We start from the raw sequence: 144,179 nt of genomic DNA, 5'->3' as shown, positions 1-144,179 counted from the left end.
GAACCGCACCACGCGCATACACATGACAGCGGTCACATCTCGCGTCTTCCACGACCTGACGCGCGTCAAAAACACGCAATACCGCAGTCGTACGCGCGTTCACGAACACTTTTTAATGATATGGTTTCAAAAGTAAACAATTTTAAAAAAAAATTACCGTTATACATTTCATGGCGAACAACTCGTCCCGATAGTCGTTCGATCTGGCGGCTCCCGAGGCACGCGTTGTTCTTACGGCATCCGTGTGCTGTACCCCGCAAACTGTATATCCATTATATGACATCTGGCACGGACAGTTGTATAAAATCGATTCAAAATTAATACGTGACTATCGAGCCATGGGAATTCGCTGAATCCTGCGACTCGATTGCACCGGTTGGTCATGGTTTTTTGTCAATCATGAACATCGTTTACACTCTCCGTATAATTTTATTTTAGTAGTTGAGCGAATTTCTTTTGAATACTGTAAATGTCTTCAAGTAACGCCTCTTTTCTTTCGTCTCGAACCCTTGTCACGAATAGCATCGTTACATCACGCGTCTGATATCGCACAAAGACGACGGACGGAGTCGGTTAACTGAACGCGTAAAAACGTCATGGCAAGGGTTGCGTATAATGAGAAACCATCGACGTCCGATGTCTTGAGGTATCCGGGTATCTCGACGACAAGTTCCGACGTTAACGAAACCTCTCGAGCTCTCTTGTAATTCTTCAATAGAATTTTTATTTTAAACGTACTGTACTGGACCACGACTGCACACACGAGTTTCACCTGAGTTGTCACATGATTTTGAACATGTCGCGACGAAATCGTTCTTATTGTCCGACATAATCAGAGCCGCATTTAGGGAGGGCACTGGCTACAACTGCCCCGGGTACCAGTTTTTTGAGGGCGCCAAAACGTTGTGGTCGGAAATTTGCTCACTTGTGAATAATTGTACTTTTAAAATTATTTTTAAATTATTATTTTTTTTGTTTTCAATCACAATATCATAAATTAATGTTAATGTATTTAATTTATTGATGTATATTATTAATATATTTATAGCAATATAGTTAAATAAATAGCGATCCAGAATATTAATAATATACCACATATTAGTTCCCAAAATTGTTGTGATAATATCAATAAACATAAGTTATTTATAATAATACGGCGTATTATGTTATAGCGTGCGGCGTGCGGTGGCATGCCTACTACACATAAATAGTATGTAGCATTGATTTTAGAATATCTAAAAGGTTCATTAGGATCTATGTCCTATATTTTCCGTGGATAGGCCCGTTAGAGGAGTACCATTTTTTTTTTTTTTTTACACCGGGGCGCAAAATGTCTAAATACGGCACTGGACATAATTATAATAACTGAAAATCACCGAGTACAAACGCAATAACCAGAACGTTGGACCGAACAGAATAAAAAGTACATGTGAACGTTAAATTTTAATTTCTTACTCGAAAAATGTACAATCTGGACGTAACACATTTAATGAACAATTAGGGGCGGACTGACAGTACTCCGACCCGGGCAGAGAAGATTTGAACGCTCATCATAGGCTAAAATTTCCTAAAAGTGTGTTTATCACCACCAATATATTCTAGAAATAAATAATACTTATTATAATTCATAATATTATATTATATCGTATTTAATACTTAAAATATTTTATGTCTATATTTAGATATTACTGAGACAACAATTTATCAGGTACTTATTTTTCAGATAACTAATTATATAGTCATCATTGTGTATTTGTGTTGTTTTGACCTACTATATATAATAAAAGTCTTGATTATATTAAGTATCTATTATAATGTTATAAGTAAATTTTTATTTTCATGAATTTGTTTCTGTTTATTTTAATATTTGTTTTAAAAATTTGGTAGAGTATTTGAGATTTATGGGGAGTGTGAATGTCAAAGCCCTCCACGTGTTACTTAATAAGTTAATTTTTGAGGGATTCGAGCATCCCCCAAGGTATTAAGTGGATTTCCGCATATATTGCTTATGACTGGCCAAGCTTGGATTTTGATAATTTGGGGCCCAGGGTCAAACAATTTTAGGGGCTCATAACCATAATTAAAATATTGATCACCCACATACAAATATATTTCAGAGACAAAAAAAAAAATTATATTCTAATATATAAATTTATTACTTGCTTTTTTTAATACAAAAAATAAAAATGTTATTAATAAAAATAATTTTTTCTTTCTTTTTGGGAAGCAAACTCTTTAATTATATCATCGGTATTAATTACCTCTAAAACATAACTCTTTGAATACAAAACCATAAAACTATTTACTATTTTATACTTGTTTTTTATACGAGCTAAATAAAGAGTTAAAAAACGAAAAAACCTATTATCCACCAGGGGCCTACTATTCTTTGATTATCGTTGTAGGCCCGGGACCATTGCCACCTCTGCTCCCATCTTAATTCAGGTTTGTGATTGGCAAATTTTATAGCCTCTACATACATTTATAATGACCCTAGATGGTTAGATTTAGTCTTTTTTTTACGTCAAATATAATTGCAACACAAAAATTCATCAAATGCATTATTACCACAAAATATTGAATTCCTTATTTTCCCATAAATAGTTTATAATAATAATACGAGTACAATAGGCAATAAATGAATGAATGAAATATAAATTCCTTATTATTCAAATTTAAATTTATAAACTCAACATTTAATGCATAATAGTGGACGATTCCTTTAAAGAGTTAATGACTTCTGACACATCTATTTCATCCAACAGCTGTTTTTTTTACTGACATTAAAAGCAGACTCCAAATTTTCCTGATTTAAATTGGATCTAATTATAATGAGTTTCATCTTACTAAATGTACATTCACAGATAACTTATGTAAATAATAAAGTTTAAAAAAATGTATACGCTTCGCATAGTGTAGTATAAGCAAATACATGTAAATTTAAATTATATATCAAACTTAGACACAATGCAAGCAAGCAATTTTTCTTGTCATGGTTACTATAAATTGCATTACTTGAAACCTTAAACAACAATACTCGTATTATTGATTATGATTAAATAAACATTGTAAATAAAAAGAATATTTACGCTATCAATCTTACAAGGAAACATATTTTTATAGATCCCATCAACTTCTTTGTTATCTAATTCGATTTCCATGCCACTTTTCTCTTCGATTTCGGACTCTGAGTATACTAATTTTGTTATTTTCTCTACTGGATTAGATATGTTTGGGTAGACTTTTGAAAAATGTTGAAATTCCAGTTTTAATTGATCAAGATTTATACTTGCTATAGATTACTAGGTATATTAGCAAAATGTAGATATATCTACGAAATTACAAGTAAATCATTATGTTATGTAAAAAAATTCGTGTCCCAGGATTGTGTATTTGTGTGTTATTATTTATTATTGTTAATTAAGTAACTATAGCATAATTTAATATAAAATTATAATATAATACATTTTTATTAAAAGTTCACCATAAAGAAGGGGCCTCTCACGACAGCGGCCCCGATGGATTTCTTCCCCTCTCTACTTGGATCAGTCCGCCACTGCGAACAATTAGAAGTTGCGCCTGGAAGAGAGATAAATGTGTCATCGACGATAAACGAATAAATTCACTTGTAAATAATAATAACGATTGCGACGTAATTATTTTTTTAAGAAGAATGATCCAAAGTATGTGAGTTATCATTTACATGGTTTTATATCATAAAAGTGTGATTATTATTTAATATAATCTTAAAATGCAATGCACAAACCTATGTTACGAATCAAAATCAAAAAATAAATTATACACAGATATCCATTATACATTTTTGTACAATTTTAGATTATGCCGAAACGGCTACGTTGTCGATACGGCCACCATTAATGCTGATAGTGTTATATAAATATAATGTTGATATTGTAATTAACAAAATTAATCGTGATTTATCCTACTCGTTGCGTTATAGCTTTCCGTAATACTTTGACATTTTACAATGTACATTGGTTAATTGATACAAAGAGCTTGTAACATTTGGGTTTAATGCATTCGGCAAAACTTTTTCCCCGACCGTCAAGATGACTAGAACATAATAAAATATTGCAGAAATTATATATTTTTTTTAAATTCTCAATGTCGGAACATAATTTTCATTTTTATATTTTACCAAAAAAAATAACCATCCCATAAAAAAAAAAAAACTGCACTCGTTTAGAATAAGTTTAAAATCATTCGTTGCTTTTTATCAGTATTCCTTTGCTATAAAGTATTGTAGAAAAATGATCTAAGCGTGTACGATGTCTCGAGTGGATCCGATCTAAAGAGTTGTTGCACGATGAGTTTGATTTACTCAATGTGAAAAAACGTTTATTACAGAAAACAAAAATAAAATGAACATTTTTAGAACCATCAAATTGCATCAAATCCAAAATAAACTACATGTACGACTGATGTTTGATTTGCAATCTCTAGTGGAAACTTTTCGAATGAAAAAACGCTTATAACTTTTTGAAAAATCACAAAAGAATCGATAAAGATAAAAACCATCTCTGATTATGAGTAGTGTATGTATGCATATTACTAGTAGCATATTATTAGTAGCGATCAACTAAACTAAAATAATATATTATTTATATATTGTGTATACACATAATCACAATATTGAATCGATAAGGTTGCACAGGAGACAGGAATATCGGGGTGAGAGAAAACACCGACATTATATTTTTAGCGTTATTATGATTGATACGATTTAAATACGAAATAATATTGTAGCAGCTGTGTTGTGCATTATTATTATTGACATTATTGTATAATTATTATTATCATCATCATCATCACCTAATTATTCTTATTTCCATCATCATAACAAAAAATAGGTATTATATATTTATTTATATATTATATTCATTACAATCATACTTCATAAGGTAGTGCATTGCTCGTATGGATTTCAAGAGCAATCGATTTCTATTTTCTAGCCAAGTGCATTCCACATGCATGTAATAATTCATAAAACACGAGAAACAGTCAAACGTCATACCAGTATTGATAATATTATCATCAAAATATGCAGCTCAGTAATCATAATCATTATTTATATCCAGTACCAGATTACCCATGAGGCGGAGTAGGTGCCCGCCTTAGAGCCTCACTCGTTTAAGGGGCCCTGTAAAAACAGAATACTATATTTTTTTTTTATTTTATAATACCTGTATTTTATTTACAAATTTATAGGAAAAATGTCATTATGAAATATTATATTAAGTTGTAGGGGTTATACGCAGTAACAATAATAAAATCATTTTGAAAAAAAATAGAAATAATATAATAATTAATTAATTTTTCTTGCAAATAAAAAATTTAGTAAACATGATTTTATTTATTAATAATAGTTGGTTATTACTAAAACTATTTATTTTAATTATTGGATAGTAATGTTAAAGATGTATGTAAAAAATACATTTATAGGGCCCACAAATGTTTAATCCGGCACTGTTTATATCACACATCTTTTCGTGTAATCGTTTTAAAAAATATATTTAGAATGCTATCCACCTGATCATTAAATGGCAGATAATCCAGAAACATTTGTTATCTCATAAAACGAAAATTAACATCTGTAAAAGTTTTTCGTAAGTATCAATTTAATAATAAATCTTTTGTTACTTTAAATTACAACAATTTCTACTCGCCTAAAACTTATTCTCGTAATACATTACATAGTTTGGATGAGATTAAATAAAATTATATGTTACACAAACTATTAACAGATAATAAGGAAGAAATTAATTTACTATATATATATATATATCCGAAGAAAGTTACAAGTTAAATGAAATTAGTATATGTAAATATTATAGGAAAACTTTCAGTATTTAGGAATTATAATTTAATTAAATAAGTGATTTTTATGTCTTACTACTGTTTTCTTTAAATTATTTCACATTTAACAATATTGTAACGATTATTCTGGGATCTTTAATGGCAGTTAATATCTTACATAAAAATACGATAAAATACACGATCATATATGAGTCTAAGATCATATGTTTGTTCTATGATATCCTGGATTTCATAACAACATAAATAAAAAGTTAACACTCAATCGTATTTAAAGAAGAAAAATATATTCTTGGTTTATCATTTGTCTTTTGATGGTAACGGTCCTTTCAAATATACCATGCATTCCTGAAAAAGCAGCCTGTGTGGAATTGACGATTGGTGTTTTCATGATGGATCCAAAAGCTCCACCATAACTGACAGTAAACGATGATCCACCATTCAAATCTTCTACGTTGATAGCACCTATTTTAGTCTGTTCAGTGTTCACTAAAAGCAGCGATTGTTTTTTTGATGCCTGCGTACGCTATTGCTTAACATTACGCACAACAGGCACTATTAAACTCAAGTTTTATATTATTTAATATTTTTTATTACTATTAATTTTTTAAAAGCTTTTATTTAGGAGTTACTACGGCTAAGGAAATATCTACATAATCTTTGTAAATAATTCCATTGCTTTCTGTCACAGCATTTAAAGTAAGCGGTTCTGTCATAACATAAGCTGATGTTCTTAGGAACGCAAATATAAAACCTAATCTCAATCTATGTTTATTTTGAAAATCTTCAAGGTAAGTCTAACGGTAGTCCATAATTAAGCTAAAATTTTATATAAATATGGATAGTTGATTATATAAAAATGTTTAAATTGTTTTTATCTCATGCCACTCTCAATAAATGTATTTAGCATACTAATTGCATATTTAACATCATTCAAATGTTCGATAATACGTGATTGAGTGATAGAGAGAGATACCGAGAAGCTCGAAAGGAGCTTAAGCACTGCATTTGCGAAGCCAAGTGTTAAATGGAATTGGCGAGGAGCGTGGACGATGATTCCTGGGGAAAACCCTACAATATGGTCCTAAAGAAGCTTCGGTGGTGGTTAAGATGGAACCGCAGGCTATCCGCGGCATCTCAGCCATCCTTTTTCCCGAAAGGATCGGTGACGGGGTGTCGGCCGCCCTCGACGAGGAGCCAGCGGACATCGCAGTGTTCTTACAGGTGAAAGTAAGCGCGGTCATCGGAAGATTCAGGACAAGTAACAAGGCCTCTGTTCCCACTACATACCAAATCGAGTCTGGAGAGTTATACACGAGTCGCCAGCTGAGCACCTGATGGATGTGTTTATCTGATGCTTGAGGAAAGGAACGTTCCCAGGCCGGTGAAAGTGCACTCAACTAGTAATGGTCTACAAATCGAGAAAACTGATGGGATCAACGGCGTATTCAGGAGAGCCTAGAGGCCTCTCCTCCCTCCGACTGAAATATATTTGATCTATTATATTACTCTACAGGAGCGTACATTTGGAAGGAGGGTCAGGGTGTACGGTTGGTACTTTTTTAATAGTTACATTTGGGCTACGCCCTCCTGAAATAATGCCAGATTATATTAGTATGATTAAAATTAAATTATATTTTAATTTTTATATTGGTATACTGTCATTCATGATTTCAATTTTAAATTGCATTGGTAAGAAATCAATATCGTGCTATAAATTAATTGAGTAAACAGTAGACAGGGCCATGCTGAAGGGGGTCTTGAGGGGGGGGTCTCACACCCCCAACGATAACACAAGTCGGCAGTTGAACTTCTTTCATTATAGCCTAGAAAGACCTAATTTTACTTACGAAAAACAAATATTACATATTTCTTAATACAGTATATACACGAATAAAATTTTTATAACTACTTATTTTACAATATAAAATATTATTAGATATATATAATTAAATTGTCAATTTTAAGAACGTGTGACACTGAAACATACATGCATGTTAAAAAGTAAAAATGTACAGTCTGCATTATTCATATTATTCGCCCCCCTCCCCCCTTGATTTTCATCTTCGGGATGGCCCTGAAAATAGATTAATATAATGGATATTATATTATAACATTTATTGTATAATCTATTGCTAAATTATGGAATAATTGTACTTGCATGGCATAAAACCCAAATTTGTCTTAATTTGATCATACTTAAATATTGAGTTATGATTATTGACTATTTATGTTAATACAATGATTCGGTCTATGATGTATGAAGATAATTAAAAGCAGAATCATGTAGGCTAGTGATGGGAATAATCGAATAATCGAATGATAAGTAAATTAAATAAAAATAATCGAATAATTCAATGATTCATAATAGAACTACTTGAGTTGGTTATATAAATAATCAAATAATTCAATGATTCATGATAGAACTACTTGAATTAGTTATATAAATAATCAAATAATTATCTATAAGCATGAAAGTGAAATGCATTTTCGATATTTTCAAATTTTGCTGGATATTTAGCATTGAATTATTGTCTGTTTCAGTATCTATTTTTGTAAAATATATCTTTATCGATATATCGATAAAGGCTGAGTATCAAAAAGGATATCACCTAAAGAAGGTTGAAGTGGGCAGGTCATGCTTGGTGAAAGACAGGATCATTGGAAAAAACAGTACAGGAAAATACTCCACAAAAAAAAACGACCATTTGGAAGGCTGAGGTTCCGTTGGAAAGAAAGAGTCAACAAGGACATAGAAAAAGTGATACCTGGAATGGATTGGAAACAGTTATCATTAAATAGGGAAATCTGGGGACAAATATGTTGAATAACATAGTCTTGAAGACAGGCCGAAGACACACAAAAAAATAGAAAGAAGATATTAGTCTATTAATACATATTATACAACATAGGAACACAGATAATATTGTTATCTAAAGTGGTCGAAATTTGATTTTTGTGGAGTAATTATTTTATGTTATAAAATATTTTTATTTTATGTTTTAAACAGTTAATTAAATATTATTTACTATTTCATTGCACATTTTGATATTTTGATATTTATTTTATGCATATTTTAAACTTCTATAAAGCATATATTATATTTTTTGGAGCATGAACATCCACCCTCTAGTGATGACGAATAACCAAGTGCAGTTTTCTTCAAATTCGCTTCCAATTTTATTTGTGTCACATTGCGATGGATAACAACTTCTCGTCTGATCTTCTGAACGGTACCAATTAAATGCTCTTGAACTGCTCTCACTCGTTCACGACGTTGAGATCCCTTCCCACGAAACATTAAACCTAGTTCAGTCTTATTTTCTACACATTTCCCTAAAGACTACGGTTTCAATCCTCAAGATAACAGCCTTAACCGAAGCTTAAGCTTTGATTGTTCTTTTTATCAGTTATAAGTACTCATGTGCTGGTTAGGTTAGATTAGATACTCCGTGTGCATGTTTTATTCATTACCGTTGTTTAGGTATAACAAATAAATACATACATTTTCGACGGTAAAACCCCCTTCTGGTTGCTTTTTTTTTTTTTTTATAATATTCTCGGTGTCCCGGAGGCTAGAAATTTTTTATTTTTTATTTTTTTTTTGTTAAAAAACCTTCGGTCTACATAATAGATACGTACTAAATTACGCCATGCGACTCGAATATATAACCGCGCATCACTCATCGCAACGATATCAATGTGCACTGTGTACGTGTAGTAACCACACGTTATATATCCTACGCATATTTTTCTCGTGCCGCGTAATGATAATAAATTTGAAATTATCGTATTTATTTTTAACTGAAATCTAAACACGAATAAATAGAAACCGATTTTTCCAATCAAAATTTAAATCAAAAAATGACAAACGCCTACTTTAAAAAATCAAAAACAAGCCGAAAAATTTGAAATTGCTATTTAAAGCCCAAATGGAAACTGTTAAAAGTGTAAACCGTAATTTGTATAAACGAAATTAATAACAGAAATCTGCAAACCGGTATTTGAAACTAAAATAGAAACCGATAAAATCAAAAACCGGAAATCAAAATGAAAACCCTGCAAACAACTATACACGATACAAAAGCGCACGAGGTCATAAGGAGTTAAATGTTTGTCGGAATAGTAAACAATAAGCAACCCGACCGTTATAAGTACACGAACGCCATTGCGAAACCGCGGCTGCTGAAGCGTGATTTCGCTTCGTAAACGATAGTCAATTATTTAAGGCTTTGTTTCCAGCATGTCGCTGTTACGATATGTATGTACATAGCTAATCAGATTCAAAGACGTAAACGATCTAACAGTACGTTTATATGTACAACGATGTAAAATACAAGTTACAAAAATATTTATCGAGCCATAAAATATTGTAGATAAACGACATAGGCTGGGAGTGAAAAAAATAAAATAAACAACAACGCATTATCCAGCGGCAAACGACGTTAATGTTTTCGTATCGATAAGAGGGGGGGGGGAAACACTTTGTAACAAAAAATAAATATGTTTTGCGGTACACATATTGTGATATTAACATCTTTATACAGGACTTATCCCGTACGGGAATCATTGCAATATAATGTACGCGTAATGTTGATGAATCCATTCATCCGTCGTTTAACGAAAAAAAAAAAAATGTATAAAAGTATTTAGAAATAAATGAATATTTAAATATAAAAAATAAAAATAAATATAATTTAAATTAGTTTCCTTGCCGTTCAGTCTTGTTAGGCTATTAGCCTGATATCGCATAAATCATCGAAAAGACACTGTTTTTCGTATTCTAATAATATACACGTAGGTTAAGGAATTCTGTACATGCCATAACAATAAACAAACCTATTTCTTCTGGGAGCTGACCGAAGAATATATTAATTTGTGATTATTATAAATAACGAAATAAAAGAAATAATAATAATAAAAAACAAACGAATATTGCATCCATAGAAAAAAATTAAATTACGTCCCGACAAACGAATCGCGTGCGTAATTTTCTCGCAATACCTACATCCAATGTTTTCAGCGTAGGTTCCGATTTTCCAATAATATTTGTTATTTTATTTTAAAATTATTTGGCGACACAGTCGTATATGCTTACAGTGGTTAGTACATTCACATTATATCGGAGCAGATTAATTTAAGCCAGCCACCTACCCTGTAAAATTTTTTTTGGCCAAGCTCTCGAATTACATTTTAACTTCTTAAACCCCCGACGGCACTGCTCATGGTGGTGCAGCTATATTTATCAAATCCTCAATTCTTTTTCATCCACTTCCTCCATATAATGAGCCAAACATTCAAGCAAATTCCATCCAAATCACACTTGATCACACACCTATTACAATCACTTCAATATACTGCCCTCCTAGACATACTATCTCCCCACTGCAATTTGAACTATTTTTCAATACATTAGGCAACAATTTTATCGTAGGCGGTGATCTGAACGCGAAACAAATACAATGGGGTTGCCACTCCAACTTACGCCGTGGTAACACTCTCCTGCAGTTAACTAATAATAAAAATTACAAAATTCTGTCTCCTCCAAGCCCCACCTACTGGCCAACCTCACCAAGAAAACGTCCCGATATTTTGGACATTTTTGTCACAAAAATTCAAAACAGACTAAATTGTACAACTGAAAATCTCCAAAACCCAATGTCAGACCGCTCCCCAGTGCTTCTAATAATTAACACCGAACCCCCAATCAAACTAACTAGACCTTCATTAATCAATGGTGTAATAAATTGGGACATATTCCAATCAAGTCTAGCCAATCAAATCGATTTAAAAACTCGCCTAAAAACAAATTATGACATCGACGAGGCTGTTTACAATCTCACAACTTTAATTCAATCAGCTGCCTAGAGCTCTTGCACACCAAACCCTACCCCCCAACCAAAACTATCATACAATGCCCTCACACATAAGAAACCTAATTGTACAAAAAAGAAGGGCAAGAACAACTTGGTAAAGAACCAGATACCCCTCCGATAAAAGAATATACAACAACCTATGCACAACACTAAAACGAGAACCAGGTAAACAGCGCTCAGACAACTTTAACAAATATACAGCCTCACTTTCGGAAAAAGACGGCTCACTCTGGAGAGCCACACGTAGAATACTGAAACATAAAACAACCATTTCTCCATTAAAAAAATAAGATGGAACGTGGGCGATAAATGACATTGAAAAAGCAGAAACCTTTAGAAATCATCTTGCAGTCGTGTTTCAACCAAACCATTATGCTACCCCCCACCTACAAGTGAAATCAATACTTTTTTAGACAGTCCTCTGACTCTAACCTTGCCTCCTAAATGCTTCTCCCCATCAGTTATCAAAACTTTCATAAAAAAACTTTCCATTAGGTAAATCACCAGGATTCGACTTAATAACGGCAGAAGTGGCTCGTAAACTTCCAAATAAAGCCATTACTCAGCTAACACATATTTTTAATGCAATCCTAAGACTATCATATATTCCAATACAATGGAAATTTTCAATTATAATAATGTTCCCTAAACCCAACAAACCAACAGACAACCCAGCCTCTTATCGCCCAATAAGTCTTCTTCCATTTTTCTCTAAACTATTGGAAAAATTAATCTTAAAACGTATTTACCCAATTATCACCGAAAAGAAAATTATTCCCAACTCTCAATTTGGATTTCGAGAAAAACATTCGACTATCCATCAAATTCATAGATTAGCGGATGCCATTTCGTGCTCACTGGAAAAAAAAAAACAATACACTTCAGCCGTATTCCTAGATGTGTCGCAAGCTTTTGACAAAGTCTGGCACCCCGGTCTACTATACAAATTAAAAAAAATCCTACCTTCTTCTTACTACCTTCTTCTAAAATCTTATTTAAACGAACGTTCCTTTGCAGTCAGCTCGGGTTCAGAAATCTCTAACATCTCTCCAATTCTGGCTGGTGTACCACAGGGTGCGGTTCTATCTCCCACACTATATAACTTATACATCGCAGATCAACCGACACATTCCGATACATCAGTTGCCGAATACGCGGATGATAAAGTTATTTATTCCACTCACACTGACCCCACAACTGTCTCAACATCACTTCAAAAACATCTTGACCTACTTTCTCCTTGGTACTTCCAATGGCACACAAAAATAAACGAATCTAAATCAATCAATACCACATTTACCCTCAAAATGCAACAACCCCCTCCAGTATCACTAAATAATGAAATAATCCCTAATTCGGACACGGTCAAATACTTAGGATACTTTTGTCAAATACTTTGACAAAAAACTCAACTGGGCCAAACACATTCACATGACCAAACTAAAACTAAATCAAAGACTCTCTTTTCTCCGTAGTACTATGGGCCAAACCTCAAAGCTCAACCTAAAATCAAAAATTAACTTGTACAAACTACTAATAAAACCCATCTGGATGTATGGGATTCAGCTATGGGGAGCTGCTAAAAAAACAAACATAAACAAAATTCAAGTAGTCCAATCTAAAACTCTCCGTCTCATCACTAACGCCCCTCCGTACGTCTCGAATGAAACTATACACTCAGACCTAAACATACCGTATGTCAAAGAAGTCGCAAAAAATCACTACCTTAAATTCCACAACACGCTACAAAACCACACCAATCCCCTCATTAAAGATCTTTCATCACACTTCCTTCCGAGTAATACGGTAAGGAGACTCCAGCGTAAGTGGCCCAGAGACTGGTTAGCATAATACACAGGCTATACGTTAATCATTAAAAAAAAAAAAAAAAAAATTCTCGCCGAAGTGCTGTTGCTGGACAGTCTCTTCAATTCAAGATTTTCATGTAAAATAAGAATAGCGTTATATAATGAATGAAATATATTGAATGCTGTTGCGTTTGTGTTTGTATTAATTCTATTACTATTGTAATTCAAATATCTATTAAGCTTATTGTACCACGAGTACAGATTGTTAAATGTTCTTATTTCAAAATAAAAAAAAAAAAAAAAAAAACTTCTTAAACGACGAAACCTTAATTATGTTCATAAATTTACTGGTACACCTAATAAATTTAAATTAATTTAATCAAAATATACCTAAAAAATGTTTTTACCGGGGCACCATTAAAAGCAACCTAGAAATTCAGGATCTCTATAATACCTATTAGTTAAATTATTTTAAATTAAATATGAATCTGATAAATACTTAAAAATAAAATAATTTAACTACACCTCATTTTATATAAATGGCAGTCCTCGATTCTGTAAAAAGTGAGAAGGATGTTATATAATTTCAATGATTATTAAGTCATTGGGACCGCAAGTCTCATGATCTGTCATTTAAAAAACGCACCAATGCAATTCAAACCCCGTAATTGATAACTACATATTATTTTTTGACGCAATTCAAATACGCAGATGGAAATATATATACATATATACATGGTTCTAAACTTAGGTACAACTAATGGTGTTAAGGAATGTTGTTGCAAAAAAAATATTTGCCATATTTATGTCACATATTATTTTTAATTGATTTAAAGGTAATTTTTACGATTAAAGTTTTTATTAATTAAATCAGTTCATTAATAGTATAATGCAAGTACGTATAGTCCCAAAAATATGTAAATAAAAACGATATTTTCCGACAACGATGAAAACTTTTTTTTTTCACTCAGCCTCGGTTCGATTACACCAAATTTGGGTATAAACGTGTTAAAAAGTTACAGCAAAGATATTTTCAACTGAGTTAACCAACAAGATTTTTGTGTTATACAGCTACTTATCAGTTTTACTTTTATAGACATATTAAGTTCATTTTTTCTCTTGTTTAACATCATAGATATTTTTATCGCATAACTGATTGAAACAAAAAAAAAAATAATAAAAATAAGAATAATCGAATTATAGCGGTGTAGGTGTTGAGTGGAAATTTTCAGGATATCAACAGACATCAAAATAACGTACATAATCATATAGCTTTATAGAAATATCTTAATATCATTCAGTAAAAAAAAAAAAAAAAAACATACATATTTTTCACTAGATGTTAAGTCGTTTCATTTTCCTACTTAACTTGTACAACCGGAGAATGTTAACGGAAAGGAGAAACTATCGTAAACTTTAAACTGAAATCATATAGCTCTCATATCGTAACTCCCTGTCGAACCGGTCTCGATTTTATATGGCCGAGGAGTAAAAGTAATTTTTCGATATCTCACGCATGGGAAACTCTGAAACGTTCCCTCGGCAGACAATTAGTACGTTATACGCGTAATTCGTACATATTTTTACGACCTCGGAATGCTATTTATCGCGAGGAAAAAAAATAAAAGAAGAAAAATAACTGGCCAAGGTGGAAATGATCGATGTGCATTTTCGGCCACGTCTAGTATCGTGTGTTACCGATTTTTCCCGTGCTGCCGCAATCATATTATGCGGATGGAATCGATTCGTACGACGACGACGACAGCATCGATTGTTACGCAGCAGTTCCTGCAATGGGGCGATATGCCACGCCGTGTCGTTAGTTAATTGATACACGTCCATTACTCTGCACCCCCATCCAGAAATGTGTGATTTTTTTAATGTTTATAATTAGTACGTAATTTGTATGAATTATAAACATGAACAAAAATCACACATTTCTGGATGGAGGGGGAGGGTAATAGCGTAATTGATACGTTCACGGGGTTAATTATTACCCCGCGTGCATTGCGCAGTAGACTTTTTGCAACCGGATTGTGAAAAATAATTTATGATAATTATTATCAGTCGTGGCTCAACTCAGCGCCGCCGCCCGTTCAACGACTCCCGAGAACGATTTTGTAATTTTAATTATTCGTCCAGACGTTAATAGGTTCGACGGGAATCGATTGTGATTATAACAACGCGCGAATTCGCGAGTCATCATAGTTGTTTGCACCGTAAAACGTGTCCCCTCGATGACGGAGGACACTTCTCTCGTGAAACCCAAAACGTTCGTGCGGGTTAGTGGACACGAATGTGTGGTTGGGATCTAATGTCGTCCATTGTGCATTTTTCTTGACTAGGTCGGGTCGGTCGAGTTTCGCCGTTGTGAACGCGACAGCCGCGGGGGTGATCGATACGTTCTGAAAAACTGCGATATGATTATTTGTTTCCCGTCGAGATGCGGTTCAAGAATTAATCAAACAGTATCTTATCGCTATTATTAAAGTTTTGAATTTGAAAATAAAAGTTTACGAAAGTTTTTGTAGAAAGTTTTGTTCCACTAGTACGGCGGTAAGATAATATGTCTCTCGTGGTCCCGAAATTCCGCGTACAAAATACTAATAATATTTTCGCCGTTCGTTTTTATAACAATAATTAAATACATTCATCGGTGGTTAGTAGTGTTCTGCATGACCCGGTCTTAATCAGTCTTGTCCGGACCGTGGTCCAGTCTAGTACGATCCTAAAATACAAAAACTATTGAATCGCCGGTTTTGTCCGATTCAATAATTTTTAGGAGTACTTCGATCTGGTTTCAAAAAATTAAAATTAAAATCAGTCCGGTCCGGTTGCAATTATGGTATATAAAATATAAATACAGATATTGTTATGTAAACAAATAAAATGGAAAAAACCTACAACTTTAGGTAAATATTTATTTATAAAGTCGGGTAGTCCGGTCCAGTGTACTCGTAATACTCAACGCATCATATGGTATAGTCTGGGCTAGTACAGACTGAACCTTACGAATCGGTCCATAAACGGTCCAAAATGTTTTAAGATCGAACTAAAAGTTCGGTTCACAGTCTATTTTATTAAATGTTATTCAATTACTGGTCCGGTCAAGTTTAAATATAATATAAATCCGTCGGTACGGTCCAATTTTGGTCTTTGAGTCCCCTTGTAAAATTTGAAGTCTAGTCTGGTTCTAAAAATAACGGACCGTGCAGAGCACTAGTGGTTAGGTACACGATTATGGCGAACTTTAAATGCTCACCCAAAGTGCGTCTGCAGTGTCCGCTGTTTAGTGATGTCAAAAAGCAAATTAAATAAACATCATGGAGACAACGGAAAACGAAAACAATTGAACGGAAATCTATTATTTAAAAGATGTATAACAAAAAAATTTAATCATTTATGACCATAATTTCACATTGTTACAATTTATTGAATATTATTTACGCATTTCATTTAATGTGTTTTATTTGAAATTGTAATTTTTTTTTCTTCTTATGTTTGCAAATATTTATTTCGATTTGAAATTTCAATTTACGCGTTAATAGGATTCATATATATTATCATTGATAGGATTCAAACTTTTACCATAGCCATTTACCATTTTTTTAATTGTATTGAAATATATTTTTGAACGTTATTTTTTACATAATCTCTTGATAATCAATAATCGTATTGATTCGTTTTAAACGATTCTTCGTTTATTCTTTATTTTGATTTTTTCCATAATTAATTTTCTTATGAAAAATATGTGGTCTTAGAACGTACTTAAATCCAACAATTGAAAATTATGGTTCAATAAGAGGTGCTGGAAAAACTAATTTGACGTCCACACACACTCCGTAGTTTATAAATAAAAATGGCAACCTTCAATAATAATCAGACAGCGACGAATCGACGTCAACAATGGGACGTGGAATGGTGTATTTTAAGGACAACATATTCTGTAACGTTTGTAGGTTAAAACTCGGGAACGATGTTGTATAATATAATATTATATCACGTGTCAGCCTTATGCAACAAACGACTTTTCTAAAAATAACATAAAAAAAAACCGCCATGAAAAGAAAGAAAAGAAAATATCAAAACGTAATCCCTGGTACTGCCGCATATCCATTAATTTTATTTTTATTTCTTATTTTCTTAATTAGTGCTTTATTTTAGACCTCAGGAATTTGTGAAAAAAATAATACAATCAAATTAAAAACCATATGTGAATAGAATGCATACAGTTTATTAAATAATATAAGTTCCGAGAGAGCATCACATTATTATTCTTCTTTACATTATCATTCATGAAATAATAAATTTCAGAACAGTTCTCAGCAACCGCAATGATAACATTTTAATTTTTTTATTTTTACCTGTATCTTAGTACATGATAATATTTTTGACATTTCATCAACCGTTAGTGGTTTTTCACATTTCTATGGCCATCAACTCGTGCCCACGTTCAATGCCACAGTATTGTCGTCCGGTTGGCTAAATTATTAGATTTTAGATTTATACTCTTTTCGCAACAATATTCCTAAGCATAATAAAATTAAAAACAAATTTGTTCCGGACATATTTTATTTTCTCGATTATTAATACGGATATCGTATTCTTAATGTTCTTTGTGCACCATTGACATGTTGCCAGGGCCGTCGTAGAGACATTTGTAGTCAATTTCAAAGTAAATCCTACACTCCCATGTCTCACTGCATTACTTTGCATTCCCGTTGTAGGAAATCCCGTTTTCGATTTTCCTTCCGATAAATCTACATTACCGTTTCAATATATTAATTGGTATTTTGGCGCGGACAAATAAATAGAAATTCAAAAACTTAAAAATCCAAACCAGATTATATTACGTGTATTATTTAAACTTTTTACGCGACTGCAGAAATCATTTTTATACCATCACGACGTCGTACTTGTATTTTAGTTAAAGATTTTACTGTTTCGAGCGGTTTATTTTTGAAAACCCAAATCGTACAACAGCTATATACTTCGTGGGAGTATGGAAAGATTAGTTGAATATATACTTTATATACAACATGGTCTGCGAAAATCGACAGTGAAAAGTTACGAGCTGTCAGCGCAAAGTTTGCGGTGTTTAACTTCACAAATTTCGAGAAGCGAGAAAATAACGTCTCGCACGATTTGGGAAAGTTTCAAATATTTTTCCAATTTTTTCTCTCCTATTTTTAAATTTTTTTCTTTTTTTTTAAAAAAAACTATATAAAGCGAAAAATACTTTTAAAAAATCCGACCACTATGTATTCTGGGGTCATACTGCTACGTTTTTATTCGCGTACACTACCCATGTACTCGTAGTAGTTTTGTACAGTGTTTATCGTTCGGGGTAGTTCAATGAAATTGAATTTTCGTATACATGATAAATGATTGATGTGTGATATTTATAAATTAAAATATGACTTGTTATGATTTTTTTTTTGAAACTAAAACTTGTTACGATTAAAACTTATTTTTACTATAAATATATAAATTAAGCATTGATGGACGTGTTAATGATTTAATAAAATCTTTTATACATCTGATTACATGTTTTTTGCAAAAAATAACGATTCTGGATTTGTTTTATTTATTCTATCTAATTAATAATTAGAACATGATAATATTGTACATCCCATTAATTGAATCCACACACACACACACATTACTGTCCACAAACATTTTCCTGTGATGCAGGACGGCAGTGCTTCTGTTGGCACTCACCGTCACGTCACGGAGCTTTTAAAAAAATCGCTAGTTGGCCGCGCAACACTCGCGGACGTGCGTTTCCAAAAAAATAAATTGTATTTAAATGGAAAAACTTAAATTCTGTGTAGGATATGCAGAATGGGCACTTAAGCTAAAAAAAGTAGAATAACGTTGTAACCTTCAGCCCCTTTTCTTTTTTAGGGGGCCTACTTGTACCCACTAGTCGAGGGGAACACTCTACTGGTGACCCACGGGCCGATTCGCGTATACTCTCAAAGGTGTGCGATTGAGCTCGTGGGTTTTTTTATTTACTTGAGTTAAAATTTGAAAAATATGAGAGAGAATTTTGTTTATTACAACGATAAAACAAAAATTAAATATAATAATAATAGTTTTTTTTTTTTTTTTACATGAAATAATAAATTTAAAATAATAAAAAAACATGTATGTGATTAAAAGGAAATTTTCGGCGAAACGGGAGAGGGGGAATGTATTTAATAATTTGTTAGCACTACGCGGCTCCGCGAACGGTTACCAGAGTATTTCAGTTACGTAATTTGTTCTTTCTTTTTCTTTTAAATCTTTTACAATGATAATAATAATATTAATAATAATAAAAATAATAATAATACGCAACCGAATTCTTTTTTGTTATTAATGATCCGAAAGGATCAGAAATATATTTTAAAAGGAAAAAAAAAAAAGGAATTTCATAGGAACATTATTTTGTTTTACAGTATTGTTGACCTCAACAAGGTGTAGTTGGTGGTGGTTCGGCATCCTTGTTGTTCCATCCGCCATAGACCATGTCCGTGGGCTTAGGCGGCCATGTGTATGGTTTGAAAATTTGAGTTGAAAAATAAAAATTACATAAAAATGACGTCTGTGCGGTTGGATGTCAGAGTGCAGCCAGAGATACATTGTCGTTGACACATATTTCCCAGCGACGAAAACTGCATATGGTTAAGGGAGGGGGGAGGACTTACATAAGATGGTATTTTCTGATTATAAATTAATGAGCTATCCGTTCTTTGGACTCGGTAATGTGAACTGTGATCGGTATGTTGTACATGTAGATAATGAATTGATATTAAAATTATGGGACGGTAAAACGGTACACCAAAGTAGGGTGTGCGCTTGGGCATAAACAAGATTATATTATTTACACAACAAAAAAATAAACACTATTATCTGAATGGGTGGGGTGATGACACGACAGCTGACTCCTGGGTTACGATGGCGAATGACACGGATACCAACCCATATAATCACCATGGACTACGCTCGTCGGGAAAGTAGTTGGCACTTCTGAAGGACACGACGTACACGACATAATGGCGTAAAAGGTGGTTACGTGTGATAACTATTGATGTACCACTAGGAATATTCCCTGAGGAATGTTCCCGGGAACAGGGAATATTCCCGGAATATTTCCCAGCATCTCGAGAAATTTCTTTAAAAAATAAAAAAATTGAGTGGGAATAGAATGACAGTCTATACTACTGTACATCTGTACTCTGTACTAGAGTAACAATATACATTAGGAATCTAGGACAAAATATCCTGTACTAAAATATCCATGTCAAAACATTCAAGGTTAACATCCAACGGATAAAATATCCAAGGATAAAATAACCAATGTATAGGACAAAATATCCAAATAAAAAAATAATAAAAATCTGTATATCTGTACATACATTTTTTATTTATTTTTTATTTAGATATATTATTCAATTTTAAATCAAAATTAACATTACTTAATATTTTATAATATTGTAATAGAATAATAATAGTAAAAATAAAACTATATTACGTAGTAACGCACTACATAAAACTAAAGGTATAATTATAACGTAACACTACATATTATTTTTATTATTATTATTTTATAATTGTATTATAAAGTATTATTAATGTTAAATGTTATTAAAATGTGATCTAAAAATGATCAATAATATATTTAAATAAAAAAAATTATACAGGTATTAATAATACAGATTTTTATAATTTTATTTTATTTGGATATTTTAATCTTGGATATTTTATTACAGGATATTTTGTCCCAATATTTAGTATTACATAATTATATATAATTATAATACACATTAGTGTATTTTGTTTACATCAATTGGTTAAACTGCTTTGTTGACCGACATACAATTGAGTATTGATAAGCAATATATTAGATTATAATTGATTATAGAATTATTGTTATTTTATTTTAGTATTTTCTAATTACATAATTATTAGTTTTATACATTTAATTTCTGTTACTATAGTACCTAGTAAGTAAAATTTTTAGTTTCACACTTTACAAACTTTTTGACATTTCTGTTAATAACTTTTTGTGTTTAAATCTAGTGCACGTATTTGTATATAAAGTACGTTATTTGTTTGGTGCTAAACAAATTTTCTATTGAAATGGCTGGTGGTAAAAAAAAATTGGTGTTTTGGTCATATTATCAAGAAAAAACTGTAAATGGCAAAAATATATTTGAATGCTGTTATTGGAAATTCCAATATTCTTGTAAAAATGCTATTAAAATGACTATGTATTTAATAAAAAACTGTAAAAATTGCCCATTAGAAGTTATAAAGAAAATTAAACCAGCCAAAGATACACATACATTACAATTACACAGCATAGAAAATAACGATTATGTGGATAATTTATTAGTAGTTATGTTTATTTTTAAAATGTATTTAAATATAAAGTAGTAGTTTGAATACTTTATTAATAATTTTCTTTTTTTTTATCATAAGTTAATAATATTGTTATTATAAAAGTATTAATTAAGATTTAAGAGTACCTCATGTTTTTAATTTTATAAATAAAGATACTGAATTACCTATAGTTATATATAAATATATATTTTTCAATACATGTATAAGTAAAAGTTATTCAGTATTTCAGTAAGTTTATTTTTATTTATTTACATATAAATATAAAAGTTTGATCATTTATTTTGTGATCATTGTACAGAATTTAATTAAAAAACTAAATTATAATTACTTAGTAACTTTTTTTAAAAGAATAAATATCTAATTTGTAATAATATCAGTAAAAAACTGTAATTTGGATCTTTTACAGCCATAAGATTAAGTTAAAACTGAAACCTATGATCAATATTTAAAAACTTATATTCCCGGTGTTGGGAATTTCACCGGAGAAATTCCCAAAAATATATTCCCTGAAATTTTCCCATCACTAGTGACAACCACGTGGAAACCAATGGAACTCGAACAACGTCAAATGGACGATTCACTCGGCCGGTTACCAAACTCGGACGACGGCACTGTTGTACACACACAACTCGACGCAAAATCGATCGTTCCGTTGAAAATTGGCGGCACGGACGCGGCAAACCGATCGGCAGACCCCAAACACACTACACCGTCGAAAACTGAACGCGAGAAAAAAAAGAAATCTGCTAAGACCGTGCGCGACAAAAGGACTGCGGTGGGGTGTCCGCGCCAGCGGTAAAATACGAGTGCACAGTTACATAATATAGATGTGGCGGGGAACGGGGACAACATTCGCGACGATTCAGTGCTCGACGTGACATCCACCGGAGAGACGGTGATAGTGCACAAACAGCTTCAAGTAACAAATTCAATTGACAAGGTTACAAGATAAAACTTGTGGGAATCTTGACTCTAGATTCAGAAGTTAGATTTATAATATTTTTCTTTTATAAGCACCAGTTCAATATTTTACTGGTAACAATATAACATTACGGGACTGCCGAAGAGATAATATCTTAACGACTTTTACGACTTTGGACTTGTCATTTCTTCGGTATCATCGATACCATATCGACGGTATCAGTTCATCCGCATTACTTCATATAAATCCCAAATTTGAATGGTCTACGCATAAAATTATGAAACTCGTGTGTTTTCATAAGACGATTCAACAGATCGTGCATTAATATTATTATCCTATATTTACGTATACTTTATCTATACGGTTGTCGGAGTAATAATACGGATATGATATTTCATCACAGCTAACCGACATCGACAGCATTATAGATCGAGACAACCGAGCCAATTTCGATGGATATAAATCAAAACCAAAAGAGAGCAGCGAAAAAAAAAAAAAAATATATATATATATACTTCCAAAATCTATGGATATATATATAGATATCTCAAAGTCAGTTTTGATATTATATTTAATAAGAGATTGACGATGATGCTTCGATTTGTGTCAAAAGACACTCGTTGCTGTTTGTGCCTAACATGTATACATATATTTACACATAATATGTGTGTATATCTACTCACAAAATGATATAAGCCATTACAATATAACGGGCATTCTCGAGATGGATACATTTTTATTTTTTACTACATATATTTTATATGCTTTTACAATTCATATTCACATTTTATAAGATTTTACATTTCATTATTTTTATTTCATTTTAGTTAATTTTTTTATTTTACATTTCCACGTAACTTTATTTTTCCAAAAGACTATCTATGAATTATTTGAGGTAACATTTCTTTTTTACGTTTGTAAAAAAGAATTAGACCATAAGCATATTTTTTTCGTGAATATCAAAGAAACAGAGTGACTACGAATCGCAGAATTATTATAAGCCATATAACCATACCTGAACATCACTTACATAAAATATTTATTTTTAAAATTTAAATATAATGTTCGTATAAAGTTTTAGTTTGAAATAAAATATATCATATCTGAAAAACATGCATAAATAAAAATAAAAAAGTAAAAAACAAATTATTATTATTATTATTATTGCGTAAACAAAATAATGTGACATATATAATGACAGCTTTAGTTTTGTAATGATTAGAATTAGCAATGAAACACTTCAAAATAATTCATAAAAAAAAAAAAAACTTGTGCAAAAGTAACAAATTGTTGAACTGTTGTTTTAAGACATTTTAAGTCACTTAGTGTGCGTATGGAGATTAGTGATCTCGAGAAAGTTAATTTCTTTAAATAAAACGTCTTCATAAATAAATAAAAAACTGTACGATTCCAAGTCATCGCAACAAAATATTACTAAACTACTGAATCTTATGTGTTGCCATTGTCGTGATATTTTGGCACAGAGCACCGTCATAAACGCAGTGAAACACTAATCCATATCTCCCCTCTTTGTTCCTACCGCCACCTCTCATTTGACGCAGTCGGTCGTAAAAATGGACTTGAGATTTTTTTCCACATAATAAAAACGAAATGAAATGTTTTCAATTATTTTTATTTAAGCGTATCCTATCGTCGAAACAAAATAACCAAAACGAACTGAATATGAGTGCATATAACTGTAAAATATAATATTTTATAATTAAATAACGTATTGGTACGCGCTTATACGCGGTACGGTAGTGGATCAAGAAACACGTTTCGAATGATTGGCGTTATAATATTACACGACTGCGTTGAAACCGTAATTGCTTCCGCAATTTTCTTACCTTTCTCCGAACGATGACGATCACGCGGTCCGGCAACAGAGGACATTTTTGACGTAGCTCTGCTTTTCCACGACTCGCATATATTTTTCAATACAGTAACGTGACCACGGACGAATCGTAATAGCTCATTAATAGATGGAGAAGCCACGTTAATGGACGCAGACGACTCGAACAATTTATCTAAAGCAATTTTCTACCGATTCAATGTTCTATGAGTTCCGAGTTAGAGGGGCATGCGAAAATTGTTCTTGCATCAGTCAGTTTTAAGGACTCTATTGCGAATCCGCACTCAATCCTATGTAACGACTTTCAAACTTTGTTCATAATTATGGTGCACACTGTCTGGTATATTATCCATACAACATACCTAATTAGGGTAATACTCGTAAATATACCTACCTACTGGTTTCGAATAATTCGAATCGTTCACGTCGATTTTTAACTATTACGTTAACCCTCTTAGATCCAAAATACACTGTAGTGTACCATAACTATAAGAAATTATGACGCTTGATTAAAGTACAGAGTACCTACTTATAACTTGGTAAAAAAAAATTCAAAAATTATGATACTCATAAAAAACCTTAATTAGACCATATTAAAGCATATAATAAAAAAAAAAATTTTCTAACCAAAATAATATGCGCCTGAAAGTGTTAAAAAGGCTACGTGAACGCATTACGCATGCATTTAATTGGTAGTTTCGTGAACATCAATTTCGTTGATAATTTTTGTCCGTCATTCGATTGGCCGTGACTTTTGTTCAGGTTTAAAAACCATTCCGTTTATCGAAGACTCGGTGATGTAAATATTGTTGCCGACAACAGCTGCGCACTCCATAATCTCTTTGCAACAATTTACATCGAATCGTCTGTGATTTGTCGGTTTCATTTTTCATCGGACTTTTGTGTGTTACCATCGGATAATTAAACACGGACAAGCTGTAGTGAACCGCACTGGGTTGTTGCAAGTCGAATTATGGTTTGGTTGAAAATCACTGCAGTACTCTATTGCCGAACAGATGTTTAGTGAACCGTCGAAACGATGATACGATGTCGTGATAATTATGGGTAAAACACGATTGCGTACGTTCATTATCGGCGATACCTTTTTAAGCTACATGATTCCGTACGATTTTACTTGATATTTAACTACACGATTGCAGTGGCGTATTTACGAGGGGGGGGAGTCCGGAGGTACTAGATCCACCCCAGAACCTCTCCAAAAAAAATAAAAATAAACTAAAATTCTTACATATTTGTAGAATTGGCAATGTTAAACATTCACAAAGAAGTTAAAATTACTGTTGATAAAGTGATAGAGGAGTTGACCAAAAATTGAGACAACTAGAATTTATTTTATAATAACACTTACTTTATAATATATAATGCTAAATACAATATATAGGTACATATGTATAATATTACATAAGACTATACGATTATTACATTATATATTTAGTTCAACTTCTTCCAAAAACTACATAAGGACGTAACTATTACAATATAATATATAGTTTATATTATATAGTTAACTATGAATAAACTGTGGACCCCCCTAGAAAAAATTGAAAATACACCACTGCACGATTGCGTACGAAGTTTTAAACGTTGACACCAATTTTCATACCAGTATTGGTGTACACAACATACCTATATGAGAGAACTTGAAAAAGTTAAGTCACTTTGTGTTTTATCATTTTTATTACCTATGTTTATTGTTAATGATACTAAATATATCAAATATAACAAAATTTTGTTATTTCCGTTATATTATACGGTATTTTCCGTGTTTCAAGAAAAGTAGTAGATTATACGAGTAGATATCAAGGAATCCAAATTTAAGCATTTTCAAATAATTTGTTGAACAATAATTTCATTCCAATAAAAACTATCAATTTTATTTATTTATTTATTAATTATTTAGTTATCTTCATTTTGTTTGTTATTTTATTATTAATTTTTTTTATGAACTATTAAAAAATAGTATGTATATGTATTCTATAGATATAATACCATAAGATAAGTAAATTTGACAACGTTGCATACAATTTCATACGCAATCATGTTTATTTATTTTTCTTACCCACCTTTTTGTTACCCATCTACAAACGTACTCAATCGTGTTGCCAAAATAGGGACAAACGTACGCAATCGTGTTCTACCCATAATTATATTGCACGATCTTTACCGAAGTTTCATAACGACGAAACATGAAATGTTCACTTCACAGACATTATTTACATGTGCGCGCACGTCGTGTTTTTGATACTTATTCGTATTGATACGCAATTTCCACGAAAGAAGGCCTATTTTGATATCACAGAAGCAAGTTTCCTTGTTCATATCTGTCAGAATACTCTTATCCTTAATGGCTACCTATAAATACGGTATCCACTTACCCATGTATTCAGAATAGTAGAATGATTTAGATTAATATTAACTTATTTACTCCGTTTATTGCACCGACGCTCATCTGGTCGTGAAGACCGCGCACCTCACATTACCGCTAGCTCTGAGAGGCAACCTTTATTATTCTCGGGCAGAGCTTATATATCTATCCTCACACTTTCAATTACGATTACTATTTAATTTGTATTAACTACATATTTTATATATTTTATTTTTATTTATTATTATGCATACCTGTATAACATTAAACCATAATGTTTTGACATTTCAACACCTTACAACATCACAGACGTGAACCGTTCAATTATTTATTCGTGAGCGGTGTATTGTGTTGCCCTCTCGCAGGCCGACTCGCTACAGCTGGAAGGTTTCACATGTAAAATTAAAATATTTTATGCGATAAGCGACTTGTGGTCAGAAGACACTGTCGTGCAGAACAATGTTCAATTAACGTATTATAACTATTAACATATGCGAGATGAATATGAGTAATAAGACTACGTTCTGACCGAGTAAAGTTACTGCCCTATTACAACGCACGAGTGAAACGATTTTTATTTTTAGTATATATTTTTTCGTAGCATACACGGTTAATTTCCAATAGGAAAGACAAACATAGTATGCGCTTACATTTGCGACCGCACGAGGAAAATATTTCTGTCGATTATAATGTGTATCGCAGAGAGGTTTGCGGAATGTTATTATTAAATGTTCCGTCACTCGTTATAATATTGATAATCTAAAAAGGTATACATGTACTAAATTGTGCTCTTGCTGAACTAACATAAACAATATTTCTATACGGACAATGCTTTTATTAATTGTATGGTCTGCAAGGGGTGGGGAAAGGATATTATATCCACTTCGTGTTTTGACCAATAGAAAAAATTTAATATTATGCTTTCGTCGTTAATTAAATACCATCAAATGTATTGTGAAGCAAGACCTCGGACGAATTACATTGAATGCACTTTGTGGGTGTATTAAATAATGTTCATCATCAGAACGTTTAACCGAGTTCCTTAAATGTATCCAACCCGTTAACGACGATCGCAATTGTAATATTATAAATGGTTATTATAATGGCTTAGCTTATTAATTACGGACTTAAAATGTAATAACGATTGGGTAGCCGATCAAACTTTCAATGAAAAAAAGGTACTTACAAATGTGTGTACCTTACGTATGTTTCTGGATTCAAGTTGGACTACATATAAATATTGAAGTCAAATGCATAGTACTGCGGTGTTCATGAACTACAATTGATTTTATTTTTTAAATAAATAATATAATATTATTGTTGACTAAATAATTTCAAGTTGAAAACTGGAGAAAACGAGAAAAACGATTTTAGATCAAATAATTACCATTGAATGGCGTAGAAGCTACCAATTACTAATAATTCATACATATTCAAAACTGTTGATATTTTTCATACCCCTTATTTAGAAATTAAAATGGTCATAACTCAGGAAATGTTCATTGGATGTTTACGTATATCGTATTAAAATGTCAAGAATAATATCTTACACAATGTGGTTCTATTGAAAGTTGTATAATTACATCAACTGGAAAGTTATTTTTTTTAAAGTGATTAATGGGTGAAAATAAAAATGTTATTAATAATTACATACGTGTCCCTCTAACACAAAATATAATTTGCAAGAGTAAAAAATAAAAAAATTCAATATTAATTGCCGAAATAAAAACCGGTAGAACACAGTGACATATATATATATATATATATATAGCTCGTTTGACATAGCAAAGAAGAATCTTCGAATCGCCGTTGGATTTTGGAACATTAGTTACATAATAAGTTCTAGAACTTCTGAGATCAAGATTTCCGGTTCGTTAAATCAAAGTCTTGGTACAGAATTTACAAAATTTCATTTTGTATATTTAACTTGAAAACGTACATGAGAAATGGAAAACAAAACGATAATAAGCAATAATCTACTAGATCAGAGGATTTAACCGAAAAGGCATGTGCTTTTTATACTTCCAAATTAAAGTTTATAAAAAATTAAGAAGAAAAACTGAATTTGACGAAAACAAATATTTGTATCGAAATCATAAAAGTTATTGGTACATGTGATTTTATTATCGAGTTGTGATCGAAATGCAAAGATATCGTCCATTAATAGGATTTCTTCAAAAAGCTTCTTATGCATACAGACTATTGTTATTCGTGTTTCAACCGATAGTGAAATATTTTATTTATACGACTGTTCGTGTGAATAAAACCAGTGACATTAAATTAATACCCCAGTAGTGTAGTACAGCATGGGAACTGAATAGAATGGAATCAATAACATTTTCTGTTTTGAATAAATGTTCCGACTTACATAGAATAATAATATGTAGAGGCTTTTGTAGCACAATACAATGAATTGTGTTCAGAGCCAAGTAAAATGAAAAATGTTTATCAAAGTCTACGTTATCGAAGTTTCGTTTTACATAATATTATGTATTGCCTATTTAGTATCTATATAGATGATAATGTTATGTATTTCATGCTAAAATTAATGTCAATTTATGATGTATAAAAAAAAAAATTATAAAAATGTGTAACACGTTGAAAATCAATGTAAATGCCGCAATAAGAAATAGAGTAATTTAACGTTTTGGTATACTAAAAAATAAATGTGCAGCAATAATTTTACTAATATCGTCGATTAACATATGTAAGCAACAAATGAGTTTAATTATTTTAAGCGGATCGATAAGAAGAGGAGACATGTAAATAAAGAAGTCTTCTACTACGGTCGCGTGACTCAGCCACTACGGGAGGCATGTGTTATTTCAAGTCGTGTGTTTGTGTGTCGTACAATTTGATCGACGTATACGACAAGAAGTTGCTTGAAGTCCCTCCGCGGTAGACGGTTACTTCGGTAACGCGTAATAAGTTCCACGTTTAGGTGTTTGGTATGCCCAAATGGTTCAGCCAATCGGAGACAGTTGTTTTATATGGAACGACGTAACGTTGAACCGTGGTCCTGGCTCTTGTGGAATTTATCGCGGTAACCGTACGTAACCTTGGAGTCGGTTTTATACGATTTATGAACGGGTGCGGTAAGTGATTTTAATATATTCCTCTAAATAATGTGATACATTCACGATTCTATAGTGTTTGGAAAGAACGTCGTCGTGAAACGCATTCACTTTCATATTTTGTGATCGACAATTATATTTTTTATGAATCTGAACAATTTTATGGGCGTTCAATTGGTATTAAACATTTTAAAGCTATATGTACGCATAATAAATATTGATTGTAATATGTTTCAGGTATAGGTTTTAAATATAAATTAAAATATACCTAATACATTTAGTTAACGTACCATTTGTACCGAATGCTGGATTGAAAAATATCGAATAAAAAACAATTTAAATGAACGACAGAACGAATACGTTAATTTCTCCATAGAACTTGCACGTTAACGTGTACACCAAAAAGAAAACAAAAAAATTAACGTCAACGATTTAATTTTTGAGTGCAATACTACGTAACTAAGTATAGTATTTCGAAAGGTTTGGAAAACGAAGAACGCATTGGAAATCTGCACTGGTGTTGCGAATTTTGAAAATTGGCATGTGCGGTGTACGTAGCGAACAAGTATTCGTCGGGACTTTCAGGGTGGACTGCGATCGGCCGACAAACGATACGGTCGCGTGAAAATAATAATACGCGCGTGTCGCACCGTTGGCCGGGCGGCGCCACGCGCGCGTAACAATCGGACCGTGTGCGGGAGACCGTCGGCGGCAGCGTCGGCGTCGAAGTCTAATTCTAGACGGATCGTATCCCGGTAGGACGGCAGCGGTGGTGGTGCAACGGTGGCGGCACGCGGTGGTCCAGTGAGCTTAGATACGCGTCTATTTATACACTCGCGCGGCGGCGTCGGAGGCACGGCACGGCCGGCTGCCCCGACACCACGCCGGACCGTCGTAGACAGTCGTTGACAGAGACGCAAACCCAACCGTGCGGCGGCACCTTCGATTCGTGTCACGCGTTGTTCGCGTACCCATTTTGAGTACAGTGAAACCGTTTCGAGCGATATCGCAGTAACGAGTGCGATCCGCGCGCCGTCCCGCTTTTCCGTGCCGAATCGGTGCATCGATCTCGCGGTACGTAATATTCGATCGGATCTGGCACCGCCTACTACCACCGTTTACCCGCACCGTACTGCCGTTTCTGCGACACGATGTTAATAACGTTGCGTAGCGTTTAGGTGAGCCCCCGGTACGTTGGACCGTCGTTTGCCACGTCGAATTCGTGTACACACCTCGGCGGACTCGTGGTTCTCGTCGCCCCGTACTGCGCGTGCGCGGTAAGATGGACGCGATCGCGGTCGGCGATGCGGCACGCGGTGCTCGTCGTCGGAGCTCTGCGTCGCGGGGCGAACGAGACGATGCGGTGTCCGTATTACTGCCGTGCGTGATCGATACAACAACGGTCGCCGACCGAGACCGGGAGATCCAACGACCGGGACCGTGGTCACTTTGAGCGGAGCTCCCGCAACAAGACCGGCATCGCGCGCGGTCATCGCCGCGGCCATGGAACGGAAACGCAGCAGCCGGCGGTACTACAACAAGCGGAAAAAGACGTGGACGCAACAGTGCAAGGACTACCTGCGCCAGTTTATAGCGTTTCTGTTCAGCAACATCGGCATCATATGCCTGGTGGTGGGATACACCATTGCCGGCGCGTTCATGTTCATCTTCATCGAGGGTACGTCCGGCAACGCGGTCGCCGTCTCCGAGCGGGTCAAAGCCAACCGGACCGGCACCGCGTCTCGGATCTGGGACCTAACGTGCTGCAACGAGTACTGCGAGGAACAATGGCGGATGGAGGTTCAGGTTCACCTCAAATCGTTCCAGAGCCACGTCATCGAGGCCGTACGCAACTTCAGCTATGAGGGCGAAGGGAAAGAGATGAACCGTTGGTCCTTTTCCGGATCTTTTCTCTACTCGCTGTCCGTCATCACCACCATAGGTGAGTTTCAACTAGAATAAAAACTAATGCGCTTCTGAATTGCAATATTTTATTGTGCTCGTATATGAATGATTTCAAAATTATAACTATTCGAAATATGTTAACCGTTTTGATCATGTAAATAACAAAATTATTATTTCTTAATTTCGTGTTATCGTTTTTAAGAGAAACGTTATTCATTTGGATGGATTTTCATCCGGTTCAGTTGGTTGACCAACGTTGACAAATATCTATTAGTCTACTGTCAGAAAGTCATTAATGGCTTTAAATTGTAAAATTTCACAAGATATAAAACCTCTTTAAAGCGATAATATTATAATTAATTCGATAAATTTGGTTAAGTGGTCTGGATATAATTTGAATTTAAATGCGCCGCAAAAAACCAAATACATTTAATTATGAAAAAATACAATTAATATTGATATCAAATTATGCCAGAAAAAAAAACAATAATCTAATATTATTTTTTGATATTTGAGTCTATTGCAATCACAGATTTCGGTAATGCACATAAATATAATTTTATAGACATCTGTGATTGTGATATGAAGACTTTAAGTATATAGTTGTCTTCTTCAACCGATTACACTCGACATTCATACTTAATCTTTTATTTGGCCTGTTTATTTCTAGATTGTGTTTGGATTTTGTAAATATTTGTGTTTTGAATTGTTCTATAGAAGCTTTTGTATTTAACAAAGATCAATTGATGTCCTACAAACGACCGAATACCTTAATGGGGTTTATTTAATTTTGTTCTTAACTTATCGGCAAGCACTTTATAACAAATATTGTATTGTAAGTTGTAGGCTGTAACACTTAAAAATAAAAATCGTCATCATTGAATGAAAACATAAAGACTAGTTCTAGGTCGATAGTAATAGAATGCGATTTATTTGTTATAACGCGTGCACTTAATTTTTATGATTGTTCTTGATGTGTGAAGAAAGCCCGTAAAAGAAAAACAACAGTTTTCGTTTTATTCTTAAGAGTGAAATATATTTTTAAACACATTAGGGAAAAAGAGTGAGATAAATGTCTAAAGTAGACAATTTCTCAGATTCGTCGTTTGATAAGGTTAACTCCCAGAAGCAGTTTGGCCGAAACTCTTGGTGTCGAGTATAAGAGAGGAAACTGTGTTTTCGGAATAATTCTCGTTTTCCACGCGTAAATTCGGCAAACAATAACATTTGTGGCGAGTGATGCGACGGGTTACGTAAGATTTTAGTGTTATTCATCTTGAAATTTCTCGTCGACAAACGATTTCCGACCAAAAAGGATGTCGTCACTGGATCGCGTACTTCCACACGTCAGCTTTCGATTTGAACCGTACATAAGTACTATAGGAAGGGTGGATACGTCATTTGAGAACTTGAAGTGGGCCGTCATGGCGTCATAACGTTATGGACCTATCTCTCTTTGGTTTCGTCTATGAAATATCCAGCGAATCGTACTGTAAATTGGTAATCGATTTTATGTAGGTTTAAAAATGCACATTGCAAGACTGCAAACGAATAATTTATCAGAATTGAGTCATTAACCGCGTGGAATAAATTTAATGGATTTGAAGGAAAATACGTCTTTCATTATTTGAAAATCCAATTAAACGCGTTTTAATTTGTCGACTGCGACGAAATTCGTAGAATCGGTAATTTCTCTTCTTGATTTCTCCCTAAATTTTAATTAGTTGTGTATTTCCATTGAGAATTGTACTGAAATGATTTTAAATCTGCTAATTTTATGGAAGTTATAATTCGTATTATAATAACAATTAGAATATTGGTTTTTCGATTGTTGCTATGACCTCGAATATATTAAACTGCTTACTAAATTGTTGCGCGTTCATTTTTTGGGTTAATTTCGTATTAATTCCACTGACGTTGAGTTTAGTTTGTTTTAAATATGCCAATTGTAAAAAAAAATCATATGATTTGGAAAAACGATAGTATTATATCAAAACCAAATATCGGCCATGTGAACGAAAAAAAATAAAATAAACATTAGTATATGATTAAAGAACATTACACTCGGCATTTCTATTTATTTTCCCCGTTATTGTAGTCATAAATAGAGATTTTGAGGCTTATATTACACGCCAAATAAGAGTTACCAATGTAGATTTAGCCTTCAGTCCATTGGAACGAATTTCAAACGTTTTATGTGACCATATTTTATTCACAGTTATGTTATTCTCCATTAAAATAGTACTCTGTATTGGATATGTTTTTCGCAAAATATGGGTTGACAATCGATAAAATAATCAAAAATATTTTTTTGGAAATCGAACTGCGTAATAGTATAATTTACAAAAAATCTATGTATTATACTTTAATATATAATGTAATTAATTTAATAAATACTTTATTATATTTTATTGTGCGAGCAATAAGTTTACAATGATTTATATAAACTATGACAAGTTGTGTTTTACATTTCCATTCCACTGAAATATAGTAACATTTTTATAAATAATTTATTAATGACTTAACGTGAGTACATTTGTTTATTTCGATATTTATACCTTAACTCATAGTATACTTTTACTTAAATTTTAACAATCCAGTATTTATTATACCCCCAATGATTAAAATCACAATAATTAATAATTATTACACATTTTACAATTTAGATGATGTACTAGTTTATAGTTTTTAACTACCCAATAAAAGAAAGTATAAATCAAGGATAATTATTTATTCACGTTATAAATAACAATATGTTTAAAATTATTTAATGATATTATTAGAAAAGTCTTAATAATATGGAATAAATAACGTGTAGATAATTCATATGATTTGACAATATTCATAGACATTAAAACAACTATGAGTATAGTTCTATACTAATTGTATGACATTGATTCACTGCTATATAAGTTTTTTTCGATGTTATTTTTGGTTTTATTATGAAAAAGTTTATTTAAATTATTAATTTATTTATTGAAAAAGAATGTTTTTTTTATTAATTTATTTCTAAAGAATGCATTTTATTGCCCAATATTATGCAAGTAAATTGAATGAATAAAACCACCCTAACGATAAATCTATATTAATAAAATAGGTACATATGACGATAACCCTTTTAAAAATAATTATTTTCACATTTTTAATAAAAACTGAAAAATACTTTTAACATTGAAATTTTCTAATAAAATTTATGCTTTGAAAATTCTGCAGTCTCTGAAACATATTTTCTATTTGCAGAGCTAAATAATTTGTCGAGAAAAAAACACAACAAAATCTTCCTCAAATTATCATAACAATTTTTATTTTTGAAAACCAATTAATAGGATAATGTATCTGTATGTTTTGATATCAATGTTAATGTTTTTTTAATAATACTATGTGTGTAGTATATACGCACGTAAATCATTAATATTATAAATCGAAAACTCTATATCTGATGCGTGTTCCTTGGTCGTATATTATTAATTATTATTCTGTCGTTTAGTCTCAGGCTATGATAAATATAAAATGCACTAGAAGCCAGACGGCTAGTTTCATGTAAACATGAGTTCCTTATTAAAGCGCCACGGTATACCTATTGTGAAGTTATAAATACATGTTTGTGTGTGTAGCGTCCGTTTGCTCTCTTCGTCGCTGCTACCAGTCAAGCGTGTATTCTCGAACATTTCACCGCTAACCACCGAAATTGGTTGTGATGGGCACTTGGAAACCTTCCTGCTGCTGCCATTGAAATTAATTAAGTTAAATTTGGTCGGGGAAAATATTATTTTATTTTTCAAACCGACTTGGAATGCTAAACTTGGATGTAACGGCTACGATTTTAAACACTGTTCTCACGTCTTTGACGGCATACAAATATCGTATTCGTTAAATTGTATCACGGACAATAACAATAATACTAACCTGCTTAACATAACTCCTTACCTAATTATGATTCAATAACAATAGTCGGATCACACGTTCACCAGTGAGATCATATCGTCGGTTAAAGTCTCGAGTTGTACACACTCAGGTAGAGTATGTTAATCGTGTGTGTAATATGCGGTTGGCACTACTAGGGTTCGCCAAGACCTTCTAATCTTAAAATTGGCACTCGCCAATATTTCATGCTTCGGATTCAAATCAATATTATATTCTGGGATTCGCAAAAAAGTAAATTAGAAGTATTGTAATATTATAGTCATAATAAAAGAATATCAGAAGAATAAATGACAGGAAATAAATTTTTTTTTTTTTATTTGAAATAAACAATCTATACAGTTTTGCACAATAAGTTTATAGGTTGAGAGTTATTTAAATGACATGAAAGTTGTGAATTAAGCAACCACTCATTAGTGACTCTTGACTTTGATTAGTTAGATTTTTTTTTTTTTTTTTGATCATGAGACGTTAGACATTAAAGTTTTCTAAGAGGTCACGGCACCAGTTCCTTTTTAGTCTGCGGTCGGGATTTCCTGGGAGAGTGAGGATGAAAAGATCTTTTATGAGATGATTTGGATGAGTTTGGAGTCGTTTATGAAATCGTTTGTAGGAAGTGCTTCCTCATCTATTGTTTTCATATGGAAATCATTATGAAGAGCGTGTTTGAAATATAGGGTGGAGCATTGGATAATCGTCGGAGTGATATGTTTTGGAAAGTTTGGATTCTATTAGTATAAGATTATTTTGCTGCGCTCCACAGTTGGAGTCCAAATGTCCAGATTGGTTTGAGTAACGCTTTGTAGATTGTTAGTTTGGTGTTTAGAGTGGAGTTCTTATTTCTAATTAGCAAAGGTCTGAGCATGCGCATGCGATTGTTTAAGGTTAGCCGTTTGGTTTGGAGGTGTTTCTTCCATGTAAGTCTCTTATCAAAGAATAATCCTAAATATTTAATTGTATCAGATGTGGGAATTAATACATTGTTGAGAGTAATGTTTGGACATATTCCTTGTTTAAGTGTGAATGTTGTGTGTGTAGATTTGTTTTGGTTAATTTTCACTTGCCATTTTTGTACCATTCAGACAAGTGGTTAAGGTGTATTTGAAGGTTTGATGAGGCGATTAAAGGATCTTCATTGATGAATAAGATAACTTTGTCATCGGCATAATCCGCTACGATGGTTTGTTGCATGGTGGGTTGGTCAGCTACTTAAATTTTAAACAGAAAAGGGGAAAGTATACCACCTTGAGGTACACCCGCTTTGATTGGTGCGATTTCTGATATCGACGAATTAAATTGGACTTGGAAATGCCTATCAGTTAAATAAGATTTAATTAATGTGAGGTGGGAAGAAATTTTTAAGTTTGAATTAGAGGCCTTCATGCCAAACCCGGTCGAAGGCTTGTGCAACGTCTAGAAAAATACAAGAGCAATAGAGCTTTTTTTCAAGGGATGTAGAAATAACATCAACACACGATGTAATTGATGTATCGTGCTATGTGAGTTGCGGAAATCGAACTGGGTATTCGGAAGTATGTTGTTAGTGATAATATATGGAATAATACGTCTTAGAATGAGTCTTTCTAATACTTTTGAAAGGAAAGGCAAGAGACTTATTGGTCTGAATGACGTAGGTAGGGGTATCGAGTGGTTTGTCAAGCTTAGGAAACAGAACTATTTTGGAGAATTTCCATAACAACGGAAAATATGAAAGTCTTAGAATAGCATTAAAAATATATGTTATTAGTACTATGGCTTTTTCGGGAAGGCACCTAACTACTTCGGCTGTAATCAGATCAAAGCCGGGTGACTTTTTTAGTGAGTATGTTTGGATGGTCTGTTTGACTTCATTCGGAGTGAAATATTTTTCTGGTCGATTTGTTGAAGATGGTAGGTTTAAGTAGGTGTTTACGTGAGTGTTGGTAACTCGGCAACTCCAGCTTTGGTATTTCGCGTTATAATCACCACCAATAATAAAGTTATTGGTGGTTGAGTCAAAAAAGTTGGTGAGGTTGTCAATAGTTAGATTAGGTGGACTATAGATTGCGGCGATAGTAGCAGGAATATTATCAATTGTAATTGAGATGGCACATAATTGGAAATGATTTTAAGAGTAATTGGCGAGTGGGTAGTAATTAAGATTGGATTTAATGGGTATGGCTGCTCCGCCATAAGCTGTGCCGTCTGGATGGTTAGATTTGATTAGGCTATAATCAGGAATAGATATGTAAGAATACTTAGTGAAATGGGTTTCGGAGATTAGATCGATATCGATGCGTTTATCGAATAGAAAACTCTGCAGTTGATTGACGTGATTTTTTAGACCGTTTTCATTGAATAATATAATTGATAAGGAATTGTTAGTGTATGAGTTATTCATTTTTTTTATTAAGAAGGGAAGTAATTACTTGAGTTAGTAGAGTGATCAGCGGATTGATGAGTGACTTTAGTTCGTCCACAAAGAAAGATATGGTTGAAGTTAGATCAGTAGAGGGGGTTGGAGGAGAGGACTGTGATGGTTGACTAGAAGTGGCCTGAGTATACGTTTTAGGGGAGGCATCAGAATTATTTCGAAATGAGGTTGGTTATGGGTGGTTTGCTTTTACATTATAATTATTTACATTATGTTTAATATTATCATGCAAGAAGTTACTTTTTGTGGTTGGTGTTTTACGACGTTGTAATTCTTTGTAGACAATGCAGCCTTTATAATTGGCCGGGTGGTCGCCGGAACACAAGGCGCATTTGGCTGCTGTGTCACGTTTTTTGGTGCATTCTGTGGATGGATGAAATGCGCTGCAGCGAACACAGCGTGAAGGATATCCGCAGTAAGCTCTTGTGTGGCCATAGTCCTGGAAATTCGGACACTGACTTATCACTTTCGGTTTGTAGGGCTCTTCCACTTTGATTTTTGTGTGGAGAAAATCAGAGAGTTTGAAGATTTCACTTGAGTGGTCAGTGGGCTCGAGATCGATAAAAAACAGAGGTAATGGCGATTTAGTGGTCTTATGTAGGACATTTGTGACCTTTCTTACTTCGAAGAGGCGTAATTCGAGTTCACTTTTTATTAGTTCAGTGGATGTAGAAGGATGTAAGTTTCGTAAGACGACGCGAATAGGTTTGTCCTCCCTTAGTTGTTACGTGTGAAATTGGGCATTTTGTTCTCTTAGAAAATGGACCAATGTTCTGCATGCGACGGGATTTGCGGTTTGAATTTTCAAGCTGTCTGCCAATGATTTGCAGAAAAAATTGTCGACTCCGATTAATTCAATTAGTGCTGCACAGAGATCTAGAAAGTTCTGTATGCCTTTCACAAAAATTGGTGGTGGTGGTTTGGTTGGATTGACAGAGTTAGGAGTCTCAGAGGTAGAGTTTTGTATGCCATTGTCAGCGATAGAGTTTTGCTTGATGAGAGTTTCAGCTTGCAATGATTCGTAGCGATTTTTAGTTATAAATAATTTTTTGTTTTTATTTACAAGGTGATCAGGAGAACGCGGTTCGGAAGAATCTGATAGATTTCTTTTATTAGGCAAATGTGTCCACCCGTCATTTGAAGATTCATTGAAGTTGTCGGTATTGAGTGATATATTATTTATGTTTTGTTGCTTGTTTAGGCGACCGACCTGTATATTCGCATTTTTGTTTTTGTTGTTATTTTTGTTTAGAGATCGTGATATGTTTGTCTCGGGCAGAGGTTGAATCTCGCCGTTCGACAGCGATAACGCGATATGTATTTTATAATAACGGCACTGGTGGTTTTGCGCACTGAATTAATTAACATTTCAATAGAACGCTTTTTAACGCACTTAAGTTAACAATTTTGATAATTAAAGCAACAGTGGACGTGTATTTTATTTTATTTTTTATTTATATATGTGAAAATTTAATTTTCGGATAAAGAGCCAAAGCGAGATCACAACATTTTGCGGAGCGTAATAATACGCGTGTGCATCGAACAGTGTGACGTTGGCAACTAACAATTATTTTAATATTCATTATAAGATTTGCAGATTATTTTTTATTGATATAAAGATAAATCATAAAAGTGTTAAAAATTTATATGGATTTGGTTAACAGTATTCTATAAAAAAGAACCCGGTATATAAATACGTAAAATCAAACGTATTCGGGCTACTCGCGTACTTGTTTTCGTGATTGGTGTGATTTAATCTCTGTGGATTTTTTAGAAAACTATTGATATATTCATAGTCACTCACGTTATTTTTTATATATTTTTGTATTTATAAAGACCAATTGCTGTCATTATACAGTATTAATAAAGAAAAAAAAAATTTAACCAGTTAGTTAACGATATATGTATGCGCGGGTATATAGGAAACACTAAGTCTCTTCGGTGCTTCAGAAACTAATTAATAATATTTTCAGTGTCTCTCTGATCATACCAATGATTCAGTATAGAAAGTAGTTATCACATGTGAAGGACTAGTGTCGTAATTTGTCGCCATCGTCTTTGATGACGATCAAGTGTATACACAAGTGTATGTAAATATAATTTATATTTATATATTATTATTTATAATGTATAAAGTATAAACAGTAAAATAGGACAAATATCGTTGTGTCGGTGTGTGATTATAGTAATCACGTTATATATTCCTGAACTAAATAAAAAATAGATAAATTTATAAAGTTAATTATGTATTCCACGACTGATATGTACTACTAAAATGGCACTTGAAATAAATTCACCAAATTATTAGTATTTTAATTTTAATTTTGATTCATGTCTCTACCGACGAATTGAGGCGTTTCCGTTAGCAGATTTTATTAGTTAAAATACAATACTATATTAATATACTGATGTTAAAAATGTAATTATATAATTTGATATTTAATAAAATAAATTATTTGTTGTCAAACGAATTACTTTTGCGAAATAATAAGAGGATACTTTTGCTAGTGTTTAAAATCGGGTGAATTATGTTGTTTTGGTGACAAAAAAAAAAAAAAATTATGTTAACACCAAATTTTATGAAGGTGAATATTATATATTGATGAATAGCTGGAATATACCGGTCAAAAATCATTCTTCTCATAGCTATATATTAATACACTTTGCATGACACTTCGTTACGTCCAATATTATAATATTAAACCGATGAGATGGGAAGACAAGGGGTAAATAAACTTCATTATATTATAATGTATACGCTGCTCGCAATAATATTCGGTAAGATCAATGTGCATGTGCACGTCACGCCGTTTGAAGACCACGATGCTAATGATATTTTTTAAAACCTTTTGTCCGTCGTTAAGATTATGATTGAGTGCACGATCTTCACTGTGTTTTTTGAAACTCCTAACTCTTTTCTTTTTATTTTCGTACTTAATCATACATTATTATACATGAGTGATAATGTACATATTCACTCAAACATTTTTCATTAGGGAATGAGCACGATATATAGTGGTTTGTATTCTAAAACAGTACCAAAAATCGATTAGCTACTAACTACAATAACGCCAATGATTAATTCTCGGCAGCTAAGCTTTAATAATTATTTGAAGGAAAAATTGAGTCGTCCTCGATATGATAACATCGTGTAGAGTCGTAGGAATGAATAAATTCATGAACAGTTGTGAAATTGTATAGTACCAGGAAAAAAATTCAAAAGTTATTTTTTTAAGTTGATTAAGGAATGAACTGATGAATTTCATATTAAATTTTTCTTACTATAAAATAACATTTTAACAATAAAACTAGAATAAATATAACATCTATAGTGATATTTTTATAGGAAAACATATCGGGTCATTATGTCATGATCTGGTAATCTGTATAAAAACACTTAAATGACCATCTAGGCTGTGGCTATCTACTCTTAAGAGTACGAGGTATTAAATACACGTTTAAATTGGTGCAGTTAATGCTCGATCGACCACTATAGTTTTTTTTATAAATGTTTGAAAAATAAACCTAAATATTATTCGTTTCATCGTTGAAAATGATTTAAATTAACTCATGTGCGTTTTTAAAATGTAATAGTGTATATAAAAAAATGTAATAATTCAAATGTTTCTGTCAATTTATAGTATTTCATATAAAATACCATAACTGTGATTCTGATGGTTTCTTATGAACCTTGACCACGTGCATGGTTTCATGCTTTCTCGAAATTCAAATCACATGTAGTCGGTGAATAGTATCGCAGTGAGTTGTACGCATACATCAAATTATTTACACGTACGTGGCGTGATCCTGGAATATACGAGTATTACGGATACTACAGTGAGAGATTTTGTCCATCGTGAAATGTGTAGGTCACAATATAATAGTAAACATAATCTCGGTAATCTGTTCATTTTAGAAATAGACCGGGTACTGTCAATTTAATGGAAAATATATAAAATCATCGAATCCAATTTTGTTTCTAAATAATTTATTATAATCACGTACAAGGTGATTTTCAAACTATTCTAATTATTAACATAATTGCAATTTATATCACATTGTATATAACTATATATATATATACTCGCATATAGGATTAAGAGATTTATAGATAAAGAAAATCGAAACATAACCTTTCAGAAATATACCTCATCCCTTGTGTCCGAATCGTTACTGCATGATACTTTCGTTGCAAGATTCTGAAATACTGATCGCAGCAAAAAAAAAATAAAAGAATAACCTCTCAACAAATATTGTTATTATTTCTCACTTTGCTCATTGTAAATAATACAACAATTTTATTTATATTTTTTTATTTGACTTATATTCTATTTTTATTTTATCGGCGATCATGGGTATTCCTCTGACTATTAAATATATTTTGGACAACTTTTGAAGTGCAAAAACTTCTTTTAAAAACTAACTATTTAATTTTTTTAAAAAACTAACTAATTATTACTAAAAAAAAAAAGGGATACGATCGTCAGGCCAATGAAAAATCCCAATAAATCGGTCAGGCTACCGGGAACCTCCCGGTATCCCGGTGAGCCAGGCCGTCCCTGATTTACATACAAACTATTTATTTTTATATTGACGTATATAAATAAATATATGCAGTCAGTACAATAATTTATTATTATGAAATATAGCAATAGCAAAATATCACCGGATCAGCTATAGTCATTTAATAATATAATAATATATGGCGCGTCATAGCGTAAGGTTTTCAATATCACATTATCGCGAAAATAAATTATAAATACAGATTATATTTAAACTTTAATTGGCTAAATATTGGATGATATTTATAATTAAATGTATCCACGTGCCGTGCATAACTTATGGTATGCGGTTAGATGTACTTTATATCTCTTGTCAGGCATTCGGCATACACTGAAGTCTTAGCGGTATAATTATTATACTATTTTCAAACTTAATTAACCGTATCATAAAATATGCAATAATATACCCACAAAAAGCAGGTTTCAAGTTAATTTATTTTAATCTTAGATTTTCAACTGTTCGGCCGATTAAAATGTGTTTAAAACCAGCGTAGAAGTTGTGAAAAAAATGTTTGGTTTAATAAACGATTTTTTTTCTAATATTTTTAAAGACTTTAAATACATTATTTGTTATCCTACAATATTTTATAACGCTTAAATTTACGTTTCATTTTGAACATTTTTTTTATGTTTTATATATTTGTGAAAAAATATAACATTGTTGAACCATTATCCTACATGGTTGCTGTGAGGTTGGCTATCTTGATGAAGTCTGTAATTTTGTTCCACTTTTCCGAGGTCGAATGCTCCTTTGGGTGATATAGCAATGGTATATTTTAAAGGTTTTCTCGTTGAAATTGTTTCCGCTATTTGGAGGTTACCGGTATTAAGAGGGATAAATGTAATACTAGGAAATAAAAAATTGAAAGTATAATTAAAAAATGTATTTATTTATTTAAAATTATAGGTTAACATATGTCCATAATAAATTTAATTTATTTTTATTTTTATTACTTTATGTATTTTTAAAAAGTACAGGTAAAAATATAAAAGAATTAATAATATAAAAATTAAAACTAACATATATTAAAAAAAATCAGTTATTTTAAATAGTTTCGTATTTTGACGCGAAGTAATTTTGGAAGTAAATACATTTTTTAATTCCACTGTGCTGGAGAATAATGGAGTATATTTCTGTATTTCGATAGAAAAAATATATTTACTTATACTTTACTGCTACCAATGCCTCTTGTAGACCTCCAACGTTAACGTACTAGAGAGTATATTTTAAAATAAATTTTAGTAATCAGTATTCAGTAATAACCTTCAACATGTCTATTATACCATTACCAGAATTTCAAATGTAAAATTACTTGTCAATTACTAACATAGTAATTTGAATAAAGTAAGCTCAATATTTTTTATATCAGTTAATTAACGATTTTTACAGACACATTTCAAGTTTCTCTATGTTTATCGATAGTCGTATTTAGTATGAAACACAATGAGAAACAAAACTAACCGGGCATCGCTAATTGTACAAAATACTGTGGAACATGATAATGTCAATATTGTAGTTGTCTGTGGATCACCAGCTAAAATGATCAGTGGTTATGCAATAATAATATACACGATTCATCGTAGCATAACCCTTCCATTATAAGATGCGGTAATACAAACATCAAATAAACGGACGAGCGTAGCAGTTGAAAAGGGTAGGCTGTAATACAAGAAAAACGTAGTTTAAGGTGATTACAACAACCATCGATGTTTTGAAGTCATAGATGCAATGGATCGATAGCAATTTCAATACCTAACGACCCCATCCTTACGACCTTCACAGGGTCCGAAAACTCGAAACAATGTCCAACAAGGACTCCGAGAGTGTGTTTAAAATGTCAAGGGGACTCATTTATTAGAACCTATCAGAAATCGATGAGTCGTTTATGAAATCTCAGAAATCTCTGATTTACAGGAAAAGAGACCATCACAAGCAATTGAGTAAAATGTAGGAATAAACCAGGAAATGAACAATTCTGGTCGATGACACATTTCAGATGAATATTAGAACGTCTAGACTAACTAACAAACCAATAATTAACTACAGCCCGTCAAACACGACCAACTTATCGGATGCTATGTTCTTGATGATAATTCGAGCTCTGATGGGTAGTGATTCCAGTAATAATGACAGTATACTTACTACCCCTAAAACCGGTTGTATGAAGAGTTGTAAACCAAGGGCTCCAAAGATGAGGTTGGTTGTGAGTAAAAACTGCTCAATAGAAAATATTTTTGGAACTGCCTAAGAAATAGCGGGTCATTAAATTGCCACCATCAGTAGGGCGACTGAACATCCATTGGTCTCGAAAGAACCACGAAAATACGAGGTTTTATTTGTATTAAATGCCAGTCCGCACTGAACAAGATATTAAATCTTTATTTTTGATAGAACATAAATTTAATATTATGAATGCCGAACAACAGCAGAAAGCATGTTGAAATACGTGCAACGGACAGACGGAAAATTGCAGGCCATACATTAAAGTGAAATGTTTAAATATTCATGGTACATGAAACATAGTTGATCAAAAAACGTGTATTCCTGAAATAAAAAAATTGATGAATATTTTTTTCAGCAAGTGGTTTTCATAAGTGATACGTTATTTCACGTGGTCGTGGTCTCCCCAGTTACTAGTGCCATATTAGCGATGTCTTAAAGCTACTAAGCTGCAATTAATTCAATATGTCACGAAGTGGAACAGTATCAAAGCGGCGGCCAAACTTCTTCGGACCTTTCAGCAAAAAACCATGTGCAAGTATAGTAGTAGTAAAGAAAAGAAAAGAAAAGTAAAAGTAAAGTAAAACAAAAGAAAAGTATCAATAGCAATGTGATAAATTGATTTCTATATTTGGATGAGAAAATCTAAGTTATAGTTTAACGTACAGCTAATCGATGAGTGCAGTTATTATCGTATATGGTATAATATAAACTAAGTACAATTAATACTAAAAACAAATTTTATTTGTAAAACTAGTTCAATAGGACGGATTTGTTGACGTGTTCCAATTAAATAAATATGCTGGTGATACCATACGCCAATCACCAAATTTGTCAGACAGAAGCTGTTATGTTAAGTACTGTTACTTCACCAAGTAGAATAAATACATTAAAGTGAAAAGGGATTATATTGAGCAATATTTCTGTATTAAAATATATTTTTTAAATCAGTATTTGGTTTAGATTATTTTGTACAGTGTAACTACTGCACTAATCAATCAGTCTAATTTAATTATATTCAATAACTTTTACAGCTATTGTTCTGATTTAATCTTCGTGAAAATAATTTATTTATTTATCAAGTTAGTTTATTTTTATTTTGCAGCAACACCAAGTATTTTGAAGGTAAAACTAGTACAAACATATGCCAAACTTTACGATTTTTATGGGAATTTTGAAAAAAAATATCTTATTGTTAATACATAATATTTTTCTCGAAATAACAAATTATACGATTCAATGACTAGAATTATCTTTTCAAATATTTTATCGCAAATTATTGCTATATTTTCATTATGCTAAAAATTAAATTTTATTATAATTTAAATTAAATTTTATCGTTATACGTGAATATTAAATGTTTATCAATTTGTTTTGCAATCATTCTATAGTATAATTACTAAATTTTTACTAACTTACAATAAAAAGAATCATTAATTTTTAGTTTATTTGAACTACTAGTTACCATAATACAAATTAGACAATTTTTATTAAAGAAAATTGACGGATAAATGTGTTTTATATTACTTGATTAATTTTATCGTTCGTGGATTACATCGTGTATATCCTTAGAAATATAATATTATAATTTTAGGAAAGAATATGATTTGTGACTTTGGGTGGAGATGTTGCTATATATATATATACTTATGGAGGGTAAACAATTTTAGCAAATCTCAAATTCACCTATTTAAGTGTTGACATATTTGTGTGTTTAATAGTATGTATAATAGTAGTAATAGGAATAGGAACATAGTTATTATTACTTTTCGGTAAACGGTACGTGTGAACGTGTGCGCACTGATGTAAAAATACTGTATTTTATTTTTTAATTATATAATACGTATATTATACGTGTATAATACAGTATTTTACAAAAATGTTATGGTGTTTAAATAATTGTTAAATATATAACTGCCGGAGTGTAATAAGAAAGTAAGATCAATAATATTAGACATTATTAGGTCGACCCATAATAAAAATAAACAGTAACTAACGTTTAGAAACTTCAATTAATTGTAACTTGTAGCCTATAGGTAATTAGATAGAATTATTAGAATTTAGTATAATATTATACTGCGGTCTACTGTCTACGATTATGACTTATTACTTGAGTTTATGATTTAGCACTTATCGCACGTATCACTACGATTTACAAATATTTCGACTAGAATCGTGGAACTTAAGTTAATAGGTCGATTGTCTATGGCTAGAATAGTTCTTTATAATGGACAATGATGCTTATTCTTTATAATCTCTCTATGATCGATGCCAACCGGCAACCACCTACCAATAACTATGTTATTTGTGTGGCCGTGCACCGTCATTTTATTACTGTTATCACTTACCACTGTTATCTATCATTTATCAATTATCACTGATTTTTTTTTTATACCACTTGTGTTTTACTTTTTTATACATGACGTATAATACGCCTGTATAATACAATATTATACAATATGTATTATACAGTTTACATCACTGCGTGTGCGTGAATACGATTTTTTACAAATAGTCTGTGAAGCTTTTACTTTTTATGTGATTTATAACATTTAATTCAACTTATATTTCTCTAGATTAACTGTAACTTAACGAGTTAAAACACGTTATTCAACCACTGATCCTTGTTAACTACGATTGTTTAATATGTCATCTATTGGCGAACTCATGCATTTCCGTTGAATTATATATTACTTTATTGAGTTTCGATGCCATTATGCGTAAAATAAATGCATTCTGTTTGTCGTACATTTAAAGATGGTCGTTTTTGTAATACCTACGTTATTTTCTGACAACTAATGTACAACTGTCAACAGAAAAAAAATGTATTTTTAACGTATTTCGAAATATATGTACAAATCATATTAAGAATCTCTACATAGTTATCCAAATTCCAAAGGAAGAAAAAAGAATCTGTTTTCGAGATATCGAGATTCCTATATATGTACAGCATGTCGTGGTCACGATGTTGACTCTGACAAAAAGTGTAATTAAACCCAGATATTTTAGACGGCGCATGGTGTATAGACGGTGCATTTCTACGGTTTCGTTTAAGTATACATCTGTTGATGGAATAAATACAGCAAAAGGACAGGTTTACGAGGGCTTACGAAAAAAAAAAAAAAAATTTCCAATTACATTTGAAATTCATATATGATTCAAATTAAATAGTTTAAATTGTGGAAAAATGAATAAATAAATGAAATACCGATAACATTTAAAACTAATGAGACGAATCGGTTAGAACATCTGTGACTCTCCCTCTCTCACCAAAATATTCAATATTATCACAATAATAAATTTATTTAATAACTATATTACGTTCAATCACTTCAAAACGTCCGTAAACAGTAAATACACGTATAAGAATATTGGAAAAATATAATTATTAAGTTAAATTAAGTTACCCAATCCAAATTTATTGTTAATATTAAATGTTAATGAGTTCTGTATGACTACCCTGCCAGTAATATCAGCGCATGCTTATGCACACAAGATATGTATATATAATCGTTCGAATAACCTATCACAACGGCGAATATATAATATGTTCACTTGAATAAAAAAATAAAATATACAATACACACAGTGAAGTCTCATTAAAATATTTTCCTCGATATTTTGATTATTTGTTACCTATAAAATTTCACCATACGTGCAATTATTTAACCATGTATTTGGAAAATTTGTGTATGTGTAGTCAACAACAATAATTTCAATAATAATAATAATTTTAATATCAATATATTTCAACAGTAAGTTTTCGACCTCCACTCAGAGCACATGTGTGTTATGTACCTATTTATTAGCTATCGATAGCAGTATTTATTATTCAACAACTTTTCGGGCAGATATGTAATTTACTTATCTTTATCGATTCGTGATAATTAGTAAATTAAGCCCCTGTCGGCATACCTCAGCGCAATTAACTGATAATATGGCTTCGGCTACTTTATTAGGTACGGATATCCACAAACAAACACAATCTACATCACAATTAAAAATCAATCTACCAAAATCATTCGCAGAAACTACAGCCAAGGCCATTTTTTCAAAAAAAGAACAAACTATTGTTCTAAACACCATCAGCGACACAGCCAAAATTGAATATATAAAAGCCCTCGGAAAAATCGCACTAACCAAAAACATTTCGTTTGCATCTCGTATATCCAATAACCGTTTTTGTATGTATTTCACAGATAAACATATTGTAGATGAACTAATTAAAAATTATTCACTTATATCAATAAACGAACATCAAAAACCTATTCGTCGACTAGTCAATCCTGCAAAAAGATTTATCATTTCTAATGCACATCCAATAATCCCAAATGAAATAACTAACGAACATCTTTTATTAGAAGGCATCAAAACTTTATCTCAAAAACTTTACTTAAAACCGGTTTTCATGATGACCTGGCACACATCAGTAGATTTTTTCGCCAGTTATATATGTACCCGATGACGTTTCTAATGTACCCGGATCAATAGTCGTAAAATACGACAACACAGACTTTAAATTTTTTTAACAGATAATATACTGACATGTTATATATGTCACCAAATCAGCCACTCATCACTTTTCTGTAAAAAAAATAAGAACAATATTTACGAAAATACCAGCAGTATACAAGCTTCTATACATGAAGACGATAATGTATCCTTTAATGCCTTAAGCCCTATCCAAGAAAAAATTACAATATCTGAAAAAGTAAATGGCACCCGAGCAACAGAACTAACCACAGCAGTACTTATGAGATAATTTTCTCCTTCGTGAATGCAAACGCCAATCCAGGATAGTACCATCCTAATAAAACCACTCATACCTAACATTGTAATATGTACCCCAAATGAACCAATCAAAAGACTACCAACATTGCTAAGTAGCTCCTCATCACCATAAACTACGCCACACCACATAGAACAACAGATTAATGATAATACCGAAAATCCCAAAACCTTTATAGAAAAAGTATTAGACTCCAACAAAACAAAAGGTAAATATGAATCTCCAAAAAAAAGTAAAAAAAGCAGCTCGATTGAAAATATTCATTCAAGACTTAATGAAGGACTCAAACTTACCGAATGTCTTTTTTCAAATAATATTGAAATTCCAATATATTTTACTCAATACATGTACTTAATAAAGAATTACACTAATAAATCCATCAATATCCATACTCTATACGATGAAGTCACCGTAGATGTCTTCACACTTCAAAAAATTACCGAACAAGTCAGACCACTAATAAGTGATCAAGCTATAAATACCAAACTCACCAAACTATTACATTTTTTATTTCAATCTCTTCCACTACAGTAGCTATTCACAAACCAACTCTTCCTCAATAAATTTACTAAAACCATCATAATGAACAATCAAGAAATAAACATAATTCAATGGAACCTTAATGGGTTCTTTAAAAAATGCTGTGAACTTGAACTCATTACCCGGGAATATAATCCTAACATTTTTTGTTTACAAGAAACAAATTACATAAAAAACCATAAACCTCACATTCAAGGTTTCAAGAGTTACTACAAAAATCGTGCTGACTACATCCGGGCATCTGGCGGCGTCACCATATTCATTGAATTATCAATTCCTAGTAAAGAAACCCCTATTATAAATAATTTGGAAGCAGTTGCTGCAACCTTTCTAACCCATCACACAATAACCACATTATGCAATATCTGTATTCCTAATCAAACAGATTTACTCCTTGAAGACATTGACAATATAATCAAACAACTACCATCACCATTTATTATAATTGGTGACTTTAACTGCCATACCGAGTTATGAGGTTCAGACAAAATAGATGACAGAGGGAAATTCATAAAAAAAGTCTTAGACAATGATAATATAATAATCCTCAACAATGGTGATCCCACAAAATTTAACCCACGAAACGGTAGCTTCCCCGCTATCGATTTAACTTTTTCCAACACATCGATCTCGCATCATCTTGGATGGTAAGTCATCCCACAAATATATAGTAGCGACCACATTCCCATACTAATAACCATCTATAACAAAAAAAAAAAAAATGATGAAAATAACTTACTTAAAATGTGAAACTTAAAGAACCTCAATTGGCCCCTTTTTTCATCAATAATTGGGGAGGATATAAACCATTTTCACTCTAACAATACCGACGTTTTATCAATGGTTTCACTGTTAACAGACACCATTAACTCTGTCACTAGAAAATCAATTTGTGAATGCACTCTAAGTCTCCAAAAATATTGCGTCCCTTGATGGAATAAAGAAATCGGCGAGATAATAACAAAAAAAGCGCTAAAAAAATTCCAAATTACTAAAGACCCTATATATTTTATCAACCTGTTGCGTACAGTCAAATCAACAGTTCATATGAGGATGTTTACTAGGATAATTCCAATAAAAGTACTCAAACTAAGTTAAACTGTTTATTGAAATATATCTAAGTACAAGTATTTAATTAAATTTACAATTAAACTGGCGTGAAGGTGCTTGCTAGAGTCGGACTAAAACTTTTCTAAATATTGGTCTATTCTAACTCCTTTATATACCTATTCTGATTCTATGAAAATCTACCTGTATAGCATTGTGACATTCCCCATGGATTAATGTTTCGACCCGAACCTGGTTTGAGTTTTTAAGTAATCCTCCAGTTGACAGGTTAGCCTTATCAATTAGGATTTTAATATAAGTCTACTTTCGTATGTTTCATTACTTAATCTTTCACACTTCTACATTAAAAACGATGTGTCCTCATGTCATTCACACTCGCATATGTTATATATATTAACCACTAGATTATGTGGAGATCCCATGTAATATAGTTGCAAGGACCTACATTATGTATGTCCGTAACAAACCTAAAAAAATTCAGATCTCAAACCAGATTTTTAATCAACAAATACAAAAACTATCATGGAAATCCTTCGTCTCCGAATTGAATACCCAGACGGATTAAAAAAAATCTGGAACAAAATACGTACTTCTAAGGGAATAAGCAGAGATAAAAAATATTTTTTATTTTATTTTATGAATAGAAGATGGATGCATTAAATTAAAAATAAAAAATCTAAGTAATTTTATTTAACCAAAATTACAGCGGCCTACTGGGGTATTCCCTGGTGCCCTGGTGGCTTAGTCCACCATGTCCGCATCTAAATGCCGCTTTATTACTTACATATTATTATACAAAATTATTCATTTTCTAACATTATGTTAGATAAGCGAAAATTGAAAATTAAGATGTAAAAAAAAATTATATAGTAATAGCTATAACCAGCTGTTTGTACTTATTTTAAAACAAGGTATGTTAAATTTCAGAGGCGGCACTGCCCTTCCTTATATATTTCAGGGGGGGGGGGGCAATTTCCCGCTCTTTCCCCCCATATTTACGCCTATGATTTTTTTTCATTATTGTTTTTATTTTATTGTTGTAATCGTTGTTCAATAAAATCAATATTAGCAAATCATTTTATTTGATGCACGTACCTACAGAATCAATATTTTTTGTTTTGCACAGATTTCAAACGATAACCCATACGGAGTTGCACCTCTGAATAATATTGACTTACACATAACGAATTAACAACATATTTGTATTATGTAAATACCCACCTGAAAACCGATGCATCAATCCACCGACATCGACTTAATTATAGATTATCTCAACTGTTGATGGTTTTTTTAAATATTTTTTATAGTTTGCGATTTGTTCTATGCAAACCCAAATGGGACATATAAAGTCTAAAAATGATGGTGATATAATAAATAACTCAAGAAAACGTTAGTTTAGAAACGTCGACGATGGTCCAAGAAGAAATCTAATATTTTACGAAATCCTGTCAAACGTATCCTAGTTGTATATTAGATATAAAAAGGTCGTATGGGAAACATTTTTTGTACATTTGAACTGTCTAAACTTTAGCTATATATAAGAATACATTTTGAATAAAAGTGTAACTCGTGTATTGAGCAATATAAAAGTAGAAAATATCCTAAAAGTAAAATATAAGTTTAAAAATTCTAAACAAAGAAGTTTCATTTTTATGTTGTAGGGCAACGCAGTTATTATAGATAACTGGAGTCTATATATGATTACTCTTAAATGGTTCTGAATTTGTTATTTATGATAAAACAAATCAATTTTTTTTTTTTAAATATACGCTCAATTAAAATAAAAACTTGTTATTTTCTCTAATAATGTGATATTTATCTGTATAACATATTTATGGTATATTTGGATAAATAAAATTATTGTTATATTTTTGTTATTTGTAATTAAAAATATCAGTCAGTTCTGAATTTTTAGGTTAATAAAAGTAATTTTACATAAAATGTATTACATAATATTTTGTAACTCGATAAACCGTTGTTTTTACCTTATACAGACTGCCATTTGAAGTCGATTGTATTGTATCAATTTTAGAACTGTTCCGAAACGTTTTTTTGTTAACAAGAATATTTTTATTTATTTATTTATTTATTTTGCTCGGAATTTCGCAATTATTTAATGACATCAATTGCATTTTGAAATCACTTGCATTTATGGTTATAATAACAGTAAAATGTTGTCATTCGAGTACATCATAATATTGTCACCTTGGACCAGAGTGTTTTCTTTGAAGACGTAGGCCATAATTAGGCTATAATAATAGTATTATAATAAAATAACGTGCGGTAATTTCAGTTGTTGGATGGACATGTTTACATAAAGTAGAAAACACGGTTGATGACACATTTGGATTTTTATTACCAAACGCTATGACCATGTTCTTACGGTTGTGTTTACGGACGCACGGGCTGCTGGCTGTAAAACAAAATGCATGCATTTCAGTTGACGAGTAGACGAAATTTCTTAGACCATTTCCATTTTGATTGGTCTTTGTGTAAGACAAGAATAAAGCATGCAAACAAATAAGTAAATACTCATCAAATATCAAATCGATATCAAATATAAAATACTCACTCACACACATAGACACATAGACACACTCACCCGTCGAGACAAACCCAATTTCAAACTTCTCCAGGATTGCTTCACTCCCAACACCGTGCACTATACTACATTTATGTATCCGATAATATTATTTACGTGGCCAAAGTCTGAAATAGTTATACTCAACGTAGAATGGTTTTACCCCAGTTGATGACGTCACACACAATGGTTTAGAATTTTACGTAGTTGTTTATATATAAAATCATATAATATGCTTCAGCTTTTAAAACCATTGGAAGTAAAAGTTTATTTCCGTTTTATTTTAATTATCATAACTATCTCGATTTTTTTTTTCTGTTTAGTTAAAGTAATTTATGTGTTAATATTATATTGGTTTGACTGCGTTAAATGCAACATTTTTACTACACATTGCTGACTTGGCGGGTTTTCAAAAATTCTAAGATTGGTTACGTATTCTGGAGAACTGAGTAGTATATAGTTTTACTATGTTCACATGTATAAGAGAAAACGGTAAAAATAAAATTAACAGAGTACAAAAAAAACTATGATACCTACTGTAAGTGTAATATATATATATATACACTGGGAAACCAAAAAATTGAATTGATTATTATTTAAAAAAAAATAAATAAAATACATTTTCTTTTAATTCCGATATTACCATGTATATGTGTTTGTGTGTATTTTAAACGTAGAGGTGACAATGTCATAGTGTTAAAAAACTGTTTACTATACTATATCATAATATGATATTAATTGATGAATAATATTATTATCTTCAGAAATACTTATCACAACATATTTATATATATATAATTATTGATCTGTTTTACATAAAATCTGTTCATTTAACAACCAAATTATGTGATTTAATCCATGAAATTTTAAGAAAGTTTATTATACGAGCGTTCCAAATTTTCAGTTGAAAATCGTATTTTCAACAATCAACAATAATTGTATATATAATTTAAAAATTATTTGGTAATAAGTATGCAGTTTTTTCACGCAAAGAGGTACCACTAAATATTTCAGATGCATAACCTTGTATTAAAATTAAGTTTATGGCGAATGAAAGGTGTACCAAAATACACAATATTTGACAAATTTTTAATTTTTGATTTGGATGGTATATACCAATATGCAAAACACAACTTAATTTTTTTTTAAATTGTTACACAATTTTTTTTCTACATACAAAATTGGCAAAATTGAAGTATATCAAATTTTAATATTTACGAATAATCTGGTTTTGACGAAATTTCTATTATGTTCAATTTAATACTTAAAAATCAAAATAAAATTTCCATTATTGTTAAATACCTATTTGTTGACAGATAATATATAAATAAAGAAGATTCTGGCGTTATTTGTCATTGGTACGGTTTTGAATTTTTATTCGAAAAAAAAGTTATCGGACCCATATAAATAAAAATATTTTTATCTTTAAATTACTGTAATTTCAATAGTATTTATATTAAGTGAATTGGATAGTTTCAGTGGCGTAGTTACGGGGAGGGTGTAAGGGGTTTCCACCCCCCCACAGATTTTTTTTTAATGATATTTGATTATTAATTATTAATATTTATATATTATAGTAAAATATTTTGATTTTACAATGATTAGGTATATATTAAAAATTGAATAACAAAATAATTTTCATTAATACGGGACATAATAACACTATTTTAAATGTAATATAATTATAGATGTTGTCGTTTGAAAAACTAATAACAACTATGAAAAAATTCCTCTCAAACCCCCCCCCCCCCCCCCCAGAAAAGAATTGTATCTACGCTACTGAATAGTTTACTTTGACGTTCTGTTGCACATGAGAGGAAGAAGTTTTACACATACGACAGGCGAAGGGAGTCGCAGATTAATTTAAATATATCTATGGGAGAGGAGGTTGATTTGTTTGAATTATTGATACGTAGTATAGTTTTGGTTTACGCATGTAACCCTACGTGTCGAAGACCAACGCCAAAATATATAATAATAATAATATGATATTTTATCGATTTACCGTGTTTTAGATATTAAGAAAATGTCCTCGAAAAATCTAATTAAGAAATAGTCGATAAGAAAATTATAAATAAAATACATTAAAATATAAACGCATTCGTTATATTTTATAAAAGTATAAAATAATATGTATTACATATTCTGTTTAATAACTCGATGTAAGTTACATTTATTGTTTACAAAATAGAATACAGATAACTATTATAATTTCGAACTTCAGGGCTCTTTATTCTTCCATATAGCACCTAATAGTTATTTATAGTACTGTTGTTAACCACTACCTATCTATATGATACCCTTTTCTATAGTTATTTCTAGCTCTTACTTATTTCTAACGAAAAAAACAAAAAATGTTGTTGGTCCGTTCCATTTGGCTCAGTCCTTTTTCCTCGATTTAATTCGTGTCATCGTCCACGACTGTACACGATTTATCGGTAAAAAAAGTTTATAGCATGTGCGTAATGATATGTAAGTATTCGATTGTGGTAAATGTAGTCAACTAAATTGGGGTTGCGCAAGGTTCTATGTGTGAAAGTTATTACTTATTGTTCTAAAATTTTGTTATTTTTTAATTTGTTATTTTGAAGGAATGTATATTTATTACTACGTATGGGTGGAATAAGAAAGAATATTATTATAAAAATTTTGGAATTGTTTATCGAAGCTTTTGTAAAAGATGCATGCTTTTTTTTAACTTTCCATTTATGAAATTTATTATGATTTGTTAAATTTGAAATAAATGGTGAATTATTAAAAGTTATAAAAGTGATATATTTTGGAACTTTGAATTATATTAATGTTAGATTTTTTGGCCATGCACTACAATTAAAATTCATCCGTCCAAATCGATTTGAATAGAGCTTTACAAATAAAAAGTTTGGTGCTAGAGTGGTTCCCTTATTTCTAATTATAATAAGTCCAATTATACATATTTGATCTAATATCAATCAAAATTATTGACTGTACCGGATGTAGAAATTGGTATATAATTAAGAGTAATATTTGGGTATACTCTTTGTTTAAGGATGATTATTGTATATCAACTTTTTTTTGGTTTATTTTGGTTATTTGTATTTAGTATAATTGTCAACAATGGTTTATTTCATGTAAGGTTGGCGAAATAAATATACACTCTATAGAAAGATGGATACTATGTCATCTTGAGGAACACTCGAAATAATTTTAGCGGTTCCCAAGGTTGACGTACTATATTAGACTTTAGAAGTGTTTGTCAGTTAAATACAATTTAACTAACGTAAATAAAAGAGTCTTTCTTAAATGTTGGATAAAAAGAGTAAGAGATTTTAGAGACTTATTCACCTTATATGTGAAATTGTTGAATGACGACGGTGTCACACGATATTGAGTGATATTGTAATATTGATTGTTCGTATGTTTCGATATAGTTTGTAGATTTACAAGTAGATAAAGTGTGTAAAACGAAACTTCATACAAATAGCATAGGATTTTTATTAATGATTAATATTTTGACGGTTTGATAGTATAGTGCACGCGCGCACCGAACAATCGAACACATTGAAAAACGACAAATAAACGATCAACTGTTCGCGTGCAGGTCGGAAAAACAATACTCGGATATTTTGGACTTGTAAGACCATGCAGGTCAGAAATAAAAAACTGCCCATTTTCACGATCACACAAGAAACAAGATAACACAAGAATCTTCACACTATGGACCATAGGCCAAATCCAGCCTGCAAACCAGCTTTAACCACCCCACCCAAAAGATATAATCTAAAAATAAGTGTAATATCCACTCAGTATTGTACACACATATCAATTATTACTTGTATCGGCTGTATTATAACTTTATCCTGTCAAAAAAGTTTGTCATTTGATGTAATCCTTGAATAAAAAAGTTTGAGGATCCTTGAGCTAACATATTGAAAAATTTAACAGTTTAATGAGATGTTGAAAATTCCCTTTGCACGTTATTTTTAGCAAAATTGTTTATCGTGATTTTGTATAAAATTTGCAATGCATCAAAAGTATTACTAAAAAGCATAAGTACAAAATACGTTTTCAATGTCTGATTAAGCCATTACATTTTTCATAATGTCGAGCGATTTCCAAGATGGTGGTAGGTTTCAGTTCTGATTGTTCTGTAATAATTATACTGTAATATCAAATACAAAATTATCATTCTTTCGATATTTTATCCAGTAAATTTTATAGATTGTTATATGTTGCGTCTTCGAGAAAAAATGTCTTCCATATTGTGGTTCGAATATTTTTCGGAAACATATTTGTATGATAAATGGCTCTAGTTTTTTAGGGGTACATATGAATTACGATCTGAGTACACACTAACATAAAATTTTTTATAAAAAATTATACATTGTGAGCTTAATTTTCCTTTCTATTTATACATGGATTGTTATTTATAACATACTTTATATACGAGTGCAGGAATATCCGCAGCATCAATACTACAGGTAAGTTTGAATTTAGTTGAATATATGTTTTAAAGTCATTTTAATATAGAAAAAGTAGAAAACCACCAAAATATTCTTTGCGATAGTAAAGCGACGACTAAGATGAATTTTACTAACTACATTGTATTTTATCAGTCAATATTGAAAATTATCTTAAAATAATAAAATCAAAAATTAATAATGTTATAAACCTATACCTTATATGTGATTGGTGGCTGTCCTTTTGGCATAGCGTTATTATGGAATGGAGAATGGTATATTATATATGTATGATAGATATGGCACTTAGTAATAGGGTCGCAATTAAAATAATAAGAAAATCTTGGTGGAAATTCACCAGTTCTGAATAAAAAAAGTCGGATTGCTATTAGTATTAGACCTTTTACCGTAGATACTTTTTAGACACAAATAGTATGCAGCTAATTTTATTTCGATTTATTAAGTTCTAAAATGTAACGTGGGTCAAATGAAAACGCAGTACATAGTTGTTAGTAAAATTCGTAAGATTCCCGCACCCATGAGTACAAGGCAGATGATAGTAGAGCAATGGGATTTGGTCTAAAAACTTCGTTTCACATATGCCCCGGATCGCGTCCATAAAATAGTAATAGTTGGCATGTCCGTTCATTTCAAAGTGTGAATTAATGGAATACGCGTCGAAGACTTTTGTAAAACGTCCGTTGTAGCTTCATTCGTTTCTCCAGACTAAGTTGAATTGTTTGAAATTGGTCATAAAAAAAAAAAAAAAAAATCTCTGCGACAGTTGGCAAGAGATCGCAGATGTATTCGAAATGGAATTCCAAACTATTTCGTCAACTCTTTGGTTAGTTCGTGATCCGCCACCGGCTAGAAATGGCAGTAATGAGTATAGATATTCGAAAATTTACTGGGATCTTTTTTATTTTCGGAAATGCCGTTTAAGCACCTCATGAATTATTATGATGCCGAAAATCCTCTCGAATGAATAGTCAATTTCTGCTTCTGTTACATCTCACCATGTTCTTCTCGCGGTAAATACTCGTCCTCGAACATTTTTTTTTTTGTTAACGCCCGGCACTAAAGAAACATTTTTTTCTATTTCTCAAATAATTTAAAACGAAAACTCTTGAAATTATAAACTTTTTAATTTTTAGTACCCACTTGGAAGTCGTTATTTTATTGTTCTTCGAAAATCTAGTGAAAACGATCGATATCTACCCCGGAACTATACGACAAACACGTACGTAACGTTTATGGTCTGCAATATACTCGTGTATCTACAAACACTTCGTTTCAACTATCGATGCATTTTAAATTGTTTACGTGTACGTGTGAAAAGCAGCAGAACGATAAGCTCTTCAACACGGTAAAATAATTTCATGAGAAACGGAGTATACTTTGGACAAGGATTTTCCGTTTCGTCCTCTTACGCTGCTGACGTTTATTTAATCAATACTTCGTAAAATCAATAGACGCATTTAAGGGCAGTTATCTTATTGAATTCTCCAAACGCGTATTTCATCCATACAATATATAATAGATATAATACACGAAACACGTTAGCTGTTATGATGTATGCCACAGCAGTGCATTTATTTAAGTTACAGGTTCGATATTTTCACGTATTACTGTGAATCCAATTTGTACATGAATATACAGAGTGAGGGGAGAGTATGAGTGTAAAGGGAGAGTGAATAAAATATTCGTGCGTATTTTATTTCGTAAAAATTTCATTTGTACGTATTAAGAATAATATTTTATGTAAAACGAATGAATTGATGAAATGTACGAAAACGAGTTCTCGGAGTTTTCTTTATGAATATTACTACAAATAGAAGAATAAGTTGTATTTATATTCAAACAATCTCATTCACTTCCCTCCACTCCTTTTATGCATAATACTTATATTTAGAATCATTAATACAATGATAAATCGTCAGTTAAAAATAATGCGATTTCATAGCGTGTGAATGGTAAAACATTTTCTCTTGAGGTGGCCGAGGCTTTTTTCCGCCTGTGCAGCCTTATTCAACGACAAGCTAGCGTGCTCAGCAAACCCCATCTTCTGGTCCACCTGAACTCCTAGATACCGGAGACTAGAGCTTGATGTAATATCGTGACCGTCGCACCTTACCAAGATCTGGTTTCGTGTTCGTCTTTTCGTGAGCACCACTGCCTTTGTTTTCTCAGCCGCCACCGAGAGGCTATGATCGGAAATCCAGCTGCTTACTGGTTGGAAACCCACTTTGAATCGTTCTTCGATTAGAAATGGTATGGTAGCCATTGAGATTAGCGCTACATCGTCAGCGAAGGCTATGATTTCAACATCGGTCGGCAGTTACTATCTATACTATCTATACTTAAATCTTACTAGAATTTCATTATTCAAATGTCCACTGTAGTATAAGGTAACATTTTATCCTCTAATAAAGCAGTATTTCCAGACAATGTTCCTAGAAGACTTAAAAGAAGTTGGCCTAGAGACATTTTTCTTTAATCGTACTTGTTCAGTAATCTCATAGTTGAATGGCCTTGTCGAGTGTCTTTCTATAAACGTTATTAATGTTACACACCTTTCATCTCATTTACTAAATGTTTAAAATGCTGGATACATTTAAAATACATTTACAAATAATAAATATTAAAATAAAAGTTTTTAGTAAAGTAAAATTATACCAGAAATAAATATTTACAAGTTAATAAATTAACATTAAGTACCTACAAGTAGCTGATTAAACGTTTTAAGAAATACCATCTTATACGAAGATGTTCATATACCTGCTCTTGAATCCTGATCTCAAAATTAATGTTATAAAAGTTTCTGTCGTACATTTAATTATTTAATTTATATAAATGTATTACAATAATCAATGTAAATTAGTACAGAGTATGCTTGCTATCTCAGAAATGTACATGCACTTTATTATAAGACAAATATTTTCATAACATAACATAACCATAATTTGTACATTTTGTACTTTTGTATAAAGTAAACAATTTTAAATTTATTTTACCGTTTGGTTGAACTAGAATGATAATACAAATTTTGCTTTAAGTGTTTGTTGTGGTCTTCATATATTAAATTCTGCACAATTGAAAAATAAATTTAAAAAAATATAATGCTTTTATACATAATAAGATTTTTCAATCAAGACCACATACGTTCTGGGCTACCGTGTAATGTACTAATGTACTTACACTGTCATTACATTAAAAATATTATACAAATCCGTCATCTTTATGTTATAGAATTAATAGCCCCTACTATACGTCTTACTAGACGTCATTGCAATCGTTTTCATTGAACTTTACACTAACAGATTTTCGATAACCAGAAATAACGTCTATTTTTATTTTGTAGAAACGTATGGTTTTTATCAAGTCGAATACAATATCGATTGCAACGACTTTTAGTAGTCAAATTCATGTAGGTTAACAAATTTTATCAATATAATGACCTATTCGTAAACAATTCTACAGTCAATGGTTCTCGTTATGTCTGGCAAATCATACGTAATGATTACGAATAATAAATTACCGCAAAGATTCTTACCAAAATTGACAAAAAAAATGAAATTAATATTTCGGACGCATCTGTTGGGAAAAAATACAACTGCAAAATATCTACTCTTGGTGACAATAATTGACTATAATATTATACTCGTAATATAGATTGTAACAGAATCAGTGTTCGCACACGCGTTTATCTCTAAATATTTTGGGTTTAATAACATGTTAATTTAACAGCGAATAATGTTTTAGTTTTAACATTACAATTAACTCATAGTTACACAAAAACAGGCGCGTAATTACATCGAAACTATTAATAATTATTAAATTAATAATATTACGTTATAACTACATATAAATACCAATCAAGTGCGGTGCGATGTGTCTGATTGTTACCATTCTCAATACGAAGTTTAATTTAGCACCTTCCAATCAAATTATTGTATTTCAAATAATTCAAAATTAAATTTTTCTATTCATACAGAAGTGATAAAAATAAAGCAATGCGTAATTTAGGTATTATCAAACATACCTGAAGAACTTTTAGTGAAATTTCGCCTTCAATTACTGTTTATTGCTCACTTGTCCCACCTAATTTGAAATACTGTCTCTTGATATGGATTAATAATACATTGAAAGAAAATTATATGATTGCATTAGTCTAAAACCATATTCTAAATTTTATTTCTTTTTAAGTTAATCTAAATCTATTTGTAACCTGCTGGTAACCTTTACATAGTAATTATATACCAATTTTAAAATTTTGCAATGACTCTCCACTTAAAAAAAAAAGCGTGAAATATTATTATCAAAGCTATTAAGTAATTTATGTTTTGGTATCATTGACTAATCCGAACTCCTTTCTCTTATCAACCTTAAAATAAATTATCTCAATACAAGAAATAACAATATATTCTATCCTCTGCCCTCGAATACAAGCTATATGTCTATAATTATGTACCGACCAAGTAACATTTTGTTGACAGTACGTTGCGGAGTGTTGGCAACAAATTTGTTGGATACAGATACATGTATATGGATACATGTTGTCAACAGTGTGATGCGTTCAAACCAAAATAATATTTATGAGTCCACATCCGTCTGTTGGGGACTTGTTACAAGTTGTTGTTTATTAGTTAACAATTTAAATTTAAAGGAGATAACTTAATACTTAAATGGATCTGGCAACTGCTGCTGATGGTTCTAGGTTAGTGCTGCGTTCATCATTATAGCTGTCCATATTAAAAAAAAAGAAAAAGAAGATGGTGGCATAGAATTTTTTTAAAAAATAGGATAAAAAGCTATGGTTTCGGAATTACTTTTAAACGACGGATGTTTGTACTTTAATTTCGTTTGACTAACGAAATCTAATTTTGAAGAATTTCTGAGTATAGTAGCTCCTAAAAATCTCAAAAGCGTATCCATGATTTCCATTTAGAATGAACAACATAGATACAAGCAACAAATTTCTTTGATATCAATCTCAACTGACTACAAATTTTTACTAGTTTCGTTGAATTTTCGTAGTATATTACCCCATAATTCGGTCATCATAGCTGTTCTAAGATTGTCTAATTTTAATTAAAATTTCATTAATTTTTAGTCTTGTGATTATCTTCTCTGATGAGAGCATTAATTATTTCATTGTAATTTTTATGTAATACTATTATATTTGCTAATACTTTCATCATATATTTCTGATTATCTGGTATATGATAGTTTTTAAGTGATGCATGGTTTTTCCCATCTGTATGTAAGAGCACTGAAAAATATATGGACTTTTCGAAGCCGATTGAAAAATTCAGAAGTATTTATACATCTTTTTATAGCGTATTCACCAATGAGATTTAATACAAGCTTTTTTTAAACTAAAATTGAAAAAACTACTAATTCTTCTGATTTAAAACTAGAGTTATTGCATAATAACCTAAAAAAATGTTTCTACGGACAGTCATTATTTTGAACATACCAAAAAACAAATGACATAGTTTATCTACATTGCTGATGTTAGAAATAGAATTGATAATAATAGAGAAATATTTAAATTCCTTTATTTCTTTTGCTATATATTATATGCATTTGAGAGACTGTAAAATACAGTTTATATGTGTGGAAAAGAGAGATAACTATTAGCCATTGTCATTCGCATATTGATACTATAAGTTATTATTACCACCTTTGATATTACATATGTTAGATTATCCGTTATTAGTTTTGTCTATTTGGTCATTATAATAATATACGATTTACTGTTATAATGTTATGAAATAACTATTTTACGGTTTTTTGAAATTCTATCTTTCTGACACCTGATGCCCATTTAAAATTTGGTATCCGGAGCTAATAAACCCTGTCTAAATAAATTTTCTTAGACCGATTCCCGTACGGATCGTGTTTATACGCGCAGAACGTACAGTCAACGGTCCCAGGCGGTGTTATTGTTTGCGTGCCTACGCGCGAATCATGTGATATTACAAACCCGCCCCAACAAGTCCACATACGTTGCGTACAATAAAAGAGTACAAGTGAGAAAATGAAACGCCGTTTCTAAAAATCATAAACGGTACACGCATATATTTATAATGCGGCGAATATTTACGAATAATAATGCGCGTATCCATGGTGACCGGAAGCGCGTTTTTCTCGTTCGGACTGCGTCCTATTGTATTCTTTGTAAGGACGTGTAAAACGTGTATCATTCATATTACGTATAAAGTTTGCGGACTCTGCGTGTACGAAAAAATAATCATAATAGCAACAACTATAGAAATAATTATCAGCGTTCTCCTTGTCTCTTTTCTGTATAATCCATCGGGATGATTTTTTGGCAAGTTTGACACGGTACCATGCATCATAATCGCCGTCGTTATCCCCACGAACAAGGTGCCAACGGTGTTCTATAATAATCGTGATTTCCCAGTTTGCCAAAACTCGGTTTACCAATTTTACTAATTTTAGACGGTTCTCGTTACCACACTTGTCAATCCTTTACGTACATAATGATTATCCATGACACAAGCAAGTATTTATTATTTAATTACTCCATCACGGTGAAAAATATATCTTTCGAATTATAATCGAAAGAAGACTTTGCAGCGACGCTCACTCGGTGAAATATTACTACAAACTTAATCACCATACCTATTTATAAAATCACTTTAGTTTTTTCAGTATCTTTTTTTTCTACAATATATTTGTTAACGTGATGTTTACGTTTAGTTTTTAAACAATGTCGGTAATGATTTGGTACCGCTAATCTCTAGCTCAGTTTCAAACGCAGGAATATAATTACGTATAAATATACACTTAGAAAATAACATATAACATATGTCAGTAAATTGGGAATATTCAAAATAATTTTATTTTTGTTCAGCGAACTGAACACAAATCGTTGCACTGCATTGTATCCGACGAAACCGGGACGATCGTCAAGTGCGTAAGATATAGCTAAGAAAATCAACCACGTCGGATGAGATGGAAATGGACATCATAAACATTTAAGATTTTGCTTAGAATTCACCGTAAAATGTCGTGCGGTATAGTACGCTTATCGCCTATATCGCTTACACCGTCAAAGTGCAACGTTACACTATTAGATAAACCACGCACATTTTTTGCTGTATTAATAGCTTTTTTTGATTTATCTTTCTATCTCTCCGTATATAATAATATATATATATATATATATATACGTATCTTGTTCGTAAATTATATTTAGTTATATTTATAAAACGCAGACCATCGACGCAAGTTCAAGTTCAACCCACATTACCGCAAATATGACAATATATTTACATACCGCCATCGCGTGATGGGATAAATTATTTTACGTAATACACAAACACGCTGGCACGCTTAGTCACTGTGATAATATCACGCAATCGTATGGTTATCCAGGTATATCATTAGCGCACTCCATTACCACTATTCCAGAACCATGTATAATGAACGTACATCGTTATAAGTTTATGACCACGTGTTCAGTTATAATAAATAATTTTATATTCGAGCTTTTATAAAATTGTATATATATATATATATACGTTTATTAAAACTGCGTTTTGTTTTCGAAAATGTTGATAAATTAATTTAAGTTTGACAAAAAAAATTTAAAATATAATATAAAACTCCTCATACATATCTATAGGTAACTGATAATAGAAAATAATTTAAGAACGTTTAAAATATAAAATTTTGACAAAACGATAAACATCATGAAAATTCGCTACTTTTTTTTAGTCAAAAATTCATAATAATATATAATAAATTATAAAATCAGCTTTTTTAGCTCCAATATTTCGTATTTTATGTAGCCGTAAGATCGGGTTACTTGTCAATCACTGGTTATATTAAATTAAAAATAATTCAATTTTTTCGTTCACGACACGTTTTGATCCCCGCAACAAGTTTATCGCAATTGTCTCAATAAGGATAGCGATGACGGATAACAGAGTAACGGTTTATCAAGTTTCTACTGTATAATCATTTTTGTCACAGCTTACCACCGAACAGCTTTTACCATCTTCGCTGTCGCCGGACACGAGAATTACCAATTACATTTAAACAAAACCTTATTGTTATGATGTCGAGACCACGCGACAGTGTTTAAATAATAATGTGGTATTAGGTATATTTTAATTTTATCTTATCGATCGTCTAGACCAGTAGTGCGCAATCTGGGGGTTCACGTTCTCTTGGAAAACGTGACATTTTAATAGGGGGTAGCATATTACATATATTATTATGTTATAAATATTATGGATAATTATTTTGTACCGTCGGTAATTGTATAATCGAAATACTCTACACGAAGCGATGACGCAAACAACGGTTGTGTCATATCTTAATTTTTGAGACAAAGAGTTATATTGGATCTAGTAAAATTATTGAATTCATTGAAGTCTAGGCTTTACATTTCAAGAATTTAAAAGATTATTGTCAAATGAATGTCATCAAGAATTGTAATTAATCACGTGGTTAGACATTACTTACTTTATAAATGTATTACGAAACGGTTACGTACTAGCCTCTGAGTTAACCGCACTAATTTTTATAATTACAAATTATTATTATTTTATTAATTAACTATGGTTTACTTATAAAATTAGTATATAATAATCGATATAGGTAGATTTTTAATCAAATGACTTAATGAAAGTGATGAATATTGAAACTGAAATTCCATAAATTATTAGAAACTTTATCAGGTTGTGGAAACAATCCATAAAAACAATAAATAGAGCCATAAATATCACGATAATTTCATTAATTTTGGATTCATTTCCATAGTTGAAAAAGGTGATCATCATCCAAAGTTTGTTATTTATCAAGGAAAATTAGCTTTGAAAAATATGTAGTAATCAAATCTAAGAAAGCATTTTATTATAAAATAGGTCAATTTTTTTCATAAAGGTGAAAAGTGTTTTCAAAGATATGAAAATTGATTAAAAATTTAAAAAATATTTTTCATCATTTTACTTTAGTTCCTTAGAAATCTTTTGACTGCGTCATTACAAGATTCATACTTGATCGTGAAATATATAAAACCACACTCGATTGGTGAATCTCTTATCTTACCAGCTGCTGTAATAATAATATCTATTTTGATTGGTGAATCAAATGCTAATGAGTAGAAAAAATTTCCTTTATCGAAATATAATTTGAACGTCAAATTTTTAATATGCCTGATGTCTAGACGATAACGCGTAAAATATTATGTTAGTTTTTTATCATGCCCACTTGGTTTTATATCGCCATTTTGTCTTGAAATAGGATTGCAAACTCGTAACATGTCTGTTTATTATTTTTCATCGATTCTCGTGCCAATTCCACGGACTAGCTGAATACATTTTTATAAAATAATAATAATAATATCAGTTATTTCATTATCACATGGTGATCGTATTGCACAGAAAACCATTCAATTCAGCTACAGACTATATTCGATCTTCTTTGTCGTCCATGGTTAATCCGATTTTACCAAGGCATTTAATACACATTGAAGAGTATGTTTTTCTTTTTGTTAAAAAAAAAAAAGTTACAAAATTCACTGGGAATAAATTGTTTTCAATTTTACTATTCTAGGCATACATTTTGTAAAAACATAATAAATAGACGTTATAGACGCTATAAGGGTTAATAGGTACACGTTTTTTTCTATGAACATGATGATTATTGATTTAGAACTCGGAAGTTGTAGAATACGCATATTTTTCTGTATACTCCATTTTTATAGTATATCAAGCGGAAAATTAATTCTATACAATGTCGAATTTCACGATAGATTATTTTTATTCCACATCTAGCATACTTTAACAGTTTCCCATTTCAAATGGTAAATTTCTTAATTGTGTGCGCAAAGCGCATATTATTATCGTGTAGATTTTATGAATTTTTTTTTTTTCTTATAATGTGAATATCAAATCTTGTATGTTTCTGAGAATCTTTTAGCTTAATCAAATTGGTTTGTCAAAATCAAGCAAACGTTTGAAAAATGTCCATAAAAGAAATTTTTAAATCATTGTAAACCTACCCATGGGACTTTTTTTAAACTTTAACGTATCAAATTATTAATACATAATTCTCTTACACTTGAATATAACATTTTGTACTTCTATCATAATCTTATCGTCCGAAGTGCATGGACATTTTTCATTTTAATCTTTTAAGATGTACATTTATTATAGACATTGTTGGCCGCCCGTCATAGGAGCACGCGGTTAATACTGTGGTAATCACGTAATCTGTTCACGGGAGATTACTGCCATGATATTAATAAACTTTTAGTTGTTTACGTGTAAGAAAATATAATATTGTGCCACGTTTAAATAACAATATAATAATAATTCGTTCGACGTTTATTGTTCGCGATCGAATTGATGGTTACGGACAACACGTATAAAAGCGTAAACGAACATAGTTGAAACGAAATCGAACTTGATGGTTTTAATAATTTCACAATTTGTACATAGTTGTAGTAATAGTATTAATAAAGTAACAATGGTAATAGTTTTCGTGCGCTATTATCGCTTTCGGAACGCTTTATTTATTTCGTAGAACAATAATATTATAATAATACAGTTTATGTAGGCAACTTCGGAGCTACTGTTCGTTCTTTTGTCGCACTAACAATTTATTTGGACATTATTGGAGCACATCAGATCGAAAAGCTGATCTATTTATATGCAATTTATCTTTTTTATTTTTTGACGGATTCACGTATGGTGGATGACCGTCTATAAGATTCCAAAAGACAAATAAGCCGTATCAATTATTATAATACATGTTTATTTCTACAAAAAATACAGGCTATGTCGTCTCAAGAAAATGGTTTAATTACCCGTCGTTCGTTAAAAGAGATATTTTTAACTTTGTATAAGTCGCGCAGGGAACATCAATTATCCAGAAAGTATTATTAAAATGTATACATAACCTATACCTTTCTGGATTGTTTAGCTTTTTTCAGATAAATGTCTGGGATGCATACAAATGAAACGAGCATTCATAAAATTATAACATTTTTTAAACTTTGTCATTAAAATATAAAATGTTTCTGTAAGCCATGGAAAACCTTAATTAAAAAATTGTAATAAACATTATTTTATGCTAATAAGTTGTGGTTATAGTAGTGATAGTTGTAAGTACGACCTACGTGAACTGTAGAATACATCAAGCCACCAATACGACCGAATAGTTTTCAAACTAGATATATGGACTTTGAAAATCTTACATATGTTCGTCTATAATATACAAATAAATAATCTGTAAATTTCTCGTTTGGTATTAAAAAGTTATAAAAGAAACGCAAAAAAGTTTTCTCAAACCCTTAACGTTATTATATATCGTTAAATCTGGCAGTGGTTTTTTTGTTTTTTATTCTCTCCAGTATAGTTTTTTCGAAATAATCTGGGAAACTTTCGAAAACAACTTCTCTGTGTATAAGTACCATTTTTGTCGAATTCCTATAACCATATACATATATGTGTGTATGTGAATAGTGTGCGTAACTATTAGAATATGGCACTGGCCAGCTGCATTTATACAGATAAGTGTTTATGTAGACATATTATTCAAAACCGCAACCGTGGTGAAGAAAGAAAAAAAAAGGCAAATATAATAGAAACAAAATATTGTAATATGTAAATACATATTTTATACACATTCTCGCATCACGTAATATATTTAAGCTATTCTTCATCGAATTAAGATATTTTTTACAATTTTTTTTGCATAAACGTTATATTTGATCTATATAAGACTATTTCTTTTTGTTTTTTTTGTGTTTTGACTCAAATTTAAGTTAGAACCCTGGTACTTGGAAATACCATTGGTCATTTAGACATTTTTCTATTGGTACTTCAAAGTACCAACAGTCATTTTGCCATATTTTTTTTAACATGTGGAACTTAAAAAACTAATTTATGACTTGAGAAGAAAATTCTTCTTCTCTTATTTAAATATAAAATAATAATCATTGTAAAAATAAGCATTACATGCTTTAGTATGACTATACTCCTAGCAGTTAACACATTGACTGATCACTTAGGGTTTGTAGGGCTCTTCTACTTTTATTTAAGTATGTAGGAGAGAAGAGAGCTAGTATATATCATTTGAATGAACATTTGGTTCCAAATTAACAAAGAACAACTGAAATGGACCTTTGGTATCCTTGTGAAGAACGCTTGTAACCTACCTTACCTCAAAGAGACGGGTTTCAAGCTCAGTTTTTACAAGATCTGTAGGTGTAGATGGATGAATATGATGAATGACAACACGTGTAGGTTTATTTTCTCGTAATTGATAGGTATGATATTCAGCATTGTTTTTTTTAAGATAGCAAATAAGTACTCTATAAGATTCCGGGTTTTATGTTTGAATTTTTAGGCGATCGCCTGCAGATTTGCAAAAGAAGTGGTCGACACCAATTAGCTCTATAAGAGCTAAGAGCTAGCTGAGCAAAAGTTTGAAAAGTCTAAGATGCCATTCATGAATATCGGAGGTTTGATGTGGATGGCATTATTTGTTGCTTCTGTATCAGAGGTTGTTCCGAGATCTATGTCTGGTGTATCATTTTGATTTCAAAACAGATACGTGTAGTAAATAATTCTTTATTCAATGGAGGAGGTTTTTGGATGAGAAGCATCAGATGAAAAACTTGAAACAATCCTTTTGGAATTCTTTGAAGGTTTATGCGTAATCCTTTCGCCATTTGCAGAGTTGTTCATATTACCACCCTAAGAACTGCGCTCAGAACTAATTATGGGACTTATGTTAGAATTAGTCGGATTTATTAAACGAACAGGCTGTATAGTGTTGTTTTTATTTTTAACTTTATCCGTATTAGATTGGGTTGTTTTCGTTTATACACGATTTTTATTTCAATTAGACGGCATATCTTACGTGAGCAAAGGTCATAGACCGCTGAACAACGCACGCAATGCCGTGATAACACAACAAGTTATCTACGGATCATACGACAAGTGGCGACTGTTAGGTAACGTACTAGGCACTTTATTAACATAAGTAAAAAAAAAAAAAAAACACTTTAATTTGTAAGCACTACAGGTACGGTGTACTTACAAATTCAAATTAAGTTACTAATTTAAATAAAGTTTAACGTTAGCAATTTGTACGTATTAATTTGAACCGAAACGGTTGCGAAGAATGAGAATAACAACAAATTTTAACGGAGTTAAAATAAAGACGTGTGCATCGTATGCAGTGTAAACTGGAACTGAATTATAATTATTAAAAATCATATTAGACTTCATAACTAGAAGGGTTTCCCACATGTATATTTATTTAGGAATTAAATATAACCCCCCTCCCCCAAACATTTCTGAAAACGCCACTGATTAAATATTTGGACACGATTATATTAAAGTCAAAATAAAATATATAAAAAGTAAATTTAAATTAAAAATAATATAAAACTTTCATATATGGAAAAACAACTTTAAACATTCCATCATAAATATAATACACATATACTATAATATTACTTAGTTACAGATCGCATTAGTAAATATTTAAAGGGAAATGTATAAAAACCATGTGCGAATTACGGAAACCTCTATTACGGACGAACTATTACAAATATCCACGATTGCTATGTTAATCATTGCTAATTGGCTGCTAAATGATGGTCAAAGAAATATTTTAAAACGTTTTATCAATGATGTGGGAGTTCTGGGGATATATGTCTCCAGCCCCACACTTGGTTTTTAGTTTTATGATTAAACTAAAGCCTTGTAAATTGTTGCTTTTTGACTGCTAAATATTGACTTGAAAAAAATATCAGTATTTTGATTGGGCGAGGTGGGTACATGTTCGTCTCAAAAACATTTAAAGTATACTGTTTTTTATTTTATTCTATTTGATCCAAGATATCCTAGCCACATTTCACGATTTATACTTTTTAAACAAGTATTGAGGAAAAATGAATGCACCATTGGATCATTCATAACTTAATTTTTTTGCTATCAGATTGTTTTGAAATATATCACAAGCCAGTTAATATTTTATTGGTAACTTGGCTTAGCCAATCCGCACCCAGGTCGATATAGTTATACTCTTTTATCTCGAGGGCCAGTACATGCATGAGACAAAGTAAGGCAATAATTTAAAAAGTTAAATAATTCTTAATTAAGTTAGTATTTTTTTTTTAATTAACTTATTTGACGAGTTAAGCTTTTTCTATGAAGTAACCAATCAATTGAATACTCGTAATCTAATAGTCACATTAAGTTAAATAAAAAAAAAAAAAAAAATGGAATAATAATTGTTTACTTAAAACTTAACTTACATCTCTATAGCATAACTGAACTACATGCATTAGAAGAATTAGTTGACTTGTCCATTGTTGCGTGTAACCTTATGTACTCCGTATAATATCCAATAAACGCGACTTCAACACTACAACTGATTCAGCTGTACGCGCGATTGTAGTTCTCTATCGTCTCCGATCCGCAAAACACCATAATGTTACACAACAATACATGTCTATCGTATCGATATATGATGTGCTCACTTGGCATGGTCTTCCAAAACTTTCAAACTATTATTGACTTCCACTGAAAGTTATTTCGACTCATGTTGTTCCGATCGGGTGACCGTATTGTGTACGATAACGTGTTAATCTTTGAGTTCCGATTGTTCCCGGTGCACTTGAATATTCAAAATATAGAATATATGGATCATTTTCCGCGTCACCATGGGATTTTGGCTGTTGAATAATCGTGTTGTGAATAACAAATCGATCGTTGACACGCGCGTCGTATCGATTGCCGAGGCCAATGGTTGACGACGGTAAAAAATACGAAAGCGCTTTACTACGTTTAATGCACTCCTGCAACCATGGTCCAGCACGACGTCTTACGTCGATCGATATAACACCTTGTTATCGTCATCGCTGCGAACTACACGGACTGCTTACCCACGATAGGCGGTACCACGTCGAACACACTCGAGATGTAATGGATTTTGTATTCTTTGAAATTCTAACACCACGTCACCGGGTTTCTCGCACGCGCCCTTTGTATATAATCCAATTAGTATCTTATTCAGACTACAAAGCGACTATACAAAAAAAAAATATGTTATGTTTATTACTATTCTCGACTCTCAAAGCTCGGCTGCAAGCAATATTAACGAAAAATTACAAAATATTTCTTCCGGAATTCACGAGAAATTAATTTATTATCTACCAGTTTTTGTTTTTTCGGGGATTCTATTTTTTAAATTTATATTTTATTTTTTCGTTTCCAACAGAAACAACAAAAAAAATTAAATAAAAAATAAAAAACAATAGTGATAAAAAAAAAAAAAATACGCAAATGGAAACTGATGTTGAGGCGGGTACGAGCAAGTAATACACATATAACCATGTTTCTGGAGGCTATACGGTGAGCTGAAATATTCTAAGCACAAAATACACCTCGATTTGGAAAACATTTAATTATAAAACACCATGCGGCCATAAATAGCTCGACTGCCAGTTAGGCCAATGTTCCCCTCCAGAATAATATTTTTATATGATTGTCAAATACCAGAGTTATTTTTAATTGGGATTTCTAGTGCAAAATAAATAATATAATGGAATAACAGAAAAAAAAACGTATACCGTTATACATGTACCACAAACGCATATCACAATATTACAATAGCATCGGGTTTGTGCATTGTATTAGGTACCTAATTTATAAATGTTCTCTAGACATAAAAAATCGTTCTGACACATATAACCGTATACGGATTTTTTTACTGTGACAGCATAGGCGCACGAATAAGGCTGTTTTTCTGCTAATCCAACTCGAAAATTCAACTAGACATGGACGTATTATTATCACCTGCAGCGAGGAGTAGTGGAGGTCAACATATATTTTTAAATAAATTACTACTAGTATACTATGCTTACCGTATAGTGTAGAAATTTTTTTTATTTTTTGTTTCTTCATCAGCAGCAAATGTTTGAAGTTCTCGGAGTATGGAAAAAAAACGGATTAAAAAAGTTGAAATAACTATACGATGTTTGAAATAATACCAAACGATGGACATCAGTGTATTTTTAACTTTTATACACGGGAGATGGGAGGTAGAAACTATATTCATAGATCAAATTATGTCCTGATTCTTTTATAATCACCACCTACATTGTAAATCATTCGCATTTTTGTTCTGAAATTATATAATTTTAACTCTTTCAATGCAAACAAACTATTTTGATCTTGCACATTATTTATTTATAATTTTTTTTTTATCCACCTCTCAGGAATAGATGTATTTCTTTGATGTTTCTTCCTCCTTATACCCGGTAAATAAGCCACTGACGATTAGTGCGAACGGGAACAGACGCAACCGACGAGATAAACATAATAAATACCAACGCACTGAAATAAACGAGATTTAGAAAAATCAATTGAATCCAGATACATATGTAAAAATGTATTTTTTTTCTTATGCCTAGGAAACAAACCCAACGCGAAATCGTTCATCTGAATATTATATCAAGCGAGTGTATTCGTTATATCCACAAATGCGTGCAGATCGCATGTTCTAGGAGGAATATCATAAACAAAGGACGTAATTGAATTACTCGGGACGTGAAAAACGTGTGAGCGTAGAATATTCGTGAGTGATAAATGTCATTATGCCTGTGAAAAAAATAGAAATTAAATGATAAACGGAATACACATGGTTTGCATGATAAAATTCAACAACCATACTTCAAACAGTACGCAGCTTTAGGGTGTATTTTCTAATACAGCGTTTCTTAAACTTTTTTATTCGTAGAACAATTTTTTGATGTCCAAATTTATCGTAAGCCCCCTATTTTTTTTTTAACTTTTTAATTTTTTTCAAGATTATCTGTAAATAAATTATAATGATAAAATAATATTGTGTTAAAGGTATTTAATTCAAAACATATGTTAAAATTAAAAATTAAAATAATAATAATTGTTTACATACATTTTGACAATTGTATTCTCTAAACCCGTGAAATTTAAACATTCCGGGTATTTTTTGAACACAACTCGTATATTATAATACTTTTATAATAATTATTACTTTTATTAGACTAAATATAAATTTAGACTATTCCATTTGGTTTATACATTGTTATTTAATATACAAAGATATTTTTCTATAATGCAAACAGTTTTTCACCATTATTAAATTTTATCTGGAAATTTTAATGTAATTTTTTTAAAAATTTTTAAAAAATTACCTAAGCTTCGTGGAACCCTGAAGTGATCTTTGCGAAACCCCAGGATTCCGCGGAACACAGTTTAAGAAACGCTGTTCTAATAAGTTCTCAGCATGCATCCGAAAGGGAATTTATAGCCGTTTTTGAGTCGTTTCACTTAAACGCAATCCAATGGCAAATTTAGTACCTAACGCAATACATAGAAGCGCGTGATAAAGTTATTTACTCGTGTTAGGGGTGCTTCTTTGCCAGGATAGTAAAACCGGTTTTCTTTCGACGTAGTTAATAACAATCGCATCATTGATGGACATCGTTTCTGACAGTGATATTGGGGGATATGCTTATAAGTTTACGGATAAGATTAGATCGTGGAGTGCTTCCGTATACACCGGTGATAATGTCTACGCACGTGTGATCGATCCATGAACTTGAATGATAAAATCGCGTAAATCGTGACAGATTTGTAAATTTTGATCGCTGAAAAATCGTTTGATGCAGCTTGAATTTCGTCTACAATTATTATTGGTATTATTATTATTATGATTATAATTGATATTATTACAATTATTTCGTTTTAATAGTCGTGCGTCGAAACCCAAATTAATATATCGCGAAATATACGACAAATATGCATTGTAATTGAATATCTATGCGTTATAAAAGATGGTTTTAATGTATTTTTATTACGACATTTGTAAAATGACATAAGAATGTCTAGCCCATGTCACCTCGGGTGGGTAATATGAACGATGTACTAGAGGTGAAATGGTCTGCAAGTTCAATTGACTTGATGTAGTGACGGTTCGAACACATGTGCAGAGCTGAAAACGATTCAATAGAATTCGGGGCTAATTTCTAACCGAATGAACAAGTAAAACATATAGAACCGTTGGACAGCAGGTCAAGAAATATATTCGGTTTTGATGAATCGCTGTGTTTAAACAAGAAATAGGATTGTTCGATATGCATATTGTATTGACGCTTCGGATAACGAAATGAAATGAATGACTAAGGTAGATAAAAAGAAAATACCAGTTTGATTTCGTAAACTGTTCTTTAATTTCCTATACACGTTACGATATTACCATTCGTCAATGAGACACGCTTCACGTAATATGTATTTATAGTGTTGATTAGAGGATTGGGGAAACAGAAACAATATAATGCATTTATGAATAGTGTTTGTATAAACAATGCGTTCTGTGTGTGTGTGTGTATGTACAATATATTCGTATATTATGTGTTATAATCAGTGGATCCGTTATGCGAGATCGTTTGTCTATGAGTTATAATACAATACGGTCGTCTGTATTAACGCTTAATGGAAAATCGATGGATTTATTAACAAGACCGAACAGTCATATATATATGTGTCGTACGACTACTTGCAAATACGAGTATAATAGAAAATTTCGTTTCACTTCTGCTGCCTCTGGTCTATCGAATATCTGAGATCGATAGCACACATCCATTGGTTGCGGGTGGTTACTAGAGGAGAGAGAATAACAATATCGATGAAATTTCCATTTGCGCAGATGGCGAAAAAAAACAATCCCTTATCGAGTTTCTGGAATCCACAAGTACGCGCACCTTTTGCACCGATCACGCTTCAAACATATAGAACACGAGTGTATACGCAACGAGAGTAGGCAGCTGCAGGCGTTACCATTTAAAATGTAACACTATTAGGTATAAAAATGAAAAGTTCTGCGATAAAGTGTTGGGAAATCTTTACATGTTTATTTATAACATTGTATTTAATTGGATAATATATATATATATTAAATGGTCTGTACAATGTTAAAATAAGTTCTTATCCGTTGTCGACCTCGTTCTATATTTCGATTATATCATATACTTAAACTTGACATAGTATATATAGTTAATAAATAATGTACACGTTTTATTATAACACAGTTTAGTCGTATACCGTTGTTGTGTGGCTAAATTTTAGTTTTAATATTTGCTTTCTGGTAAAAATTAAAATATAAAATTAATATTATGTATTAATAATTTAATATTAAAAATTTTACGCTGATGGATGGTATGTTAAACTGATTTTGGAAATGGATTAATGATGGGTGGAGGACTAAATATTACCAGGTCAGAATCTTTAGTGATAGAAAGAGAAGAATAGCGGTTTGGAGAGAAAAATAGTTTGTTTTTTTTCCCCCGGATTTAGTAGACGATGATGATGACGTTGATGATAGATTTTATATAGAGGTATTCTGAAACATATTGAAAACTATAGGTTCAGAAAATCATTAGTGAAATGAAAACGATAACGGACGAGCATGACGAATATTTTCTCATGGTAAATGGTAACGATGTACTGATGATCCCTTTTATTTTTTTAAATTATTTTATTCGTAATAATTGTAAAAGCCACGATACTTTGATAACTGAAACTCTGCAAATTAATTACATTATAAATATAAACATATTACGGTTCCTTTCTAGAATATTGTTTTTATTTTCCACAATTTATATTAGCAATATTGTACTTTTTATTGATAGTTATAAAATCCTTAAGTGAGAACCACAGTAGTCGGGTAATTAGATAATTGCAATAAGTGAACTAACATTCGTCAAACATTTCAAATTGAAAACAATATTAGGTAAATGAGGGTAGTTACAATATGAGCAACATCAAATGAAACACGGGGAATTGGGTAGATATTATTGAATCGGTATATTGCGGAAATTTCGTAATTAAATCAAAGTAATTTTATGTTTTTTTTTTTCGATACTGATTGATGATATTTTTAATTTCTTCGAGAAAAGTTAGTATGAAACGACAATGCGTGTTCGTATTCAGATTCCGGGGGACGATTGACATTGGCCAACGATAGATTGTCATTGCAGCACTGTGCTTACGGTGTAAATAAGGGTAAGTGGCCACGAGTAGTCGCATTTGTTATTATTTTATTTTTATTTTATTTAAGCAGATAATTTATTTCCTGTCATTACTAGTTGTTCATATCATTCACATTCTTCATATCAGTTTTTTGAGTATAATTTGCGATTGCTTTTCCGATTATCTGTTGCACTTCAGTTGACTTGTTATTTAACTGTGGAGTTAAATTGTCCCAATCTGCAGGTTATTATAACATGACTACTCATTTTTGCATATAAGTATGTTCAATATTGGATGATATGTTCTTTTCTTTAATCGCTATAAATCTGATACTAACAGTTTTGTCTTTTGTTTTTTAACGATTCTTAAAAAGTTCCTTGCATTTCTCAAAAATGAGTTTTCATTTACCCTCCTTATACCTATAAACCATGTCCCTTCTTATAAGTATACAATTATTCTTGCAAGGTTTGTTATGTTTCGTAAATGATGCACATTACTGTCAGTTTTAGAATTTATGGTCACATTAAGATTTAATTTTTTTACTTTAAATTATACTACCAAATATCATTAACCGCATAAAATAATTATTTATAACTGTTCTTACTTGTCAATGTAAAATAATAAAAAGGGAGGTCACGCTGAATCCGTTTCAAACCCAATTGTTCCTCTGATATGATATTTTTACCGAAGATGGTAGCATGCCCGTATAATACCTATAACAATAATTTATTCAGACAACAGTGCGGACGAAGCTTTGAGAAAATAGCTTGTTGTACGAGCCGATGCACCGTCGATTGTATATATATATATAATTGTATTGAAGGGATTGCGTGTATGGAGAAAAATCACATTATACAATTTGAATATGGTATCACATATGTGAATAGATATATAGACCTCTGTACGTATATATATGTACATACATATACATTTATATACATTATAACTGATGAAAATGGCTCTGTTCGTGTCATTATGTATAATATTACGTAGTTATCATTATTATTATAGTATTATGTAGCGTGAAAAACGTTATATATTAAGTAGTTTATTATACTGTATTATTATAATTCAACAAACGTGGAAAGTGAAAAAAAATGCGATTCTATTAATACGGTTTTAATAGACTTAAAAATAAAATCGTTATTGCATGCCGAAACCCTTTCCAGCTACGAGCTGTCATTTACATATATATATATATATATACCTGTGGTGAACTAATGAAAGATGAATTAAATTGTTGTCGGTGGTATCAATATTCGATTACTATCGTGTTACGTATGGGCATACGTAGTGTGTGTACGAGTATGTAAGCATTATAATATTATTCTTACCGTATACGCGACGGGGCGTATACAGTTCAAAAACTCATCAAACGTCGATTTCCGTCGCATGCCACGTTTTTAGGATCGATGCTTCACGTAGATGAACGAAGCTGTGAAAACCCGATCACGCGTTAATTTTCAGAAGAAAAAAAGGAAACCGAAAATAAAGCGCATAATGCTGCCAGCCAACCGTATCGACTACCGGGCTGTGGTCTGAAACAATTTTTTGCGGGTGAAAGCCCGTAGGTACACGTACGGTGTACCATCACATGCGGCTTCGTCATTTACATACAAAAATAGGGTTTTTATCATTCGCATTCGTTCAGTATCATGTATGTTCTCCTCGTACGCTTTTTGCAGATTTATCATCTGATCGGCGGGAATAGAAATACGTGAGAAGAGTTTGGTTCGTTGATGATTTCGTCAGAACTTCTTTCTAATCGTAGTTGTAGTTACCATCCGTTAGGTTAGTTCGGGCTTCCCAAGGCGATCATATCGTTTCTTTAACAACGAATATCGTGGTCTGTTTACAGTGTAGTAGTTTTATAGATGAACGGAACGGTGAAAAAAAATGAATATTTGCTGCGAGTTCATTTTCGTGAATTCTGATGATTTGGTCCAGTGGTAGCTAGAGTTTTTGAAACTTAAATGCTTATAAAACTACATAAAACCACTCACCTACCAAGCATATTTTACCAAACCATAAACGCAACTATCAAAAATTACTTCAACGTTGTTACCATCACTGCCGCAGATAGTACTTTATAAACGCGTTGTACGTCAATTGTAATTATTATTGTAAACTGTAATTTACAGCACATCACATATTCTTCCATTCAATACCCGTATCCACCGTTTTTTGGAACAAGAGTTTCTGGTAGTCAATTAACAAGCCACCTATGCCGTTTACTATCATTGCAAAGCATTGTAGCGAACGTTAGATGTGATCTGCAATATATCATGTTATATCAAAGGAGAATCCAGGGACGATGATCACTTTCTCTATTTCAGAGAGAAATATACACTTTATTAAAATGTCAGGGCTTTTTAAACAATTTACACGTATTGACTTCGGTTAAAAATATACTTGAAATTAATTAGGATAATTTAAAATATATTTTGAACCAATAAAAATATACAATTCGGGTAACGTATGTTTTTTTAAATATAATGTGTAAAATGTTAACGTGCAATACGTAGTGTTTAAGATAATTGGTAAAGTCGACTGTATAGGGTGATTTTTATAAATAATCCGAACTTAATATCAATTCGTTGTGTTTACTGATTATTGTATCAAATCGAAACAACAAATAATAATAATATGTTATATAATTATACAAATCTGTCGATTAGAAAATGGAGGAAATTCACTTATTAATAAATATCACAATAAATTAATACAGTAATAAAAAAAAATGACGAGAATTATAAGAACCGTGAGGAATTGGATTGCGTTGGAACGGTCAGTAGTGATGATACTGTGGTGTAAACGTATATGTTAATATGATTGACAGCAATATGACAGTGGCAGTGCTGGTGGTGATGGTAGAGTTGATCGGTGGTAAATGTGGTGCACTAATGCGATGGTGATAGGAAAAAAAGGGTAACGATGATGGAAGACGTTAAATACTAATTTTTATTAGACGTTAGTGGTATACACAATGATTTGGGAAAAAAACAGGACTACGATGTGCATTTCCGAAAAATTTCGGTAGGCGGACGATAACAGAAACCAGCCGTTGATCTGTCCTCATTTCATCAAATCCGACAGACCAAAATATATGTATGTAAAATAGCCAAGGCAGTGTCAAAGACTGTTGATGACTTTCGAATCACGGACTCTCGATCGCCGTCCGTTCCAAAGCTGTATCACGTTTCTCAGGGATCTTTATTTAACAAGGATAGAGAATAAAAAGAATCGATGTCCCTTATTCACTAGATACGTTTTCTCGTGGCAACGGTGTTGGCGTCGACAACGACCGCTATTATTTTTCCTTTACCGGTCCGCGCCACCGTATCGAGCGCATTGTCCGTTCGTAACGATACTCTGAAATATGCAAATTTATATACATGCATATATAAACTCGTATATATACCCACACATGAAGTGTCTACCAGCAGCTGTGTATATACGTATAGTTTCCATAGACCATCACCGACAGCGCGAACCGTTTTATCATCGCCAACACCATCGGTTGGCCACCATAACGCGGATTTCTTAGGCCGGGTTAGGTGTACACGTATATAAGTAGCTCATATATTCACTTTTATATATAAATTTTATACATATGGCTATGTATACATAAAAGTATATACCTATGTATGTATTTCTATGATCTGCTTTATGGCGTTGACGAGAGATCAAACTGACCTCTCATGCGTATTATTCCGCTAACGCGTCTATATATTTTTGAAAATCAATATCAATATTTTATCAAAAGCTTTCAGTACCTACAATATTAAAATAAATTGTTTACGCGGTTAATGCAATTCAATTTTATATTATATTTTATATTATTTTCTTTTATGTCTTTTAAACATTTGTGCCTTTAAAGTATAGGTCTGTATCGTCGTACAAACATAATTCTGTAATTGTATAATCGCGTTCATGCGTTTTTAATATTTTACGTTCATCGTAAAATTCGGATTTACATTATAATACATTAATATTAATGTGCAAGTATTACATTCGATTCAATGTGATATCACGAGTTGCAGTGGCGTATCCATGGGGGGGGGGTTGAGGGTCAGACCCCCCATGAACCTGAGATAGTAAATTAACTTCTACATGAAACATGGTTTTTTTCTTTAACATTTTTATATTTTAGAATTTTAACTTAGAAATCATATTAATAGTTTGTATAAATACTATAAACGTATATACACACGCTGCACACACACACAGACGTCATAATATTTTTATCATATTTAGATACTTTACTACTACTTTGATAATTTTAGCTTGGGAATATATTATTTATGTTTTCTACAACGGCTGATTCTTAATCGGTCCTCTGGTTCCAATAACTGAGATAAAAACGATATCATTGTCTGTATTCAAAGTTTATTCTTTTATTGCATTCGCGGCTCGCCGATCATTAACACAATCACCTTATTGTGTAAATCTAATAATTATTAGTTAATAGTTAGTCGTTGCCCGTTAGTGTCTCACTGTTTTACTTATTACTCGTTTATTCGTTTATATTTGACATTTGTATTTCATTATATTTGTTTAATTTTAATTTGAAATCATCCTAAGACGTCTAAACATTCCATTATGGTAAGATATTTTTAAAATTAAATTTTTAGTACATCTAAGTGATTGGACAAAAAATATTCTAATATTTAATATTTATGTTCCTAAATTAGTTCTTAGTTCCTAAATTGTGGTTATTGTTATTATTATTTATTGTTATAGGTAAATTCTCTAACAAATAAGCAGACTAAAAAAAAATAATTATTTTATATTACCCGAGTCAAAAAAACTAATGTCAACCAGACTTAAAAAATACCGAGATCAATACAAATATTAGTCAAAATGATAGTGTTAAAATTAAATATATATATATTTTCTGAACCCCCCCCCCCACCAATAAAAAGTTCCTGGCTACGCCACTGAATTCAGAAATAGTACATTCAATAATTTTAAAATTTTTATTACAAAAAATAATGTATTCCAATAATTATAGTGTATTAGTGTATGTATTAGTATCAGAAATTTAATTGAATCGTGTAATTAATTTTAATATGGCAATTCAATTAACTAACTGGTTAGTGGTTGCAATTTAGCATATACTCGTAATAGAAAATATTTAATTCGACAAGTTAGAAATTTAACTTTAAAGTTAATAAAAAAAAAAAAAGATTAAAAAAATAGACAGTTAAGTATCTGGACTTTTTAAATCATTCATTGAAACACAATGTACCGCGATGAATCCGTAAACGAAATATTTATAAAACTGTAGATGTATAATGCTAGCACGTAGGTGTATGTGTATGTTAGCATATTATGTAGATTCGAGGTTGTTGGAATCGTTCCATGTCATCTTTAAAAATCAACAAATCATTCTGCACGCCAATATGTTTTAGTAATAATATATAAATTTAACCGTTTGGTCTTAAATTTGTATTTAATAGCGCGTTACTATTTAATATCGATATTCGAATCGTATATTATGTATTCAGAAAATAAATAAAACAAAACTTTCATGATGATGAACCGCTAACTCATTTATAAAATATAGGATTTAACACAACACTCACGCACCCAAACGTATGTATAAATATATATTCATCACATACACGCATATGTAATAAAGATATTGATATTTTTAACATATGTCATAAATGTTATATCTTTTATTTCCGTTTATATTGGATAAATAATCGAATAGCAAAGAAGTGAAAATTTTGGACGAGTTAATTGATAGTGTATCGACTCTTTATATCAGTCCATCAAATGACGTTTTGCGCCCGTGTGACGATGGTAACATGGGCTAACTTGGTGTACACTTAACAAGAGCTTTTCCGGAATTATTTGTAAATGCATATTTTGTAAACTAATTGCGTACTCATACAACAAATTAATCATATCACGTGGTTTATAGTGATGTAAGATTGACTATTTGTAAATATTTTTTCAAAATCATTCCACGGAATAACCACGAATGATGCATTAATATATCATACGTGTAAATCGTATGGATCCAGAACTTTTATTCTAACATATTTTATAGATTAAGATTATTATCCAAGCAGTCGTTTCAGTGTGTTGAATATAAACTGGCCCATCAAAAGCCGTTGCCCAGTGTTTAAACTTAACATTGCATTTAAAATTACATATTATATTCATATGTACGTTATAGTTTGGAAAAACGATATATTTAACCATAAAATTATTAATTGTAATTTACTATTTGATTTCAAGTAAAAATTGTGTACCGAACGGTGAATTTAAATCGAGGTGCTACTAATATTGAGTCGCGTGTTCACCATTTCAAATACTAGGTTATTTCGAACGTTTTAGATTATACTATCAATGACGTATTTATCATTTTTTTCTACGGGGAGAGATATCTCATTACTAATTATAATTCTTGGAAAAAATTGTAACATGTTATTATTAATTTTTACGTTGTTCAATCAAAATACATACAAAAATCCTTAAACATTATTTGTGATTATTTGTGTGCGTGATTTTTTCAAAAAATTTTAAACATTATACTTAATATAAATAGACAAAAGCCATATTACGATTGAAAAATGCTTATCGATAAAATTAAGTAAGAGACAATTCCTTTTAAATACGCCACCAAGCACTATCTATATCAGTGGTTTCCAACTTCTTCTATTCTGATTTATTTTGGCTCTATTCTACGACCCCTCTGTAGATTTTCAAAAATCGCACTCCCTTCTATAAATTGAAAAAATATATCAATTTTTTTTTAATGTAATTTACAAATAAAGTATACAATATTCGGAATGATTCCTTTTTTATTGATGATGATAATTTTAAAATATAAATAATAGTAAATTATAAAATAGAACAATCAATTATGGTGAACTATTATAGCAATAAATTATTATGAAATATTAATAATAGTAAATAAAAAAATAGATAGTAAAATTAATAATTAATGTTAATTGTTGTTAATGCTGACAACACTTTTCTTTCGACAGTTTTATTATATACGGCTCAATATTTTCATCAAAGCAGCTTTATAAATATTAATTAAAGGCTTTTAATTTCTTATCAAGTCATTTGTAAAACACAAAATTCTTGTTATTAGTATCTCGATTGTTATCGGATAGTACTTTACATGTATGTCAAAATCGTAATACGGTTCACTCTTTACGCACGCGCGCACGACGTTGCCTATTCTTTTTACGAAAAAAATTATACATCAACAACGTGCAAAAAGGGACAGAAAGACGCTCGAAAGAAAAAAGAAAAATATAGAGTGTTTTGCAATCGTAGAAAACAAAAAACTAGTACAGATCTTACGCGTGTGCCCATAAATTACGATGACGTGATAATTATCGTAAATTAAAAAAAAAATAAATAAATAAAAAAAATAGTTGAGAGTATTATTATTATAATTATCTTTATTCAGTTTCACATTGTATTTTTAAATATAATTGACAATAAATTACAACTGACACGTATGCCAACTGAGCTAATGCTCGTATCTGGCATACGATTACCATTTTACGTAAAATAACATAACAATGAAATATAATATAATAAAATAAAATGGACGATATAAGATAATAATATACAAAATTAAATCATATAACTATAGTACCTTATGACATTGTTTTTTAACAACATTTTTATAACAAAGTTATCAAAAATGTAGTATAAGGTAATATGTAATACAAAACAAAAAGAAGAATAATAAAAAACATAATATTTTACATTACGAACTTAAGGTTATTTCACATAACGATATTTTATAATTTGATTTACACACTCATGTCCACTCAGGTCAACCACAACCTTGTTTAATAATTTTTTTATGTTATATTTAATAGTAACATTATTTGTATTGTTTGAACATAACTCATTATAATATATTAATATCATAATATAACTCAAACATTTTTTATTTGATTCTTTACATCATTATCTAAATTATTAAGAATTGTTTTACACATATGGTCAGGAGAGATTTTTGAACAAGTTAGGGATGTAAATGGAATTTTAATACATTTTCCCATTATTTTTCTATAATTCCTTTATCATTTATAGTTTGCCTTTGTATAGATTTAATTAGAATTTGTCTTATATATAATTTATAAATAGATAATGTGTTTGTATATTTAAATAATTCCACTGATGAATAAAATAACGGGAGGGAAAACGCTATTTTTATAATATTTTTTTTCTGTTGTATGAATTGCAGCTATATCTATTCTAATTGCACCACCCAACAAAGGTTATAACAGAATTGATTGACACAGAGCCATGTACACAGTCATTATGGTTAATTTGCTTAAGAATCGTATTTTGTAAGATAGAGTAGCTAATATCCTCATTTTATTTTTAATTATATGTAAGTGATCTGACTATTTAAGTTTGTGATCCATTGTCACCCCTAAATATTTGAAAGAATGTACCATTTCCATTGGTTTGTAGTCACAACTGGCAGAATATATATCGCAACTATAGACTGTTAAGTTATAGTCCATGGGAACTGTGGTGTATTAGTGACTATTGGCATGTATACTTATTTATCAATATTAAGGGATAGTAGGTTCACTTTCATCCAGATATATAATTTACGTAGGTCAAATTCAAAAATTTGTTTTAAATATTCCCAATTATTTTCAACGTTAACTAAAGTAATATCATCAGCAAACATAAATAACTTACCTTTATTTTGGAGGCTGGTATCGAGTTAATATAAATTAGGATTGGTACCGGCCCTAACGATGTACTTTGTGTGACCCCGTAATCATCTACATAACAATAATTACTATGGAGTGGTACAACTGTAATCAGTTATTGTCTATCACTCAAATAACTTTCAAACCAATTCAACGTGATTGAATCAAAACCCAACTCCTTTAACTTTTGCATTAGAATCCGTCGAATAATTGAGTCGAATGCCTTTTCTAGATTTAAGAAAACGATTAATATCTTATTTTTACTATTACTTTTATTATGCAAGAAATTTGTCTGATCAAACAATGCATCCTCTGTGCCCATGTTTCTTCTAAAACCATACTGCCCCTCAAATAAAATTTTGTTATACTCTAAGAACTCTAAAAATTGGTTTTTAACTATCTTTTTAAGACTTTTAGCCAATAATCCAACTAGCGAATTGGGCCTATAATTAGAAAAATCCTTAATATTTTCTTTTTTATAAACCGGTACTATCCTAGCTACTTTAAATTCATCCGGTACTAAACTACTGATAAGACTACAGTTAATCATGTGGACATTAGGCAATAATACATTGTCACCGATTTGTTTAAAAATTTTTGCAGTGAAACCATCTGGTTCAGGCGCAGAGTTGTTATTTAACTTTTTTAATACCATCTTGACGTTATTACTACCAATTGTGTTTAATTTGAAATTGTTATATGAGGTTGATTGATTGGTATTGACATCTAAGGTGTGCTCTGTTTTATTTATATTTTTAATGAAGTTTTTTTCGACCAACCTACTACCAGTTGTTGCGTAATAAGAATTAACTATATTAAGGTATTCATTAGGATTAGTATTAAGGTAGCTTCTAATATTTCTTTAATCGGAAGTGTTGGCGAAGTATTAATTCTACCTGATATTTCATTTATAACCTGCCTTATATCTCGTCCTTTCCCATCACATTTTTCAATTTTGTTTATTTAATATTTTTCTTTAGCCTTCCTGATAAGAGTAGTTAGTTTATTCCTATATTTTTTATATTAAATTAATTATTATTTGGTTATTGGATCTTTTTTGGTTTTAATATTAAATTTATCTTTATTTTTTAACGAATTCATCAAGTAATTTGTAATCCATGGTTTTAACCTACATTTTTTTTTTTGTTTGATTTTTTGAAACCGTACAACTATTTTGTGTATCTAATATAAAATTGTTAAAAATATTTAATGCTGTTGTTGTATTGTTAGTTTCAAATAATCCATTCCATTTATTAGTAGCTAACAAATGAATTGCCTTTTTATAATCTATATAAGATGTTAAGTTTGAATAAATATCTGGAGTTTTGTTAATAACCTGTGTATTTTTTTGACTACATATAATAGAATAATGATCGGTTATGCTAGTCTAGATAATTGCTGAATTTAAATTAAGATTCCTACTAAATATATAATCAACACATGATTTATTATTATACCTTGCCCTAGTATACGTATTTATATTGGAAATAAATCCATTTGATGATAAAATATTTAAATACTTTTCGGTAATTAGTGACGTAGGTTATATATATCAATATTAATATCACTAATCCACATTTAATTTTTATTAATCATATCTCCGGTTATAACTTTTTCTAACTCTACTTGAAAACTAGATATATAAGTTTATGGTGAAAGTTAAGTAGCTAATATGGTTATAGGCTTATCTTTATTCTTTAAACTAATTTTTAAGCAACTAGTTTCTGAGAATATATCCTCTTGTTCTACCAATATATTATGTTTGTTGTTTATGTAAATAATAACATCATCATTTTGATTATAATTTTTATCAGTTTTATTATTTGAAAAACCTGTTAACTTTTGAGGTATACAACCAGTATTGTTCCAAGTTTCAGTAAATATGATTATGTCTAAACAATTTATTGAGTCGTTTATTAAACACCAAAAATCATCTATGTTACGATTATATGATCTAATATTCATGTGTAAAACATTCAAGTAATTATTCAAGTAAATGGATACTGGACAAATACTCATTTATATAATTAATCATAATACAACCATTATCATTTGTGATATAACTGTCTATAAAATCTGAATTAAATTCAGTCATAACGGAAAATAATTATGAAATTTAATGAGTCGCTCTAAATAATGATAATATTTAATTAAATTATATTGATTAGTTTTAAAAGTTACTATAACAGGTTGACCTAGGTGATTAAGTGAGATTATAATGTAAATATTACATAATATTATAATTAACGTAATTGCCTTCCACAAAATATATTCTACTAATATATGTGTAAAAATATTTATTATAAGAAAGGTGAATAATATTAACCTATTGTTTACATTTTTGATATGTCCTAGAATAATACATAAAGTTATGTTTCTTTGACAGACAATAATTACTATCCTAAAAACAAAAAAAAATTAATATATATCTCATCTGACCATATAAAATAATTATGTTATTTTGTGTAATGAAACTTGTATGTGTAAAAAAAGTTTTTGATTATTTGTAGAAGTGAAAAATTTCAACATTACGAATATTATTTCTAAATTGAGATGAAATTTAAGAAGACAATGTGTGATGTTATTATTATGATAAGTTATAAAAAATTTAGATCTTCGAAACGTTTAATATGTATATTAGTGATCTGTTCATATTTCTTATAAAATATTTTTCCATAACTCAACAAATTCATAACCCAGTTATTTTCCTTTAGTTCTTGTTTCCTAAAACAGTTTTCTATTGAATGCTGTTAGACTTCCATTTATATAAATACTTTGGTCTTTATAATAAATTTTACCTATTTTCATCATGAATTCATAACATTTGCTCTTGGATGCCAGTTTAACTACTATTAATGGCTTATCTGGGATCCGGTTTGTAGGCTTTCTATAAAAATTTTCAACATCAGACTTATTCAGTTCAATCTTCAGTGAATCTGCAATTTTTTTGACTATATTTTCAACATTTTCATCTTTTTCTTTTTTGACTCCACTTATTTCAACAAAACATGATCGTTCATTTTGTTCTAATGAGTGAATCCTATATTCTAAGTATAATGGCATGAAGGGAGAAAAATATAACTACATTATCTTAACAATGTTAATTGTACTCGATACAGCCGTGACCATATGATTAAGATATTATTTTTATTTTCATTATAATATACATAAGTAGAAAATCTTCATATAATATTACCTCATTTTTCTTATTTGATAGAGTTAAAGTATTTTTTTTTTTTTTTTTTGACTATTTCTGATTTTATTTAATTCAGTATGAAACATTCCAACAGCATTGTATAATAAATAATCAATGAAAACTTAATTGAAAATTAGGTTTGATTGAATAAATTATATATTTTTCACTTAATCCGTTATTTTATTACATTACTTTTACTTATATGTCATATCGTATATATGATTGTCAAACATATAAATATGTGTAAAATATAAATGTACTTATAAAGGTACACTTAAATATAATTGTTTATTAAATGTATACATTGCCTAATTAAGGATCGGTATTCTATAAAATACTTAGTAATTATGTCAATTTTATATGTTCTTTGCTATTTTTTCACATTCTCTAAAATACCTAGATATTCTATAATAAGCCAGATTAAACACTTTTCCGGTAACATATATATATATATATATATATTAGAATGTACGTCTCCATCAATGATGAGATCAAAGATATGCACGTAAATTAAAATGTATATAAATAAAAAAATATACTATTTTTAAGTGTATGGACCAATGTCTTTTGATTTTTAAATGGCAGCCATTATGCATTTCTGTATAATATATTTCAGCTGAGAAAATTTCAAAACGAAATATGACGATTGAAATAACAATAATAACAACAAAGATAAATAAAATGTTTTGAAAAACACTTAAAATTTATTGAAAATTGTTGTAAAAGATCGTTTTACTACATTTTAATGTCTTTTAATCTAGTTGATTGTATAGAATGCATAATATTTTGAAATTTTTATTCTGAAACATTACAAACAGATGATATTAAACGCATTAAAGTTACTTATCGTTATTATATGAAAATTTAAAAATCGTTTACATAATATTATTATAATAATATTATAATGATACTTATATATTGTTCGTAAACCTCGTCCTCAAGTTATACGATATGCCCACTTGGAGTATTGTTTAATGACATTCTCAGGTGGCTGGTGAATTGCTGATTTTTTTTTTTTTTTTGAAAACAACAAAGTTATACGATATGCGAATGTTATTAAAATTCTTACGTTGTATTACACGTATATTTTATTCAAACCTGAATATTATAATAGATAAACTTGTATTATAGTATACCATTTTGACGGAAATGAGGAAACTATCGATTTTGCGGAACAAAGTTTCCATGTATTTGCGTATACGTCAGATAGTAGGAGATGAAGAAGAGAGAGTGAACAATGTATATAGTACGTGTAGTGTCCGATTGATTATTTATTATATCAATATACTATTATATTTTTAAGACCATGAAATCTTGCAATTTGTAGTTAGCAGCAATTAGTTTTGAATTAGATCCATTGACCGGAGAAAAAAGGAGCGATCGGAAGTCTTACGATAATGAGGTATGCTTTTTTTATCTTTCACGATAAACACAATATAAATTCAGCTCAGTAAAAAGTGTTCAACGAGAATTCTTGAGGTATGCAAATTTTATTTTGATCATTCAATGTGCACCTCATATGATTATATTGGCTTAGGCTCTTAAATTGACCGTAGACAGATGTTAGATAACATTTTTCTAAATGATTTATTATCTAATGTTATAGACTGTCCGGCTTTCAAATATCTTATAAAATTTAATATTCCCCAACACTCTACTTGGACGTACCTATTTCCTTTTGGACAATTTCCAATTCAAAAACAATTATATAAAAAACCGAGACAGTGAGATTCTCTTAATGACCGTCGCCTATGAAAATCTTGATAGTATTTTTTTCTTCAAATCCTTGTGTATATTGCTGTTATTGCTGTTTTATATATATATATATATACAATTATTACCATGTTTACTACTCGTACTGCAATGCTCAAATCTAAAATGTAAATATCTACTTTCTTATTTAGTGCAGGCTAATTTATGATAATTTAATTAATGAATAAATAGAAAAATAAATATCACTAGGATCGTAAAATCGTACTAAAGCGAGGCTGTTTTACGATAGTCCGCTACACACTCTTTTGGTAATGACGGTTACCGTTTTATTGGGGGTAAACATGTATTTACAATTATTAACATTATCTATTTGCAGTGATCACGTAACAATAAAGTGTCATGACAACGTTGCTCATTCAAAAATAAATCGGTCGTGAACGGCGAACGAGAGATACTGTACACGTAGTTCGGTCATGTACCAACAATCTTTTCCGGTTCAATAACGCTAATTACGTGCGTACGACTCGCACGTCGATCGGACGGGAGGATACGGAATACGACTACCTACCATGGAAAGCGCGCGCACCTGTAACCAACATTTTTCGCCAGGGATCAATAATTGATAAACATATTAATAATAATTATTATAATTGACGAATAATTGAAATATCGTCGCGTCAATTGTTTCAAGTGTCGTGTTCGCTCGTCGCTAGTCTACAAAGGTGCGTGATCGACCGATAATCTTTTGATATCGCCATCGGCCGTCCCTCGGTGATTTTATCAATTATAATTGATAATTATTCACGGGAATATGTGATTCGAGGGCGAGAGCGGGGTTGGCCGCGTAAAAAGCGAAACGATGTTAACTTTTACCAGATAATGAAAACGTTCTCATGTATACTTAACACGGTACGGTGTTGACACGCGTACAGCCGCACAACACACGGGTATGATGAGTGATTTACCTGCATATGAAGTGAGACAATCTCGTTTCCAATAACGCGGTAACAACGCGTGTGAAGTTGAGTCACACACGGTCACGGCCGGTGTCCCGAGCTAGCTTTCGATTTTAAGATGTGGTTCTAACGCAATGCAGAGTGCATCGAATGGCCGGTTAAATATGCGTTTTCCTGGATAAATAATTTCACCTTTTCATCCGATAAGACTAACCGAGACAGGGTTTGATTGGATCTGTTTGGAGCCGTCGAATAGGGTTCCGATCGTGAAGTGAGGCCATAGAAAGAATACGAATGTATTTCGAGACACGCATGTTCATACATGATTGACAACTTCCCACTGACACGATATCGAATTACGCGTAGCTACCGGCATCATATTTTATTTTTTTCTCCACAAAATATTTATTTTTAAAATTCGCTAAAGTTTGTACGAATTTAGCTATGGTACTACTAAATAGTGTATGTACACGAAAACCCGGTGCTGGATGAATCCCATATTTTTATCTTAAAACAAAATCAAAATCGCACATTTTACATACTTAATATTTAGTTGAAAAAAAATTATAATGAGACTCATATGAGTGGTTGCTGCGGGACAACGTGCGTTATGATGTTAAAGCAACTAATCACAAGTGCACCTATAAATCAGTGTTTAAATATAGATGCCTATTCCGTCTCAAAATATAGTCATCTAAAGGTGCTTTATAATTTTATTTCAAATAATTTTTAATAAAATACAGAACCAGTTTAGTAGCAAAATCATCCTCTATAGTGAGGGTAATGAGCCTGAGAACCAGAGCAACCAGCTTGCACAAATTGCAAAGAAGCGCCGATTGAAATATGTGCATGGTATTTTTTCCAAAAATAAAAAAATAAATAAATAAATAAACGCGATAGAAAATAATTTGATATTACATCGCTTTTTAAATAATAATATTTATGTGATTATACATAGGTTATGTTCACCGTAAAGTATATATATATATATATTTAACTGTTTTAAATGATAATTTTTAAGAATAATTTTTTAAATATTATTTCCTACCGATACGTCTGCATGGGTTTGAACAAATGCAATAATAATAAATTATTTTTATTTATTTTTATCAATGTGCAGGTTACTTAAAGGCTCGCCACCGCCGTACTACGATAGCGTGCCGTAGAACTCACTACATTAGGCAGTGTACGATTTTTCTACTGTTTTCGAAAATATCGCGTCTCTCTGCACCACAGAAGAGGGAGGACCACGATCGACCACAACGGCCTGAAACGAATCCGATAAGACACATGATGTTAATGAAAGACCAGTCACCTTGATTTTGTATTCCGTTAGCTTTGGGTCGGGCACGAAACACTGCGGATTTCGCCGTCCGATAGCATTATAAATTATGTATACGAAGTAACAAAGATACCGCATAACGAGAAGAATAACTGTCAATAAAACGATGTCTGTGTTTCGCGCACAGAACGACGCGTCCAAGGTTTTTGTTTCGGTACCGGTGGTACGTTGGGAGGAAAGGTGGTGAGGAGATGACCGTTAAGCTCACTGCTCTTATTGCGACCCCGAGATTTGCGCCAAAGTGTATCGTAAGCCGACTTCTCGGAGGTCCGTTCATCGTCGTGATAATTTATCAGACGGACTGAGAGAACGTGGACCGCGTTTTTTTTTTTTTTTTTTTTTGCGCACGAAATATGATCGCGAAACGGACACAATCTCACATTTCGGAACAGATGATGCTCTTTATTATAATGTACATGCACGGTAATCCGGCATAAGATGGCGCATGTTTACGGGGCCGTTTGAATCCACTTAACCCTTTTCTTTAATAAAACTGTTTACGTTGTAATAATAATGAAATTATTAAATAAATATTTAGATAAATAACTAAGCAGCGACCAATCGGGTTCAGAAGGAATAAAAGTACTGAGGAGACAATCCTAAATTTAAGAATGTTGGTAGAAAAACAAATACTATTATTATAGTAAAGACACTTTTATAGCTTTAATAGATTTGGAAAAAGTTTTCCATAAGGTGCCATCTGACTATGACTATACATAGATGTAAAATAATATGTACAGAAAATTTACACAACGACCAAACAACTAAAATAAAAGTAATTGATAAAACAGAGAAAATCATAATTAGGAAGGCTGTAAGTAAAATATATTTACTCTCACAAACTCTTTTTAATATTCATATTAAATTGTCTATTAAATAAATTAGAGAAATACTGCTCAAAAATAAAATTAGGTGAAGAAATATTATCCTTTTTAAGATCGTCTGACGATATTACGCTCCAAGCTAGTAATGAGTACAATATCGAAAAAACACTAGAAAATATGGCGAGATGTTTCCAAAAATATCATATGATTATCAACTGGTAAAAAACTTAAATTATGATAAGCTGAAAATTCGATCGAATCCTTACAATTAATATATAAAGTGAAATTTTCTAATAAAACAATTGGAACATTTTATATACCTAGGAAGCTAAATTTACTAAGACGGATGCATTATGGAAATATGATCCAGAAGCATATAGGAAAAGTAAGATTTTATAAATAAGAAATAATGTTTATGTTCTAAAAGCATGAGTATTAGGATGAATAAATGCTTCATAAAAGTATACAAATGGAGTGTGGTACTATACGGCTGCGAAACTTAGATACTAAATAAGACATGATAACGAATCCTTGAAAGCTTTGAAATGTGGTGTTGGTGAAGGATGCTGGATGAGTTAAATAGAATACCGCACCAACGGCAGAGTACTCGGTGAAATAAATTAACACAGAGAGATACTCAAAACCATCAAATTAAAACGATAGAATATGATTAGTAATGATATTGTGACACGAAAACGATATAGTTTATAGAATAGGTGATAGAAATTAAAATTGAAAGAAAGAGGGACCGAGGATGTCCAAGAACTTCATTTTTCGAACAAATGATATTTTATGCTAGATTATTAAGCTAAACAGAACTAAAAAAACTTAACTTAAAAGAGGGAAGAATATAAAGTGTATGTTCGACTGTAAAACCAACAAAAGGTTGAATACGAGAAGAGAGATTGTATTTCGTTCAGCCAGATAAAGAATAAAAGTAACCTATATCGTGTGGCTTGGAAATTATCGTGTACATCGTCAAACCAAACGATTTACTTTGTTAAATATACTGAGCAATTTGATTTTTATCCCACATGGGGATTTAATAAAACGTGTCTCTTACAAAAAAGTTCTTTATGTATATAATTTTTCAAAACACTAAAGAAATCAGTAGAATATTTGCAATCAATTGTTTTTATCGACGTTTAAAATTCCGAAAGTAGAGACATTGATTTATCTCAGGGACAGTATCTATTAAATATTCTTTAAGCATTATGGATTTTTTTCTAATATTTTTTTAATTTAAAATCAAGTACTTCATTATGCATTTTATAAAAACTTAAAGTTCGGACCCAAACACTTGAAGATATTTTGTACTACGTTATTATCGTAATAATTAGTGTAATACATTAATTTTCACTTGGGTCTTGAATTATTCTTCGAATCGTTAATGCATCTTCACGTTTTTTAGATAGTAATAAACATTCTAGGCGATTATATTTTTACTTGATACTAGTATTTTGTAAACGGTTTGATAGTCGATTATTATTACTGGGAATCAAGAAAATAATCACTACACGCAATATGCTGATCCGTTCTAGACATTTTGAATACGTGTTTTTTGAATTTACTCAGATATGGTTGTTTAAATTTGATAAGACGACGGCCAAACCGTAGTTAAACCAAACGATATTTATTTTGATATTTTTTTCGTGAGATTTGCAATAAGTAATAATAATCTCCAAACCTCAAAATCTCTGCACGGAAAACGATTAAAAACGATTAAATTCTAGATCCGGAACCGTTACTGTTTCAAAGCAATGATCTATCATTATTATCGTAAGCTCAATCACGCAAATGACATGACCAAATAACAGGCCCGTATATAAACATTCGGGGTACGTCATTGATTTTTTTTTTTTTTAATCACACTACTAGACAGTTTTCTTACTTGAAATTCAAGTCAGTGAACTATAATTATACTGAACTTGATGGCCAAACGACAACTGTATTATGTATAAGTTAACGTGGTGATAAGCTAAACTGCATATTCAATATTATATAAACTCATTAGTTAAACCGCGTTTCTATTTCTACGATATTTATGAATATGAATCCAAAACTTGCAGTTCGCATTGATACGATCTCTAAAATTATCAATTACTAGACTGACAGAGTAGTCTAAGGTGACTGACACGAGACTATTATTAACTAATAGGTTATAAACCCGAATTATAATATGCATCTATTTCGTAGAATTGGTGACCCATAGTATTTAACAAATAATGGTTCGCAGAAAATTTCGAAACGCACAAATGTATAACGGTAATAGAATAATATTATCATAATAATAATAATAATAATAATAATAATATTTTTATTGTTATAATAGAAAACGTATTATGTAGGTTTTTTGTGATTTATAGAAAATCCTTTGTATCGCTGCACGCGTATGCGACGGGCTCCTAAATCAAATAACGAATAAAAACGCCGAACACAATGGGATAAAATATTATGTATATACCTATACGTGTTATTCCTTTTGTGATCGTTTAAATACACATTACAACACGTCGTACACATACATAAAATCGAGACGCGTTTTGTATTTTTTATTATAATATTTTTTGCGAACACATCGTAATATCCGTGATATTGTGTAATGATTTAGCTGGGCAAGAGAATGTTTATAAATATGATCACTGTTCACGTGAGAGAAACCCGTCAGTGACACGGGGTCGATATAAGTGTTTATGGTGATAGCGAAATAAAGAGTCGGACGAATATGAAAACGAATGTTTTACATTTCACTTGGAAAATTAAATATATTAATCATTTTTTTTTTTTTTTTGTTTGTTTTTAATCTTGACAAACCAGAAGATGATTTATTAGATTACGAAAATACCATCTAATTTATCATAATGAAGTGCGTATCCATTATATTATTATTATCTCTGCAGTACTATACTGAATCGATCAAACAACGCGGTAGCATGCCTGATGAGAATATTTGTTTGCAAAAAAAATAACCCACTCATACGTCGCACGATGATAATTCATCACGGTTGCGGATCCTTGCACGTCTTGGTTACACCCCCCCCCCCCATGCCCAGTAGGAACGTCCTTATTAGAAGGGCTTCGTTATGTCTAGCCTAATTCAATCAAGTCGTAACGGACATTTTTTTTCGAATGCAGTCTTCGCTGTGTTAATTGTCATTCGTTACCGTAATTATTGCAAACGCAATGTTCTTTAATTTCCCGCTCCCCTTTTTTTTCTCGAACTATCATCATATACTGATATAATTTATACGCAATTTTTTGCAATATAGAGATGTTGTTTACGAACCGCAACCATATAATGCATTTTAATAAAAAAAAAAAAAAAAAAAAACGTCGTATCGGGACAATATTTTTAGTTTCAAATCCAATCGGACAACAAAATTGTACCCAGAAAGGTATCATGAGATGATATAGGTCAGAGTAGTGTCATATCAACTGGACGCCGCAGCTTAGAAAAGACTTGGGTTTTTAGAAAAACAATGCTCATTGATTATATTGTAAATTATACTTATACTATAAATATTTATGTATGTACATACGTATTATATATTGTTATTAATAAAAGGCATAATAAAAAAACGATTTTATTTTTTGAAGTTTTGTAAAGTTAATATTAAACATTCAGTAATTTTTTTTTACCTATGTGAAAACAAAATAAATAATTTCGATTGAAAAATGGTAATAAATTATATAACATCGAGAGACATGAACACCTCTGAGTACGTCTTGGAATTATTATTTATCTCGATATTGGAAAGGTCAATGTGTCTGCACCATATTCATAATTAATAAGAAGGCAAGGGGATGAGAGAAGGTGTTTATGGAAAATTCTAAACCACGATGAATTCGCGTTTGGAAGAAAAATATTAAATTATGAAGCATACTGTGCCGTAAAAAAATTTTGAGATTTTGCTTTAATTATTTTTTACCACTATAACCTATAGAATAGCCATAAAATATATATTGTATTACCTACACAGTTTGACTTGATTCGCATGTGTTCGCAGGATATGGTAATGTGACCCCACGGACGCTGCTGGGCAAGTTGGCGACTATTTTGTACGCTATCGTGGGCATGCCGCTGTTCCTGTTGTACCTGTCCAATATTGGTGATATTCTGGCCAAGAGCTTTAAATGGATTTATGCAAAATGTTGTCTATGTCGGGGCTGCAAGAAACGCCGGAAGCGGATGTTGGTCATACAGCGGAAGGAGCAATGGAAGGTACGTCTATGGTATTACTATATACTCAGGTACTGGCCGGTTCTTGTGTCTATGGACCAGAAAGAAAAAACTTAAAAATAATTTATATAGTTTTACGACGAGCTTTATCCCCGACATTTAACTGCTAAGAAATTCGTTTCATTCGGTTTGTGTATGTTTTTTAATTTAATTTAAAAATATATTTTCGGTTACGCAAATTTAATGGAAAACATTTACCGATTCCTTTTGCTTCGTTCGAAATCACTTTAGGAATCATAATTCAATTATTCGGCTTCTTATAAGGCTTAAAATACCGGACACAAAACTTAAAACAAACACGTCGCTTATTGTTTGGGTATTTAAATAAAAATATATTTTATAGCATTTATGTTTTAGAATGGTCGTGAGTATGTCGTAACACAAAAAAAAACTAAATTTCGAATGAATCGATTCAGCATCCTCCCCCATTGCCATCGTTCAATACTCGTAGGTTTGTCTACGTTCTAAAAACACGAAAAAATAATAATAAAATATACACACCACGAAATGTGTCTGAGAAAAAGAAGATGATAGATATAATAAGAAAACTTCAATTTCGTACACACGTCCGAATCCGAATCGTAGAAAGGACTGGAATGAAAAATAACTCGGTTTCTAGTAAACGCCGTGCCTTAGTTATTAAACGTATGCCGCCACAACGCAGCACACCCGATACGAAACAATATTATAATGTGCATAAAACGAAACATTTTTTTTTAGACGGAGACGGAGGCAATGTACGTTACGCAATGTGTATATCCACTGTCGATACTAAATCAAAAATGACGTTGATGTATTGCCTTTTTTCTTGCGACACTTAATCTTTAACGGTTTTAGGGGGGACGTGTGCTCGTTTCGCCCCTGTATTGCCGACTGCCGCCTAAAGAGAGCGGTAGTACGCGACACGCGTGTTCTATCATCTCCCACGGACGGGACGGGAAGACGATGCAGTCGTCAAAGGGTTCCCGACCAGAGCCTCCTTCCACCCTTCACCTTCGATAAACACGTCCTCATACCAACGCCCCACCCCGCTAACGATCCGCCGTATCATTTTCACCGCCGTTGTACGTTTCGCAGATGGACATGCGGGACTTCAAACTGAACACCGGCGTGCTGACGGAGGGCGAGGAGAGCGACGACGAGGGCACGACCGACGGAAGTTCCTCGTTAAGCTTCAATGACATGCAAGAAGTTACCGTGCCCATATCTTTGTGTCTAGCCATAATGGTCGGGTAAGCGAACCGCATGACGACGTCGAATACGTTGTACATAACAATAACATCGTACATTTCGCGTTCACCGCGTTACGTGTGCGTTTACGGGAAAAGAAGGGATAGTGGAGAAAACCGATAGGTATCGCGTGTGGTACCCTTACTTGGGGATAGAGGTGAACTTCTCACCGACACATTATACGATTTTCGGTACTCCACTGGTAGCTTTTTTTTTTTGTCGTACCTAAACGACCGTTGGATACGTAAACGAATTTTCAAGTGTGCGCCATCGAGCCCTCGAAAAACCGATTTTTCACGCGCTATCGATTCTATATTTTTCTCCCCCCCACGTTTCGGAGTGATGCCGATAACGTAAATGTTGTGCGAAACGTTGCTTTCGGAGGACGGAAGCATTTGATCAACAATGTTGGTGCAAGGATTTAACGTTAAAAGTTGACAGGGTATAACAAAAACGGATGTGTGATTTCACCATCGGATGACTAGGTACTCGCAAAAATCATCTCATTAAAATGATTTGGCCTCAGTCCTACTATACCTGGAAATCCCACAAGACGCTTGAATAGCAAGCAAGTGGTGTCGAAATATTTTATAAAATATTGATGAAATTTTATTTTAATAAAACTGTCATCAATGAGTAGCTCCTTTCTTTCCCATCGTGTCTTTTGTGTATATTTTTGTCTTCATATCATTCTAATCCTATATTCTTGTTGTGTCAAAGATACAGAATGTATATTGTCTGAAATAAATTAAAAATTAAAGTATTATTACTATCTATGTATTATCATTACAATTTATAATAGTCAATGGAAAACCAAATCAAATTTTAAAATAAAATAATATTTATTTGATTTAAACAGATAACAATTTACTTCAAAATGAAAGATTATACATAATATATACATAAAAATGTATACGTAGTGATTCTTGATAACATTTTTTGAAAAAATTAAATGTATATTTCAATTTTTACTGAAATATTTCAAGAAGGGTGAAGATTTCAAGATTGATATATTTCATATTAAAAAATTCATACTTATAACTAGTTGTTTATTTTCGCACATTTTATTTGCGTTTAGATTATCAGTTGCACTTTTGGACTACGCGTAGTCATTAAAAAAAGCAAAAAAAGCAGATGTTTTACACGGATATCTGTTTTTTTTTTCACGTATATATTATAAAAGATTCTCGTTACTTTGTATTTCATAACTGTCTGAAACAATTTTATGTTCCAAGGCGAGATTAAATAGCGTCAACTTTTATATTACTCTAATATCTATACCCTTTTCGTTTCAGAAAAGGCAAATTTTCAGGAGCATATTCAAATCCGAAAACTCATCGTAACATTCGTTTTGTGTCTGTTGAATATCGTCTCAATGATAAATCGGGCTTTACGTATAAGAGAAAATGTATATGCTTAGATAGTGAGCAATGCACATAACACATACATACACAAACATATACAAGCCTGTGAGATGTTTGCTATTGCTATATTTGGGATGAAGATGTTTAATGTTGAGTTGAATATATCATGAAATTGGTAACAGTTAAGTGAAGTTAAGTGAATTTGGTGAAATTTTTTATTTGCAAAACTTTATGTTGTAAATAATTATTAATATACCTTAAAGTATCAGTGTAATAATGCGAAGAGCTATATTTTTGAAGGACTGAATGGGACAAATATTTGACGGTTTGGCTGAACCCCAAATGTTTATACCATACGAACAGATAGGTATAATCATTGTATTGTAAAATATTTTAATTTTAATGTTGCATTTGGATTTAAAGATGAGGTAGAAGAGGCAAAATCTGCTATTAGCAGCTATTATACTATGAGCTATTTTTCTTTTACTTTGTACATTCTAAAGTAAAAGGCTTATCAAAAATGAAATCAGAGTATTTGATTTCGTTAATGACTAGTATTTTTTTGATATTTTAGTATAATTATCGGAAATTTTCTAGGATGAGTAGAGGAGAATCACTTATGAAAATTTATTTTCCTCAACTATTATAATCTTCTAATTGTTGTGCCACATATCAATGAGATATTTGGATGTTATTGGAAATATCATGCTTCTGTATTAATGCCTAATTAAGTGCAGTATTATTAGACTTTTTGTTTTTTTTTTTTTTTATTTTTTATATAGACAATTTTATTTATTTCCCTTTTTCCCTTTTTCTGATACATCGTCAACTGCCTTAGATACGAGATTACACATGCAAATATAGCGAAATCTTCACATCTTAAATGGTAACTACTATTGAGTTGTGGATAAGAAGTTTTTATCAATGTAATTACGTGGGTGGGACTAAATCGCGATGATATTCCCAGTATTACTAAAAGTTCGTTTTAGGTTACAATTTTCCAAACGCGGGCACCCAACACGACGAAAAACCGATTCTGTTACGTGAACCTCACAGTTCATATGATATTTCATTCATGGTATCAATTAATTTCCGGTTTTCCGTAGGAGATGAGCTACTTCGCGCGCGCGTCTTGCCTGAAACGATTTGGCGTTCATAGCATCCGGCAGACACGGTTCATAAATGTCATCTCGATTACCATATTTTAATTGGAATCTATTCGTTTTCACACATTGCCATGAATAAATTATCACGACTCTCGGGCACGTGTGCGTCATGTAAAAATCGATCGAAAAAAAATTACGATAAATACATCTTAAATCAATGCAGGATCAGCAGCGTGACTCCGGCGATAAAATATTATATGAATCCGCGGAGGCGGGGGCTTAAGCTTACCCTTACCATTTAAACCACTTAAAAGACTGCAAAGCTTTTTTCCGCGTACATATATTTTACGGGCCTAGTCATGTCACGCATTACGCTTTTTTTGACCATTATTTTTAGCCGTATTTTTCTCAGTACAAACGATACGGTCGAGAAACAATATGTGACGTTTTAAGAAGCTCCAGTATACTACCCCATAACGTAGACTACTCGCAGAAATTTGACCTTAGCTCGGGTTGTGCAATAATAATAATATATTATTAAGAATGGCAATAAAATGAAAATAAATAAATAAATAAAAATTATAAATGGGATCACTTTGATAAATGATCGCACACCTATGGATTTTATGTGAAGTGGAAGCCGGACAGTGCGGTATACAAACTTGGTTTCTTATATATTCTAAAATTATGGAAAACACTCTGCTATTGCGAGTAATATTATAAATATTAAATTGCGTACTTAAAATCTAAAGACGTATCAATTATTTTCTGGTCTTCGATAGTTATCCGATTACTAGACACGACAAAAGAATGAAGGGATTGAAAGTATTTTTTTATTAATTATGACTTTTCGAATTTTGATTTAAATAAACAAGTAAATAATGCTGACAAGTTACTCGAATTAATATTCTATCTCATTTCAAATTAAAATACATACGTATATATATATATATATAATAGCATACATTCGCACATGTTAATTCTTATTTATTTTAATTTAATTTTATTTATTAATCATTGAAAACATTGTTTCTAGAGCTTAATCAATCGTATACAAGTGATTCTGAACAATTCAGTTCCTCTAGAAGTTTCATTGTTGATTGCTGATCTAATTTTAGATTTGTTTCGACGTAATCAAGTTTGTTTAACAGTCTTTTAAATTTAACGATATAGTATCCTGTAACATTTTGCCGTATACAATAGCCACTTAATCATTACGGTTTCAGTTCATATCTTTATCGCTTGTTAACAATAATTGCAAAGTCTGTTACTCAATTAAAAGTATAAATTTCCGAATTTTTAATTTAAACTTGGTAATCTAGGTATCATTTATAAAAACATACAAAGCCAATATATAATACGAGTAGAAGTACTATAGTTTTCGTCAATTTTTCAATAAGGATTCATTTTTTCTAAATCTTTTAATAGCACGTGATATAAAAAGCACTCTTAGTTGATATTTTAGAATTAAACTACTACAGTTATAGTTATTTTTTCCTGTTTTGAAAACAATATTATATTATCTCATATTATATAACAATAAAATAATGATAATAATATTAATAGATATCGTATAATAACATTTTTGTGTTTTTCATTTCTTAAGTCAAATCCATTGTTCCACAAGTTGAGTGAAAAATCATTTTCTATCGATTTTTTATTTTCCCACATATTTTAAGACCTTGAAGTGTAACAGTGTAACATGAAATATATTGCTTTGCCATGACGTGTTTTTGAGCATTGGAATATTAAGTTTTGATGAAATTGGATATTTTAATGAAATTCGTTGAGCTATGTTAATATTTATAAGAAATTTTATTAAATAATAGTTATATTATTTATTCTTTTGTCTAAATATCTGATCGTTGGGTCTTGAAATATACACTAGATATTAACATTATATTAACATTATACAATACATGTTATAATTTAAACTGTTATTATGAAACAAATTAAATCTTAGTCAAAAAGTTATACTCCACATAATAAGATTACATGATTCACATGTCCTTCTTTGCTCAAAATCGTTATTCAAAACCAATAAAACATTGATTTTTAATGTTTATAAAATTTATAATTGTTTCATTACTGTATATTAACTTATTTCTTTACCTCGTTTCTTTATAATCATATATTTTTTATAATAACTGGTCAGAATTACATGTGCATATAACAAATAACAATATATAGTATTCCTGCGATATTTAGAGGTCGAAGAACTTAAAATTCGTATAAAATATACTTTACCCATAACAAGTATACCCGAAGTAAAAGAAAAAAATAAGAACCAATCTATGTAATACCTATTAGTATAGAATTTTATTATTCCTTACGAAAATTAATTAAAAGCAAAAAAAAAACTTGGGCATCATTCCTTTAATGTTTTCATAATCCTTAAGAAACTATCCAATTACAACTTCGATAACAACCATTTATGTCCCATCGTTTCACGAACACATAAATGTAATATATTTTCCCAGTCGAATAACATTATCGAATCTTCCAACACCTGATCACGTATTGGCTCTTACCGGATGCGCACGTGGCTCGATATGCTGCTCGTCGTGATTTCTCGTTTCTCGTCGATCAGCGTCGTATGTATAACGTACATAATAATAATAACAATAACAAAAACAATAATACTTATCCTCCAAATCCTATGTTTTTCTGGTGTTTGTTCCACGAACGTTTTCACAGCGATACGATGATTTAGCACGAACCGCGGTTGCGGTATACCGAATGCAGTCCAATTGTCCAGAAAGAAAACCACTTTTTTTTCCACAATTCATGCACCATCATCGTCGGGAAAAAGTTTCTAATGGGAAAATACTGAATTTTTCAAAAGAGTACCTATTGATACATGAACCATTATTGCATTCATATTATATTTAGAAGGTACTCATTAAGTTTTTATGAAAATTAAACTATCGTTAAAAACAAATCAAATGAGACTCTAGGGTCAGTGTGAATGTTAATGCTGTATTAGTAAATAAAACGTAACATAAATGTACCGTTGCTCTTGTGAGTACGATTCTGAGTAAAATATTTCGGCTGGAACTATGTATATTTCTGAAGATAGTCGACATGGTATTAGAATCTAATTTATTTATAATAGGTTCTTTTAACTTTAAACCGAAAATAGCCAATGCCTATAATCAGCAACAACGTTAGTAAAATATTTTGAAAATCATGAAATGTATATAAAATGCTCATAAAATTGTTACCTACTCTATTGTTATACGAGTATAGTGGAATGGCGTAGTGCTTACAAAATCCTAGGCGTGGCCGAGTTCGGAACTTGTTTTCAAATGAAGTTTTTTAGTAATTCTTCTCCGTTTTTCTCAGTTATTCGGTTCTCAATTATTCAATAATTACAGTTGAGAAGTTCGAAAAATCAATTAATAAAAAGTAACTTAATACGAAATTATTACCACGTTTAATTGTGTTCTACTAAACAGTTATTGAAAAAATACTTCCAACGTAAATTTTGATTGAATTTAATTACACATAGGAGATATTTTCAAAATAATTAAAAGCAGTCCAATCCATAAAATATTTTGCTTCATTATTTTATATGCCATTAATTATGGAAAATAAATAGCACACGGGAGGTTTTGTTTTATTTTATTTTTTGTTCTTAAAAATAATTTAGTACTGAATTATTAATTTCATTTTTTTTCCATCCATTAAGATTTTTTTTCTTTTGTATTCAGAAATGCCAAAGCTTATTTGTTTGGGATTTTGCATATTTACTCGTCAAAGACGATATACCATTCTATTTTTCCAGGCTTAAAGAAATGGGAGAAACCGACAAGAATAAAATATCGTTTCCTTATTTTCGTCCTACGTTCGCGTTGACTACGAATAAATAAATGCAGTAACACTAAACATGTTTTATGAAGTCAACGGGTGCCGAACGATCATCATTTTTCGCCGTTCGTTACGTGTCGGCGGCGCCGGTATTTACTATCGCATTATATTATAATTATTTACAACTTGATCCGTGTAAATGATTTATGTTAAATGTCTGCTATCACCATCGCTACCGACGTTTCTCTGCAACATCATATATAATTATCATAAAAGCGGTGAAATACATGAAAACCGTAGGAGTAACGTGTTATACTTTCGTATGACGTACTCGTACACGCACTTTGTTTATTTGGTTTATCTTAACGAATTATCTCGAAGGGTTTCGAGTTGACATCGTTGATTTTGGCCAATTACTTATCCGTTCGAACACGTGCTTACTACATTCATTCATTATTGTGGAAACAACACTGTCGGTCATTAGTATTATATATATTATATCATAATATCATCGCTATTTATAACGTTCAAAGAACTGTTTAACTACTACCGTATCAGAGGACTAAGAAAAAAGAAAAGAAAAAAAAAACATTTCTCCGCACTTAAATCATTGCCGTTTTTTACTGTTCTCCCTGCTTCTCTCTTCTCCCTCACACTCCTTCTTTATATTTCTTCCTCTTTTCTTCTATATACGACCGACTGCGGTAAATAAAAAACACAATCTGTATTGCGAATGTTAATAGGCTATTTCAGATTTGAAGCGATTCTCAATTAAGAATAAAAAATATCCTCCAAATGCTTCGTATTTTTCAAGATTTTATTTTTTTATCTTTTCTTAATATATATCGTTGGTTCTTCTTAAAAAAGTGAGTAATGTATTTGTTACATGATTTAATGAAATGGAAATACTAAATTAACTATTGTGCTTAAAATATGTAAAATATTACAAACATTTGACGTTGTTATAAGTTAGGTCCCCACATTATTGAATTAAAGTCTCGAATTCGGTCTAGAAAACAATACGATTTTTCACAAAGTTTATACAATTTTACGCTTGATTTAAAGGAAAATATTACCGAAAATAATAATTTTAAATTTAAACTACGTTACAGTTTAGAGCTACATCATTGACACAATAATGTACATCATCCAAAAGAAATAATTTTTGGTATATTATTTTTAAATTTATTTTTATTTTTATTTTTTTCACGGTTGGAACCGACACGGCCCCGGAACTGTTTTTCACATTGCTTCAGGGTCGTCGCCATATTATTTTTAAATTAAAATATAGTAAACAAACCGAAAAAAAAATAGTCAAATATTCCAATACCACTTATCTAAAGTTTCTTTATTTTTTTTTCAGCATCATTAACATTAAAATATTATCATTTTTTATTTTCAATTAAATGTACATCCGAGTGTGTTTAAAGTTGGGTATTATAAAGATCTACACATTTAAATTTAAGTAAGAATAAAACTCTAGTAAATATAAGTAACTTTTCATTTAGGAAGTTCGCATTTTTTTTACGATATAAAGCAACTAATCAGTTATCTCAATTGTTTATGGTCACTTTAAGTTAATTTTTTCCAATTTAAATTTTCTAGATTAAAATAAGTTTTTTTTTTTTTGTATCAGCTATATTGATTTTATTAAAAATAATCAGAATTATAACTACGGCTTGAATAATGTGAATAATGGGCGTAATGAGAGGGTTCAAAGGGGTGCAATTTCAACGCCTAGATTAAATAAAAATAATAAAATGTAAAAATGTAGGATAGAGGCTGTTATTATTACTATCGGATTTTCTAGTAATAATTTCTTGCATTACATTGTAGCCGTTGAAAAAAAACGAAAATAATTTTATATTGTCATACAATTTGAAATTCCTTCCTATTTAACTTAAATAATTTAAGCATTATTCAGAAAACAGCAAAATCATACTATACATCATGCACCTCCTAACGAAATTCCCGGCGGCACCTATGACATGAAGTATTCAATCTCGAATTTCAATGAGGATCAAATTAATGCGATATTTAAATTCAAAAAAATGTATTGTAAGTGTGTTCAATAGTTTCCGTCGTTGCCACTGGGCTTGAAATCGCACGTGCGTAGGTCCCGCACTCGTTTCCGCCGTTGCACCAGACGCGTGTGCGGTTGTTTCTACACCGTGCTCACCCGCGCGCGGTGGCCGTTGTTTCGACTAGTGACCCATAAATAAAATATATATGAAAATAATTTTAACCGTTAATTTATTAATGCTTAAGATATGTTTCTTTTGATACCTTTACATATAACAATGCTGTGAAGTTTCGCTAGTGTTGTAGATTCCATAATGTAGAACAGAGAGTACAGATATCAGTATATTTTTCGTAATGTATGTACTATTTTCTTTTAATGGGTACATGTACTAATGACTGACGATGCGGTATCGGTTGATTGTCCATATAGTTGAGCGATAAGTAGTACATCGAGACTATTAGAGTAGGTATAAACGGAAAGTTTTACCTAACGATTGGATACACATTTTTAAATACTTAAATTTTATATATTAAGTTTTAATTTTTTATTAGCTAAATTTACTATTAATAAAACCACGGTTGGTGGTACTAGTCAACCATTTCAATCGGTTAGTTCAGTATTATGATGATTAATAACATTATATTATCAAATATATTTATTTATTTTTTTAGTATTAGTGTAGTGGATTGCATAATTATAAATCAGTAAATTTGTGGGTCATCATTTCGAAAAAATTGGGAAACACTGACTTATAGGGTACGCGAAAGCGAAAGTGTAATGGCACATAATGTAGAACACAATTCAATTAAAACGATTCATTTCGGAAATACTGAATGCATTTCGTTAAAAGACAAATTAATAATAAGTACTGAAATTGAGATTTTTGTGGGTTTGAACTTAAATCTTTATTTATCTTATGCTGATCCGGATCTTTAAAATTTGAATGATACCATAACATTTAAGAGGTTTACATTGATTTAGATAAGAATAATTTATGTATATGAGTGTGTGTTTGTGTATATGTTATTCATTGTTTTCGTATGTATCACTTAAGCCTTAAATAAATTATTATTTTTAAAGTGAATTTTATCATCGATAAGCTCGTATATTTGAGTAAAAAATAAAAGTTCTTCGAATTTATATATGTAGCACGGACGTCCTCAAGTTGGAATTATATTTTTTTCATTCTTATATTAATTAAATAAATTTATTAAATAATAAATAAATATGATAGATACCAAGCAATTTTGTTTTCTAATTTATAGTATAAAAATGTATAAGCTAAATTTTATAAATTGTTTGTGATATGAAAATTTTACTTTATTTATTTATAATTTGTAAATTGTATCTCATTTCGATATTGATTCCTATAAAAGTAATAAAAATATTTCATCCCTGCCTACTATTTAAAATTCTTGATTTCGACTCTGATTGGTGATACATATAGTACAGGCCAGACGTCACAAGGGTAGGTAAATAAAAAAAGAAAAAGTTGAGAAACGGCAGTACACGACGAAAAATTACCAGATAGCGGCGACAACAATTAAATATATTCCATAGCGAATTAGTTAAAGTACTGGTTTCGCGAAATCAGTAACCCCGTTGTTAAATACGTGAGTCCGATAATATGGTTACCGATTTCACGAGGTCAACATATTTTAACTATCAGTATAATAAATTTGGCAGAAGTTGTTCATACATTTCATACAACGTGCAATATTGTGCTTTTACAGATTCCGAACACGTAGGTTATACTACATTATATGGTAGGTTAATTTTTCATACTTCTTATATAGTGCCGTTCTCCCCCTTGTGCTCAGTGTACTACCAAGGAAGCGATAATTTGCCAATTGAATAAATTGTTATAAATACAAAACACGCTTGCAGCTAACGGCGATACGCCCATTTGAATTCATCCAAAACACACTCGAACAATTGAATTAACAGTTTAACAGTTCTTACAAGAAACTTCGGTGATCCGACGGCCCTATTGTTAAAAAAATATATAAGATATACTAATTACACTTGGTGTATGAAGTAGCGTTCGGTCGAACAACTCTATAATGACTATCCCATTGCAAGATATCTTAAACGGCACCGACCCCTGTTCAAGATCAACTTCAGAAAAAGAAAAAAAAACTTCCCATTAAACATCGTACCTGATACACACAATAAGGAATCGAAATTTAACAGTCTTAATAATAAGTAAACCATTATCTTTATGATACACTAATCATTTTTCATTTCGTAATGGTTTGGATACTTAAACTATTTTTAATTTTTTATTTAATTTATAAAAAATAGAAAAAAAAACATTGGTCGGATTACTATTGTTTGATTATAATATAAAATAATAAGAGAGTACATAACCTTTCACTATTTATATGAAATTTACTTAAGCGTGAGGAATCTTAAGAAAATATTTCAAAGTTTAAAAAATACATAAAATGAAAAATGGAGAAAATGATCTTAAAACCAAAAACGTTCAATAACACGAAACGAACTCCCGTAATCTCCTTATAAAGTAAAGGATACGCATTAGCGACAGTGCTCGTATCGCACAAAATGTTTGGGAAAACGACGCATTAGGCGATCGAAATCCCGTCGCAACGCATAATCCTATGCATTAAAACACCGACCATTGTTTGATTGTTTCAATTTGTGAAAAAAAAAATTTAAATAATAAAATTCGTCATATCCTAAATCGTAAGTAATTGAAAACATATCGTGGAACTCGCATCGTGTATAGACGACATATAGCCGGCAAAATTGTACGAACGCACTTCGATAACATATTAATTGTATTAAATATATTATCTGTTTTAAACTGTTTGGCCGCCGCTGTGAACGCAGTATTGCAGATCGATGCCCGCGTTGTTCGAACTACCAGCACGAGCTTGATTCGGGTCCGTATTACCGTCGTACATCGCAGTACCCGATTAATTTTTAACGCTTGGAAAGTGATTGATCGAGCACCGCAACTGCGCCCGCGGTCTTGCGGGTTTCGTGTACAAACATATAATTTATATATATACGGTTGATTGGATATCGAATGAGTTTATGCCACGAACACAGTCAAAGGATGCCGGCTGAAGGCGAGCGACCTCGTGCAGTCGGAGGATAGGTGATTGGGGCGGAGGAGAGCAGGAGACACGTAGCTGACGGTCGTGCGCGCCATGTTATTCGATTCGGATTTGCACGGGGACGAGCTGTAATCCGGGTAAAGAAAACACACACGCGGGTGGGCGTACGCTCGTACCAAAATTAAATTAATGTTTACATAGCTGTGGTTTTTTTTTTTTCGTTGGCCATCGGTGAGAATGAACGTTTATAGGTTGCTGTGGACCTCTATTAATTTGCTACCTCTGAAGGAAAAAAAATATATACACACCGGGATCCGGTTTATCTCTATGTCTGTCTACACAACCCGAACTGCCATTAGGATCCGGGACGGAAGGACAAATAAAAGAAAACACTACCCCGAAACTAACAAATGAGGCTCAATTGGGAGCCGACCCGAATTTTTCCAAGGAACTTTCCCGCAAAGAACAACAATAACAGAACCGTAATAAACAAAATTAATAATCACTGCAGCGTGCGTAAATTATTGCGTACCATTACGCGAAACGCGCGTAGACAATGACGAGGATGGAATGAAACGTAATAATTATTAAAAAAAAAAAGAAAAACACCATAAGCGCATCAGGTGCGTATTGAGTTTGTGCATTATAAAAAAATATTGGTATAGTTTTTTTTACTTCTTCTTCCTACATTTTTTATTTTTTATTTTTTATTTTTCTGGGTCGATTCACATCTTCTTGTGACATGAATTTTTAATTTCGCATTCCAAAGAATGAGAAAATATTCCTGAATTTATTTCAGCAATATGCAGAAATCGTTGATTGTTTAAAGGCACAACAACAGTGTCGAGAATATTATTATGGTTGGTGCGGATCAAAATCATTATCTAGGTAATATAATGACACTCACTTCGCCAATGTCGATTCCATCCGAATAACACTTCAACGGTTAGTACATGACGAGATCGCAAATTTACTGCGTGCTGTGGCGTTCGGAAAAGTGTTCCGTATCGTGGTGTAAAAACCGCACACGTGATGATAAGAAAATATTGTGAAAACCGTTTGCTGTCACTGGTTCGCATAGTTGGAAACCGTGTGATTAGAAAATACACGCTGGTTCTACTTCATATGATAAAATTCCCAGTCACAGAGCTCGTTAAAACGGCTTAAATCCTGCACATGGTGACTAGAGCACTAAGGACTCAGGAATGTCGAACCAAACACATTCCCAATGACTCAAGTTTTATAGAGCCCATAGTACGAGACATATTCAAGTCACCCGTATAATAATTTGACATTTTACATGCCATTTGTTCTTGTTTGTAACACCTATAAATTAATTTAATAAAAATAAATTAAGAAGTCCATGTATAGAACATAATTAATATTTCATCTTGCTTCAACACACATAATTCCAAACACCTCATCGGCTTTAATATCTTTCACAACATCTGCACATATATTCATAAGTTCATCTTGAATTATATGACTTGAGTAATTGGTTTTATGATTAATTTTTTTTCCAAATTCCTCATTACTTTTTGTTAACAATTTACATGATTCTTTAAAGTTTCCTAAAAATATATTAATTTTTTTATAAATAACTATCATAATTAGATATTTTACATTTAAGATAATTTAAGACTATTAGTAATATTAGTTATTACCTAGTCATTACGAGTACTAGGGACCGGATTTATATGCACAAAAAATCCTCAAAATGTGCTGTAATATGCTATAAAATATGTATTAATTTTTAAATATGTACTTAAATATTCGCTTAAAATGTTGTTTAAAATAATGGACAAATATGTGAATTGTATTTTAAATGTTAAAAAGTTTAGCATTTATAATATCACCAATTTTGATTTTTGATTTTTTTAATGTGATTTTTGCGTTTTTAATTTTGATCATGGTTTCTGATAACTAGTAATATTTTGATTCTAACATTTTTATCGTGCTCGGAATTATTTCAAAATTGTATTTAATGTAAATTAAAATAGCTTTCATAGTAGGATCATTTATCAAATCTTGTAATTTTTTAATTTAAATAGTCTTCACTGTTCAATTGAAGAATTATTTCTTTAATAATTTCCAAGTTTTCACAATATTAAAAGACTGCATTTAGCCATGTACCCCAACACGTTAATATTGGTTGTGGTGGAAGTGTTAGATTAGGGGCCATTTTCAGAAAATTGTCGTACACGATGAAGTTTTTAAAAAACTTTTTTGAGGTCAGAAATGAGTTCATCAAATTGAGGGAATCGATTTTTTTATTTCTTCGGCAACCCTGTGTATTCAGTCGCAATTTTATCGATATTATGTGGCTGTGAACGTGAAAATACGACAAAAACGAATATATGTGCTATTAATAATAATATGCACTATAAAATTACAAATATGCGTTGAATATGCATTTAATAGGTTTAAACGTTGAAATATGCAAAATATGCAAAGTAAAATTAGTGTTATTTTAATAAGAAGGATCTAAATCGGGGACAATGCTCATCAGATTTCAAAAAGCTTATTCCAATACATATATGCATTTGCATATAAATCTGGTCCCTAGTTATCACTTTTTAGTTTTTAGTTTAATACCTTTATTTAAAGAATCTTTTGTCTCGTCGTATCCCCTTAAACCAATTCCTTGACAACTTACAAATAAAACAATATCAACTAACATTTTCATATATTTTTTATTACTTTCAACCATCAATGAATGCTGAGAAGATATTTAAGAATCAGTATTGTGCTTTAGCTAGATTTATCTAGATATCTTATCTAGATAAAAATAAAATTGACATTTAATTTCCATCTAGATAAATTTATCTAAATAATTCACAAAATCTGTACCTAATCATTAATAATAACTAATCTACAATTTTATCATTCAATATAAAATAAATAATTAAATAAGAAATTTCATTTGTATATTTACTTACGAAAATTGGTTCTAAAATAGTTTTACATTGCATTTATTATTAATTATGAACAATGACAATTTATTATGTATATAAATATATATTACCTACATAATATGCATGGGAGTGAGAATTATTTATAATTTCATAGTACAGTCCATACGGGAAAGTCTCATGCCCGTATTAGTATTGTTCTGTAGTATTACGAACGCCAAAAGAGCATTTATACGAATATTAGAACCAGAGATAACGCACCATAGATCTAAACTGGTTATTATTGCAGCTGCGCGGTTGATGGTTTATAAATACTTAAGTTCAGAAATAATTGTCGATAAGAAAATAGCAATACTACAATATGCATTACGCTGTACCTACACAGAAACTGATTGTTCTCCATCATCATTCGACCGCCTTAAATTCTATAGTTATATATAAATTATGTCCATTATTCATGTAATCTTGTGCTCTAAATAATTGTCATTACCGGGCCCCAATTCTATGAATTTGTGTTTTGATGTGTCTACATAATATTATTGTACAAAAAATTAAATATTAGGCGTGAAACATACGTTATTTATTAAAAACTTGTACTGTACGCAGCGCACTCTCATCCACAACGTGTTAAGTGTTTATCGTCAGACCGTCTTCAAATTTTTCATAATTTTGTCTATGACTTTCCATTTTATTTTATTAGTGAAATATTTTATATTTTGAAATGGATCATTACATATTACTATCATTACCCAAGACCAAAAGAGTTCGCCTTCAAACGGATGAAATCGTAGATGTCTTATATAAATATCTAGATAAAAACTATTTTATCTATCTTTATCTAGATGATTTATTTTTATCTAAGCACAACACTGTTGAGAATAAACACTACCAGTTTCTTTTGTTTTCTGATATGTTGACCATTTAACCATACGTGTAAGATGTATATTACTTTTAGCTTGTGCATCAATTTTATTGAGTTGACTTTTATTCCCACCTTTAGATCCACTACAAACACTCAACTAAAAATTATAATATACTTATACTAATAATTATAATAAAAAAAAATCATAAATAAAGCATAAATACAAAGCACATACTTTTTTCCAATTTTTAAAACCTACTCAAAAGCTATCTTCAAAATTGCCACTGTTTCCAGTACTAAAATTTCTACAAGCAAAGCAAAAAATTGAATATTCTGATATACTATATTTAAGCCATTCATATGTTTTGTAATGCTTATGATTGAAAGCACGATTTTGTGTACCAAACTTAGTTAGTGGATATGACTGCAATATATTTAATTTAAATATAATATAATAACTTAAACTATGTTTAGTGTTTACCTACATTTGTACTTACTGTTAATCTTGGTCGCACAAGGCCTGTCAATAAAGTTCCCAAGTCGGAAATGACATTTTTATCTACAATATTTTCAACCCTTTTTTGTGTAGTTATATCAATGTCCAAGCCAATATTTAAATCTTAATTTTCAGATTCTAGTTTTGTTTTTGACGATGAGTTAGTAACAACTATTTTTTGTTTTTAATATTAAAGACATCAAACATTCTTTTAGCCATTATTGAATTAATTACAATTTATAATTTAAAATTAATTGATTAATTCAGATAAATACACAATTCATACAAATAATATAAAAATATATTGTTTATTTGTTTAGCACGTCACTTACGGAAAACCACGCGTAGGTATATTACGTTTTTTTAGGTATTAAAGACAAAAAAATAAAAATAAAGGCGTCACCGTATACGCTCCAAAAACGTAAATGACACTAATGCTAAGGTGGTCTGCAGCTTGCGTATTTATAACTTTACAGGTATCGCAAACAAGTTCTAGAATATTCATGATTATCAATATATACCTACAAAATATGATTTTCCCAATAACGATAAGCCGTGAATATTCCAGACCATTCTCGTTCCTTAACAAAATAAAATAAAAATTATAAATATCAAATATTGAAACACATAATTTTTTATTATTTTGACGTTTCATTCTGGGGGAGAGGCTTAAGCCCCCCCCCACCAAGTTTCCCCAGATATTCGCCTATGACGGTTGCCCATAATAACCGAAATTCATAGAATAAAAAAAAAAAATTATTTTGAACACGTTCACAAAGTTGAAAAAAAAAAATTAAATTACTACATTGTTAATTGTCACCAATAGGTGATTTCTTAATTACAAAAAATAATCATATTGTTACTTAATAATATTATACTCTTATATGCTTAGTATACTTAGTATATGCTTATATGCTACATTGTATAGATTTTGTGTACCTAATTATAAAAATAAAAATAAAAATTATTACATAAATAACACTAAATAAAATTACTACTCGAATGTAGAAAGTGTACAAGATATAATTATTTGTTGTCTAAACTATTTAGTATAAGTACGTTTTTGATTGCTAGTTTGATTTGAAATTTGAGGGTTGTAAAGTGTTTGGGGGTAGCGACTTGATTTGGTTTAAAATCGCGATTTTTTTTCTTTCGGGAAGAGATCTTTTTTTCGCTCTTAAATAATCATTATTAATTCATCCAAAAATGAAACATGAAATTTAACGATCGCGAAGGGATTAAAGTGTGCTGATAATTTCGCTAGACGAATAGGGTTCAAAAAAATTTGTCTAAAACTTCATAAGATCTACCGCCATCACTGCGTGACGTGTTTGCTTGAAAGTTAGACGGCAAACGGTGCGTGGGTATGATGGGTGGGTGTGCCGATATCGCAAAATCCATCGATTGCTCGAGTAAAAAAAGGGGTTTCGAAATATCACGATACTGTTAGTACCTATATATGTGCATACTATGATATAATATGTGAACCGTATAAAATTACGAGTTGGACAAATACGTGGACGGAGGGAAAGAAACGACGCTGTGTACTTCGCGCGGACATTAATACTGCGAATCCGTCGGGGTGTTCTCCTATCTGCCGGTCTTCGCCTTGTACCGTGATATTGTGCTGCACGGTACAATATGAATACTGTACACCATATTATGATAAATGATTCACACCGAATGTGCGTTACGATTCGCATGTTTGTTTCCGCCCATAGGAGATATAGCCGACAGTTTTTCTTTTTATTGTTATTTTTTTCTCCCTCTCGACGTTTTCACGGCCGTGGATGTTTATTATATTACAAGTTCGCGCACGTGTACCCGAGTGACCCGTCGCCCTATACAAACATAGTTTATAGCACCAGCCCTCGTTCGTAAGTGCCACGACTAACACGACGGATTGGGTGAAGGGGACAGGACAGACGGGAAGTGGGTATTTTGGCACATCCGCGTCCGTCGTATTTCTCAGGGATCTATCATCGCTCGCAAAGTATAATTTATCAGTATCTATATGAGATTTGATCACGTGAGTATTGTCTATTATGTTTTTTCAATGCCTGTACAATAAAGTTAGTACGGGTTCTAATGTAGGATAGGGTATACTAGAATAAGGCAAAGAGAAGGAGAACGAAATTTTTATTAGTAAGAATGCGATTAATTGTTGTTGGTGACACGTGCTAAGCAGCAATGTCCCCCAATCCACCTGTCAACAAATATTGCGTCATAAATTATAGTAAATACACACTATTGAACACAAGAACGTTGAATATATGTTACAGGCGAAGTAGAAAAACGGACATATAGAATTGGCCCTGGGAATTGATCACAACGCCCAATTTTCGAAGACAAAATATAAACAATAAGAGTATTAGTAATAAATTATTTAATTTCAAAAAATATTTTCTTGGCCAACTTAAGCATTTAAAAATTAACGGCTACAATTATTTTCATATATTTTTTATTTATGGATATCCAGTTGGGACCCATAAAAAAAATGTTGCGACCTAAAGGTTCGTAAATATTGTCCTATAATAAAGGTCATCAACTAGTAGATCGCGTCAGACTGGTCTATCTTTCTTGAGTATTGGTCGATCGTGATAAAATGTTTTGGAATTGATTTTGTAGGAAATCAACACCAGGTATCACATTAATGAACTTGTTTTACTCGTTTCACAGTAGTGAATCGATGTAAATCGAAACAAAAAATAACTCATTCACAACAAAATCAATACGAAAAATTTGGTATTTTCATTACGTAAATGTTAATATGAACAATAAGAAATTAAAACAGTATAAAGGTGAGCAATGAAAGCGAATTTAGTAAAAAAAATTAACCATTCGGTTATTACCTAAAGGAATCAGTTCACTAAAAAGTTCGGATCTCAAAGATCGATTAATCAAATTTAGATAGTTTCAGATCGCCGCGGTACAACGAAAGGCGCTCGAGTAGTGGAGGAGAGAGTAAACGACTTACATCGCAATTATTCGTGGGCGTCGAGGTTCGAGATTGAGGTCGAAACATCGGTAAATCACAATATCCGTACCCGGTAGGGTAGGTGGTTGTGTCGACGGGGAGTGGTTGAAAAATGGTCGTCCACTGTGTTCGTGAACATGTGCTGGTCATTCGGACGGGCGTATACAAGGTATCCCGTTTCGCGTACCGGGAACAGCATCTGCCTGGGCGTAATGTTATATCGGAACGACTTCGCTATGGGGAAACTATGTCTCGGTAAATACGAGTGTTAATTTTTCCCCGATCACATTGATTTGGTGCGATTTCATCGTAAAATATTTTCCTGATAATTTTTCACCAAACTATTAAACGGTTATGTTACAATTAAAAAAAAAAAGGTAATGGTAGGTTTTCCGGAATTGTAATATAGAAAATCGAATCAATTGTTTAATAGCTGCAACTTAGGTAGGTTTTCGGAAAAAAAGGAAGAAAATCGCATTAGATACGTGGTAAATACATTGTATTGCAACAAATCGAATATTTTTTTTTTTATCCTTTCCTGGTCGCAATTATGGATTTATTAATAAAATTCCACCATTTGTGAAGCGTCTCAGCAGCGTTTTACCATCGCAGTAAAAAAAGATAATGCCGTTAGTTGCGATGAAAAGCGTTTGTTTTTGAAACGTATTACTAATATTTGTAATAATTTACTACAACAGTCACGTTACGTCTAATCAAGATTCCCTGAAATATAATATTTCTCTTTTTTAAAACTCAAGTCGAGCCATAATTACGAATACCGCTAAAAAACGGTCACCGCGCGCAGGTCGAGCACCATGTAAGAACAACCGCATACGCGTCTAGTGCAACGGCGAAAACGAGTGCGGGACCTACGCGCGTAAATTCGCGTGTTCACGATTTGCAAACTTTAAGCCCCGTGGGAGCAATGGAAACTTTTGAATACATTTACAACACATTTTTCCTAATAAAAATATCGCATTAATTTGATCCTCGTTGAACTTCAAGATTGAACACTTCATGTCATAGGTGTCGCCAGGAATTTCTTTAGGGGGTGCATGATGCATAGTATGATTTCGCTGTTTTCTGAATAATATTTAAATTATTTAAGTTAAATAGGAAGGAATATTTTTTTTTTTCAAATCGTATGGCAATACAAAATTATTTTCGCTATAACGGTTACAATGTAATGCAAAAAAATCTTACTAGAAAATCTGATAATGATAAAACAGTCTCTATCCTACATTTTTAAATTTTATTTATTATTTTTTTTTTTTTTTTTTTTTTTTTATCTAGGGGTAGCAAGTGCACCCCCCTTGTACCCTTTTAATGCCACCCATTATTCAAGCCGTAGTTATCATTCCGATTATTTTGATTAAAACCAATGATACTGGTACAAAAATAAAACATATTTTTAATCTTTGTAATTTGTATTAGAACAAATTAACTTAAAGTGACCATTAATATTTGAAGTAAGTGATTAGATTTTTCTTATCGAGAAAAAAAAAGTAAATTCCCTAAATTAAAAGTTACTTTTAAAAACAAATCAGATCTTATAGCTACTTAACTTTAAATATGGAGGTCTTTATAATACCCGACCTTTTACACACTCAGGTGTACATTTAATTAAAAACATATAAAATGATAATATTTTAATTTTAATGATGCCGATAAAAAATCGAAAAGTCTTAGATATGTGGTACTGGAAAGGGAAAATTTGAGAGAAGAAAACCAATGAAATATATACTCAAAACTGTAAATGTAAAAGTAAACTCATGGATGTGATTCGAATAAGGCGATGGAAAATAATCAGGATTGCCTTGAGATAGCCAGAAACGTTACTTAATATAATTTAAAAACGTATGATAGAAAAAAAAACAAATTGCAAGAGCTCATCGAAACACTTTCTTCGTTCGTATTTATCCATGATAAATATAAGTAATTTAATGTTAGCGTATTTGACTATTTATTTTTTTTTCAGTCTGGTTACTATATTTTAATTTAATTTAATATACCAAAAATGATTTTTGATGATGTACATTATATTATATTATTGTGTCAATAATGCAGCTCTAAACTGTGACGTAGTTTAAATTTAAAATTATTATTTTCGGTAATAGTTTTATTTAAATCAAGCATAAAATTGTATAAACTTTGTTAAAAATTCTGTTGTTTTCTAGGCCGAGTTCGAGACTTTTATTCAATAGTGTGGGGACCTAGTTCATAACAATATAAAATGTTTGTAATATTTTACAAATTTTAAGCACAATAGTTAATTTAGTATTTTAATTTCATTAAATTATATATCAAATAGTTTTTCGGAAAAACTGCGAACTTCACCGGCATAGACTGTCTGCTGTCGGTGGTACGTATTGAAAACCCAAAAAGGAAGTATCCGGTGCCAGGGGCAATGGTCGAGACCCGGTGACAATAGCGACATAATATATGTATGTATGCATGTATGTATGTACACACCGGAAAGTGTTGTTGAAGAGTGCGTGGGCTAGGATAATGTGGGGACGATTAAGAGGTGCCTGGTCGTAAATCGTATCCAAGGGGCGAGACTTTCGAATCACATTCGTCACTGAGTTATTGTCCGGGGCCGTCGCCATTGGAAATGTATTGTGCCCATGACTCGGCCATGCGCTGACTGTAGTGTTTGCGGACATTGGTGACAAAGAGAATTCCGACAACGCTACACCGTGGCACGTATGTTCCGCCATAATAATGTCGCTTTTCCCATTCCGAATTGATTTCGAGACGAAGGAATTATGGGTATTAGCTAGGTCACGATAACAAACGTACTTCAAAATTCCAAAGCGTGCAAACAGCAGCTACGTTAAAGATCATAACCCCCCCCTAGCCACTGGATCACTCGTGATCATTAAAACAAACGATTTCGTTTGTGGTTGGTATACATTTTCGGTGTTTATTATTATTTACTCTGTTGAGATGTAATTGCACTAAACAATAAAAGTATGTTTGTAGGTGTACGCACTTTAAATCACAATATATTGCTAAACCTATGTATATGAACTTTTTTGTAGCAAGCCCCAGGCCCGGCAGCAATAACAGTCGATTGATAGAAATCATCAACGATATAGAGCAGACAGACTAATGGAAAAGCATGTGACATAATATTACGTGGTGTCTAGTTCGAAAAACTCAACTTCGGTTGAAGATCTTTGCGATTTATTTGTTCATATTTTTAATAAAAAGTGTTTTTTATTTTCCTCTCTCTATCAAACTCTTTCTCTGTATCTCGCAAATTATCTTCGACGTTTTTTACATTATTAATATGAATTTACTCCTGGTTATTATGATATTCACTTGCTAACTAAAAAATCAACACAAATAAGCATTTTGAATTTTGACTCCACACTTTCCATCTTAAAAAAATGAGTAAAAATCTTTTACAAATCGCGTGTGAAGAACGAGATTCGTGATAGTCACTACTCCGAATACGATAAGGTGGGATAGGACAACGCGTGCGTGATAAATAGTTATCACCACGTACAAATTTAGTGGAAGCAAAAAAAAATAATTTATATGGACTCGCCTAACCATAGGTTTAGCGGTTCTTAATCATAAGGTTGCGACCCAATTTTGGGTCGCCAATAATTTTAAATGGGTCGGATAAAAATTTAAAACGTAAGTATAATATTTTTATTTTTAAGTCTTATAAATAATAAATGAAACCTCATGTACGTTGGTTATCATGGAGAACAATTTTAACGAGATTTTTTGAATTAAGAACTGAAATAGAAGTATTTTTAAGAGAAAAAAAATCACTGTTATTCATCCATTTTCAAGATATAATTTGGTTGACAAAAGTTGTGTATCTATCAGATATTTTTTCGTTATTAAATGAGTTAAATTTAAGTATGCAAAGGCCATTAACTAATATTTTACATGTTGTAATAGAGATATTAACTACAATCAAAACCAAATTAAGAAACAAGCTTGATGTCGAACCCACGATGCGTATTTCACTTACTAACTCCATAGAAGAACTCTAAATTGATTCATTGGTAAAACAACATCAAAACCAAGGAAGTCATTAAATTAAAAATTATTTAAAAAACAATACAATATTATTAAAAGAAATGTTTATTTTTAAATATAATGTAATTAATATTATGACTTGTTATGAATACAAGTAATATGAGTAAAAAATGTTATTCAATTAAGAGTACCAAATAGTTATTTTTTATTCTGCCATTGAATATTATTTATAAAAAGGTCGCAGGAAAAATTTGGTAAATATCTTGGGTCGCCACTACACAAAGGTTAAGAATCGATGTTTTAGAGGACATAACAATTATATGAAAATACATCGTTCGGTCAGACATAATTCCGCAATTAAGTTCCAGACAATTCTACGTAATACTATATGGCCGACACGCTTAATAATCTGTAATAAATAAAACAGCTCGTATAGCATAATCACTGCTGTTGGGAGGATCGTGCATATTCGGGTTCTCAGAACTGTGTACCTTTTTCGCCGCAGCGGCAACAGTAATTTCATCGGTATTGTTTTTCGGCCCGAAACCACGCAAAGGGTACGTCCTTCAACATGTGTTACAGACGACGTATAACATATGTATTGTAAATGTATTATCGTTGTATACTATTGTAAACCAACGGCGTTGATCTCATAATACGAAAATTTCTAAGCGGGCTTATACTTCCATCCCATCTGCCATGGTAGAATGTACAAATATTATTATTATTATTTTTATCCTTTCAAATCGGTTGAATAAAATGATTTTTTTGTTCGATATTCGATCGCAGTTTTTCTATATGATATAGTTTCACTATGGTTTTTTCCTCATGTAATCCAAACCATCGTTGCCGTAGACCGAAATGTTGAGTGTGCGCGGCGAGGAGAAATGTATCGTTCCTATGAACTACAGTAATATTAAAAACATTTTTACATACTTAGCGTCGAGTAATATCTTGCGTTTCTGGCTTTCAGAACTGGAAAACTTAATTAAAACTCCTATACCCCGAGATTCAGATTAATTAATATTATATAGTAGTTTGAAGATTTTATAAAAGTTACAATTCATTTTAACTATGGTGTACCCGACACGACATATCAAAAATAATGTATTCGACATACTACTACAACGGTTATATCATGATATATAACGATAGCCAGATTCGCCCTGAGAATTTTTTGGGCGAGGAGTAAATTAATTCTAGGGCTTCTCAATCATCACAGTTATATGCGCGTACGATAAAAAAATACACTCAAGTTTGCAAAAAGTTGGTAATTATAGTTTTCCAAACCTCAATCAATTAAGGTCATATAAGTGCATTAATTCGATGAATTACATTTTTAATTATTTCTCAATATTAAATTACCAGTTACCACATTTATGCCGGTTGCACAAACGACCAATAGCTAGGTTATCGAATCGATAAAAATTTGACAAATTGCACAAAGGACCAATAAGTTTTATCAATCCAATAAATATTGTGTTATCGGTTCGATATGTTGTAGACCCGATTTTGGTTCGATAAATATTCAAAAGATTTCTATAATTTTATTGGTTTGATACCGACTGATAATATTTTTATCAACATTGTAATTTGTAATTTGTATTACATTATTTTGATTTTTTGAATTTCTACTTTTTTGTTTTGTTTTAATTTAAATCAATTGAATTGATTATTTAATTTTAATAAAATATTTGTAATTATATATACCTTTACATTTTCAATTATTGATATTTGAGACGTTATTAAATCCAATAAAATATTTTTTTCTACATTTATGAAATTCCTACTTCTTTTATTAATTTCTGCCATACTTATTATGTAAATATATATACATCACTAAAAATACGTGGAAATAATATTATATGTTTATAAAAAAAAAAAAATGATTACGATTAAATTTGAAAATATATGACATAAATAGTTATCACTTTTTTGTTATCAGTATGACTTAACTCGGTTAACGAACGATTGCATATCATATGGCAAAATTTGTCCAACGCAACGAAATTTGTGGAACCAATATAGTTATGTATCTGAATGTTTATTGAAGTGTTATCACAGCTTAATGAACTGTTTTAATCGATTGTTTGTGCAGCCGGGCATTAATAAATATTAAATTTATTCCTTGATAATTTTTAAACAACCCTAGAAAATAAGAACTTGGATATTGTAGCTTTGATACGTGGGATAACAATTTTCTATATGAATTTGGATAAAATTATGTAATTCTTCAAACTCTGGAAAATAACATAATAAACTATTATTATAACTACTTAGAAACTACTTAGAGATTAGAATAACTGAAAATGTAGTCTGTATAAGGACGCATAAATATATTTTCAGTCAATTTTATTTATATGTGTATTCATATTTCATAAAGAATAATACTTTAAGAGGATCCCTTTAAATTTTCCTGAAATAGTCTCACCCCCCTCTTGTGACTTTCCTACCAGTGGTTACTTTTACAGTTATATTAAATACAATCCTATGATTCGAAATTCGTATAAATCGTTTTTACAGGCACTTCAAAACGTCAAAAATCCGGAAAATGTTCAAATTAAGAGCTTCATACCGCCATAATCTCAGTCCAATAAATATATCAACTGTTATGGTTTTATTCAAATTTCGAATACGATAACAGTTCGTGGTTAATTTATTCAGACGAGTACTTTTATACCTGGTTCATAGATGGATATTTTCATTTTTTTTTCACATCACCTGTAGTCCGAAAAATGAATCACGAACAAAATCGGTTATATGGATTGTATACTAAGACCGTCTAGCTGATAGATGAATATTGTCAATATTGTTCGATAAAAGATTCCGTTCGCATTTGGATTTTAAACGGTTTTTAGTAAAAAATGTATCCGTCACTCGTCCTCCATGGTTATTCCCGATACAATAATTCCATAGCAAAATGGTGATCGTTCGTAAAAGTATAATATCCCGTTGTTCGCTAACGTTATTTATATTTAGAATATAAATACACGTATTTTTTTCTATCATATTATAATGATAATACATATAACAGTAAAAAGTGTTCAGTTCACAATAAAATAAAATGAAATGGTTTTTTTTTTTTTTACTGTTTATATTAATTTATTACTCTCTATCTCTAACGCAAGCTATTAAATTAAAATAGATAGATAGTCATGTAAACTATATTCATTTTTTTGTATACCATGTAATTTATGATGGTTTAAATAAATGAAAAATAAAAATTACATATTGAAGTTATATAAGATGATGAGAGCGATTTATCTTAAGCCTTTGATGTAATAGTAGTCGTGCATAAAATCGATAACCTTCTGATGAGTTTTTTAATCTGTGGTAGAAATTCTTGGCCACATATTTAATTAAACCATAGTAAAGCTGGAATTGAAGATCATTGTATAAACAATTACTTCCGATGAAACAATGTGCGTTTGTCTTACGCGTACCTAATATTTTATTTGGACATATTTGAAATGTATTAATACGCCTATATGCGAATCAATAGGATAATATAAGCCTAAATTGAGTACCTATATATGGTAATAAGACATAGGATTTATTTTTAAAACTGTAAATAGAATTTCTTTATATAATTGATTAAATTTTTTTTTTTTTTTGAACGACATATTTTCTTCTAACAATTCTATGTGGCATGGTTAATCGTTGATGCGCTTGTTGAATCTCCGAAGACATGGGATGGCCCCAAGTGGGTTAGCTTTATTCGTATTGCAATCGTATACCTAATACATTATGGGATCCGCGAACATAACTTTTGTCTTTGAACGGTCTAATAATATCTAATAAATATGGGCATGCACGTTAAAACCGCGGGAAACCATACCTAACACCTAAAAGTTGTGTGTTCTACACGAAATAATTTCGAGTAAACACGTTCACCGTAAGTTTAACGTTCTGTGGTAATAATATATCTTATGCACGTTAACGATCGTAAAAACGAAATCCCGTTTCGTGTGGCTAGTTATGAAAGAATAAAATAAATAAATATCTAATAAAACTTTTACCACGTTATCGGGTTAATAATACCGTAGTCATTACCGTGATTTTGCTCGTTAAAACTTGTGATTTTATACTGTAGTCGTCTGGAATATCTGAGTACTGGTAGTAAGAAATGTCCCGGTGATATCTCGGACTGGTCTTTGCATTTGTTCCGGTGAAAAAACTGACCTTTTCTTAAGACCGTCGATAGTTTTATACTTTAACAAGAGTATATAATATATATAATATATAGTAATATATTAAATTATTAAAAAAAGTCTATTTCTGATAGTTTTAAATTGACTTTTACGCGTTGCACTCACAGTAATTATTATTATGCGATTGACAAATATGTAAACTGGATGGACATTATTAAACGTGAACGCTTTTCTGAGGTCGATTGAGTGGGTTTCAATCAAAAATTTTATATTTTGAATTTTATCCATGTTCTGTTTCCGTTAACATTTGCTGTGTTCGAGTTTTCCCTCGTTTTTCCTCGATTATTTTCATATTATTTAATATACCAACACAGACAACAGCTGTTACAGTTCGAAAACTCAGTGTTGAATAGAAAACGGTAAAACTGTAGATTAACTGAAACGTGTATCCAATTATTCATTTATTATTAATTATCTTGATGTTTGACATAACATAATGCTACTTATTAATATATATATTTGAAATTGTTTTAAAAATTGAAACGGTGTACCGGGGTTACCGACACCCGGATCTTTATAAAAATGTACACGATATTGATGTTAAGTTCGTGAACGAATAGTTCATTTGAACTATTCACTTTGATGAACTATTCTGAACTGTTTCAATACCTGTAACTTAACAGTTCACATTTAAAAAAAATTGGTAGCATTGTAGAAATGAAACAGTTCGCGAACTTCTTTAAAAATTCTCTGTGGTTCTTTGTTCGAAATCCTGTAAATGGTAAACAGCTGTTTACAATTAGATAATAAATACTTAACTGCCCATAAGTAGTGTGAACTACTACTGAACTGTGTACTACTGTACTAATAGTGATAAAACGAATAGTTCATTGCCAAACAATATCAGTATGTTGAATAAAATAACTGAACTACGTGAACTTAAGAATAATTCTTTTTAACTATTCACTTGAACGAACTGTGAAATAATCAACTATTCATAGAAATTAACTAAACTTTCCCTCTCTAAAATGAAGTGTTGATGTTCCGAAAAGTGACCGGTATATATACTCAATCAGACATTGACGCTCCATTCTCATTGGTCAAATTTTTCTATATCCAGCCGACGATGTAAAATGTGAATATTCCTCCGCTGTATTGGTTGCCTTTATGCCGTTTTATATAGTCACAATATTGTCCTTGGTAGCCCTGAAAAGGGCCGTTTTCATCTGAGCGCGTGATACGTTACAAAATTACCGCGTGTACGGTAACAGCGTAAGGCGCATCCACATATAAAAACTTACTTTACGTATACTGTAAACAATTTTCTGTTAAATAGCCCCAGGAATGTTATGATTAAGTTTCCCATAAGGTACATAAGCCATCAAAATTTAATAGAACATGTGTACGCGTTCGTGGTGCAAAATCATATATTTTATTAATATTTAATTTTATACAAATAATTTTATTTTTTTTCTCATCAAATTTTTTTCATTTGGACTACATTTTGTATCTACATACTTGTAATTTGGTACCAATTATTGTGTTTATTATGTTGATCGGTTTAGTGCATTGGTGTCTTTTTTCCTATGTTGACTAAAAATCAAAAGACAACGATCGTAAAACGCGTCTCGGTTCTCGGTAACGTTTCCAGATTTGTCGTCTTGGCGTGGTATTTTCTAATTGAATTCAAACGCGTAAGTCGGGTTAAAATATTTTCGATTGAAATCCCTACTATATTCTTGAGAATGTATAAAAAGGCTGTAAAATGATATGCTTGTCGGCATATCGACACTATAGTGTAGATATGTATATATATGTATATATGTATATATATATATGTATATAAATATACATGTCTGTATAATATACAAAATGCATGTCTAAACACGCAGAAAATATAAAATATAATACAGTATAATGAAAAACAATTTATTCGATGGTATAAAATTCAAGTGAGCAGCTTCCAGATCATTGAAATGCGTCTGAGGAGAAAAAAATAAAATAAAATATTTTTTCATAATAATCTTGTAATCAAACGGTTTTTCCTCCGTCCGAGTCACGCTCCCACGATAATTTTTTGACAAAAATAAATATTTATAAAGCCTACGTACACCCACGTACCGCATAATACAATAATACGGTTGATATAGAACAGCCTCGGTCTAGCTCATATGACAACGATAAATATAAATATGGGTGTGTGTGTGTGTATGTGTGCATGTGTCTAAATCATTAAATTATGGCATGGTTATGATATCGGAATGAATTTGGACGAAAAATGTTAAACATACTTAAACCGTCCCACTCAAAGAACGTTTTTTTTTTTTTTCGGAGACGGCTGAGTTTCAATTCCACGGACATCTCAGTGCACTCAAAATGGTTTGATTGCGTGATGAAGACCACAATCCATACGTTAAGGTCTCTATTTGCACATAGTTTTTCCGTATTCGTTACTTATCCGGCGTTTAAAGTTTGTGTATTTGTTATGAAATCGGAATTTTTACTTTCGTCCATTCTGTATCCTTCCCGCACCTGAACCGTCCGTTTCCGTATTTTATAAATATGCTGGAAACAATATTATTGAGGGTTTCATTGATACGGATATGGAGAATATCACAATATCAAGGATACAAATCGATTATGTGTATGACTATTACAATAATACGTAACAGACACCAAACGGTTTTCTGTAAATAAACCTTTGTAAACGCGGGGAATGATCGACGAAACGCGTCCAATATCATATCAGTAGAAACGTACTGATAAAATAATAGCTGACACACATCGACTGACAAGAGAACAAGTGAACCGACGTGATGGGAAAGAGAGGAAAACCGCGTTCGTTCAACGTTCTCGCGGCCACCAAAAAGACATATCTACCGCAATCGGAAAGGTATGTTTACACGTAATCGTATTGCATCCGTACCATCCGGTCTGTGTCTGGCATTTCAAGTTTGTGTACTTGTTACGCATTGGAATTGTGTACACATGTCCGTTCAGTATTCGTTCCGTTTCCATATTTTTACATTTGTCGGAAATAATATTTTTTAGAATTTTAACGATACGGATCAGTTACGGATTTCGTCTTCGTCTAGTGACGATGCAAGTATAGCTAGATCTTCTTTCATCCAAATTCTCAGTCATATTTTTGCGCACATAAAATAATAATATAACTATTAATAAGAATAGGTACGAAAATTAATTACTATAAAAATTGTATTTTATAATTAATTATTTTATAGCAATACAAAATTATAACTGTACAAACATGCGTTCCATCCCGACCTGGAGTATTGACTAATGTATGTAAAAACTCCAAAATTCATGTTTACTGATTAGTAGAAAACTCTCGTGGTCCGTTCGTTAATTAATTTTCTGCGAGTGAAACGTGCACAATGTACACAGCGGTTGAACGCAACGCATCCTAAACGTGTTACACGTCGTGCACTACATGGTTGATGCGAATAATCGCGAGTCAACGAGGTTTGGAATTTTTATTTCATATCGGAATAGTGTTATTCGCCCGACGGAACGGCGCGCTGAGTATGCAATATAGCTACATGTCCGTGCGCAGGAACCAAAATATTTTCATCGACGCGCTGGTTAGACTCCTTTTACACTTACACGACTGTCGTGTAAACGACGTTCTGCCCAAGTCGACATGACACAACACAAAATATGTTTTATTTCGTATAAATATGACATGCGCCCGACAGTAGTACTTCAGGAGCCTTCAATTATATGCATTGTTTGATTTTAACAAAATATGGAACTCAATAAATTATTAGCACGTATATAGACGTTTAAAAAGAAGGAGAAGAAATCGGATACATTAGGTTCATCCAACAAATGTGAGTAGAGAAGAGGCAGAACCATTTTTTATACTATTTCAAGATTTAAGGAATGACGAGGACAAGTTTATTTTTAAATATTTGAAAATGATAATGCAAACTTTTGATGATTTATATGAAAAAATAAATCTGCTTGGGTTTTGTCCCATAAAAAAGATCCTCGTGTACTAACGTAATTAGTATTTCAATATCAATTTTCGCCATTCCGAAAATAGTATCCAAATAGTGAAAAGTGTAACTAAAAAGTAAACAAAAGTATATAATATGTAAAACGTACAATAGACGACAGACGACTAGTGTCAGTTAGATGTGTACAGCTCCATATCTCACTAAACCCCAATATTTGTTTAGACGACAACGACAGTAGGACGATACAGTGGGAATTATTAAATATCAAAAGCACGACCATCATGCGTCGTTTACACGATCACAACATTTATCGGTTAAGTATGAAAAGACTTTTAGACCTCTTGTCGTGTACGTAACAGCTGCATGTCCTCATCCCCCCATCTCGGACTTTCGAGTTCAAATTTTTACAGTCGTTTGTGCTTCGTTTGTGGTTGTTTGTGCTTTTATTCCCGTCGTTTGTGCTTAACCCATTTCCAAGATATTAAACATTGAAAGAGGGAGGGGTCTAAGGACTTAGCCTCCTTACTAACCAATTTTTTATTTCATATTGATATGTTCGTATATTCCACGTTTGTGTAGATTTGTGATCAAACTTCAGCAGAAAATTCTGATTTACTTGGAATTTTTTTTATAATGACCCACTTTATTTTTATTTTTTTTTTTTTTAAATTAATTTGCGTACAAAAATTTAAATATTCGACATTTTTACGTGTATTTTAAAACAATAAGAGCTTTTCTCACCAAAACCCCGAAGTGATATAATCATTATTGATGAATTTTCATTTTGAAAAAAACTTCTATAGTAATATCATAACACGTTTTTAAAATTGTATTTTTTATTTTGTTATTTTTTAATTTGGGCAGACGTTTAAGCGACTATTTTATCAAACCACGGAATTTTAGATCTGACAGGTTACAGCGAATTGGCACTGAAATTTATGCGTACCTACGTGTCTAACCTTACGGTTTGTCAACAATACTTTTGAAAAAATATTAAGATACTAATACTAGTATTCAAATAAAAATGTACTAAAAATACTTTTCAAATACTATTATCAAAATGTATTTTACGAATACTCACAAAGTATTTGAATACAAATCCTAGTATTTTTTTTAATTTTATGCTATATAATGTATATGTATACTGTACATCAGTATAGATACCTATTATGTTACTATTTTCCATGGATCTCAACAATTATTATAACATGTCTGAATATTTAGAGATAAATACATTTGCATACTTTTTTTATTATTTTTAAATATAGCAGATTGCAAAATAAATTTGTTTCTCGGTGCCACGATATCAGATCTAAAATTTTAAAGTAATATATTATATATATATTTTTGCATGTTTGATAGATTTTGCAGGAGAGTGCTTATTTCAAGATTTTTATGCTTATTTTGCATACTTTGACAAATTTTTCAAATTTCAAATTAAAACTATAGATACATATTTCAATCGATCGAAAATAAAATGTACTAAGAGGACTTAATACTTCCAATAATATACTATCTGAAAATTACCTCTCATATCTTGTTTATTTTTTTGTTTAAGTATAAATAATACTATCACCACGTATCAACCGTATAACCCACTGGATATCGATAATGATAATAGTAGATATAGAATAATAGATTATTTGTTTAGTGTTCAGTTCAGTCGATTATTATCCGTCGTTGTTTTTTCGTCTCGTAATCATACAACGTCGATTCATACGTAAAACGTACGCGTATATTTATAACATTGTGTAATGCCGAAAGTACAACAGTTTACGAGTGGCCGAATAAACGAACAGGTTAATAATAAATAAAAAATTGGTTACTTACATATACTTAGTTTACTTTATAAAATGTGTTAATAAAACCATATACACTAAAAGTTTGTTTAAATATATTTTGAATTTATTAAGCATGTCCTTAGGCCCCTTCCTCCTTCAATGTTTAACATCTTGGAAACGGGTTAAGCACATACGAATAAAAGCACAAACGACTGTAAAAATTTGAACTCGAAAGTTCGAGGCGGGGGGCTGGGGACATGCAGCTGTACGCAACAGTCCAGTAAGTGTGAAAGGAGCCTTAGACGATACCGGCCAGTCGGAGTTATATACTAAAATAGTTGTACATATTAACTCCACCGTTGCATCGTTTCGTACCAAAACGAATGACATTACGACAAATGATGATCGTTCAACAATTCTGTTTTGTGGTTTTTGACACGACAGTGGATATTACGCGTGGCATGAAATCAAAACGACCGGACGACGAGTTGCTTTTGGTTCGCAAACTTTTGAACAAAACAACGTTCGACCTGCGGTCACATGTGATGTAAACATGTAACATGTACCATGATTCACTTACAATCTTTTTTAAATCAGGTGTATGAAACCATCCGGTGTCCCGTACGTTCTGCCTTATCAACGTTAGGTTATAAACTATTGATTAAAGTTCACCCAGCAAAATTTTGACGACGCGTGTTTTGTCCTGTTTTTTATCTGTTCGCATAGTCTAACAAATTCCTTTCAACACAACGAGAAAATTATTGAACGCAGTAGTTGTTAATCCGATAAATAAGAAAAAATAAAGTGCGGAAAATCCGAAAGAAAAAAAACTACAGAAACCATTAAGAAAAATTGATTTTCCTGATTCATTATTACAGCAGACTTTTGAAATAACGTGAAACAAAGAGTACGTTTTCCGAGCCATTTTTCCACAATCGTTTTAGATTTTTCAACCAAAAAGGTCAAAATATATAATAGTAAAAATGAAAAGTGTACGGAAGGCAACAAAAACTGTCAAGGTATATATAAACCCTTATATCTTCTTATGCTGGCATTTATTACTCTTGAAGAGTTTTCACTGTCATATATTCGTATATATTTAATAAAATATAATATGATAGTTGCGCAAATATACCGATATTCTGTAACCGTATGCCTCCATGCACATGCCGGGTAAGAAATCATCAGTGGTAAAACTTGTTGGAAAACAAATGGAATCCAAATGGATTGGAAAGAACTAATGGTTTTCTCGTGTCGTCCACGATACCGTTTTCGTACGCAGTCGGTCTAGAACGTGGTAGTATATAGCATGCGATCTCAGTAATAAATCGCGCGTTCGAGAACGATAAATCGATACATCACGGGTCGTTTGACACGCTGTTTACTTGAATGCATGCAGTGCAGACAGGATGATATCATCTCGACGTGCGTTTCGTTGATGAAACGTTATTCGTCTCGGAGTAAAATTTTTCGACTCCGTGCGTATTTTTAATCGACGCCGGTTTCTTAAGAGAAACTTCGCTGAGGACGCGCTTCGGTTACGCCCCTTATGTTAAACACGTCACGGTGCGTTTCGACGTTCCACGCATGTTCGGGTAGTCGAGAAAAAACTAAATATTTTAAAACATAGTAATATGCATCAAAATCACGCGAGTATTTTTTCGGTCAAAACAATCAAATCGGTTAATCACATTGACGCATGTTTCAAAATTAAGGTTTTTCGCGTCAAAATTATTAATTAATGGATAATGCTTATAAATACAATTGTAAGCTTTAAAATAAAATATATATATATAGAGTGACCCAATAGTCAACTGATTTCTTATAATTCCGTATAAACGGTGATATCTTTAACAATACAGAAGTCATAATGTTACAATTTATAATAGGTACTATTGTATTACAGTCGCTTAAATTGAGGTATAATTTTACTTCCTTTAATAATTAAATAGCTGTTTTATTCATTATCGACATAGAATTCAGAATACCAGAATAATAGATTTTTTCGTTTATTTTTTTCATTGAATATTTTCTTGTGTGATGGTTTCTGTATTTTCTCAAATTCTTATTTTTAGGTTCAGCTGCCTTTTCAGAAAGTTTTCCTACGCATTTAATATAATTAAATTTAAATTAATTAATTTTTTCTTTATATCTAACTTATGACTTATTCATTGGTAATAATACATACTGTAAAATATCTGGACCATTTAATATTAGTATTAATATTTTATACACATTACTGGGCATGTAATACTAGGGATAAAGTCTGACATAAAGTTTAGCTGTTTTCAAAATTTAAATGTTTTTTTATTAACTTCATGGAGGCTTGATACAGCACATAATGTATTAGCAAAACCTTGAATTAATCGAATGTAAATTCCTGTAATAATAGCACTAATTTAAGAATTTTAAAAAAATGTATAAGCTGTTATCATCGTTAGTTGTTCTGGCTCCTTAAAGAAAATATAATATAAATACAAATTATACATGAACTATCTATAAGTGACTATCAAATTATTAGCATCGACTAATTAACCTAACTATAAACGAAATTAATCTTTTATATATTTTTCCACTTTTATAATATTTCTTTGTGTTCCAAATATCTAACATTTATCGCAATTTGTAATATTTACCTGCCATGTTTTAACACCTAGTTGATACGCTATATATAATAAACATTCAAAGAGTTTAATATGAACATAAAATATTGAAAAACCAAATTTAAATAATTCACAATTAGCTTTAAAACTGATTATTCCATCGGTTGTTCATTTATTTTGTATTACATTTACATACATAGCACTTCTGACTAAATTATTCGGATAATTAATTGGAAATATAAAAATACTATGCATTTTAGACAATAAATATATTTTTTATAAATTAACAACAATTATATTTATGAACTCATAATAAAATATTATCTTGCCATCGATCTTAGATAATATTAGGTTATGTTCTATTTGTATTTTGGCTGAACTGCTGATAGTATTTGTGGTAGAAATTAATGTTTTCATTTGATTTTCAATATTATCTACTAATGGTCTAGTGTTTTATTCTTTTGATATATTCTATCATAATTGATTTACAAAAATTTGTCGAGGAACATAGAGTGATTTCACTGATAGTGAAGTAGCTGTTAATTTAATTTCTTTACATCTTAATTAGAGTGGAACCATATATGCCAAGGGTATATCTGCATCCTTTTTTCAGTTTGCATTAAAAAAAAAAATGTTTATACAATGAATGATCCCCCTGCTGTCACAACCCCACTTATAAATCATTTCAAAATGATAATATTACGAAATAATTTGAACAGTAAACAATTTAAATATTCGTTAACAGTGTGATTAAGTAAATTTTGCAAAGGTATCTTACGTGTACATTCTGATATAAAATATTTATCAAGGTAACAATTTTGTTTGGTTTGTAAAATACTATTATATGTTGGATGTATTACGTTGTTTTGCTTCCAATCACAATCTAATATATTAGAATTTCCAAGATTGTTTATCAATCAAACAACCAAGTTATCATCAGAATATGGTATTGATTTATAAAGATTTTTAATGTTGTATTTTTGAAGATTAGATTTCAGTTATAGTTGCCTCTTTTAATAGTTCTGTACAATCTCGTTTTCCAGGTTAATATAACTTTGATTGAGCTGCAAAAGTTAATTCAGGTGTGGTTTATCAATATTAGTAACAATGACTTTAACTCTTTTACTCTTTGTTCTATTTTTTAAATTAGAAAATTCTTTGATGGCCCTCTTACGGTTTTTAAGTTTTAGTTAATGAAAACTTCAGGGAATTTAAATTTTGTTTCTAACTATTCTTTATATTTATTCATAAATACGGTTAATGTTCAATTTTTCAACAACCTAACCATTTTTTTATGAGAGAACGTGAAAAATTCAAAATTTATATTTATTATATACAACTTATTTTCAAATTCTAAGAACCAAGTTTTTATATTATTAAGTCCAATAAATAATCTCTAAACCAGATATTTTGAAGTAACAAAGGTCTATAATTTCATAATTTAAAAACTGTTTTAAACGAAAATGTTGTTTTATATACATTCTCTGAAATAATAAATTATATTAGATTTGTAGAATACAGTATAGAAATTAATTTTTTACATAATTAAAGCTACTTTTATCTTTAGGCACACACATTTAAATTAACATTTTTGAACTTGAATGAAATACCTAAAATTTTGACTTTTGATATATCTATCAGATAGAATCAAGGGCGTCCATAGGGGGGCAAGGAAGAGACATGTTCCCCCTGGAAAATTTCAAAAATCTTGGAAAATTGTTTACTATGATCAAAATTTATTTAAATAGAATTTTAAAATTTAATTTAATATATGAAAATCTATAATTTGATTAAGAAAAATGTATTTATTTAGTTTGGAAAATCAGGTTATCTTCTATAAATAACAATATGTTTTTCCATTTCTATTCTATGGATAATTATCAATTCTTAAAATATTGTATGTTTCCAGAAATATGGTATGTATATCAATGTTGCAACTATAAAATAGGAAACCCGTGTGTGGTAATTGTATTGGGCCTCTTTCTAGGATTTATTATTGTTCAATTTAAATATCAATTTTTTAAGTTTTAAAGAACGTTTTACATCAATTAGTGCAGTGGTTTTCAACCAGTGGGTCGCGACTCAATTTTGGGTCGCGTAAACTTTAAGATTGGATCATGTTAAGTTTTCTGTTTAAAATTTAAAAAATTCATATTTATAACATATATATATATATATTATATAATGTATTTCATATGATAATGCATAAAGATGTTTTCGAATAAACCCGAAATCGTACTATTTTATACTATTTTAAATTTGTAGAAGATTAGAATGAATACTTTTTTCCTCAGACACTCATACTTAGTTAGAAAAAATTCTTAAGCCAATACGCAATACATACCACTAATCATTAACTGTCGAGCATATAGTGAGGGAGTGTATACAATTTACCTCAATACGCACCGACCTGAATATGCCATCCAACATAGTAAAAGTACTTAGCGAAGAAAAAACTCTGAAAATTGTCACATTATTAAGTATCATAAATATATTAGTAAATCTTAATTTATATCTAACTTCACCTTTATAATATTTCATGTAATATTGTCAGTCCCGCGGTGGAAGCCATCCGATACAGTCGTGTTTTCGTACGCTTCCATCGTAATTACGTAATTAATTATAATTGCTCTCATACGTCCAGTTATAATGAGTTAAATATAAGTGTACATTTTCGTTTTTCACAATTTACTTTAGCGTAGGTTATGATAAACTTAACATAATTTCTTATTTAAACGGTAAAACTCTGGTTAGAATTTTTCGTTTTATTTTCGAATAAGTCCATCGTATTCACATAGTACTGTGTAATTACGTAACTACGCAATAGCTTATACGAGTTCACCTTACTTGCGACTGCCGCTAGGTGGTCTTGATAAAATAAACACACGTCACCGCCGCCGCTGATAGATAATTATGAGAAATAATAATAATAATAATAATAATTATAATAATTCAAATCAACAAGCCGATATAAATAAATCAACAATGCCAATCGATAATTCAAACGACAATTTTACTGCTGTTGTTAAAAAAATTGAAAGAATTCTGACTTCCTCATCTCAAACTATATCGTCAAGTGATCAGGTCCAAATTAAATCTCAAAAAATTATTAAAAAAAAACCAAACTGTTTAAATCATCAAATCGATTTGAAATTCTAAATCAAGAAGTTGAGCCTGTCCAAAATTTTTCATCATTCCAGCCTTTGGAACAAAATATTGAAAGCTCAGACGAAACCTCCCCTCGCATCTTCGTAAGAGGCGTGGAAAACTACTTAGGCGTATATAAAGCTTTAATTGAACTAATTGGCGTAGATAATTTCTTTTTGTAAATCTTTTACTGACCGTTTAAAAATATAAACATCGAATACCGAATCCTACAGTGCACTTACTCAGTTCCTAAAAGAACAAGAAGCCGAATATCACATATCAATTTAAGCAAGATAGACTAATCTAACCAATCTAACTTGGCACGATGGACTCATATACAAATTGAAAAAAATCCTATATCCTGTTTACTTCTTAATCATTAAATCTTATTTTTCTGACAGATTTTTCAGTACTCGTTTTGGTGGAACTCTTTTCAGTATAGCCAAAATCTCGGCGGGTGTTCCTCGAGGTGGTATTCTTTCTCCTGTATTTTATAACATATACATCTCTGACCAACCCACCTCAACACACTAGTTGCTGACTATGCTGACGATAAGGCTATAAATTTCTATAATAAATCTCTATAAATCATGACGCGGTTATTGCTTCCCACCACCTTCAAAATCACCTCTCTCACTTGGAAGTATAGTACACAAATTGGCGATTAAAAATAAATCAATTAAAATCAGTGCATTGTATATTTACACTTAGACTCAGACCCTGCCCAGCTGTCTCCATCTGTGGTATCCCTATTCCAAACTCACAAACAGTCAAATATCTTGGGCTTACTCTAGATCGCAGATTAACCTCGGCTCAACATATCAAATTGTAATAACCCAAAAATACAAAAAATAAAATAAGTGAAATAAGAAGGTGGAAATGGTGGTATATATGTAAATGGCGGTGAGGTATTAATGTATTAAAGGGTTGTTACCTTCCTCCTTGTTTAAGAGAGGGCTCTCGAGGTTATGAAGGTTCGAGAGCCGATCAGCGCAATTGTACAGTCTGCCAAGCTAAATAAAGCAGTACTTTACCGCAGACCTTCAGATATCGATGCGAGGTTAAAAAAAAAGGACAAATGCAAAATTTAATTGCACTGGAACCGGATACTCTTCAACACTTGTACGAAAAACACAAGTCGAACGGATTAAAATTATAAGTCAAAATAAAGCATATAAGCTCTCTCGTTAGTTTTATGATTGGTACGCATGCACAAACGACCAAAAAACTGAGTTGCTTCGTTGATCTTACGATCGGTGCGCATGCACTGACGACATAAGATCAAGAGCTTTGGGAAGGGTAGTGTGTGTCCCTGTTATACAGGGACACGTGGTGGCATGGATCTTGGGCGGTCCTTTGAATTTAGGGATGTCAATAGTATTTATTGTTCGTCCCGTGTTGTTTGCGCGGGTATCGAAGATACCGTTATTTATTTATTTGAAATGGTTTTAAAAATCACGTACATATAAATAGTATACATAATAAAATATTTGTGCCGTCTTTTACAATCGAATGATGCTCATCATTACAAAATTAAAACGACTAAATCTAAACTCCCGATTACGCCTACTCAAAACATTTACTGACAATAAGAAATATACTTCTATTAACACAAAGCTGCTCATATATAAATCGTTAATCAAACCAATCTGGACTTATGGTATTCAGTTATGGGGCAATGCAAAAAAATCCAACTTAAATAAAATTCAAGCCTCTCAAAATATAGCTCTCAGAAAACTTTTAAATGTCCCCCCCCCCTTACGTCTCAAACCACACTATCCATACCGACTTAAAAATCAAATTAGTGTACGAAGAAGCTATAGCCCACTATCAACGCTTCCACAAACGACTTGCCTCCAACAGCAACTCGTTAATACGGAACCTCGCAGTCCCTTCTATTCCTAGTAATCCACCCAGACGTCTAAAAAGGAAATGGTGTCGTGACCTATTTTTTCAATCTCCTCCCATCAGAAATCCGTAAACAGAGCACATGCACTACAGTATTGTTTAATATAAAAAAAAAAAAAAAAGTCAAATTACGAGTGTCATTACTGGATGACTTCTCACATCAAGTCTAGCCTGTTTTAAATTAACTATAATTATAATTCGAAACGATTAAGAATTAAAATTAATTTATATGTTTACTTTAGTCACATAAACCTATTGTACCCCAAAAATACAGATTGCTTGTTTCAAATAAAGGGAAAAAAATATGAAATATTGTAATTTTAAATCTAACGCCTACCACATCAAATATTTAACATCTAATAGCTAATAATATTTGCTGTTGAAGCGTCAATTTTCAAATAAAAGAAAAAAAAGAATGAAAAATCCAATTAAGTGATAGTCCAACTTAATTTATAAAACTTATTTAAATTTCATATATCTATAAACTGCATTGTGTTAATTGAGCTGAGGTGGAGGTATTTTGTGTGAAAATAGTCCACGACAAATATTACACTCATTTCTTTTAGGTGTCAAATCATATACATTTTTCGGTATCATTACATACATTTTTTTTTGTTTCATTACTTATATTAAAAATTAAATATTTCCTAAATACCTAAAAAATATAAATTTTGATTTATTCAGTCATAAAAACATTTCTAAAATGGCGTACATCAAACAATTGTAACTTTTTTTATTTGATTTTCACGGCTAACGAAATTTACATGGGTCCCGAAAAATGTTTGATAAGAAAAGTGGGTCGCAGGTCGATAAAGGTTGAAGATTACTGAGTTAATGTATGATATATGTATATATATGAAACTAAATATCTATAACCAGTGGTGTATTGGAAGGTGTACGGGGGTATACGGTATATACCCAATACGCTATTTTTATCCATGGCCTATAGCTTATGAGAAATTGATGATACGTGGGTATACAGCCGTATCTAGCGTATAGCTTATAATTTGGCACATATAAATAGTAAAACTTTTGGTTATATTTATGAGATGATTTGGTATTGGATATATTATTATTTTTCTATTTTTTTTTTTTTTTTATGAAAAATTCAAATTTGTTTTCATTTAACAAGTTTTCATTAGAAAAGTGGGATCTCAAAGACTATGTGAATTCGTGAATGATAAATCATAGATCAGCAGAAGACAATATAAGTAAATTATGTCACCCAGATGTAGATCCGAATAGTGAAAACAAAACAAGTATTTGAAGAATATTGACGTAAAAAAAAGTAACCATGATCTATTTTTTTTTTTTTTTGATGCGCCAAACATTAATTTTGGACCACTGTGCGGCGACAGGATACTCACGTTTACCGTTTATTAGAGTAAAATAACAATAGCAGCAGCAGAAGTCGATCATTTTTCTGAGTAGGCCGACCGCAAAAATAATTTTTGGTATTTCAGAAAATATACCGCCGTAGCGCAGTACTCCCCGTGAACGATTGACCGAATCAGTCGGTTGGCAATGAACATGATGTGATATTAACCGTTCGCGTTAATGCACAAATTAAATATTTATCTTTCATTTCCCTTAATTATATGGCGTATGATTTTTCGTTGATTCTGCGATACCACATTTCTGCTGTTATCTGGTCAGCCTGTTGGAATAGAAACAATTAGAAAGAATCTCTCAGTAGGTGCCTAATAATATATTAATAAAAATGCGGCTAACTATTTGGCCTTAAAACATTCTTCCACATCCATCATCCAGTACAACCAAGATTGTGTGATGGCCATCATCTACTGTACCTGCCCATATTTACAAACTAAATCTTAATGATTTATTATTCTTTGTATGCTCTATAATAAGGAGAACATGGTCTGTGACTTGTTTCATATTCTCTTTGATTGTATGTATATCCGGTAAACGTAGTATTTAACCATCTCAACTCTATAAATATTCCTATTGATCATACTGCCAATATAAATTCTATCTTTAATCCTATTATAATTCTTATTATAACAACCTTTGTCCTCGAAGCTGATTTCCATACACATAACTTTATAAATATCTAATTCGTTAGAATTTTTAGTAATAGCATTTTTTTTTTTCGTTTTGTATTTGTCATGCTAATAATATAAGCATTACTGAAAGTTCTGGTAAAGAAATAGTATTATTTTAGTACTCTGGTCACTATTTTTGTATATCGGTTACTCGTTAAGTTACGATGGCCAACAAATAACAATGATTTTTTACCACGAATGACCACAAACAAAAAAACGGCTGCTGAGCACCATTCTCTAGCACCTCAGTGACTGATATGGATTTCATTTACTCCATAGGTACGTATCCGGAGGTGCCGTGTTATTTTCCAAATGGGAAGACTGGGAGTTCTTCGACGGATCGTATTTCTGCTTCATATCACTGAGCACCATCGGGTTCGGTGACTTCGTACCCGGCGGCAACATGACCGATCCGGGTGGCACCGGGTCCAGTTCCATAAAAAGCGTTGAGCTCGGTTTCATACTGTGCTCCATGTACCTGATGCTTGGCATGGCCCTGATTGCCATGTGTTTCAATCTGATGCAGCAAGACGTGGTGATGAAGATCAGGACTTGCACGGATATACTGAGAAGAATCACTAGGTGTAAAAACTAATCGATTGTATGTATAAATAATAATATTATGTACGTATTTTTCTCTTTTTTCTTTTTTCCCTTTACATAACTATCACCACGCAATTATTCCCGAGCTTTGACCGTCCATTCAAACGTCTCGAAATTCGAACAACGGGTGCTATTTAAAGTCGACTAACACTGGAGAGCTGAGCTTCGAAACGATTGTTTATTATGCTAAAATAATGTTCGTGTGAATTTTTTTTTACGAACAAAAAAAGCGGAAATATAACGGTTTCTCGAGCGGGGCACCGGTATAAGTCCACTTATCCAAAAACGTTATTCCTTTTTTTGCATATGCTAACCGTCCTAGATCGAATACCAATACTTTACAAACGAATACGTAATTATGGTTTTTTGGTGTATTGATTTCCAAATAATTGAACAAATAATACTAATATGGTAATGTTGAGAGAATATTCTCTCACT

At 31.3% G+C, this 144,179-nt stretch overlaps 2 protein-coding genes across 2 annotated transcripts; both read left to right on the top strand.

Annotated features, from left to right (window-relative positions):
- Positions 1-21,646: 21,646 nt before the first annotated feature.
- LOC112681807 lies at positions 21,647-22,322 on the top strand. Its single transcript, XM_025552121.1, has 2 exons — positions 21,647-21,901; positions 22,317-22,322. Exons 1-2 carry the CDS (start codon positions 21,647-21,649, stop codon positions 22,320-22,322), a joined length of 261 nt encoding a protein of 86 aa, XP_025407906.1.
- Positions 22,323-30,992: 8,670 nt separating this feature from the next.
- On the top strand, positions 30,993-143,769 carry LOC112681819 (TWiK family of potassium channels protein 7). Its single transcript, XM_025552134.1, has 4 exons — positions 30,993-32,086; positions 99,408-99,622; positions 100,718-100,872; positions 143,418-143,769. The coding sequence occupies exons 1-4, from the start codon at positions 31,648-31,650 to the stop codon at positions 143,731-143,733; spliced, it is 1,125 nt and encodes a 374-aa protein (XP_025407919.1). The 5' UTR covers positions 30,993-31,647; the 3' UTR covers positions 143,734-143,769.
- Positions 143,770-144,179: the final 410 nt, after the last annotated feature.

The sequence above is a fragment of the Sipha flava genome, unplaced genomic scaffold, assembly GCF_003268045.1.
Source record: "Sipha flava isolate LNK unplaced genomic scaffold, YSA_version1 197_pilon_pilon, whole genome shotgun sequence".
NCBI classification, from domain to species: domain Eukaryota; kingdom Metazoa; phylum Arthropoda; class Insecta; order Hemiptera; family Aphididae; genus Sipha; species Sipha flava.
This window is presented reverse-complemented; position numbering and strand designations above follow the sequence as displayed.

Bases quoted from the DNA above. Each gene is read 5' to 3' on its own strand.
- LOC112681807 (XM_025552121.1), top strand. From the start codon at position 21,647: ATGGCTGGTGGTAAAAAAAAATTGGTGTTTTGGTCATATTATCAAGAA.
- LOC112681819 (XM_025552134.1), top strand. From the start codon at position 31,648: ATGGAACGGAAACGCAGCAGCCGGCGGTACTACAACAAGCGGAAAAAG. The intron at 32,087-99,407 runs GTGAGTTTCAAC...ATGTGTTCGCAG, and splicing joins GTCCGTCATCACCACCATAG to GATATGGTAATGTGACCCCA. The intron at 100,873-143,417 runs GTAAGCGAACCG...TTTACTCCATAG, and splicing joins TGTCTAGCCATAATGGTCGG to GTACGTATCCGGAGGTGCCG.